At 41.3% G+C, this 144,179-nt stretch overlaps 1 long non-coding RNA gene across 2 annotated transcripts; it reads left to right on the forward strand.

Moving 5' to 3' along the window:
* Nucleotides 1-5,979: 5,979 nt before the first annotated feature.
* LOC134355204 (uncharacterized) lies at nt 5,980-105,877 on the forward strand. 2 transcript variants are annotated; one of them, XR_010019980.1, is made up of 3 exons: nt 5,980-6,234; nt 43,916-43,969; nt 105,796-105,877. It is a non-coding gene; the product is annotated as an uncharacterized LOC134355204 (long non-coding RNA). The 2 variants fall into 2 exon arrangements; XR_010019979.1 differs by lacking the exon at nt 105,796-105,877 and adding an exon at nt 47,205-47,605.
* Nucleotides 105,878-144,179: the final 38,302 nt, after the last annotated feature.

The following is a 144,179-nucleotide window of genomic DNA, read 5'->3' on the forward strand; positions in this document are numbered from 1 at the left end:
TTGAACTTTGACCTAAGGGGGGCAATTTGGGTTTTCTTTGGAGGTGCATAGCCTCCTAGTGTTTGAAAGTGGGGTCTGATATGGAGTGTGTGCATTTTTGGTGTAACCCTGGAGCATAAGTGTGTAGGTCTCCATTTTAAATTATTCACCTTCTGGGCTTTTATTGTCCATGCCTAATGGGGAAGGTGGTGATGGGCTTACCTTACTGAACATTGCTTCTAGTACTCCCACAGTGCTGTCAGGTAGGGATTCCAGCATTTAGACTCAGCAGCAAAGAAAGAATGATGAAAGATCGCCAAGTAATGATGGTGTTCAACTTGGAGCACAACCTGCAGGTGGTGTTCAATCTGTTTGTTATCCATCCAGGAGCACTAGTTTGAGAGGTGCTGTTAGACTAGCCTGGCCATGTAACTGAAGTGCATTTTGTGGATCGTACATACCACAGCCGTCGTATGCTGGTGGTGGAAGGAACAAAAGTTTAGGCCATTTAATGGGGTGCCAATCACGCAGGCTGTTTTGTCCTGAATGATGCATCGCTTCTTGCGAGTGTTTGATGCTGTACTCATCCATGCAGGTGGAGGGCATTCCATCACACTCCTGACTTGTATCTTGAGGAAGACAGAAAGACCCTGGTGTGACAGGGATGCCTTATAAATGTTGATGGCATACAGAATGTGGAGAGGATAAAATCAGTAACTATGCATTGCTGGTTTGAAGCCAATGCTATTCTCTTGAATGCCAGCAATCTTCTTGCTACAGATATTCATGTCTCTCAATAATTCACAGTTGATGTGACATGTCTGGCAACATGTCATGGCTGGGATCAGAAAATAAACTTCATTCTTTGGATGTGCGTTAAACATAATAAAGAGCATACAAGTATTACTATATCAAATAGAAGTATTGATAGGATAGATTTTCAATCTGCTGATTTATTTGTATAAGCAACATTTCAAATTCATCACCTGGGACATTTCTGAAGGAGGGGGCTGATCCATGGCACCGGACTGAACAAGGAGTATTTGCAGTACCTCTCTCTGACAGTTCAATCATTTCTGGTCCTGTTACATGAATATCCTTCCTTGGTTCTTCCCTGTCTAAATCACGATGCCACCTATATATAAAAAAAACAGACTATTTCAAGAAATGGAGCCATACCTGCTATAAATAGAGGATATTGGATGACTGTCAGCAAGTTTCAAAACAGTATTTCAGTTATCAATGGGTTCAGATTTCATTATTATCTTGTATAGCATCTGCCCTTCAAATGCAATCCAGTCAGATTACTTTCTGTAATCCATTGAGAGACAGCCAGGACATTTTCTTAGCTGGAGAGATTATGAATTTTCAATCTGAGGCAGTGTTTAGATGATATAGAGAAAGCTAGTTCATATATTGGGAAAATATGTGGAAAAAAATCAATGTTTCAGAGTTATTTTGCCCAAAGCATTAATGAAATAAAGTTTATTTGCCAGAAATTTGATTTTCCTAGGTAATATCATTTTAATCAAATATACATTGACTTTTTTTTATATCTGAAGATTCAGAAAATCCAAACCATTATTCATATTTGGGCCTATTCAATCTATAGTAAGAAAAAATTACCTGTAAATCTATTGATTCCTTATTCTAAATTATCTTAAAATTGCTCCTTCAAATAATTGTTGAGAAATGTATGGAAAACAAAGCTGTTATAAATGAGAAACCAACACCAGTTGAGGTTAACACCTCTGCTTTCCATTTCTGCTTATGGGAAGTGGGTAATATTCACTTCTACTACTTTGGAGAATGTAGAACCTTTGCGGGTGTTGGAGGCAATGTGTGGAATAATCAGCCAGCACAAAAGGTTTCATGGAGAAATTCTTGAGAAATGATGAATTGCTTGGCAAAGAAAAAACAAGTTTAAAAAAATAAAGCAGTCTGGGCAACATTTTGAAAGGAATAGTGTGATGGATAAGCAAGACAATCTAGGGAAGGAAATAGGTAATTTATTGATCAGGGAAAAATAATAGACTACCCACAAGAAGGCTTAAATGTACTGCAATAGAAGATTGCATGAGATGGTGGAAAAGCTAACAGGGATACTTTGGAGAGAACATATTAATATGTTGGCTACCATCTCTGCAAGCCATTAATAATTGTATCGAAGAGGCTTGGAATTGGAGCACTGTACTTTAAGGACATACCTATTGCAGCAAAAAAAATCTCGAGTAAAATAAAAGCAACTATACCTCATGCCTCATCCTAGTGGAGAACAAGCCAATTGCAAAGGATCCTGACATACAGGACAATAGATGCAATGAAATAAGGTGAGAGAAAGTCGTGCCAAACTATGTAGTGATTACTTGTCCCTTTTGCCCACTTTCTGGCTTTCTGTGCACTATTGAAGGATTTTGACGATGTTTGAGATATCTCAGCAAGGTGAATACATTGAGAAGCAGCAGTGGCACTTGTAGCCAAGAGGAAAGGAGGCAGCTGTGAGAACGGAACCTAAATTAAAATCTGTACATGCCTGTGGAAAGAGGTGCTGCATTGTCATTGGTGGAAGGATGTTGAAGGTAGGAGAAGTATAACTAGAAAGTTCCAGGCTGAATTAAATAGCTATGGTACTGCACTGAACACATGAGAGATATAAAAATGTTCTCCTTGTAGGGATGTTATAACTGGATCCTTGGAATTACTTCTCTCCATTGCTGATGGCTCACATGTACATCTTTCATTGAAGGACAAAGGGCCTTTATCATCCTGCTCACTTGTTCTGTAGATATCTCGGGTCACTGTCAAGGAAGCCATATTGCCTGCTGATCAGAACCATTGCTAAGAGCAGCTTTTCTGAAAGGACCTTCATGCTACCTCTAAATTATCGTTATACCAGTTGAACTGTTGCCTTGACATGCTACTTCTAAGAACCACAATTGTTATAATTTCGGTTATGCTAACCGAACCTAAACACAAAACTGACTTGGGGCTTCATCTGACTGCACAGTCAAAGGGGTAGAGTGACAGATGATTTTGTATTCAAAACAATGATGAATATCTGTAACCCCTTAATGTGATTTAATGTCCAGAATTTAAGAGTCTCGCTGAGATTCATGAGTTCATCTGAAGAAAACAAGGAGGCTTCAAATTACATCTTAGTAAACTGGAAGATATGGATTTTTTAAAGACTTGCAGTGCCAGACAAGAAAGATTAATGCTTACACCTGTTTTTAAAGGAATTGAACAGAAGCTATTGCAGCTATGATTTTTTTCCCATGCTCTGACAGCAGACCACTCTTTAGTGCATGTTCTTGTAGAACACTATCTGGCTTTCCTTGGCTGGAGGCCACAATAATCATCCTAAACTAACATATCTAAAAAGGCATTTGTAGTGTAATATAGTGTGACTTTGGTGCAATTGATTTGATTATTTTCATGCCCGAACTTTGCTCTGGCTTTAGTAATAAATATTTACACCAACGCTTGTATGTTGTCCTTCTTCCGTGAAACTAAACTTGGACACATGCACCAATAATCATGCCATTAGTTGACTAGACTCCTCAATCATTCAAATCCAAGTAGCATCTATTAGATTTGGGAAATCTGCGAACATATGCTTTATTAAGTTGCAAAGTATGTCTCTCCTATGCTGCTGTATAATAAATTCTTATTACTCAAGTCTTATTTGAAAAATATATTGCTTGCAGGTAATCTTTTGAGAAGTCATGTGCTATTTTCTTTATATGCCCCTTTTACTTCTGCAGATACAAGATCATTCACTTACCTTATTTGTTTTTTAAATGTAAAGAAGGAATGAGAAACACACGCAAAATGCTGGAGGAACTTGGCAGGCCAGGCAGCATCGATGGAAAAAAGTACAGTCGGCGTATCGGGCCTATCAATGAGCATTGATTGTCATGATCTCAATGCTTTATATTATTCATTATTTTGGGTTGCAACAAATTCTATACTTAACCAAAAATCTTTGATACAAGCAATATGAAAGAAATTTCTCATTACAAACAAAGAGAGGTTCTCGAGGCCACTGGAAGAAGTAATAGGCCATAAAACCATAAGATATAAGAGCAGAATTAGGCCGTTTGGCCTGTGGAATCTGCTCTGTTATTTCATCATGGGAGGATCCAATTCTCCTCTCAGACCCAATCTCCTGCCTTCTCCCCATATCCCTTCATGCCCTGACCAATCAAGAATAGAGGACAACAAACATGGAAATCGGAATCAGGTTTATTATCGCTGACATATGTCGTGAACATTATTGTTTTGCGGCAACAGTACAGTGCAATATATAATATATTTCCTTTATAATTAAATTTAAAAAATGAATAAGTAATATAAAAAAGAGAGAGCAAAAATAGTGGGTAGCATTCATGGGTTCATTGTCCGTTCATGAATCTCTTGGTAGAGAGGGAGGAAGCTGTTCCTAAACCACTGAGTGCGTGTCTTCAGGCTCTTTCTAATGGTGGCAATGAAAACAGGGCATAGCCTAGGTGGTAGGGGTCCTTAATGAGGGATGCCACCTTTTTGAGGCATTTCCCTTTGAAGATTTGAAGATATCCTTGATGATGCGCAGGGGGAGGCTGGTGCCCGTGATGGATCTGGCTGAGTTTACAAGCCTCTGCAGATTTTTCCGATCCTGTGCAGTGGCCCTTCCATGCCAGACAGTGATGCAACCAAAAAATACAGCATTTAGAATGGGCAACCTAGGAAACAGCAAATAGTTCAGCTTAATATTGCAAGGGAAGAATTGGCGATAAATAGTATGTGGAAAGAAGCTTAGACTGCATTAAGCCAAAGCTTTTCTGCTGAGGACCAGGTATTGCAAGACTAAAGGCATTATGTGCATTAGAGCAAACCTTGCATTCATAAAGTGCTCGGACAGCTTTTCTTCTTCAATTTCATCTTCCTCCCACCACGTCCGCATTAGGGAACAAATAAAGGAAAGCTGGTAGGCCTGTATTATAGGCCATTGAGGATGGGTTAATAGAGGTCAGAAGTTTGGTTTTGGGTGGATGGCCACAGGAAAGCTGATAGGGCATAAATTCTTCTGGCATGTGATGGGATCAACTTAGGCCAGGTCAGCTGAGACAAGGGCTGTAGTTGGAGGAGCCATGAAAGGTAAATTTGTCAATGAAAATGGACTTATCTGAAACCAATTCCAAATGCCAGACTCCATGGACCCCTGAAGCTTGTAGCAAAGCAGGCCTCAATTGTTTTGAAGACCTTCTGTTGTTTACATGGCTTGCTAACTCTGCAAATCACACATATGTGAATAAAATCCACAGAAATAGCATCCTGATGTGCATTGTGCTTTTTTTTTACGATTACACTGGGTGCTACCAGGCAGATATAAGGTATCAGATAAACTGAGCAACTGAAAGGTAAATCATTGGCTTTCTGATCAACGCAGCTTGACTCCAATTTCATTTTCTCAAATCTTGTCATAAACATCAAATTGCATGGTGAATATAGATGTTGACTTCCATAATAGTTAATTTGAAGGACTTTGGCATAAGTAAAAAAGATTATTAATACAAACGCAGCTTACATAAGATTTATTCTAAAAAGCTTCTAATGCCATTACTTTCACATTTTCTGCAAATGTGATTATGTTGTTTATTTGTGTCTCAGCTTTGACTTTTAGCTTTCAACTCCCTTTTCATCAGAGGGCTGTTCTTAAATTCTAATATGACTACTATTGCCTAATAAATACATTCTGATATTCTTCAGTGAGTGAATTACCTGAAATTCTCAAGCTTATCTAAGTGTAATGTCCTGGTTAAGATTTCTACTGCTATGCTCTGAGGTATTTTTATTTGAGCAATTTTCTACAAAAGCAGTGTGTCCTGCTGGTAAGAGTGTTTTGGCTTCGGCTAAAGATAAGGAGCCATGTTGTCCAGCTTAGGAATGTTGTGTCAGCCAGCCAGGATTTTCTTAGTATGTGCTGTAACTTTCTGCCCAGTGGAAGATTCGGAAGAGCTTGGCAGGATCAGATTTCTGAAGGACAGTAATTTGGTTCGGGGTCTTTGGGGCGGGAGCTGCTGAGCAGGGCACAAAGTAAAATGACGCAATATGCCATTTGAAGGAGAAACCCTTTTGTAAGAAGTGCTTTGTGCAGGTGAATGGCTCCGAGGAAGATATGCCAATACTCCCGACAGAGCCAGTTCATTTGAGATGATCTTCGAAGGAAGTTTGAAATGTGGCTAGTATCCTTCATGCAGAATGTGGGTTCAGCATGTGAGTAAAGCCATACACCTGACTACTCCAGAAATGAGCTCTAATGTTTATGTGCACATTAAGCTGCTTTAACTGTACTGTAATGGACCCTTTTAATTTTCTTTTCCTTTTCTGTAACTGCTTGTTAAATTTGAAATTTGTTAAGTATATTTCCTTTGTAATTTTATGGCCGTGTGTGATCTGTTAATTTCCTGGTAAAAGGTAACTTTGCATGAAGCAGTATTGGCACAGCATTTGCTACAATCAATGTTCCTCCCCAGAACGTCCCAACTTCCAGTTTGGGTGAACCCAAAATCATACTGATCCTAGACGTATATTGCTTATGAAAGGTGGTCTTCTCACCACTGAGTCACGTGGCTGCTAGCAGAGTTAGCTAACAAGCCAAGCTGGTGTCCGAGCCCCAGTGAGAGGGTAGCATAAGTATTTGTCTCCTACCATGGGGATCATCTTCAAACTTAGTTGAGATCAATGGAACAGAAGACTTTGACTTTGTGTTTTATTTCTTGACTTTGGCCAAATTCAACACAGTTGTTTACATATACAGTTGTTTATGTACATACACAGTTGTTTACATATACAGTTGTTTATGTACATATACAGTTGACCACCTGCTGTCTGAGGTAGAGTCAGCTTCGCCTTTAAAGCTAGATCCCACATCTCAGTTAAGATTAGATTCTTTTGTTATGGGTTCAAATCAATTACCTTTTGAGTATCCTAGTGAGTGTATAAGTTTAACATCATTGGTCAACCAGAGAAACTGGTCTTGACACTAGTCAGAAATTCTATAAGGAACTTGATGTCAATATTTTCCTTGTATCAGTCTGTGTGCAGAAATGAAATTGGGTGAGATCACAAAGTTGCAATTTTTATGTAGTGCTGTCAGATGAAGGAGTGAAATAGGATTTTTACTAAAGGGTGATAATTAGCTTTTCTTTGTGTTCAGCAGCAGTGACAGTATTATAAAAGTCTGTCACTGGCAATAGATGCCATCAGGTTTTAGTGCAATCATTTTGACAACATTTTGATAAACACACTTACTAATATCCATCTCAAAGCCAACTTAGTTTCCTCATTGAAATCTTTCCAGTCCCTCTCTTTATATAACAATGTAATAGTTCCTTCTTATAATTATTGTTTCTCTCCTTTTTATTGTTCTTAAGCAAGCAATGAAAGCTAATCTTCCAGTTTTGTTGAAATCAATATGTGGTACATCTTGTCCTACATTAATGCATTTTTTCTTGGGATCATAATGTTATAGAGCATTGCAGCATAGAAATAGGCCCTTCAGTCCAACTGTCCATGCTGACCACAGCATCCTTCCTGTTACTCCAATTGCCCGTGTATGGCCCATATGCTCCAAGCCCCCTCCCCACACCCCCCATGTGCCTATCCACTTGCTCTCTAAAATGTTGCAATTGTACCCACCTCAGCCACTTCCTCTGGCAGCTCATTCCAGATATTCGTTATCCTCTCTGTGAAGGACTTTCCTCTCAGGCCTCCTTATAAATCTTTTCCTCCTATCTTCTTTCTGCGCTCTCTAGTTTTGTACTCTACAACTGTAGGAAAAAGACTGACTGTACGCTTTATCCATACCCCTCATGATTTTAAAAGATTCGGTGAGGTCACTTCTCAATTGCCTATGCTTTAAGAAATAAAAACCTCTCCCTATTACTCAGCCCCTTCAGACCAGGTCTGATGATCCTAGAATGCCCTGGTTTTCTTCATTTTCAATTCCTTACACAGTATGTTTAAATATCAAGCTCGAATGATTTATTCACCACTTCATGGTTTGTTGGACGATGAAATTCATCAGAGTCTGCAGCGGTGTGTTGACCATTGCTGTTGGGTCTTCAAAATTTATTTTGGTTATGGGTCCATCACTTAAAAGTTCAAGTTGCCCTCACTCCTCTGCCTGGACAGTCTGCTCTCAGCAGATGCTCAAGGCTGCAAACCAAACTGAACTACTAAATCTGACTGAGTTAAGAGCCCACCAACAGCCACAATTCAGAACAATATCCACACAGCCCCCTCGGCTTTGCTCCGACTGGGAACAGATGGGATTCGGTGTGTCTGCAAGGTGAAAAATGCACAGTCAGCACAAGTGTGATTTGCAACCAGATGGCAGAATTTCTCGACTGGTACAATTCAATCTGGAAACCAGTGTGATTGAGTTCCATTTTGGAAAATACATGGCTCCATTTTCACATTTCTAGGCTGCAATCCTCACCTCCTCTGCCTGGATAGTCTGCACTCAGTTGATGAAAAGGCAGAAAGAAACATGAGGCCTTAGTCTTTTTTGTATGGGACTGACAGATGAGATGTAATTGAATGATCAGAGTATGTTTACCTCTTTGCTCACTTCATCTGATGGGCATATGACAGAATGGCTACTTAGAGTGCCAGGCTTTAGATGTTTCAGAAAGGACAGGGAGGGAGTCAAAAGAGGTGGAGGTGTGGCACTGTTGATAAGAGATAGTGTCAGGACTGCAGAAAAGGAGGAAGTCATGGAGGGATTATCTACTGAGTCTCTGTGGGTGGAAGTTAGGAACAGGAAGGGGTCAATAACTCTACGACGTGTTTTTTATAGACCACCCAATAGTAACAGAGACATCGAGGAGCGGATAGGGAGACAGATTCTGGAAAGGTGTAATAATAACAGAGTTGTTGTGGTGCGAGATTTCAATTTCCCAAATATTGATTGGCGTCTCCCTAGAGCAAGGGGTTTAGATGGGGTAGACTTTGTTAGGTGTGTTCAGGAAGGTTTCTTGACACAACATATAGATAAGCTTACAAGAGGAGAAGCTGTACTTGATCTGGTATTGGGAAATGAACCTGGTCAGGTGTCAGGTCTCTCAGTGGGAGAGCATTTTGGAGAAAGTCATCATAATTCTATTTCCTTTACAATAGCATTGGAGAGGGATAAGAACAGAAAAATTAGGAAAGTGTTTAATTGGAGTAAGGGGAAATATGAAGATATCAGCATGAACCTGGAAGCATAAATTGGGAACAGATGTTCTCAGGGAAATGTACAGCAAAAATGTGGCAAATGTTCAGCGGATATTTGTGTGGTGTTCTGTAGGTTCCAATGAAACAGGAAGAGGATGGTAGGGTACAGGAACTATGGTGTACAAAGGCTGTTGAAAATCTAGTCAAGAACAGAAGAAAAGCTTATGAAAGCATTCAAAAAACTAGGTAATGATAGAGATCTAGAAAATTATAAGGCTAGCAGGAAGGAGCTTAAAATGAAATTAGGAGAGCCAGAAGGGGCCATGAGAATGCCTTGGCGAGCAGAATTAAGGAAAACCCCAAGGCATTCTACAAATATGTGAAGAGCAAGAGGATAAGACATGAAAGAATAGGGCCAATCAAGTGTGACAGTGGAAAAGTGTGTATGGAGCAGGAGGAGATAGCAGAGGTACTTAATGAATACTTTGTAACAGTATTCACTACGGAAAAGGACCTTGGCGATTGTAGGGATGATTACAGCAGACTGAAAATCTTGAGCATATAGACATTAAGAAAGAGAGTGTGCTGGAACTTTTGGAAAGCATCAAGTTAGATAAGTCCCTGGGACCGGACGGGATATATCCCTGGCTACTGTAAGAGGCAAGAAAGGAAATTGCTGAGCCTCTGGCAATGATCTTTGCATCATTAATGGGGATGGGAGAGGTTCCGGAAGATTGGAAGGTTGCAGGTGTTGTTTCCTTATTCAAAAAAGGGAGTAGAGATAGCCCAGGAAATTATAGACCAGTGAGTCTTACTTTAGTAGTTGGTAAGTTGATGGAGAAGATCCTGAGAGGCAGGATTTATGAATATTTGGAGAGGCATAATATGATTAGGAATAGTCAGAATGGCTTTGTCAAAGGCAGGTCATGCCTGGTTAAATTTTTTGAGGATGTGACTAAACTCATTGATGAAGGTAGAGCAGTAGATGTAGTGTATATGGATTTCAGCAGAGCATTTCATAAGGTACCCATGCAACGTCTATTGAGAAAGTAAGAAGACATGGGATCCAAGGGGACCTTCCTTTATTGATCCAGAATTGGCTTGCCCACAAAAGGCAAAGACAGATCATATTCTGCATGGAGGTCGACGAACAGTGGTGTGCCTCAGGGATCTGTTCTGGGACCCCCTTCTCTTCGTGATTTTTATAAATGACCTGGATAAGGAAATGGAGGGATGGGTTAGTTAATTTGCTGATGATACAAAGGTTGGGGGTGTTGTAGATAGTGTGGAGGGCTGTCAGAGGTTACAGCGGGACATCGATTGGATGCAAAACTCGGCTGAGAAGTGGCAGATGGAATTCAACCCAGATATGTGCGAGGTGGTTCATTTTGGTAGGTCAAATACGATGGCAGAATGTAGTATTAATGGTAAGACTCTTGACAGTGTGGAGGATCAGAGGGACCTTGGTGTCCAAATCCTTAGGACACTCAAAGCTGCTGCACAGGTTGACTATGTGGTTAAGAAGGCATACGGTGCATTGACTTTCATCAACCATGGGATTGAGTTCAAGAGCTGTGAACTAATGTTACAGCTATTTCGAAACCTGGTCAGACCCCACTTGGAGTACTGTGCTCAGTTCTGATCACCTCACTACAGGAAGGATGTGGAAACTATAGAAAGGGTGCAGAGGAGATTTACAAGGATGTTGCCTGGATTGGGGAGCATGCTTTATGAGAACAGGTTGAGTGAACTTGGCCTTTGCTCCTTGGAGCAATGGAGGATGAGAGGTGACCTGACAGAGGTGTACAAGATGATGAGAGGCATTGATCGTATGGATAGTCAGAGGCTTTTTCCCAGGGCTGAAATGGCTAATGCGAGAGGGCACAGTTTTAAGGTGTTTGGATGTATGTACAGAGGAGATGTCAGGGGTAAGTTTTTTACGAAGAGAGTGGTGAGTGCGTGGAATGGGCTGCTGGCGACAGTGGTGAAGGCAGATACAATAGGGTCTTTTAAGAGACTCCCGGATACGTACTTGGAGCTTAGAAAAATAGAGGGCTATAGGTAACCCTCATTAATTTCTAAAGTAAGTACATGTTCGGCACAGCATTGTGGGCCGAAGGGCCTAGATTGTGCTGTAGGTTTTCTATGTTTCTATGAACAGTGACACTTCTGAAATGTGAGATCCCCAAAAATAGGAGGGTGGTCTGTGACAAGGTGTGTCCTCTACCTGTCATCCTAATACAATCCTTCCCTTTCACTTTCATCAGGGCTCTATTGGAGTTGAGATGATTCCTGGCCTGCTGGGAACTCATGACTATCTGAAAGGAGGAAGGTATCCAGGTTGGTGAGGGGGTGGAAGAATGTAAGAGGTGAAATTATACACCATTGCCATCTTGTGATTATTTGAGATGGGGGAAAATAACGTGTTGGAATAGGGTACAGGAATTAGCTATGATTCTGCCAATATCTTCAACCATCTCAGGACAATCGCTGATCATGGACTCTGTGAGGTCTAGTACAATTGTAGCCTGCAGTCCCTCAGTGTAAAGAATGATCTGTCAGGGCCACGTTCTTTCCCCATTGGTCTGTTGCAAATCGTGCAGCACCTTGTTCTACATGAGGGGGACATGTGGAAGTGCTTGTAATTGCAGGGGTTTGCATGGAGTACGTACAATAGATGAATAGCCAGCTGTGAGGTATAGGTGTGAGCTGCAGTGGTGGTAATTGTGTGCACGTGTGCTGGGATATTTAAGGTTAGCCCTGGCTTATATTGAAACCATTAAATAGATACGGCATAGGTCTAACGTGGGCAATTGGAGTTAGTGTAGATAGGGAGAAAGGTTGGCATGAATGAGGTGAGCTGAGGGTTCACTGGTTTACAATACTGTGGCTCTATGACATGTTAGCAAATTCAAAACAAACTGTGGAATGACTTCCACTACAGTTGCACTGCAGATGGTAGTCATGCATTTATAAAGGCTGACTTCAATTACTGTTAACTCTTTTAAATTGATACATAAACACAAGTGATTCTGCAGATGCTGGAAATCCAGAGCGAGTCACACGAAATGCTGGAGGAACTCAGCAGGTCAGGCAGCATTTATGGAGGGGAATAAACAGTCAGTGTTTCAGGCTGAGACCCTTCAGTAGTCCTGATGAATGGGCCCGAAACACTGACTGTTTATTCCTCTCCATAAATGCTGACTGACCTGCTGAGTTCCTCCAGCATTTTGTGTGTTAAACTGATGCAATTATCCAAAAAGACAGCTCTCATTTTGTTTGATGTTCTAGGGGAAAGAAGCAACCCAATTAACATTGGATGCTCACTGAAATCATGCCCATTAACTGGCTGCACAAATTTTGTATGTGTTTTGCTCTGGGACATGGGATCATGGGCTAATCATAGTTTGTGATCCAATGCCTAGTTTCTGGTACTATCTGCTTTAGCCACTCTCCTCCTCCCATCCCTCCATGTGCTCTTGCTCCCTCCCACAGAAAGCAGAAATTGGATGGTACTATTAAACAGACCTGTGCCTGACAATACATGATGAGCCTTTTTTAGCCAATGGGGGTTGTGTGAGAAATTTGTCCTCAAAACCTATTTGCATGATTGGATTGAGAAGCAAGTACTATGCATTACCTGATCACAGGCACATTCACCATAATACTGCAGAGGCTAGCACAAGCTGGAACTACCCAGTGAAAATCTGATCCTGGCCTGCATTTCTTCAAGAAACAGTTCCAAAGAATCATGGAACTATCATGGAATCATGGCATGCACACTGACATGGTGGAGAAGAGGAGGAGGAAGCCAACTTTCCTCAGGAACTGCTCTAGCAGCAGCGCTGGATGAGGTGAAGAGGCAGAGCAACACACACAAAATGCTGGAAGAACTCAGCAGGCCAAGCAGCATCTATGGAAAAGAGTACAGTTGATGTTTCAGGCCGAGACCCTTTATCAGACCCTTCTAGTTTGTGAGGAAGATGTTTTCTACACAAGGCAGAAAACTGTCTGGGCCATACTTTTGACCCCTTATTTAGACAGTGTCTGTGGAAGAAGAAGCAGAGCTATTAAATAGCTGGGACCGCTGCCTATGCTAATTGCAGGACTCACATGAGCTTAACACTATGTTCATTAGTGTTGGCCAGTTTTGCAGAGCTGGCAACAGTTCAATTTTCCATGAGGACTTATGTTATGCATTGCTTCCATGTGCAATTTCACTGCATTTACCATTGCCTTTATGGAATGACCAGCCATTGTATTTGGTGAAAATATCCACTACCTATTTGCTGATTAATTTGGATTAATTTCACCAACTGGAGCACTGATAAAATAAATGGTAAGGAAGGGCCAATGATACATGAGACATTGTCACTACTTTGATGTTAAGACAATGCATTGCTGGATATTTCACTTATTCTGAAGGAGTCAGTAAGAGTTGGTTGTATTTTATGGAGATCTAAATGACATTAATGAAATCCAGACTGAAAACATTGGTCTTTGCTGAAGTTTTTAATTTATTACCCTCATTAATCAGTTTTCACAGGACAAGAACACTTTTAGTTAAACCAAGAAGTAATTGTTAGTCTGTCAGAAATCACAGGGCACTGATGACTAATGACACTGAAATTGCTTTTGCAAGAAGCCCACACATGAAGTGAGGCTAATTCTGGAGCAGAAACTGAGTCCAGTGATAGGCTGATGGCAGGAAAAGCATTCTAAGTGGAGGGACAGATGAAAGGAAATTAACATGTGGGTGGTTTAAGGAAAAAATAGCCCACCACCCTTTTTGACAAACCAGATTGTGGCTGTTTTAACAGCGAGCACTCTTCAGCTGGAAATGTGGGGCAGTGGCAGAACTTGGTTGATTGTCATATTGCTTCCCATTAACTTTCTCATTAGTTATTGTTTCTTCAAAATGATTTTCCACCAACTCCTCCAAAAGTTTATAACCCAAAGTCAAAGGAACTCTGCCAAATGCAGGCAGAATTTATGGTATCCAAGTCCTCCTCTGTGTCTCATCCAGCAGAATTTATTTATGCAGTTGAGGCATTTATTAGGGCTCAAGTATGACTGATCAGAAGCCAATTCCTTATTTTAAAGAATGTAATCAGACTGGAATAAATATTAATAAACTGGCTTTAAGAAAACTCCTCCTCAGTCCTGGCATGTGTTGGATTTCCAGTACTGACAATGCCTGAAAGCAATGTTAATTGGCTGTATTCTCTGCAGATTTAATCAAATCACATGATCTATTTTTCTGTATCACCCACTCCTATCCTCCCACTATTAGGTGTCTGTTGTCCATTGACCATTATTCAGGCCTATTGACCATTTTCCAGGCCATCTATCCACCACACAAATTGGGAAACAGTTTCTTCATTACCTGGTTGGATACTTGAAGACTCTCATTCAGCACTTTTTTGGCAATCCCATTATATTGCAGTTCCAAGTTTTTTTTTGCTGGACAGGAGATTGGAATAGAGTTCCCACAGAGAATGGAGCAGGGCAGTGTAGCCAGCCGTAGCAATCCTAACCCCAGAAAGTGAGATAATGAATCCAAGGAAGTGAAGGGAAGAATCAAAGAAGTGAAGAAGAATGTAGGACGGCCTCCGAGCTTCTCACTTCGTCCCCCTTCCCCAACCCACTTACCATCCTCATACCTAGTTTCATCTATCACCTTCCAGCTTATACTCCTTTCCCTCTCCCACCTTCTTATTTTGGCTTCTTCCCCCTTCCTTCCCAATTTTGATCCAAAACATCAACTGCACGAAAAAGGATGAAGGATAAGGTTCCAGTTAGAAACCATATAGAATAACTTAGACCAGAATGTAGTTATGAATGTAGGTATGAGACGTGAATTATCTAAGATAGACTGGCAAATGATACTTAAGGGGCTGACGGTGGATATGCAATGGCAAGCATTTAAAGATCGCATGGATGAACTACAACAATTGTTCATCCCATTTTGGCAAAAGAATAAATCAGGGAAGGTAGTGCACCCATGGCTGACAAGGGAAATTAAGGATAGTATCAATTCCAGAGAAAAAACATACAAATTAGCCAGAAAAAGCGGCACACCTGAGGACTGGGAGAAATTCAGAGTCCAGCAGAGGAGGACAAAGGGCTTAATTAGAAAAGGGAAAAAAGATTATGAGAGAAAGCTGGCAAGGAACATAAAAACTGACTGTAAAAGCTTTTATAGATATGTGAAAAGAAAAAGATTGGTTAAGACAAATGTAGGTCCCTTACAGTCAGAAACAGGTGAATTGATCATGGGGAACAAGGACATGGCAGACCAATTGAATTACTACTTTGGGTCTGTCTTCGCTAAGGAGGACATAAATAATCTTCCGGAAGTAGTAGGAGACCGAGTGTCTAGTGAGATGGAGGAACTGAGGGAAATACATGTTCATAGTGAAGTGGTGTTAGGTAAATTGAAGGGATTGAAGGCAAATAAATCCCCAGGGCCAGATGGTCTGCATCCCAGAGTTCTTAAGAAAGTAGCCCAAGAAATAGTGGATGCATTAGTGATAATTTTTCAAAACTCTTTAGATTCTGCATTAGTTCCTGAGGATTGGAGGGTGGCTAATGTAACCCCACTTTTTAAAAAAGGAGGGCGAGAGAAACTGTGGAATTATAGACCGGTGAGCCTGACATTGGTGGTGGGGAAAATGCTAGAGTCAGTTACCAAAGATGTGATAACAGCACATTTGGAAAGCAGTGAAATCATCAGACAAAGTCAGCATGGATTTGTGAAAGGAAAATCATGTCTGACGAATCTCATAGAATTTTTTGAGGATGTAACTAGTAGAGTGGATAGGGGAGAACCAGTGGTTGTGGTATAGTTGGATTTTCAAAAGGCTTTTGACAAGGTCCCACACAGGAGATTAGTGTGCAAACTTAAAGCACACGGTATTGGGGGTAAGGTATTGATGTGGATAGAGAATTGGTTGGCAGACAGGAAGCAAAGAGTGGGAATAAACGGGACCTTTACAGAATGGCAGGCAGTGACCAGTGGGGTACCGCAAGGCTCAGTGCTGGGACCCCAGTTGTTTACAATATATATTAATGACTTGGACGAGGGAATTAAATGCAGCATCTCCAAGTTTGCAGATGACACGAAGCTGGGCGGCAGTGTTAGCTGTGAGGAGGATGCTAAGAGAATGCTGGGTGACTTGGATAGGTTAGGTGAGTGGGCAAATTCATGGCAGAAGCAATTTAAGGTAGATAAATGTGAGGTTATCCACTTTGGTGGCAAAAACAGGAAAACAGATTATTATCTGAATGGTGGCCAATTAGGAAAAGGGGAGGTGCAACGAGACCTGGGTGTCATTGTACACCAGTCATTGAAAGTTGGCATGCAGGTACAGCAGGCAGTGAAAAAAGCGAATGGTATGCTGGCATTCATAGCAAGAGGATTCGAGTTCAGGAGCAGGGAGGTTCTACTGCAGTTGTACAAGGCCTTGGTGAGACCACACCAGAGTATTGTGTGCAGTTTTGGTCCCCTAATCTGAGGAAAGACATTCTTGCCATAGAGGGAGTACAAAGAAGTTTCACCTGATTGATTTCTGGAATGGCAAGACGTTCATATGATGAAAGACTGGATGGACTAGGCTTATACTCTCTGGAATTTAGAAGATTGAGGGGGGATCTGATTGAAATGTATAAAATCCTAAAGGGATTGGACAGGCTAGATGCAAGAAGATTGTTCCCGATGTTGGGGAAGTCCAGAATGAGGGGTCACAGTTTGAGGATAAAGGGGAAGCCTTTTAGGACCGAGATGAGGAAAAACTTCTTCACACAGAGAGTGGTGAATCTGTGGAATTCTCTGCCACAGGAAACATTTGATGCCAATTCATTGGCTATATTTAAGAGGGAGTTAGATGTGGCCCTTGTGGCTAAAGGGATCGGGGGTATGGAGAGAAGGCGGGTATAGGGTTCTGAGTTGGATGATCAGCCATGATCGTCATGAATGGCGGTGCAGGCTCGAAGGGCCGAAAGGCCTACTCCTGCACCTATTTTCTTATGTTTGTATGTTTTTATGAAATTGAGCTTTCATAGATACGTAATCAAAGAGGAGAAAATAAACTTGTGAAGTTTTTAAGCAAAGTCAGAATGGTACTGAACAGCGACTCCTTTGCTTGCATCTTCAGAAGGGCTCTATTTCTATCTTCGATATTTCTTTTTCCTTTTCAAGGTTCTTTTGAAGACCCTGACCCGGAACTACGCTCTGACTTTGGTTCTTTGTGGGAATGGGACCCGCTTTCAGGGCCTCATGACCGGCCACTTTTCGATATGCCAAGGACGCAGCCTGGAAGACTAGCGCACCTTCAGGGTGCCAGATTTTTGTGGCTCTGGAGACGGGCTGATTCAAGGCCGGTGCTCCTGACTGAGGTGCTGCGGGAGAACACGTAACATTGGGAGCTGTACGTCCAGAGACCTGAGCTTTTCCAGTACCGATTCTCTGGGTGCAGAGCTCAGGAGAAGCAACACAACAGACTTTTAACGTCATAAATCAGTCTGTTTTGTCTCTCCTCTCATTGTGAAATGGAGACTTCTCTTTTTCCCTTATTAGGAAGAGAGAGCGAGAGCCTGTGGTATGTCCAATTACTGGGTGAATGAGTAGTCTTTGGAGCACTACAAGTCTGTGTCCTTATAGATGTTTTGCTGCACGCTTGTATGCTTGGTGGAGGCTGCCGATGCTTTTTTGCTGGTGGGGGAAAGTGGAGGGGGGTTCATTGCTTTGCTGCTGCTTGTGCATGGGACGGGGGAGTTTTGGGGGGGGCTTTGAGACTCTAACGTTTAACTGTCGTTCATTCTTTGGGCATTCCTCTGTTCTTGTGGATGGTTGTGAAGAAAAAGAATTGTAAGAGATATATTGTATACATTTCTCTGACATAAAATGGACCTGCTGAACCTATTGAAAAATAGAAAAAACTGAAATCTCCTCATAGAACAGGTTAGACAGTTCTGCATGGCCACTCAAGACCACATTTCCTTTATGGCTAATGCACAGTCCAGGATTATTTTCATTGATAGAGAACATAAATGCAGCCACACATTTTGATAATAAAACTATCAATTGCCACATTTCATACGTAGTTGGAAAAAGCAACAAGAACCACTCATGAATTCTGGCTATCCTACTGTGCAGGTTTCCCCCAGTGTCTGTGAACTGTCACTGAACCAGGCACGTGGCCAGCCATCAATTTCTTTGTCTTCTATCCTCATCCAGGACAGTGACCGGAGGGTAAGATGAGTGGGTGTTTATTCAGAGTTAGCATTGTGACTGCTTTGCTGGTCACTGGTATTTCATAATTAGGCAAAAGACAGGGCCTATTGATTAATTTCAACGTTATTTTTGAGTCATAGGTTCATGGAGTAATGCAGCGTGGTTACAAATCCTTTGTCCATCGTGACTATGTTGTCCAACTAGCTACTAACAATTTCCAGCCTGCAGATCTCATCCCTGCTCTCAATGCATACATTGTACCTTCCAAATACAATTACTATATTAAATTTTTACTTTGCTATTGTTTTCCATTCATTGAAATACTTTCCAATTTCTTAAGTTCTTGCTTTCAGTTTTTAATTTGTTTTTTTTTTTCTGTCCATAAAGTTACTATAGTATTTCCATTGGGTTTCTGAATTCAAATGGCAAACTCAAACCAAAAGCTGCAGAGGCCCTATCATGGTTCCTCGGTACATCCTGTACAGCACACCCTTCATCCTGTAACATCTCCCTAATCCTTCACAGTATTTTTTCCCTTACCTTTCAACCAAATCATTACCCATTTCCAATGTTTGCCATAAATCTTTATTGCCATAATTTTTATTGCCTGATTTTAATGACATTCTTTATGATAAATACAGTCATGAATTTTCTGAAGGACTTAGTGCATGTGATGGCAATGGTTTCCAATTTTCACTTAGCAGTCTCAGTTGTCTAGAATAAGTCACTAATCCTATTGCTTGTATGCCTATTCCATGTTACTGGGGCTGATGCATTAGCTGGAAAGTATGCATTCATTATTGCAAGTACTGAACAAAAATTGGCCCTGATTCTCTTGTGATACTGTGATACAATTTGATTTGGATGAGATTGGCTGAAAGGAGTTGCCTCAACTTGGCAAGATGCACTTTTAATTAAAAGTACAGGAGGTCATTTATGTAATAAGGCGGGAGCATTTTCCAGCATCTTACTGAATATCATACCATCGTAACCAGCTGAAAACACAATAATTTATCCCCTGCAGGTTACATAAAATGAATGTCATTTTGCTTGGATTTCTTTAATGCCACAAATTATCTGATCAGTTCAATTTGTTATTTGCACCAATCCAATGGTTACTTTAACAGGATTTCAATATTCCTATAAATCTAGTTCTTTTATGAATGCTATTTTTTATCTTAATTTTGACTTCAACATGCCCATATATATTGCCCCAGAATTCTGCACCATGTATTCTGTATATAGGTGAAGAATCTGTTCCATTTACTCAACTGAGCAGTGGCATCCTTCAACACCTTTCATTTACTTGTGCTTTCCATATAAAATGTGCTGACTGGCATCTAAATATCTACAGAAGACTATCATTAAGTAAATAGTTCAGCATCTGTAATTCCAAATAACAAATGTTGCTTTCCAAACAAAGCAATCAGAAGATAATCTATTCCATTTTGATTATTGAGCTATGTTCACTTGGTTTCTGTCTCTGCCACTTGCTAAAGCGGGGAATGAGGCAGCAGAACAGGATACAATTGCTATTGAAAATACATCCAATTCATCCGGTGAATAAAAAGTAAAGAACTATTTATTGAAGCTGACACCATGCCCATGCTGAAACTAGATTACATAGCTGGATGGAGAAGAATGAAGTAAATAGAATAGGGATCAGTGAATGGGGATTGAAGCATATGTGGAGGACAAACGCCAACATGAACTAGTTGTCATGTTAGACTGCCGAATCCCATGTTTTAATATCAATGTAATTCCATGTTAAGCACTGGTTATGCAACAAAGCTGGCATGTTTAAGCTTGTAATCAGTATCTGGACTGGAAAGTTGCTATTTTTATAGTTAGTGAGATTTTAGAATCAGTAACTGAATAACACGCCCATTGCAACAGCGGAATGCTTTCAGATCAAGGTAAAGGTCTTAAAATGAAATTAAAATTATACAGTGGAATGAATGATATTGGTGGCAAGTACCAAAATTCTGGCCATCATTCACCTGAATGATGCTAGTCTATATTTGGTATGCATCCAAGTTGCCATGACCTGAAACAAAAAGTAACAGTTAAATTACATTTCAGAGCAAAGGCTCTAATTTGATGATAGACAGAGTTCATGGACTGAATGAAATTAATTTGATTGATATACTGTATTGAAACAATAAAGCCAAGTAAATTTACGTAATAATGGAACCTATATCCAAAGAATTGACTCTGTGTCATAAGGATCTTGAGTAATATCTTACTATGGTTGTAGTTTGGGTTTAACTCTAGAGAATAATAAGTATTAATAGAAAATTATGCCAGGAAGGGAGTATTGCAAAGTCAAAACACATATTCTTATCTAACCAAGGTTTAATATTGCAGGGTGAGAACCACTATTATAAAAAAGTTAGTAAATATATTGCCCTGGAGTGACAATCAAATTGAATATTGTAGTGGTTTTCACCCTGCAGTGTGAGATTGTCTTGAGTAGGAAGGTGCATCTAAGTTTATAGGTGTTTTGTGAGGCATTGATCATGTTTAAGTAAGGTTGACAATAAAAAGTACAAATACACTTGACACATTAGTTGATGACCTTCCCTTCCATTGCCACCAGGAATTTAAGCAAGTTTTGTTAGTACGATAAGAAAATGATTCCTAATAAACATAGCTAAAATAGAAACTTATGCAAAACAGAAAAGGCTAAGGAGAGGGCAGAGAAACATTGTGCATGTATCATTGGCAAGTCCAGGAGCACACTATATCAGTGGTGCTGGAGTTGCTTATAGATCAGACCAAGCTCAGTTGTTCAGAGATTATGTCTGAAAGAACTTGCTCCACTTATAGGATGATAGACGTCACACATTCTCCCCTTTCCACACTCCTCTCCCAAAGCTGACCATTAAAATCAACGTTGTTATTCATCAAGGGTATATTAGATTTATGGAAACAAGTCAAGTAGATGCAGTTAAAGAATAGATCAGCCATCTTCTAAGTGAATGGTGGAACAAGCTAGAGAGCCTGTTTCTCTATGTATGATCCCACCCATGACTAGAGAATTGCATTATCAGTTTTTCATTTTGGGTGGAAAAGGCAAAAATTTGGAGGTGTTACTCTCCAAGTGTACATATGCAAGGCATAAATGGTTGCTCTAAAACAGGGGTTCCCTACTTTTTTTATGCCATGGACCCCTATCATTATCCAAGGGGTTCGTGGACCTCAGGTTGGGAACGTCTGCTCTAAAGGGCACAATAATGTAACATCAGTGTAGCACTATTGCAGTGTCAACAACCCAATTCTATTCTGCCCTGGCCATAAGGAGATTGTGTATCCTCCCCATGACCATGTGGGTTTCCTCTGGGTGCTCTGGTTTCCTCCCACGTTCCAAAGACGTACAGGTTAGCAGGTTCATTGGTCACATGGGTGTAATTGGGCAGCATGGGTTCGTTGGACCGGAAGGGCTTGTACTGTACAAATAAAATATATAAATCTGGCTACAGAACTATTAGCAACCAACCAGATCTTCTCAAGTCCTTAAAAACAGCAAGCCATAATGCTATTGTACTTTGTGGATGGGGAATGGAGGAAGAATCGAGTCGGTGGTGAGGAAGGCAAATGCCATGTGTTACGTACCCCGTAACTGGGTTGCCAAACCAGCAGAAATGGACCACTAGTTGGAGTCTGGATTACTGGAAGCCAATAAAGTTTTATTAAAGAAATAAGTAACACAGTACTCTAATCGTACGGATATAAATACAACAGGTTAGCAATGATAAAACACACATGTACACAGAACTAGGGTAATAGGAATCAATCAAGCTCTATCGCAGTCTAGGGGTAAAATGATCAGTCTCAAGTGATGCAGCGTTCAGTTCAGTTTAGTATAGTTCGCAGTAATCACTGTTGTGCCGTTGGAGAGAGAGAGAGAGAGAGAAAGAGAGATATGAAAATCTGATTCAGCAGACCTTTGATATTCACAGGTGGTTTTGGGCGGACCCATTTTATGTCTTCTGTGGTCACCGACTGTGACCCCTCCGTTCCGGATACGACCGTTCTTCCGCGGTGAACCCGGCACCCAGGCAAGGGCGGACACACACACCAGGTTCCCGCCGATCGTACCTTTTCACCCTGTCAGTCTATGGTCGGTTCCCTCGAACCAGACCTCCAACTCCTACCAACTTGTGGGGGCACACAACTCTTCCAGGGTCTCGTTATCTCGTGATCTCGTGGTGTGTGTCGTGCCTTAGCAAACCTGTTCTTTTTATCCCCCTGCTGGGGTATTGCCTGTCCATCAAACTTCAAACAGTTCAGGTTCAAAGCAATTGGTCTGTCAATATCCGAAATGTGTTGCTTTCTCGTTAATCTCTCTCTCCTCTCTTATTAGCATTTTGAATGTTTCTCCATTGTCTCCCTTATCTCTCTCATCAGCATCAATCTTCTGATAACTTGGTTTGTCATCACACATGTTAGCATTCCTTTCAGGAGATCTAGAATACAAGAGCAAAGATGTGATGCTGAGGCTTTATAAGGCTTTATGAGGCATCACCTTGAGCATCATGAACAGTTTTGGGCCCCTCATCTTAAAAAGATGTGCTAACTTTGGAAAGGGTCCAGAGGTGGTTCACAACGATGATTTCAGGAATGAAAGTGTCATCATACGAGGAATTTTAGATGGCTCTGGGTCTGTACTCACTGGAATTCAGAAGGATGAAGGGGAAATCACATTGAAACCTTTCAAATGTCAAAAGACTTAGACAGAGTAGATGTGGAAAGGATGTTTCCAATGATGGGGGAGTCTAGTACAAGAGGGCACAGCCTCAGGATAGAAGGGTGCCCTTTCAAAACAGATACGGAGAAATTTATTTAGCCAAAGGGTGGTGAATTTGTAGAATTTGTTGCCACATGCAGCTGTGGAGGCCAGGTCATTGGGTGTATTTAAGGCAGAGATTGTTAGGTTCTTGATTGGATATGGCATCAAAGGTAACGGGGAGAAGGCCGGAAACAGGGGTTGAGGAGGAGAGAGAAAAAAGGATCAGCTATGAGTGAATGGCGGAGCAGACTCGAATGGCTAGATGGCCTAATTCTGCTCTTATATCTTATGGTCTAAGAAATTGAGTTTTACCCAAGTTGTGATCCACTGGAACACACTGTTGCTTTGGAGCTCTTCAGTACCATTCTGTGTTGGTTTAAGTAGCTGTGGGAATCTGTTATTTATGCACTCCTGCTTTTAACATTAAAGTTGTCCTCTGGACAGATTTTAATAAGTATGGGGATATGGAATGTCAATGTTATTGGTGCTGGACACTAGCAAGCACTGAAAATTCACTGCTCAATTTTTTTTCAATGAGGGCTTCTGTGGGATGGTATTGACCACAGGTACCTTTTCTCTCAAGGACTTCCCGGAACATCGCCACCAAATTTTTAAAGTACGTTTTGGATAGAATAATATCAGCAAATCCAAGTTCATTTGGCCTGTTAATATATCAGAAAAAGATTATTTAATTTTACTAATTAAATAAGATGATGCTGATTTCAAACCATTTTATGAACATAATATTTTGTAACAGGATACACAAAACAGACTAACTCTCTATTGACATCACAAATCGCAAACAAAATAAATTTGAATATATGAATGGCTAAGTATATAAAATTTATTTAAATGTTGTAAGTTTAGCTTAGTGAACACAATAAAAAAAATGTAGGATGATAGAAAATGAACCAGAAATTAATAAGAATTGCTTTCAGGATAAATTAAAAAAATGAAACCTTAAGCGTTTTGAGAGTGAAGAAATCCAGAAGTTGGCTAAAAGTTTGACAAATTATGAAGTTTGCTTTCAATATGGATAACGATGCAATTTGGCTCAATCTCTGCGCATAAGAAAAAGTGCTCACAAAGTTATTTAAAGCAAGTTGTCTAGACTATCACATTGTTCACAGTGGGGGGTGGGGGTGAGAGGGAGAGAGAGAGAGAGAGAGAAAAGAAAGAAAGAAAAAGAAAGTAAAAAAAAAGAGAAAACACTACAGCACTGAAACTGGTCTTTCAGTTCATGCCAAACTATTCTTCTGGCCAGTTCCATTGACCTGTGCCCCGACAATACCCCTCCCATCTATGTACTTATCTAAATTTCTCTTAAATGTTTTAAATCAAAACCACACCAACCACTTCTGCCAGCAGCTCATTCTACACTCGAACCACCTGCTAGTGAAGGAGTTCCCTCTCATGCTCCCCTTAAAGATTTCACCTTTCATGCTTAAACCATGACCTCTATTATTAGTCTCACCAAACCTCAGTGGAAAAAGCCTGGTAGCATTTACCCTATTTATGCCATTCATAATTTTATACCACTATCAAATCTTGCCTCATGCTCCTATACTTCAGGGAATAAAGTTCTAACCTATTCAATCTTCCCTACAACTCAGGTCCTCAAGTCCCGGCAACATCTTTGTAAATTTACTCTTTACTCTTTCCATCTTATTGATATGTAGGTAGGTGACCAGAACTGCACACAATACTCCAAATTAGACCTCATCAATGTTTTATAGTATTTCAACATAGCAACCTAATAAACAAACTTCAAAGTTCAAAGTAAATTTATTATCAAAGTACATATATGTCACCAGATACAAACCTGAGATTCTTTTTCTTGCAAGCATAAACAATAACTACAAAGAAACAATAATAATAAATAAGTTTAAAAATATTGAGAACATGAGATGAAGAGCCCTTGAAAATGAGTCTATAAGTTGTGGGAACAGTTCAGTGTTGTGGTGAGTAAAACTGAACGAAGTTATCCCCTCTGGTTCAAGGGCCTGATGGTTGACAGGTAATAACTGTTTCCGAACTTGGTGTTGTGGATCCTGAGGTTCCTGTATGTCCATCCTGATGGCAGCAGTGATGAGGATCATGGCCTGGATGGTGAGGATCTTTGAAGATGGGTGCTGCTTTCCTGTGATAGTGCTTCATTAATTCTGTGAGGATGGGACCTCAGAAAAGTATCCTTTTTGGGCATCCCATGTATTTAATTCACCTTCCTCCCAAAGCTGAAATGGAATGAATTAGTAATTAGCCTTATATTTAATAATTAACTCTCCAGTTCAAAATAACAGCCAACTTATTCAAGCTTGCTGGCTTATTCTTGAGTGTATTTTAATTTTTTCAATTTAAATAATTCAGCTCAGCAAACACAAGCAATACAAGCACCAAGAGTAGGCGAAAAAAAAATTGGCTCATGAATTATTTTAAGGATAAATAAAGGATGAAATCACAGATTAGCAACCAAATAAGTCAAAGTTTGATGAAAATACTTAGAAATTTTGTACTTGTTAGTTTAAACTATCAGGAATTTGCTTTTTGATAAACAACACTTACTTTCTGTAGCATAGTTTAGAGTAATATTTTCACCACAGATCCTGTGCAGTTATGTTTCTAATTACTTTACAGTAATTTAATATATTTTAAATGCTATATAATCACTATTTTAATATTTATTTTATTTATTTTATCTGTTTCAACTATTTCTGACATGCCTGTAACCGAGATGCCACATGTGGGGGCCCTAGCAGAAATATTTAAAATGTCGCTGTCTATGGGTGAAGTGCCGGAGGATTGGAGAGTGGCTCATGTTGTTCCGTTGTTTAAACAAAGGATCAAAAAGTAATCCGGGAAATTATAGGCCAGTGAGTTTAACGTCAGTAGTAGGTAAGTTATTGGAGGGAGTACTAAGAGACAGAATCTACAAGCATTTGGATAGACAGGGGCTTATTAGGGAGAGTCAACATGGCTTTGTGCGTGGTAGGTCATGTTTGACCAATTTGTTGGAGTTTTTCGAGGAGGTTACCAGGAAAGTGGATGAAGGGAATGCAGTGGATATTGTCTACATGGACTTCAGTAAGGCCTTTGACAAGGTCCCGCATGGGAGGTTAGTTAGGAAAATTCAGTCGCTAGGTATACATGGAGAGGTGGCAAATTGGATTAGTCATTGGCTCGATGGAAGAAGCCAGAGAGTGGTGGTAGAGAATTGCTTCTCTGAGTGGAGACCTGTGACTAGTGGTGTGCCACAGGGATCAGTGCCGGGTCAATTGTTATTTGTCATCTATATCAATGATCTGGATGATAATGTGGTAAATTGGATCAGCAAGTTTGCTGATGATACAAAGATTGGAGGTGTAGTAGACAGTGAGGAAGGTTTTCAGAGCCTGCAGAGGGACTTAGACCATCTGGAAAAATGGGCGGAAAAATGGCAGATGGAGTTTAATACTGACAAGTGTGAGGTATTGCACGTTGGAAGGACAAACCAACGTAGAACATACAGGGTTAATGGTAAGGCACTGAGGGGTGCAGTAGAACAGAGGGATCTGGGAATACAGATACAAAATTCCCTAAAAGTGTCGTCACAGGTAGATAGGGTCGTAAAGAGAGCTTCTGGTACATTGGCCTTTATTAATCGAAGTATTGAGTATAAGAGCTGGAATGTTATGATGAGGTTGTATAAGGCATTGGTGAGGCCGAATCTGGAGTATTGTGTTCAGTTTTGGTCACCAAATTACAGGAAGGATATAAATAAGGTTGAAAAGTGCAGAGAAGGTTTACAAGGATGTTGCCGGGACTTGAGAAACTCAGTTACAGAGAAAGGTTGAATAGGTTAGGACTTTATTCCCTGGAGCGTAGAAGAATGAGGGGAGATTTGATAGAGGTATATAAAATTATGATGAGTATAGATAGAGTGAATGTAAGCAGGCTTTTTCCACTGAGGCAAGGGGAGAAAAAAACCAGAGGACATGGGTTAAGGGTGAGGGGGGAAATGTTTAAAGGGAACATTAGGGGGGGCTTCTTCACACAGAGAGTGGTGGGAGTATGGAATGAGCTGCCAGACAAGGTGGTAAATGCAGGTTCTTTTTAACATTTAAGAATAAATTGGACAGATACATGGATGGGAGGTGTATGGAGGGATATGGTCCGTGTGCAGGTCAGTGGGACTAGGCAGAAAATGGTTCCGCACAGCCAAGAAGGGCCAAAGGGCCTGTTTCTGTGCTGTAGTTTCTATGGTTCTATGTGGTCCACAGTCCTAGGGAGACACTGGCCTGAGCCAAGGTGGACAGTGGCTGTAGTCACAGAATGAGTGTGGGAAGGTGTCTTCGAAGTGTGAGCTGTGTCAAATGTAGTCCGGACCAATGACTCCAGATGTCCCAGGTTGTGGAAAAGGATGGGTTGGGATACAAGTCCTTTTCAATGAATTTCCCATTGGGTTGATGTAATCCAGATGGTCCAAATGAATTTCTGATTAGTAAGATAAAGTTAGAGCATCATTCATAGCTCTAACACTCCAAAGCAATTTACACCTCATGTAGCATCAAATCACACTGATTTCAGCAGAGTAAATTAAATACATTAACTAACTAGAGATCATGAGTTTTCAAAGTTATAATACCCCAAAAATAACAAGGCCAGAATTTATCACTGAGTCATACAGTGCTATTTTCCTCACTCTCAGTTATTTTAGAATAATTGACAAATGAAGCCATACAAAGGTAAATTAGGAAAAAAATTTATCACTTAAACAATTTTTAGTGAGTTATTTCATCTTCATCTATAAGAATGTCTTCAGACACCCAACTGCAGTGTTTAACTTGTATTCAGCTTCAAGTCATTAAAGTGAATATCTTCAGAGAACCATATGTATTCATTGGTCTCAAAATCAACATAAAAGCATCAGAATAACAATGAAAGTGATGTGAATATAATACCATCGTCAGATTAATATCAGGAGTAGAGGTAATTTAAATTTGTTTCTGCTATGGTGATATAACCCTTACCTGCTCATTGTGTTGGCCACTCTCTTACTGCTACTCCATATCTGCCCATATTGACCTACTGTAACTTCTTAACAAAATTAACAAAAACAAAGGAAATTTGAATATTTTACTGGGATAATCCATATGGTATTGTGTATTTAGTAATGTTTACCTTTAAAGAGTGTACAAAAAACTTACTGAATATCTTTAAATCATCAAAAGTTAAGAAAACAAGAATGGAGGTGAATCTTTTTGATGAACATAACTTTGAGTTCCTGACTAAGTAATGTCTTTACATTTTCAGAACAAAGACCAGGTACTGTCATTCACCATTGAGCAGCTTATATATAAATCAATCCCTCTCTCTCTCACTCACTCATTCAGTCTGAACTACAACTGAGCCTCCTGACCATGCAGGTATGCTTTTATGCAATGAGTTGCTGTCACGTGAATGGTTGATTATATATCTGCATTAACGAACAGGTGTACCTAATAAAGTGGCCACATATACTTGCTCTATATTGACTGGAAATTTACCCACATATGATAACACACAATGTGGTGTTTTGTATCTTTGAAGTCTGGCTCCACAATTTATTCCATTGATTTCTATGGTGAATTTCAGAGTCTTAAAATCAGATGTTTAGTGCGTTGTTAGACTAACTTTCCAAACAATGTTGCATATTTTGACTAGAAGGGTAGCACTCAGATAATGTATGTTGAATGTACATCGGTGTTTTCTAGCTGAGGGATTGACGTAATTAAGCAACCAGCTTCTTATTTGCAAATTGTGAAGTTGCTTCCCTTTCGTGCATTAAATTCCAAGAAAATCTTTATAAAGTGCTTTAGATTTAAACAATTTCATCTTGCACTAATATTGGAATTGGGATACCAGATTAGACTTTAATATTCATGCTTAACTTCTGCAGTTGAAAAGAAAGACTGCATGGTGTAAAATCTAGTAGCCTTGCAAATGATATTTCTTATTTTAAGCCTCAGTACATTACTATTAAATGTTTTTCTTCTGTGGGCCAGCATCAGGAGGACTTGTCTGTCACTGGATCTTTGTCTGTTGGTACAATTGTTAACCATGTTAACATGATGTTATAACTTCATAATAAAATATTGCAGTCTGTGCTTCAAGATGATGTAAAACATCAATCCTGAGCTTCTGTCTCTTTCACCAATCAACTCCGCAGCTCTTTGCCCCATCCCTCCCCCTCCAGATTTCACCTATCACCTGGTGCTTCTCTCTCCCCTCCCCTCCCCCCACCTTTTTAAATCTACTCCTCAGCTTTTTTTTCTCCAGTCCTGCCGAAGGGTTTCGGCCCAAAACGTCAACTGTACTTTTTTTCCCTAGATGCTGCCCGGCCTGCTGAGCTCCTCCGGCATTTTGTGTGTGTCGCTTGTTTACCAATATCATTTTCTGCTCAAACGACACCTTGATTGAATAACAAACCCTGACGGACAGTAAGCCAGAGAGCCTTATGTTCTGAATGTTTATATTTCACTGTGCAAGGCAGGTTTATGCAACACATTATCTGAATTAAATCTGTTCAAATTCTGATATTAGGGAGGGAAATATTATTCTTTTTACCATAGAGATAGGCTTGTTTCATTCGCCAACATTCTCATATGGACCTATTGAAAGAACTCATCAAGATCTCTGTTCAAAAATATCAGAAAAGTATTTGTAATTAAAGCCTTGAGGTAAAAGTTTCTGGAAGTGTGTTTCTGTCAAAAATGGAGCCAATTGGCATAATTTGTAGAAGCTATTCTATTTTTTCTCTTCCTGTGCACTTCACATAAATGTAAGTATTCAGATTCCTTTAATGTGCAAATGAAGAGACACGTCAGTGATTTTGCTGTGAAAGTTGCAAAAGCAACGTAAGAAAATTCCTTCCAGATCATTAAAGTTCACCATCTCCAAGAGAGTTTGCATTTCTCTTTTTCAGCTGCTCACAGTTCCACTGCTTTCCCTCTTGAGAGACATAATGAGAAAAGCTGAAAGAAAGTGTGGATAATCTCTGGAACAATTCTAACTAATTCCTCTCCTACTCTGGGAGATTGTGGTTAACCATGACCATTATCAAGGCAATTCAAACCAACCATTACACACCACAGATATTTTAATTTCTTTCAAGATTACAGTATGACTATTGATAGCAGCTACGCATTATTAACTGTGTAATAAAATATCTCTATTTCTTTGCTCTACTGTGACATAATGTCAAAACAAAGTCAATTGAATCTATCTTTTACCTTCCGTTACATTTTGCTGTTCAGAAACAAGATTGATTTTTTGGTGCATTAAAGCATTGTGTGCTTGGCATGACAAAAAACAAATCTGGAACAAGGCTAGAATAAGTTAAACACAGAAAGGTATACTTGAGCAGGCCTTCATGGTGCCTAATGGGACCAGGTGCAATTGAAAGCAGCTCCCGTTACTTAGCTGCACAGCAAATACAGTCTTTAGTGACTATGCTCATTACTGCATTCAGACAGCAGTAGCCTGTGCAACAGATACCACAGCAGAGAAAAATAATGCAGCAGTGAAACACCTTCCAAATCTACTGAAACAAGTGCAGAAATCATCATTAGAGATATTTTGTATTCTGAAGCTGAATTATGTTTATTACCACTGACATATGTTGTGAGATTTATTGATCTTCAGCAGCAATACAGTGCAACACGCAAGCCTGACAGTACGTTCCAAAAATAAATACCTGGTGCAAGAGAGGAGTAATGAGACAGGGCTCCAGGACCATTCCAAAATCTGATGGCAGAGGGGAAGAAGCTGTTCCTAAATCATCAAGTGTGGGTCTTCTGGCCCCTATACCTCATCCTGGAGAGTGGCAATGTGAACAGGACAAGTTCCAGATAGTGGGAGTTTAATGCTGGACGCTGCCTTCCTGAGGCACTGCCTCTGAATGACGTCCTTCATTGCAGGGAGGGTTGTGTCTGTGATGGAACTGGCTGCAACCCTCTGCAGCCTCTTTTGATCCTGTGCATTGGAAGCTCCATACTCAGATGTTTTGCAGCCGGACAGAATAGTGGCAACTGCACATCGGTAGATATTTGCAGAAATCATTGGTGATATTTCAAATTTCCTCTAGCTCCTAATGAACAGAGGCACTGGTGTGCCTTCTTCAATATTGTAGCAATGTGTTGGGTCCAGGATGGGAGTTCTGTGATGTACGTAGGTACCCAGGAACACGAAGCTGTTCGTCCTTTCCACCACTGATCCCTCAATGCAGATTGGTGTCTGCTATCCCAACTTCCCCTTTCTGAAGTCCTCAGTCAGTCTCTTGGTTTGTTGATACAAGATTGGTTTGCGACACCATTCAACCATCTGATCAGTCTTGCTCCTATATGCCTCCAAAATGTTCTGAAACATTTCTTAAATTCTTGACCATTTGCAATAAATATACTGCCATTAAAATTCCATCTCCCCTGCCTGTAAACTGTTGGATCCACTATTCAGCATTTCTGGCCCCTGTATTACTGAATACTCCGTCTCTTATCTGTTTCTCATTATTACCTGTGTTGCTGCCACCTGTGTCTCATTGTGCTCCACCTATCATCTGCCTCTCTGTTTACTGCTCAGTGTATGTCAGTCCTGTGTTTTCACCTGTTTGTTGCCAGATTGTCCCAGTGAATTTTCCTGAGCCTTTCCAGTATTCATATCTGTACTCTGTCTGTTTGAATATCAACTCTGCCTGTTTCCTGATTCTGGTTTTTGGATTTCTCTGGATGTTTTGATCTCTGCCTGAACTTTGACGCCGACTTTGTTTACACCTTGTGATTTGTTACTCAATTAATATCACTGTGTGCACAGTATTGGGTCTGCGATTGGATCCCTGCTCCAGCATCCTGACAGTACAATCTGGCCAGAATGAATCCAGCAGACCCCGATTATCTGAGAGATGCCCTGGAACAACAGGGAGTGATGCTTGGGGAGACACCAGATCCAGATGGACTCCGTATCAGGGCAGTGGAGTTGCTTTCTGCTAAGGTCACCAATCTTATGGCCCAGACTCAGTCTTTCCATCTGTCCTAGAGCGCCCATCAACATTCTGTGACTGCATCTTCTGCCCTGCCCTCTGCGTCCTCGCACGGTCCTCCTGTTCAAAAGCCCTGTCTACCTCCTCCAGAAAAGTACTCAGGTGAGCCCAGTACCTGCTGCTCTTCTCTTTCCCAGTGCACCCTCATTTTTGAATTACAGCCAACAACATTTCCAGCTGATTGAACCAAGGTATCCTACGTCATCACCCATCTGTCCACTGGGAGGCAGGCTCCCCTTTCTGCAGTAGTTTTCAGTTATTTTCTGAGGAGATAGGAGACGTTTTTGATTGCTCCAAACGTGGGAGAGAGGCTGCCCATGAAATGCTGCACATGCACCAGGGGCGCAGATCTGTGTCAGATTATGCCATAGAGTTCTGGACCCTAGCCACCTCCAGCAGCTGGAACTCAGATGCACAGTACGACACCTTCCTGAACGGCTTCTCTGAAGACATCAAAGATGAGCTGGTCACCCAGGACCTTCCTGCCCCCTTTGAAGCCCTGATGGATTTGGCCATCTGTATTGATGTTCACTTTCAGCAGTGGTACAGAGGGAGGTGTTCCAGAGGGTCCCTGGGGGTACTGGGTAAGTTCCAAGCTCCTCATCAGTCTGCATTGCCCTGCCGTTTGCCTCCATGTACAATTCCCATCCCAGAGCCCAAGACCAAACATGTAGACTGTACCTGGCTGATGCTGACTGAAAGACAAAGAAAAATCAGCACCTGCTCATGTCTGTACTGTGGCCAACCAAGCCACTTCATCTCCACCTGCCCAGTAAAAGCCAGCCCTCACCAGTAGGATGAGGAGTACTGGTGAGCGTGTCCCCTGTCCTGTCCTCCTCGACACCACTCACTTTCGTACCTGCTTCTCTGGAGTGGGGTGTCCAACACCGAGCAATCTCCGTTTTGGTCGATTCTGGTGTGGAAGGGAGTTTTATCGATTCTGGCTTGGCTGCCCAGTGGGGACTACCCACGTCTGCTCTCCAGTCACCATTAATGGCCAATGCCTTGAACGGTCAGAGACTAGCTAACATCACCCATGTCATAGCCCCAGAGAGTCTCAGTTTATCTAGCAACCATCATGACAGTTAACCCTTTGTTATTGACTCTCCTCATTGTCCTGGGTCATCCCTGGTTAGTCAATCACAACCCCCACATTGACTGGCTCAGTCACTAGATTGTAGGCTGGAGCCCATTCTGTCACTCCCACTGCCTCCACCATGCTCAGATCCCCTTGTCTCCAAACCCAGATCCCCCCGAGGAATTTCTGGATCTTAGTGCCATCCCTCCTAAATACATGGAACTCTAGGCTGTGTTCAGCAAGTCCCAGGCCACTTCCCTGCTGCCTCATTGTCCATATGACTGCGCCATTGACCTCTTGCCTGGCACACCTCCCCCAAGGGGCTGCCTGTACTCCCTATCTGTACCTGAAACAGAAGCCGTGAGTAAGTACATTCAAGAGTCTCTGGCTGCAGGCATCATCCGGCTGTCTTCCTCCCCTGCTGGTGCCGGCTTTTTCTTTGTTGAAAAGAAGGATGGCTCCTTGTGTCTATGCATTGACTACCGGGGACTGAATGAGGTCACTGCTAAGAATCGTTACCCTCTTCCGCTCATGACCTCGGCATCTGAACTACTACAAGGAGCCTCAGTTTTCACCAAGCTTGATCTCCATAACGCCTACCATCTTGTCTGCATCCGTGAAGGAGACAAGTGGAAGACGGTTTTTAACACCACTTCAGGCCATTATGAGTATCTGGACATGCCATTTGGTCTCACCAATGTCCCCACCGTCTTCCAAGTCCTGGTAAATGACGTTCTCAGGGGCATGCTGATCCAATTTGTTTTTGTGTATCTCGACGACATTTTGATTTTTTTCTAAGTCCCTTGCTGAACACACAGGTCACGTTCACAGAGTTCCCCAGCGCCTTCTGGAGAACCAGCTCTTTGTGAATACTGAGAAATGTGAGTTTTATCACAATATAGTATCCTTCCTGGGGTACGTAATTTCAGGTGGTTCCATTCAGTTGGACCAACAGAAGGTCAAGGCTGTGGTTGAATGGCCCCAACCCTCGACTCATTGGAGCTGCAACGCTTCTCGGGCTTCATTAACTTCTATCGCCACTTCATCAGAACTGGCTGTATCACTCATTGCTCTTACCTCATCGACTGTCAGATTCTCCTGGTCCCCTGCTGCTGGAAAAGCATTCTCTGACCTGAAGGAACATTTCACCTCTGCCTCCATCCTGATTCAACCAGACACCGACCGACAGTTCTTTGTGGAGGTGGATGCATCTGACACTGGTATAGGAGCTGTTCTCTCTCAGCGCTCGGCCAAGGATGAGAAGGTACACCCCTGCGCCGCCTTCTCTCACCGCCTCACTCCCACGATGTTGGAAACTAGAAGCTGCTGGCTGTGAAGCTAGCTCTGGAGGAGTGGAGGCATTGGCTGGAGGGAGCAAAGGTGCCATTCTTAGTCTGGACTGATCACAAGAATCTGAAATATATCTGTACTACCAAGCATCTCAACTCCTGTCAAGCTCGTTGGTCCCTGTTTTTCTCAAGGTTCAATTTTACTCTGTCCTTCCGCCCTGGTTTCAAGAATGGAAAACCTGATGCCCTCTCCCAAAGATTTCCTTCCTCCGAGACCCCTGAGGTACCCGATGTCATCCTCCCAGCTCACTGTCTCGTGGGTGCAGCGCAATGAGACATTGAATCCATTGTGCAAGCTGCTCAACAGAGCGAGGCAGTCCCTAGTCAATGCCCCACTAACCATGTTTATGTTCCCAGCTCTGTCCACTCACAGGTATTGCAGTGGGGTCATTCTTCCCGGTTATCCTGTCATCCTGGAACCAGGCGTACTCAGACCCTCATCAGTCGGTGGTTCTGGTGGCCCTCCATGGGAGATGACATCCGCAACTTTGTCTCAGCCTGCTTGGTCTGTGCTCAAGGCGAGAACTCTAACAGGTCACCTGCTGGTCTGTTACAAGCCAGGTCTACCCTCAAGAGACCCTGGTCCCACATTGACCTGGACTTTGTCACCGGTCTTCCCCCATCAGATGGTAACACCACCATTCTCACAGTAGTTGAACATTTCTCCAAGTCTGTACACTTCATTCCTTTACCTAAACTTCCCTTGGCCAAAGAAACAGCCAAATTACTAATACTGCATGTTTTTAAATTACATGGTTTACCTGTAGATGTTGTGTCAGACAGGGGCTCTCAATTCACATCCAACTTCTGGAGGGCATTCTGTAATCTTCTTGGTGCCTCAGTGAGTCTGTCTTCAGGATTCCACCCACAGACCGATGGCCAGACCAAGTGGGCCAACCAACAGCTGGAGATAGTATTGCGGTGTCTGGTCTCCCAGAACCCATCCGCATGGAGTCAGCAGCTACCCTGGCCCAAGTACTCTATAAACTCTCATCCATCCTCATACACCGGTCTGTCCCCCTTCGAGTGCTGCCTTGGCTACCAACCTCCACTGTTTCCTGCCCAGGAGGAGGAGGTTGGCGTTCCACCTGCCGAGGCATTCATCCGCCGTTGTCAGCAGATGTGGAGGCGCACTCGCTCCGCCTTTCTTTGTGCCTCAGCTAGGATCAAGAGTCAAGCTGACCACCATCACTCCAGGACCCCACGTTACCGCCAGGGACAGCGTGTGTGGCTTTCAACCCGAGACCTGCCCCTCAAGGTGGATTCCTGCAAACTCTTTCCCCCACTTCATCAGCCCCTTTCCCATTGCTAAAGTCATCACCCCTGCTGCCGTCCGTCTCAAGCACCCCTCCACTCTCTGCGGCATTCATCCCACCTTCCATGTGTCCCGCATCAAGCCTTTCATTAGCCACCCCGTGTCCTGTCCCCAAACCCTCCCCTCCCCCACGATTCATCAACGGGTCGGAGGCCTTCATGGTGCGTCGACTGCTGGACGTTTGTCACCGTGGCCTCCAGTGCCTCGTGGACTGGGAGGGCTATTGTCCCGAGGAGTGTGCTGATTCCCCACCCTTAACATCCTGGACTCCTCTCTCATCAGGGACTTTCATCGCCAGCACCCAGCTCTAACTATCGTGACAGCAGGAGGCGTCCGTAGAGGTGGGGATACTGTCAGTGCCTCCAGTTGAACTCTGTCTTTTTGTGTGTTTTCCCCCTAACTGTCAGTCTGTGGTTTTGTATTGCCATGTGCTCCCATCCCTGCTCTACTCCGGCCCCTGTATTACTGAGTACTCCGTCTCTCACCTGTTTCTCATTATTACCTGTATTGCTGCCACCTGTGTCTCACTGTGCTCCACCTATCATCTGCCTCTCTGTTTACTGCTCAGTGTAGTTCAGTCCTGTGGTTTCACCTGTTTGTTGTCAGGTTGTGCTGGTGAATTTTCCTGAGCCTTTCTAGCATTCGTCTCTGTACTCTGTCCATCTGAATATCAACTCTGCCTGTTTCCTGATTCTAGTTTTTGGATTTCTCTGGATGTTTTGACTTCTGCCTGAACTTTGACACTGACTTTGTTTGCACCTTGGGATTTGTTACTCAATTAATATTACTGTGTGCACAGTACTGGGTCTGCGATTGAATCACTGGTCCAGCTTCCTGCCAGGATAACCCACTACTGGAAACATCTTCTCCAGGTCACAGCTATCTAGGCCCTTTAACATTCGGTAAGTTTTAATAAGTTCTCCCCTCATTTTTCTAAACTCCTAACTCATCTAAAATACTGACTTGTGGTTAGTTCTTTAGTTCTCAGGACATTCTCATAAAACTCCCCTGGACCTTTTCCAATGCTGGCAAGCTTTTTCTTATTTATAGGGCCTAAAACTGCTTGCAATGCACCAAATGTTGTCTGACCAATGCTTTATAAAGCCTCAGCATTATGTCCTTGCTCTTGTATTCTTGTCGTCTCAAAATGAATGATAATATTGCATTTGCCGCCTTTATTTCTGACTTCACTGGGACTCCCATAAGGCATAAGTAGAATTAAGCCATTGAGTTTGCTCCACCATTCTACCATAGCTGATTTATATTCCCCCTCAACCCATTATCCTGCCTTCTCTCTCATGACACTCTTACTAATCAAGAACCTATAAACTCCATTTTAAATATTCAATGACTTGACCTTCACAGCTATCTGTGGAAATGAATTCCACAGTTTTACCATCCTCTGGCTAAATATATTCTTCCTTACCTTTGATCTAAATGGACATCCTTGCATCCAGTGCCTGTGCCCTTGAGTTCAAGACTCCCTCACCATAGGAAGCATCTGCTCCACTTACACTCTATCTATAGAGGTCTCAATGAGATCCCCCTTCACCTTCCTATGATCCAGCAAAAACAGGCCCAGAACCATCAAATGTTCCGCATACATTAACCCTTTTGTTCCTGGGATCATTCTTGGGAATCGCCTCCGGACCCTCAGCAGATAAATGTCACAAAACTGTTCACCGTATTGTAATCCTGTTCTCAAGTACAGGACTCAGGAGTACTAAGAATGAACAGCTGGTTGAGGAGGAAGAAAATCTAATTGACTCTGAAGAGTATGAGGTTTGTTACCTCAGATCAAGACCTGACATTGTAGATGAACTTTCTAAGAGTCAAGAAACCCACAAAAGAATTGTAGGTTCTAACCCAAGCCCAGATCGGCCATTTACAACCAGATTTAGACCCAGTGTTGGAACCCCAAAGAAATGAAAGTTACTTACCTGATGTAAAGGAATCTACTGTAGAAAGTAACTTGCTTGTCAGTCCAAAAGAAAACCCTGTAGAAGAAACAACAAATGAGGAAATGCATTATCAGTTATTCCTACCTGATGAAAGAAGTCTGGAAACGAATCTGAGATTCAACAAGAAAAAGAGACACACTATGAAGTGTTGGCTAGAAAACACACGGCAAATGAGCATTCTCACAAAGAACAGCCTGAACTCAGGTGGTTTTCTAGACAGGGGAAAAACCTAAAACTCTAACATATCCTGAGATAAGAAATCCTTTAGTGACGATAGTTCGGTTCCCTTTTCCAAGGTCTGAGTTCAGCTATTTCAGTCTTCTTGAGCTTTCACATATGTTGAACACTCCAAACCCATTACAGGTTTCCCCCGCCATCCGAAGGTAGAGCGTTCCTATGAAATGGTTCGTAAGCCAAAATGTCGTAAAGCTAAGAAGCAATTACCATTTATTTATATGGGAAAATTTTGTGAGTGTTCGCAGACCCAAAAATAACCTACCAAATCATGCCAAACAACACATAAAACCTAAAATAACAGTAACACATGGTAAAAGCAGGAATGATATGATAAATACACAGCCTATATAAAGTAGAAATACTTTTCCATAATCATTACTGCACTGTTCTCCATAGCGAAAATCACACGCAACTGCCATCGGCAGAAAATCTCACGCAAGCGCTGTTGGCAAAAACACGTGCAAGCGCTCTCCAGTAACCTTTAAGCTATGAAGCTGCCAAATCATACCAAATAACACGTAAAAATACACAGCCGGTATGAAGTTGAAATAATGTATGTACAGTGTAGTATCACTTACCGGAATCGGGAAGACAGCGCCAAGCACACTGATGATGCTGTGTTAGACTGAGTCGTTGCAAGTTGGCTGGTGCAGTGGCCCCCACCCTCCAGGCCGCTGAACGATACATTACCACGAAGAACGCGGGGGTCCAGCGGTAGCCGGGAGGTACACAGCACATCTTTAAGAAAAAAACCGAAACAAACATGCTAATTAGGTGCCACCCGTAATTGTTGGCCCAGATCAGTGCCGGTTTCCAATTGCGTCGTCTCTGATCTGGGCCGACAATTACATGTCGGCGGCACCTAATTAATTAGCATGTTTATTTCGGCTTTTTTCTTAAAGATGTGCTGTGTGCCTCCCGGCTACCTTTGCATTCTCTGCAAATCGGTATCTGTCCGTGGCCTGGGGGTTGGGGTGGTGGGACACTGGGGTGTCATCTCGTCGCCTGTTTCCATTAGAGCAGGCAGCTCATTTTCTATCTCTGCTTGCCTCAATGTCGAAGGTCGAGGTTTGTCATCTGCTGTGGCTGATGTGGAAGGCTTGCTTGAGTGCTGAGCCTCGCGCATTTTTCTATCACACAGTTCTTTAATAAGGACTCAAACCATCCTGCAAATATCCCCTAAACCGATGTATCCTTTCAAAATTAAAGTCGTACTTTATCATTACTCATTCGGTTTCCATTGTTATCCATTTTTCTTCCAATTGCATCATCTCTTCATCTGTCAGTTCTTGGTGATGGGATGCCAAAACCTCTTCAACATCATGTTCATCAGCTTCTACAAGCCAAACTCATGTTGTCCTTACCTCGTTCACCACGATCAAAACGCTTAATTATGTCTAGTTTTACTGTAAGTGTAACACCCTTACGAGCTCTTTCAGGCTTTTCCGATACCATAGAACTCATCTTGCATACGGCTGCTCACAGGCTCGTGTTAAAGCAATGCCGTTCCGAATCCGGGGGAGAGTGGCTGCTCGGGGCGCGCTGCCTTTTATCGCGTGCTGAATTTTTTTTTCGTAACAGTGAAAACACCTTCTGAAAGCGAAAATAGGGTACTAATGTAAGTCTTTCGTAACAGTGAGGTTTCGTAAAGCGAACGTTCGAAAAGCGGGGGACACCTACAGTGCAATCTGTAGCATAAGTTCAAATGGGGAGAGCATAACCCAGGTTAAACCCAAAGATTTAATGTTAGAAAGCTCCACCTGTGGAGGGATAAAAATGAGGTTTATCAAGTTTGCGAGAACAAAGCAAATGTGGGAAGCAATAGAAATGCAGCAAACTATAGAAACTAATTAAAGATAAAACTGGAATTAGTAAGTTAGTATCTCTACCCTACTCACTGGAAATCCTCAGGGTGAAACCCCTGGAGGAGAGATGATATTGATAAAATATTTATTGGAGGTATGGCTATAATGAGCACCGGCTATAATGAGATGATATCAGCGGAGAGTGTCCAAGATCTCCACCGTGTAACCGGGAATTAGCTCTGTTAAATCATACCAAGGAATTCAGTCAGTTTTTTTGTACAAGTATTATGAATCAACTTTCCATGGATGACCGATTACTTCATCCAATGAACCAAGAAACAAGATGGTGAGCCACCCAAGATCTACGAACCAGTGTAGGAACAAAATGTTTCAAGGTGTAGAGCATTTAATACAGTTGGATATATAACTTTGTTTTTCATTTGAAGGATTGAGATTTTGATTTTCTGGAAGAACTAATTTTTTTTTTCAAGACTAAGTTATTCAATGAGAGTTACTTTGTTTAAAAGTTGTGATGTTGGAAAATTTGTCATGAAAGGAGTTAGTGTTTTTATTTATTGGGATTAAATTTGTAGGCGTACTGATCTGGCTTGAAACTGAAGTTAACCATAATAATATTTGCAATTTTCCATTCCCCTGGAATCTAGTGATTCTTGTAAGGTTACTACTAATGCCTCCACAATCTCTTCAGCTACCTCTTTCAGAACCCATGAGTGTAGTCCATCTGGTCCAGGTGACATATGTATCTGCAGACATTTCAGCTTCCCAAGCACCTTCTCCTTAGTAATAGCAATTACACTCACTTCTGCCTCAACTTGGCTGGTGGAGCAGTGAGATCAGTGTTGGACTCGAGAATGGAGGTTCCCGAATTCGATCCAGTGATAGACGGCTCCTGAGCGTGCTCTCCATCCGTGCCAGGTTGATGTCGAGCTAGCAACTTGACCTTGTTTATATTTTTTAAAAAAACACTGCCACCTCCAGTTTAAATTCCCACGCGGAATATTGTGGAGGATCAAAACACCCAAACTCCTTTGATTTGCTAGCATGCTGCTGGTATCTTCCACAGAGAAGACTAACACAAAATACTTCTTCAGTCATATGCTATTTCTTTGTTCTCCATTACTACTTCTCCAGCATCCTTTTCCAGTGGTCTGATGTCCACTCTTGTTTCTTTTACTCTGTATATACAGTATATATAACAAAAACTTTAGGTATTCTTTTTTATATTATTGGTTACCTTACTTTTCATATTTCATTTACCACTCCATATTACTGCTTAATTACTTTCTGTTAGCTTCCCAATCTTCTACCTTCTCATGAATTTTTGCTGTATTATATGCCATCTCTTTTGCCTTTATGGTCTCTTTGACTTCCCTTGTCAGATATTGTTCACTCATCCTCCCTTTAGAATGCTTCTTACTTGTGATGAACCAATCCTGCATCATTTAAATTAATCCCAGAAACTCCAACCATTAGTGTTGTACTATCATCTCTGCTAGTGTTCCCTTCCAATCAATGTAGGCAGCTCCTATTCCATGCCTCTCTAGTTACCTTTACTCAACACATCCAATTTTATCTTCTTCCTCTCAAACTGCAGTTTGATGTAGTAGTAATATCTAAAAAGACAAGGAATATGGGGTAAAAGCTGAAGCCAGGTACTGAATTTAAAAGATCTGACATGATCATTCTGACTATGTAGCATGCTCAAAGTGTCAAATAGCCTTCTCCTGCCCCTAATTTTTATGTTTCTTCCATTAGATTGATGGATTCTGTTTAAAGTGCAATATTGACACCTAGAGAATCCTATAGTGTTCGCTGTAAAACATGTTATATGCTTGAACGACTAGATGACAACTCAGTTGTAAATCCATTCTGCAGGTTGGTGCTTACCTTGCATTGCACTGAATTTCAATTTTAGGTTAGATGATTATGCTTCATTGTGAAGTAATCCAATACATGCAAACTATATGAGAAGCCAGTTTGCTTTATGACTAGAATTATTATTATTCTCATCACTGTCGTCATTAATGGAGTTGCATTTTCAAGGGAAAATGGCCTTTTTTGATGTCTGCATACCAATATACATGGAGTCTTGGTGCCCTGAGGTTATAACCAGGCCAAAAAATACTTCGCTTATTACTGTAAGCTCTGTGAAGGAGTTGGATGCAAGCCAATTGTAAGTCAGAAGGAAATTATCAACAACCAAAGAAACCCTGAAATATTTCACTTCCTTTTCAAACATAAACAGCACTCTAAACAAATGTGTTTAGAAAGTAGAATAACTTGAATGACAGAATCACAGAAGGAAGCTCATTAGCTGTGGTGGGACTTGAATGCTGTCACCCCCTACAAAATAAAACCAAGTAGCATATGTGACAGCATAGCTTCACACCCAGATAAGCACAATGCTTTCTATGCTCACTTTGACCAACAAAACATGGAAGCACCTTCACAGTCTCCCACACCCAATGACCCTGTGATTCCTTTCAACAGAGTGAATAAACGGAAAGCATTTGCCAATACCTGGCCAAGTACTGAAGACCTGTGCTGATCAACTGGCTGGAGTGTTCACTGATATTTCTAATGTCTTCACTTGGCAGTCTGAGGCACCCACCTGCTTCAAGCAGGCTTCAATTATACCGATGCCAAACCTACCTCAGTGACTATTATCCAGTGGTACTTACATTCACAGAGATTTAGTGCTTTTAGAGGTGGGTGATGAAACATATCAAGAGTGACTTGGATCTGCTCCAATTCGCCTATTGTCACAAGCAGGCCATTTCTTTTACTCTCCACTCAACCCTTGAACGTCAGGACAATAAAGATGCATACATCAGTATGCTCTTCATTGATTACAGCTCAGTATTCAACACTGTCATCCCCTTCAAAAATAATCACTAAGCTCCAAGATCTAAGCCTCAATACCTCCGTGTGCAACTTGGCTTTATACTAATCATTGTATGGCTAAGTACAGCTCCAAGGCCATATTTAAATTTGTTGATGATGCCACTTTTGTTGGTTGACAAATCAGCAAATTGGAGGTAGATTGTAAATCTGGCTGAATGGTGCCACAACAACAAGCTCTCACTCAATGTCATCAAAACCAAAGAGCTGATTATTGATGACAGGAGGAAGAAATGTGAAATCCATGAACCATCCTTTATCATGAGATCAGAGGTGAAGAGTGCCTGCAACTTTAACTTCCACAGCTTTATCATTTCAGAGGGTCTATCCTGGAAACAGCACCTAACTGTCATTATAAAGAAAGCATAGCAACACCTCAACTTTCTTTGAAGTTTATGCTGATTCAGTAAATCATCTAAAACTTTGACAAACTTCTATAGATGCCCAGAGGAGAGTATGCTACCTGATCACAGCCTGATATGGAAACACCAATGTCAATGAATGGGAAGGCCTGCAAAAAGTAGTGAATGTAGCCCAGTTTATTACGGGTAAATCTCTCCCCACCATTGAGCACATCCACAAGGAGTGCTGTTGCTGGAAAACAACACCCATCATCAGGAACACCCACCATCCAAGCCATGCTCTCTTCTCAATGCTGGCATCAGGAAGAAGATACAGGAGCCATAGGATCCACCTCGCCAGGTTCAGGAACAGTTATTACCCTTCAACCATCAGTGTCTTAAATCAGAGGGGATAACTTCACCCATCTTCACTCGCCCCATCACTGAACTGATTCCACAACCGATAGACTCACTTTCAAGGACTCTGTACCTCGTGTTCTTGCTATTAATTGTTTATTTATTTATTAATATTACTTTTTTTTAACTTTTTGTATTTTTTTTCTTTCTGCACAGTTTGTTGTCTTCTGCACTTTGGTTGTTTGTCTTTGTGTGCAACTTTCCATTGATTCAGTTGTTTCTTTGTATTTATAGTAAATGCCTGGAAGAAAATGAATCTCAGGATGGTGCATAGACATACGTATTCAGGTAATACTTGTACTCAGAACTTTGAACAACCAACCAACACACTCAGTGAAACTACTGTCACATATTGTTTAAGATAAACTTCAAAAGATGTGGCTGAACTATGTGCTAGCTGGTGCTGTCTTGTTATCTTATGATGTATCTTACCAGACTGAAGTATTTTAATTAGCTATACATACCATAACTTTCAGGTTATACACAAGTGGAACATAAATTTCCATTTAACTAGGAGTTTATATGATATTTCATCCATTTGACACAAGTTTAGGATCCATCTCTGAAGCACTGGAATTAGGTTATAATCACCACTTGAATCCATTCCTGGAAAGTGACTATCTCTTATGTTAAATATCTGGATAAATTCCAATTGCAAATTTGATCTATCCAACATTTCAATTACTGAATCTAAAGGGTCAAAAGAATCTGCACATTGTACACTTGATCAATAACCATTATTTAAATCAATCACTATATTTATGCCTTCAATGAATAAATGTAGTAAAACTGAACATAATTCTATGTAATTTACAGAAGTATGTAAGTTTTCATATACACATTAATCCTCATTTCAAAGACACGTGAAAACTTAAGATATATTCCATATTTGTGTTCCCCACTGTAGTAGTTTTGATCTGCATATTTGACTTCCTTGGCTGGAGATAAGACTGGTGGGGAAGATCACAAGACCTGTACAAAGAAAGGGACTTCCCTTCTTCCACCATCCACACTACCCTCAACTACATCTCTTCCATTTCACGCACATCCGCCCTCAACCCATCTTCCCGCCAGCCCACCAGGGAGAGAGTTCCTCTTGTCCTCACCAGCCACCCTACCAATCTCCACGTCCAGCATATAACCCTCCATAACATCCACCATCTCCAACGGGATCCCACCACTAAACACATTCCACCCCCCTCCCCCAACTTTCTGCAAGAATTGCTCCCGACGCGACTTCCTTGTCCATTTATTCCCTACCACCCCCCCCCCACCTGCCACTGCTCTCCCTTCTGGCACTTATACTAGCAAGCAGAACAAATGCTACGCCTCCCCCCCCCACCCCCCAACTACCATTCAGGGCCCCGAACAGTCCTTGCAGGTGAGGCAACACTTCACCTGTGAGTCTGCTGGGGTCATCTATTGTGTTCAGTACTCCCGATGTGGCTTCCTGTATATCGGTGAGACCCAACGTAGATTGGGAGGCCGCTTCACTGAGCACCTATGCTTCGTCCATCAGAAAAAGCAGAATCTCCCAGTGGGCACTCATTTTAATTCTACTTCCCATTCCCATTCCAACTCCAACATGTCAGTCCATGGCCTCCTCTACTGTCACGATGAGACCACACTCAGCTTGAAGGAACAGCACCTTGTATTCCATCTGGGTAGCCTCCAAATTGATGGCATAAACATCATTTCTTGAACTTCCAGTAATGTTCCCTCCTCACTACCACCTTCCTTCACCATTCCCCATTCCTATTTCCCTCTCTGACCATATCTCCTTACCTGCCTATTACCTCCCCCTGCTCCTCCCCCTATTCTTTCTTCCCTGGCCTTCTATCCTCTCCTATCACATTCCCCCTTCTCCAGCTCTGTATCCCTTTCACCAATCAATGTCCCAGCTCTTTACTTCACCCCTCCTCCTCTGCTAGTTTCACCTATCACCTTGTGTTTCTTCCTCCTCATCGTCTTTTTTTCCCTCCAGTCCTGATGAAGGGTCTCGGCTGGAAGCATCAGCTGAATATTTTTCCATAGATGCTGCCTGGCCTGCTGAGTTCCTCCAGCATTTTGTGTGTGTTGCCTGTACAAAGCCTGCCTGATTTTCATTCTATTGAATTCGGTAACAAAATTCAAATGGTTTCCACAAAGGTAAATGTACAACTATATTGCTTTAGAGTTTCTGTTCCTTGCAGAGGGCATAGATGATAAGATGACCGTGTTCCTGGTTATAGCAGCCACTGAGTCACCTGAACTTATGACTTCTGACATGCAAAGGGCAAACATAAAATCTGAGAGCCTCCTACTTTTTTTTAACAGCATAGGTCACCAACAAACATGAACGTAATCTGAAGTAGGCACTGGAGCCCATTGGGCCTGCTCTGCTATCAGGGCTGATATTTTACCTCGGAGTTACTTTTCTGAATTAACCAGCTTATCCCTGGATTCCTTTAACATCCAGAAATCTGTAACATCTGTCCTGCACAATCCTAGAATTCTATTTCACTTGTTCCAAGCTGCTTGCCACTTTTAACTATCAATCTCACCTTCATTGATTTTTCTATGTCCAATTCATTACTCAGTTCTTGTGCGTACCTTCCACTGCATCTATTTGTCTTAGTTAAAAAATCCAAAGGTAAGTAAAATTGCATTTGTTTATGCTCAGTGCTCTTAGTAGTATATTGTAATTACAAGGCTGAGCTGAGGCTCTGACTGACACGGGCTTCATGTCTGAGAATCACTTTTCTTCCAAATACTATTTGCTTACTTTTTATTGCTTGCACAATTTGTTGTTTTTCTCTCCTTGCACATTAGGTGTTGGTCAGGTTTTTTTTGTGGGTTCTTTTGGGTTTCTTGTTTTGTGGCTGCCTATAAGGAGACAAATCTCAAGGTGTATAATATATATGTACTTTGACCTTTGAACTTTAAAACTATTACAAGAGCCATCATATGGTTGTTAGTTGTAAAGGAACTAAAGTTTGAACTTTCATGGCAAATCCATTGTTTTTAAAATGTCTCCAAATGATAGCATAGCAAGATGAGAAGTACAAGGAATTAAAAATACTTCGAACTGCTTATTCAGACAGAGGTTTTTTAGATTTTACATTTTAGAGGACATCAAGTACTATAACCATGTTTATTACTTTTTATCAATTTTCTGTTCAAACCATTGTTAATCTTAGTAATTTCTTCATGGCAATAGCAGACCTACTTAGAACTGGAAAGAGGTTTCTCGATGGCTCTAATGCTACTAATTGATCTGATGGCTCCATGAACCATGCAATGAAATGCATCCAAAAAGCTAAGGTTTCCTGGTGACTCGCATCTTTGTTAAAATGTATTTTGTATTTAACATTGGTATCTTTTTCAAATTATCATACAGGCTATTTCCTCCAATGTGAGACAATTATTCCAAAAAAAAATTTGAGCGTCCAATCAGCCACAGAGCCAGAGTATAAGATTCCATAATTTGTCATCTTTGGGTGAGTTTCATATTTAGTTGTTGCTATCTTTTCCTGATGGGCAGGTATGGTGACAGCTTCCTCTGTACTTCCACACTGGAGTTGCAATCTGCACTTGATGCCCAAGAATCCTTGCTGGAATTGGAGAATGTCAGGACATCAAACTGACTCTCAGCCGGTAATGTTGTCTCTTTATTCCCTCCGTAAATGCTGCCTGACTTGTTGAGTTCCTCCAGTATATTGCACATATTGGTCAAGTTGACCTGTTGTCTCTGCTGCTTCCTGCAGTGAAGGAGACTGACAAGGCTCAACTGTGAACAGTTTGCAGTGGAGACCTGAGAAGTCCTGGGGTGATGTCCACGTATTCAGGTAACAAAGGGTTGGAAGACAATTGGCAAGAAAGACTAGTTGAAGTTGATGACCCTTGTGCCAATAGTATGGTTACAACCAAAATAAGTATTCAGGAATGAGCCACTAATGAGTAATGTCACCACATCTAGAACTCCACCCTGTGTAGTTGCAGGGATAATTTTATGTTGAGAAAGTTTTAAAAAGCTTCAGAGGGTTTTATAGCAAGTGGTAGTTTTTAAGTCTAAATATATTATTTAATTTAAATTTGAAGTGAGTCATGCAGCACTGAGAAAGATTTCATTTTGTCAGCCATATGAAAGATGTGCCATTTGTCTTAAGGGAAGTTATTGCAGAATAGCAGAAGTTTTTTGAGGCAAGAAACTCTTGGAGATGAGATTATGAACTGTTAAATAAAGCAATGTTTGCAGAAGAAGTTATATAATCATTTATATTAGTCAGGCACATGGAAATTGACATATTGGAGTGTCCATGAATGTAGTTGCTTTGTTCTACCAGAGCAACTTTATAAGTGTCTGCACAAGTGATTATCAGCAAACGTAAAATATATGAATTAGAAGTAGGAGGGAGACGAAGAGTAGGGAAGAAATCATGTCTTCTGATTGACAGGTTTGTGCCCATTGAGGATTTTTATTGCATCCTTGACTTTTCCATAATCTTAGGAGAGAAATGTAAATCCACATTTAAGAGATTGAACACTCTTTGACCCATATCATGTTGAGCAAAAGAACCAACATCTATCTCACAGCTTAGATGATTTCGGGTTAGGGGTAAAGTGGTTGCTTACTCAAGCAGATAGTATGTCCACCAATAGAACTTCAACTGGGTAGCTTTCTTCTCTTCATGAAATAAATACTTACCCCTTTAAATGGAGTTCTATAGGGTCTATAATTTTGAAAACCAAAGATTTTTTTTGATATGGACAGTTTCACCCTGAGAAAATCTCAAGGAAGAACTATTTCCTGGACAAGAGCAGAGATCTGATAACAACTAGTGATATTTCTCTGGAAGCAGAAGTACATTTATAAATGCCCCTCCTGAATAAATAGTAGCAGTCCTCCACAAGAGTTGTACTTCATGAACAATGACTGGCCCAATCCAGTGTTGTACAGCAGGCTGTAAGAACTACATGATGTTTTTATCTGTAACTGATCAGAGATTTACAGTGAGATTACACATGAAATCTGATGTCTGGATCTGATCTGAACATGATATCCTTTACCTGTACCACCAGTGTTATCCGTTATAACGTAGTTACTGCAAAACATTATTGCTGGAGTATGCTACAATGATATAGCTTTTAAGTTCACTTTAAGATGGTTCTTAATGATAAAAACAAGATATATTGAATAATAATTTCTATTCTTGTTCCATATCTCATTAAATGTGAGAAACAAGCTAAATCCAAATGAACACAGAAAATGCAGGAGAAACTCAGCAGGTCAGGCAGCATCTATGGAAACGAATAAACAGACGACATATGGACAGAGCCCATTCATCAGAGCTCCTGGTGGTACCACATTACTCATATAATGAGTAATATATCATATATATTCATAGATATGAGTGTATCTATGCATTACTTTGTAATATTTGAGGAAATTCAATCAGGGAGTTTGGTAGAACGATAGTAGGCAATAGATAAATGAATAATCTCATTTGCTAGTATAACTTTGACCTCCAAACATTTAGGAATGAAATAGCTTTTTGGTCCCTTCATCAAAAGCAATATAATAGAACAGAATGTTTTAAGTGGGCTGTCAAATGATCCTGTTGTCACGGTAGTATATAGCTAATATTAATGCCCGTCACATAATGTTTGAAAACCTAATGTGTCCTTGGCATTGAAAACCTCCCCTGCGAGATGAAATGACTAATAATGCTTTTAACATAGAAACATGATGTCATTCTGTGAGTGCTTGCAAATCAGATTATCAATTAGGTAAAGTCACCAGGAGACAATAATGTAGCCTAGGAATATCAATTAATCAACTAGAATCTATTAGTCATTGATGGGCAATTTCAACACATTTTGTTTCTAATTATTTCTGTTCTCAATCTTTAAAGTTTCTGTTACATGTTTTGTGCTCTTTGTATAATTAAACAATTAAATCCTCTGTACACACTGTCCACTCCCTCCACCACCATCAACAAAGCATTGTCTTGGGTGACCGGAATCTGAAAAATTTTTGCTTTCTGAACACAAAAGCAGAATGATTAGAATAATTTGAGTACTTTCACAGCTTCAATTGTTGCTTTTCTTCCAAAGTTGTTTGGAACATTGTGTTCTAATTGATTCTCTCGATGTTTTCTGAGTACCTGAATAGTAACTGCTGCTGACCTCATTGGGAGTATTGGCTGAGGAAAGGAATTGATCTCTCTGCTTGAAAGAGATAAATTACAGCATCCATTTGACTAAGGCGATCCACCAAACAACTTACACTCGGCCACATTAATTTATCTTTGTTGCACTGTCTCAGTATGTTGTTTACTAATGTTCCGTTTCAATTGCAAAGGAAATAATCATTCCTCTGGATGTCATCTGCTGGTCCTTTGAGTCAGAGACAGTGCGTTTGAGTTCTATTTCAGAATGCTCATGATAAATTCTAGACATCACTCAGAGACTTTGGATGCGATGTTAAACAGAAGCCTTCTTAGCTTGAAATTAAATGCACCATTTTGCTCTTCCAGAAGCATTGTGGGATTTTATTGTATGATGAACAATATTTATTCCTTAATCTATGGTCTTTATCACAATTCTGTTTGTAAGACAAACTGCCTGCTGTGTTTCCTACATTTTAAATATGACTTTGATTCTGAGGTACTACATTAGATGCAAGTTTTCAGGACATCCTGAGAATTGTGAAAAAATATTAATCTAAGTCCTTAACGTAGATGCCCAATTCTTTGCCTACTAGCAGGAGATAATATACTTGCATTGACTCAACTCACTCTGGACAGGCATAATTTCCCCTGATGTTTCCTTTGTGATCAATAAAACAAATTCCATTTGAAAAGTCTCTTTCACATGGTGTTCTGGGTACCTGAGCATAGTTACATTACGAGGTGTTACAATGACAGTGTGGCAGCCTAGAAGAAACCTTGTCAATGTAAACATTTGCTTGACACATTCTTATCAGATGTTTTGAGAGAAGTGAAGCACAGAAAATAAATTGAGAATCGTGTTTCTCCACACTAGGGTGCTAAAAGTGAACAAAAATATGTAATGAGATTATCTTTTATAAACCTACTAATTCCCACAATTATCTTGACTATACCTGTCTCCTGTAAAAATGTTTTTTTTCCCTTTTCTCAGTTCCTTCGTCTCCACTGCATCTGTTGCTAGGATGTGGCTTTCCTTTCCAGGATACCAGAAATTCCTCCATCTTCAATGGATAGGGTTTCTCTTCCTCCCCTGTTGACAGAGCTCTCACCCGTATCTCTTCCATTTTTCAAACATCCACACTTGCCCCATTTTCCTGCCATCTTAACAGTTCCTTTTGTCCTCACCTACCACCCCATGAGCCTCTGCTTACAACAGACAATTCTCCACAACTTCTATCATCTCTGAAGGGATCCTACCACTAAACAATTTTTTTCCTCCCCCTCTCTCTCTGCTTTCCACAGGGATTGCTCCTTCAGTGGTTCCCTTGACAATTTGTCCCTCCTCACTAATCTCACTCCTTGCAACTGGCCAAAGAGCTGCACCTGTCCATTCACCTCCTCCCCTACCTCCATTCAGGGACCCAATCAGTCCTTCCAGGTGAGGTAACACTTCACCTGCAAATCAGCTGGGGTCACCTATTGTTTCCAGTACTCCTAATGTGGCCTCCTCTGCATTGGTGAGGTGTATCGTAAATTGGGAGACCGCTTCGTCAAGCACCTCCGCTCCATCTACCAAAAGTGAAGAGCGATGCCCAACATTTTAATTCCAATTCCCATTCTGACATGTTAGTCTATGGTCTCCTCTTGTGCTATGATGAGGCCACCCTCAGGGTTGAGGAGTAACACCTTATATTCTGTCTGGGTAGCCTCCAACCTGATGGCATGAATATCCATTTCTCTTCCCAGGAGAAAAAAAATTGCCTCTTTCCCTTCCCACCTGTCGTCTTCTATTCCCTGTTCTCTCACCTGCCTATCACCTTCCCCTGGGTCCCCTCTACCTTCCCTTTCTTCTATAATCTACTCTCCTCGCCTATCAGATTATTTCCCTCCAGCCCTTTATCTTTCCTACCCACCTGTCTTCATTTATCACCGAGCTATCATCCTTTCCCTCCCCCCAACTTTTTTATTTGGCCATCTTCCCCCCCCCCCACCCCTTTCCAGTTCTGAAGAAGGGTCTTGGCCTGAAACGTTGACTGCTTATTCATTTCCTTAGATGCTGCCTGACTTGCTGAGTTCCTCCAGTATTTTGTGTGTGTTGCAATGAAATTGTGACTTGCTTTCCATTATAATTTTCCAGAATATGTTACCTAAACTCCACTGCTGTGTAAAATAATTTTTGTTTTGAAACAAATTCATTTGCACCAATTTGATTGTGATGATTTCTCATGTTTGGAAACACCTTATGGACATTTATTGCAAGTTATTTCCACTATCCACTTAGATTCTTTTTGTTTGTTTCAGAGCATTCTGTGTAACAAAGTGAAGGTGCTTGAAATTTACCTTCAGTATAAAATTGGTATTTAAAACAAAGCAAAATAACAGCCTTGTATAATCAAGGACACGACCCACCCAGCCAACACACTTTTAGTCCCTCTTCCCTCTGGGAGAAGGCTCAGGAGCTTGAAGACTCGTACGGCCAGATTTGGGAACAGCTTCTTTCCAACTGTGACTGCTGAACGAATCCTGAGCTGGATCTGGGCCGTACCCTCCAAATATCCAGACCTGCATCTTAGTTTTTTTGCACTACCTTACTTCCCATTTTTCTATTTTCTGATCATGATTTATAATTTAAATTTTTAATATTTACTATCGATTTGTAATCCAGGGAGCAAGAAGCGCAGAATCAAATATCGCTATGATGATTGTACGTTCTAGTATCAATTGTTTGGCGACAATAAAGTATAAAGTAAAAGATATCTTTGCTCCACCCACTGTACCAACCAGGATCTCCTGGTGGCCAGCTAGTGTAATTACACTTCCCGTTCCCATGCCAACATGTCTGTCTTTTAGCCTCCTTTACTGCCAGCATCTCTCTCTCTGTCCCTTTCTTTCCTTTATCCCACCAGTTCTAATCACCCCATATCTTTCCCCTTCTCCACCCATTCAATCTGCCTGTCAAGGTCAAGTTTCTTGTCATATGCCCAAGTGCATGTCTGCTCAGGTACAGTGGAAAACCTTGTTCCAGCAGCATCACAGGTGCATAGAATTATATAAGCACAGTTCTGAAGGAAAATATAAACAACATAAATTATACACAAATCTTCAAGAAAGAACACAATTAGAACAAAATAGAATCAAAGTCCATTTTAGTGGAAAGTAATCAAAGTGGTCATAGTAATCGAGGTTTTGCCAGTTGGTTTAAGAACCAACTGGTTAAATGGGTTGAACAAGATGGTGACAGGGTGTACAGGAGTGAGACAGATCAGCTGGCTGAGTGGTGTCGTAACTACAACCTTGTACTCAACATCAGTAAGACCAAGGAATAGATTGAGGACTTCAGGTAGGGGAAGTCGAGGGAACACAGTCCAGTCCTCATCGACGGATCAGCAGTGGAAAATGTGATTAGTTTCAAGCTCCTGGATGTCAGCATCGCTGAAGATCTGTCCTGGGCCCAATATTTTGATGCAATTACAGAGAAGCCATGGAAGTGGCTATATTTCATTGGCAGTCTGAGGAGGCTTGCTATGACACTAAAGAATCTCTCAAATTTCTAACAATTTATCACTGAAAGCACTCTAACTGGTTGCATCCCCATCTGGTCTGGAGGGGCCACCGCACAGAATCAGAAAAAGCTGCAGAAAGCTGTGAACTCAGCCAGCTCCATCTTGGGCACTAGACTCCCCAGCATCAAGGACATCTTCAAAAAGCAATGCATCAAAATGATAGCGTCCATCAGTAATGAAGTCCAGCACGCAGGACATGCCCTTTTCTCATTACTATCGTCAAGAAGGAGGTATAGCAGCCTAAGGACCAACACTCAACATTTTAGGAACAGCTTGTTCCCCTCCACGTTAATTTCTGAATGGACAATGAACCCACATACATTACCTCAATATTTTTCCCTCTCTTTTAGCACTACTTATTTAATTTAATATAAAATTAAATATTTCTTGTTGTAACTTATAGTTTTTAATACCATGTATTGCAATGTACTGCTGTTGCAAAACAAATTTCACAACGTATCCCAGCGATATTAAACCACATTCTGATTCTGGGATTTGTAAACTTTGTGGTGTGGGATTTTATTGTTCTGTACCACCTGCCCAGTAGTAACTGTGAAAAGATGGCATGGCCCAGATGACAAGCCAGCTGCACATTCCTCAGTCCATTTCCACTCCTCAGCTTCCTTTTTTCACCGTCCACTGTCCAATTCTATCACTTTCTATCTTGTTCAGCTCTTGGTCACTTCCACCTATCACCTCCCAGCGACTTACATAATTCCCACTCTCCCTCTTCCCCACCTGCCTATCTTCCCTAATAATTCCCTAATAGCGGCCGTGGATGATGCATCCGAACTGTCTAGAGATGTAAGCCTGGGCAGTACAATATGAAGAGCAAGCTCCCCCTCTGATGATCCCAAAGGAACGGCAGAGACCGATACAGTCTGGTACCAGCAGCATCGCTGGAGTTGCCAGTCAGCATTGAACTCAGCATAGGACTACCTTAGGGACATAATAAGGTAATAAGGAATGCAGTTATTAGATTCAGATTGCTTCTACAGTTCAAAATACCATGTTCATTTGTATTTTGCTATAAGTGGCAATCAGCTTTCTTCGGGCTTGAGAAGCCTTGCAACAGATTTGAGGGTGATTTAGAGGGTGAGAGCAAGTGGGCCAGTGAAGGAGTGGAGCTCTGAGGCTTTGACTCGAGAGATTCTGGCAGTTTTGGCAGTTTTGGCAGTTTTGGCAGTTGGTCTGTGCAATCAAGTCAATCAAGATTTGAATAGATCAGCAGAAAGCCATTGGTTGGACAATCAAGATTTGAGTAGCTCAGACTCAGCAGAAAGCAGCTGATTGAGCAATTGAGGTTAGGTGACCAAGCATTTTGAAAAGCTCAAACAGATAAATAGAGGGATAGCTCAAGCGAAGCAGCCAGTGAAGGAGTGGAACTTTGACGAGAAGAGGCGGAGGACAAGCTAGCTCACAGTTAGTCTTTACAATGTCTCCTGAGATGGTGATGTGCCTCTCATGTGAGATGTGACAGTCCTGGGGGAACGCCCCTCTCCCGCAGAGTCATATCTGCCAGAAGTGCATACGGCTGGGCAATCTGATAGACCATGTAAGGAATCTGGAGCAGCAGCTAGATGACCTTCGACTCATAGGGGAGAATGAGGCAGTCATAGATGAGAGCTACAGAGAGGTAGTCACACCTAGGCTGTCGGAAGCAGGTCATTGGGTGACAGTCAGAGGGGGGAAAGTGAAGGTGAGCAGACAGGTAGTACAGAGCACCCCTGTAGCCATTCCCCTGAATAATAAGTTTACCGTCCTGGATACTGTTGGCGGGAACGACCGACCAGGTGTGAGCCACGGTGGCAGGGCCCTCCAGCACTGAGTCTGACCCTGTGGTACAGAAGAGTGGGATGGAGAAGAGGAGAGCTGTCGTCATTGGAGACTCAGGGGAGCAGACAGGAGATTTTGTGGACGTGAGAAGGACACCCGCATGGTTTGTTGCCTCCCAGGTGCCAGGGTCCGGGATGTCTCTGACTGGGTGCACGACATCCTGGTACAAGAGGGAAAGCAACCAGAAGGCGTGATACATGTTGGGACCAACGACATAGGCAGGAAGACGGATGAGGTCCTGAAGTGTGAGTTTCAGGAACTAGGCAGAAAGCTGAAGAACAGGACCTCAAGGGTGGCATTCTCAGGATTGCTGCCAGTGCTACGTGACAGTGATGGTAAGAATTGAAGGAGATGGCAGTTGAATGCGTGGCTGAGGAGTTGGTGCAGGGGGCAGGGTTTTAGATTTTTGGACCATTGGGATCTCTTCTGGGGAAGGTGGGACCTGTACAGATTGGATGGGTTGCACCTGAGCTCAAGGGGGAACAATATCCTTGCAGATAGGTCTGCTAGCATAGTTCGGGAGGGTTTAAACTATAATTTGCAAGGGGGATGGGACCCGGAGCGATAGAGCAGTGAAAGAAGCGCATGGAGTAAAGCCAGATCTAACATATAGAGAGGCTTTGAGGAAAGAGAAGCAGAATAAACGGTTTAAAGGTAGTAAGGTAGAAGGGCTGAAATGTGTATATCTCAATGCAAGAAGCATCAAGAACAAAGGTAATGAACTGAGAGCTTGGATACATACATGGAATTATGATGTAGTGGCCATTACAGAGACTTGGCTGGCACCAGGGCAGGAATGGATTCTCAATATTCCTGGATTTCAGTGTTTTAAAAGGGATAGAGAAGGGGGGGAAGAGGAGGAGGGGTGGCATTACTGATCAGGGATACTATTACAGCTACAGAAAGGGTGGGTCATGTATCAGGATCCTCTTTTGAGTCAGTATGGGTGGAAGTCAGGAACAGGAAGGGAGCAGTTACTCTATTGGGGGTATTCTATAGGCCCCCTGGTAGCAGCAGAGATACAGAGGAGCAGATTGGGAGGCAGATTTTGGAAAGGTGCAAAAATAACAGGGTTGTTATCATGGGTGACTTTAACTTCCCTAATATTTATTGGCACCTGATTAGTTCCAAGGGTTTAGGTGGGGCAGAGTTTGTTAAGTGTGTCCAGGACAGATTCCTGTCATAGTATGTGGACAGGCCGACTAGGGGGAATGCCATACTAGATCTATTACTAGGTAATGAACCGGGTCAGGTCACAGATCTCTCAGTGGGTGAGCATCTGGGGGACAGTGACCACCTTTCCCTGGCCTTTAGCATTATCATGGGAAAGGATAGAATCAGAGAGGACAGGAACATTTTTTAATTGGGGAAGGGCAAATTATGAGACTATAAGACTAGAATTTGCGGGTGTGAATTGGGATGATGTTTTTGCAGGGAAATGCACTATGGATATGTGGTCGATGTTTAGAGATCTCTTGCGGGATGTTAGGGATAAATTTGTCCCAGTGAGGAAGATAAAGAATGGTAGGGTGAAGGAACCATGGGTGACAAGTGAGGTGGAAAATCTAGTCAGGAGGAAGAAGGCAGCATACATGAGGTTTAGGAAGCAAGGATCAGATGGGTCTATTGAGGAATACAGGGAAGCAAGAAAGGAGCTTAAGAAAAGGCTGAGAAGAGCAAGAAGGAGGCATGAGAAGGCCTTGGCGAGTAGGGTAAAGGAAAACCCCAAGGCATTCTTCAATTATGTGAAGAACAAAAGGATGGCAGGAGTGAAGGTAGGACCAATTAAAGATGAAGGTGGGAAGATGTGCTGTGGAAGTGAGTGAGGCCCTCAATAAATACTTCTCTTTGGTATTCACCAATGAGAGGGAACTTGATGATGGTGAGGACAATATGAGTGAGGTTGATGTTCTAGAGTGTGTTGATATTAAGGGAGAGGAGGTGTTGGAGTTGTTAAAATACATTAGGATGGATAAGTCCACGGGGCCTGACGGAATATTCCCCAGGCTGCTCCATGAGGTGAGGGAAGAGACTGCTGAGCCTCTGGCTGGGATCTTTATGTCCTCGTTGTCCATGGGAATGGTAATGGAGGATTGGAGGGAGGCGAATGTTGTCCCCTTGTTCAAAAAAGGTAGTAGGGATAGTCCGGGTAATTATAGACCAGTGATCCTTACGTCTGTGGTGGGAAAGCTGTTGGAAAAGATTCTTAGAGGTAGGATCAACAGGGATTTAGAGAATCATGGTCTGATCAGGGACAGTCAGCATGACTTTGTGAAGGGAAGATCATGTCTAACAAGCCTGATAGAGTTCGTTGAGGAGGTGACCAGGCATATAGATGAGGGTAGTGCAGTGGATGTGATCTATGTGGATTTTAATAAGGCATTTGACAAGGTTCCACACGGTAGGCTTATTCAGAAAGTCAGAAGGCATGGGTTCCAGGGAAGTTTGGCCAGGTGGATTCAGAATTGGTTTGCCTGCAGAAGGCAGAGGGTCGTGGTGGAGGGAGTACATTCAGATTGGAGGATTGTGACTAGTGGTGTCCCACAAGGATCTGTTCTGGGACCTCTACTTTTCGTGATTTTTATTAACGACCTGTATATGGGGGTAGAAGGGTGGGTTGGCAAGTTTGCAGACGACACAAAGGTTGGTGGTGTTGTAGATAGTGTAGAGGATTGTCAAAGATTGCAGAGAGACATTGATAGGATGCAGAAGTGGGCTGAGAAGTGGCAGATGGCGTTCAACCCGGAGAAGTGTGAGGTGGTACACTTTGGAAGGACAAACTCCAAGCAGAGTACAAAGTAAATGGCAGGATACTTGGTAGTGTGGAGGAGCAGAGGGATCTGGGGGTACATGTCCACAGATCCCTGAAAGTTGCCTCACAGGTGGGTAGGGTAGTTAAGAAAGCTTATGAGGTGTTAGCTTTCATAAGTCGAGGGATAGAGTTTCAGAGTCGCGAGGTAATGATGCAGTTCTATAAAACTCTGGTTAGGCCACACTTGGAGTACTGTGTCCAGTTCTGGTCGCCTCACTATAGGAAGGATGTGGAAGCATTGGAAAGGGTACAGAGGAGATTTACCAGGATGCTGCCTGGTTTAGAGAGTATGCATTATGATCAGAGATTAAGGGAGCTAGGGCTTTACTCTTTGGAGAGAAGGAGGATGAGAGGAGACATGATAGAGGTGTACAAAATAATAAGAGGAATATATAGAGTGGATAGCCAGCGCCTCTTCCCCAGGGCACCACCGTTCAATGCAAGAGGATATGGCTTTAAGGTAAGGGGTGGGAAGTTCAAGGATATTAGAGGAAGTTTTTTACTCAGAGAGTGGTTAGTGCGTGGAATGCACTGCCTGAGTCAGTGGTGGAGGCAGATACACTAGTGAAGTTTAAGAGACTACTAGACAGGTATATGGAGGAATTTAAGGTGGGTGCGGGGGTTATATGGGAGGCAGGGTTTGAGGGTCGGCACAACATTGTGAGCTGAAGGGCCTGTACTGTGCTGTACTATTCTATGTTCTATGTAATCAAAACAATGGCCTCAATTTCTCTGGAACAATTACACCTTTCATAATTACTGGTCTCCTGAACTGACCACATTCTGGTGCCATGGATCTATTTTGCTGACAAACTGCACACAATCCTGCACACAGTCTTAATAGTGGTAGAGCTTTCAGTAGCAAAATGGGAAAGTCCATCTTCTTAATCTGCTGACTTCAACCACATCTCCTGCATGTCCACTGATCAGTACATACAGGCTCTCAAAACTGCTGGGATTTTTTAATGTCCCTCTGTCTCCAATTTTTAAAGACATCCAAACATAAAAGCAATTTTATAAATTAAAAAAATTGAATCTTTAAATAATAAAATCAACAAAACACAAAAAATGTTTCTTAATAATTAAAACCATTAAATAAATCAAAATTTATTGAGAACAAAGGAACTTGACTACAAGCCAATCTTCTCTGTAGTTCTGAAAGCTTCAGTGAAATCAATGGGCTCATTAGTCCATGAAGATCTCATTGGATGTAAGACTTGAAATCTGATTTCCTGGTACTAATAATGGGAATCTCATCAAGATCCAGTTCTGTGCTGGACTTCTCAGTTCTGATGGTTAGGTGGGCAAACAGACAGCTCCATCAGCATTTACCAGGAAAATCTAGGACATTTGTAATAGTTTCATTTTACGTTTGAGAAATTAAGTATTCATTTTGTATGACATGTTCATGTGTTTGTCCTTTTACAGGAAAGTCTTTTATTTTAAAGAGTGCATAAGATTCTGTACTCATATGGTATTAAGTTATATTTCAGATTAATCTCTGCAAAGTACAATTTTAAAGAAATAGGGCTTTGAAGAAAAATACTTCCAAGAAAATAACATGGGGAATTATGTTCATGAGGACTGTGCTCACCAATTTTTTTTGACGTTCTGAAGGAAGAAATATTGTTTGTACAGTGTAACATATTTATTTAGAAACAAACGTTTGATATTTTGCCCACTGATTGCAGCTACTATCACCATGCTGGTGTTGATCTAACTCTACTAAGGTATATAAATGTTATTTTTCTCACTACTACAGGGTGTCTGTAGTGATGCAATAATGCTATTATAATTGCTTTGCCCATGGCTTTTTGTCAAGTAATCCTAGGGTAAGGAGATACGAAAGCCATCATCTATTTTTCAATCAATTAAGAGTGTGCCTTTCTAGTTAGATGAATATGTGCCCTTGATCACCTGTCTGACTGTGTAACTGATACTTGAGTCGCAGTAAGAATAATTCTGTGCTTAATTGCTCTGTTATTTGATAAGTCAGCAGTTCAAGCAAACTCCAATTTATATTTCGTGCTATTGTCATTGCAAGACTAAATAACTATTCACTTCAATGGAATGTTAGAATGGATTCAGAGTCAGAAAATTGCTTTAGGCACTGTGGAAGGAGAGAAGTGGCAGATGATTATAGTAGTGAGCAAACCACTACCCTTGTTATTGAAACCTTATTGCCCTTTATGGGTAATGCTGGTACAACGTGTGTATCTGGATAATAATAAGCTATCTAGATTCTAATTCTGATTCTATCTTTATCTGTAACGCTACAACTAAATTTAAGTAGTCTTCCTAAAAGATCCCAAATCACTTCACAGCAACTGTGATGCCTTTAAAATGTGGCCAGGGTTGCAATGTAGAAAACAAGGCAGGGATTTGCTAGAAGCAATGATAATCTTTTTAATTGGTATTTTGGAACACTGGAATGAAATATTTTGGTCTTAATCATTATACCACACTACCTTTCAGAGCCACTTGAGAAGGCGGGTTGTCACCCAGTAAATGTCGTTTGAAAAGACAACATTTCTGGTAGTACAATCCTTGGTGGGTGCTTCTCTGTAGTTTCAGCCTCTAGTTCGTGCTCAAAGTTCTGGTCTGTGCCCGAAATAGTGAATTTCTGATTGTGACAAGAGTGCAGTCATTGGCTTACTACAATCTTCAATCTCTTCTCTGAGGATTTTCACCTTGCATTGGTGGAGATGCTTGTGAGTTCCTGAGACACCAAGAGCAATGTCATCTGTAGATTTTCCATCTAGTGCTTCGCTACTGGTAGGGTCACCCATGGTGGTAAGGTCAAGGGGGATGTTCCAGACAAACAGTGTTCCAACCAAACCTACAATGGTGGATCTGGTGGACGATGATGTTATACTACAGCAGCAGTGAAGGGTCCCCTGTCATCTTGCAAGCCATGCTATTGGACCCTGCCCCCGATCTGTCAAAGACTGTGTGCTGGCTGCCCATGCAATAGCTTCCCCATATAAAACAAAATCATGCACGAGTGTTCCCCATTAAGGAGAATCCACCCTAACATGCCAGTTATGTGGATCCTGGATTGACCTCTCAAGCCACCTGAGGACCCACTCATAGACAACCCCTTTGGAGAACATCATATTGGACTCGAGTGATCACACTACTACTCAAGTGTGCAGTTTGACTTGGATCACATACACCGAAACTCAGACTCCGACCTCTGTTGTTGAGCAGTGTTTGCAACAATATTGCACATTTTATTTGTGATATTGATTAACATTATACACTGAATGTCTGGGTGTACTATTTTAGCACTGCTGATTAAATGGCACTCATGAGTTTACAAAAACACTTCGAGTTATAGTCTCTAGATTTTGGCAACAGAACACATAGCAGACACCCATACCCATGCCAATGTGAATGTATTGGTTTAATACATTTATTGCACTTGATAACTTTCGTAAAACAGCATGAAGTGAATTTTAGAATGGAAAGAAGATGCAAATTCAAGGTGACTGTCAAACTGTAATGATTTTACAGGTCTGCAGAAAGGCTGAGGTCTGTAAAAGAATATCATAGTTTGAAAAGCTGATGGTTATTCAAAGAGAATGATGTTTTGGACTATAGACCGAGTTCCTAGAAAAAAAATCATGTCTTCATTTCAGAAGTAAGAAGAGTAATGTTTGAGCATAATTCCTTTTTGAAATTCAGATATAATGACATTTCCATTTCAAAATTTTCACTTTGATGTTGATTCCCTCTTTTGCATTTCCTTTTGCTTTTCATCCACATATCTTTTCCTCCTGTCTCACTCTCCCTCTGTTTCTCTGTTCCTCTCTCCTTCTACTCACTCTCTCTCATCCTCTTTTTCCTTAGGACTCTCCAAAATGTCATCGTTTGCCAAACCTTTTACTTATTCATTATAGTAACCTCCTGGCTCTGAATCAATTTGTTGTTTATTGTGTTCCTGTGAAATGCTTTGGTGTGTTAGATAATAAATAAATTCTGATCACTGGATAAAAGAAAAACAACAGAATAAACAAAACACTCATTGGTAGAAGAACATATAATATACTCTTTAACTTTTTACATATGTGAAATAGGATCAGGCAGGAAAGATTCTGATGGTGATGAAGGGGAACTGCCTGTCGTTTGACTACTTTTCTTTCATCTTCACCATGGATGTGTTCTTCCCACACAACATGTAAATTTTATTCTTGTGTTGCTTTAGCCTTCACAAGCAGTATGCTTCTTTTGCACCTCCCATTCAGTAATCTTAAACTTATTTACAAACAATTGTGATTTTTGAATCATCCATTATTTTATTGTTTTCCCTTAACCTGCCTTCATTTTTTTCTGCTGCAGAATTGCTTGATCTTTCTTTAATCTTTGTTAGTTGCTAGTTTTGAAAAGTAATAACATGCATTGTAAATTGATAGAAGCCACATTACTTTATACGTTATACTTTATTGTCGCCAAACAGTTGGAAATAGAAAGTACAATCATCACAGCGATATTTGATTCTGCGCTTCACACTCCCTGGATTACAAATATTAAATATTAAATATATTAAAAATAGTTAAAAATTAGTAAATATTAAAAATTTAAATTATAAATCATAAATAGAAAATAGAAAAATGGGACATGACATCATGACATCCGTGACTAAGTGATCAAAGCTATATCGAGATCTCAGATCAGTGCAGTCAAATTTTGTATTCTATTCTTGAATTAGATTGACAGCTTGTTAATGTTATAAAAGAATATTTCCGGTATGAACTGATTCATTGAATCATGGAGCAACCGACATTGTAGTCAATGGTAAAACCGGACTTTCTTGCATCACAACAGTAAAAATATTATTTTATGAAAAGATAAAATATACTTGACAACTGTTATTAAAATTGCTTTTGTTCCATTGACTTAGCATTTTGATGCCATTTGACCTGATGACAAAGACTGACATCAATTGTGAAGCATTTCCCCAGGTTTATTAGAGTGTGATTTTTACAATGTCAGATTCTGCAGCATCTAGAGACTTGATAGAGTGAAACCTGGATGACTGAATTATTTAACAAAGAATCGGGTCAGATCACGTTGTGACAAATTGTAAGCTCCAGGTGATTTTTGCACACAAGCGTGTCACAACATATATTCCAAACTCACAGGAAAAAAATGGAGAATTGTTGGATCTTCCAGCTGAGAGATGATGACCTCAAGTAAAACAACTCAATATTTTCTGGTTAAATCCAGCAAACAAAGAAGAAAGTAACATTAACAAGGTGAGTTGGGGTGGCACACTATTGTGGCAGTTAGCGCAATTGTTTGACAGCATCAGCGATCTGGGTTCAGTTCCCGTCGCTGTCTCTGAGGAGTTTGTCCGATCTCCCTGTTTCCTCTGGGGACTCTGACTTCCTCTCACCTTCGGAAGCTGTACGGAGTAGTAGGTTAATTGGTCACGTGTGTAAAAGGGTGGCAGGGGCTCATTAGGCTGGAATTACGGCTTCTGTTACTGTTGTATCTCTAAATAAAATGTAAAGACAGCTTAGTCTGCCTCAATGTTTTAATGTGATTTAGTAACAATTTTCCAAGGAGAAAGATGAAACAACTATCAGAATATCCTGAACTATTTATTCGGAGACAAGGTTAGTCAGCATTTTGGTAGTTAGGGTGCCCATTAACAGTTTTTTATCCTTCAGAATGGTTGTTACAAAATGATTGTGTTGTGGAAAGATCTATACACTTGATATGATGTAAACACACATAATTTCAGGATTTATTTATCTCATGTACATTGAAATACAATATGAAATCCATTGTTTGTGTTAACATCCAACACATGCAAGTATATGCTGGGGACAGCCTGCAAGTGTTGCCATTCATTCTAACACCAACATAGCTTACCCACAATGTTCAACACAATAACAACAATGTAACATAAAACAACACAAGCAGCAACAGAACAAAACAAGACAACAACAAACAAGCACCTTTACCACCCTCCTCCGCACACTGCACCCCCAGCCCCTCACTCTGACCCATGAAAGGCTGCTGGGCCTCCAGTCCTTGGCTCCAGGCTCTCAGACAGCAGGTTTCCAACATCCAGTCTCTGCTCTGGATTTGTAGACTCGACCTTCAGGCCTTCACCTTTAGACTCACCAACTTCATTCTTTGACCTTTCCGGCTTTCTACCCATGGACTGGCTAAACTTCGACTTTTCCCTCCGGACTTCACAACCTATGGTTATCAATGCCAGGACTCATTGATCACAGGTTTGACCTTTGGGGCTCGGCTGACCTGACCCCTGGATTCTCTGGCCTTCAATTGTGAACTCACATCGACTGCTGGTCCTGGTGGCCTGCATGGGGGTGGGGAGGGGGTGGGTGCAGGTGGAGGTGCCACTGGCCCACATAAATCCTGGCTGTATGGGCTTCTGACTCTGGTTTCACTGACCTGGGGGATTGTTGGTGTCCCTGGCGCCTGTCAACACCATTTGACCTTCAGATCGGGACCTTTGAATATGGAACGCTCCAACCTAGGCTCTGAACACAGGCTCATGCCTCTGGCTCTTCCTTCTCCCTTACCCCTGTCCCTGAATCCTAATCTGAACCTAACTCCCCCCACTATCCCCCAAACTATTCTGATGAATCTCAAGAAAAACTAACTGTTTGAGCCACGACATCAGCAGACATCACAGCTGATTGCCATTTTGACTTGATCACCAGTTCCTGCCTCTGTCTCTTCATTTTTTGCCTCTGACCTCAAACCTTCCCTCATCCCTGTCCCTAAACCCTATCTTCCTGTGGTCCCTAATACCTTTGTGCAAAATGATTTTTTTTGAAAACTGTGTCTGAGCCATGACATGGATAGATATCACAGCCCAACACCATCTTGATCAGGATTTAGTGGGGAAAAAGTCCCTCCATTTCACATCATAGGAAAATGCTGAATACAATTCTAACTAGAGGGATTTGAATAGTTTGCAGAGCTTGCTTGATAGCTCTTTGGAAGCTGGAGAGCTTACCAGCCCTAGAACTTGATTATCTGTGTTGTGTGAGAATTATGTCCTACTGGTGAAATATTCTGGCCTTCATCCAGACAAGTACTTCAATATGTGTCATTAGTTGTGATAGGTATTCGCTTCCTGGGCATTTTCCTCCTGTTTTGCTAAGCTCACTTTCTAAACACTGCAGCTACCACTTGTAAGATCAAACAGAAGTAAGTAAACTTCCAACTAGTTTTTCTTTGTTTAGTGTTCCATGCTCAAGGAGATCTGTTTTTTTTGTGAGAATGATGTAATGGTCTTTTGGAGGTCACCTGATGTGATTTTCCCGCCGATGTGAGGTCACGTGATGACATGTGCACCATGACTATATAAGGGTCGACCCAGATGACGTGGTAGGTTTTTAGTTTGTAGATTTCCAGGTAGAACGTGCTGTATCTCCATTTCTGTTGAGTGTTTGTTTTTGTGACATGGTAAAATGGTTTTGCGTTCTATTGCAAGATACCATATTATTGGACTGGAAATTTTTGGCTAGATGTGTTGATTTACTCAATTCAAATAGTAGAAGGGAGAGTGAAGAATTTATTGAAGTACAGGATCAAGAGGAGTCGGCATCATTTGGCAGTTTAACAAAGGATCGACCTTATTGAGTCTTCATTGGCGGAGTAGCAACCTGCATCGAGGATAACTCTTGCCAAAAAGAGCAAGGAGTTCATGCAACAGTTTGCTCTCTCTCTCTAAAGGAATTTAAGGTCAGTTGTTTTAAACTGTTTATTTACCTCCACGTGGATTCTGTGTACAGAACCAGCAGGAAAGTCGTGTCTATGAAGAAATCCTTCTCCAGGGAAGTCTCTCCCAATTGAACGTGTAAATCTGTTGGATTTTTGAATTTATTGCTTTTAAACTATATTTGGCTTTTTCGCTTTAAGAACTGTTTTCGCATTTAACTCTTTAAGAAACCAGTGCCGAGTGATGATTTGTTTGAACGGCTGCATACCAGTTAACTTCTGGTTAAAGTTCTCGTTTGTTTTTTTTTCCTTATTGTTTATCCATGTTTAATAAATGTTTGGTTGTTTTTATATACCCTGTCTCGATTGATATTCATTGTTGCCGTTTACGTAACATAAGCTTCTGTTCACAAAATGGAGTCAGTTCTTGTAATGTAAATGGAAAGCAGTAATCAGTTTGAAGTTAAAACAAAATACTAACTGAGAAACAGTTTTGAAAACAAACTCTGTATAGAGAAGACACTCTGTCTATAGAAAACAAATGTTGGTAACTGCATGTGGTTTATTACTGCTCAAAGAGTGCAGTATAAGACAATGGGTTATTTTCTTAAAGCTTGTTTCAAAACAGAGAAGCTGACTAAATTGCTCAGTTCAAGGAAGTTTGCAGATGAGATGGAAACAAACACTTACCATATAAATAATTGATCTATTAATGTTGGGAGTTCTATGTACTGAAGGAAGTTAGCTTTACGTCATTAGCTGATATCTGTGTCTCTGAAAAGCTTTTTAAACTTTTGTGTAAAAAAAAAAGGGTATCCAAGGAAATATCAAATGTGCATGAGGTCACCCAATGGCAAAGAGAAAATGTATAAATGTAGGGAGCAGTTCATAATTATTAGAAAAAGTGTAAGGGACATCAAGAAGAATGATAGTAGCATGGGGTGAGCTAAAATTCATTCCTCTACCTTCAAATTCTGAAATGGATAATTCATTCTTCTGCATCGCTGATATGTCTTTTTAGTTTATAGGAAATATTGTGGAAATCCTTTAATGTTTTAAAAATACTTTGTGTTTTGGAAAACCATTGCAGTTTGGAAATGCTTTGTGCTTTACAAATGATTTGCGTTTTAGAAATGGTTTGTAATTTGATAATGTTTAAGATAGAAATACTCAGTAAGCTTTAAATGTGTTTAAGAGTGTGCTTGGATTTAAATGCATATCACTGAAAATAAATGAACAGTTTTAAACCTCTTTATTAGCTGGGAGTATCTTCTCCTTGGTAGGGAGAGGGGACCCACCACTCAAATAGTTGGTCTTGGCAGCTAAACTCACTGTGGAGAATAAACAGGGAATTAAACTAGTTTTTGAAGATTGGGTAGTTACAGTAAAATTTCCCTTTAATGAGAGTACTCGAGGCTATTTATATCTGATAGGGACTTAAGGTTTTTGTTTGAGTTTAGCATTTCGTAGTCAGCAAACCCAATACCATCAGAGATTCAAAGGAACAATGCCGTTTTACGTTTTGCAACTATGGCCTGGAACAGAGTCAACAAGGCAACTGGAGGAGCATTGGAGGACACTATCAGGGATAGGCCATGCATACTCACCATCATCACAGCATTGCTGATCGTTAGTTCAACATTTACCTCACTTTTCTCCATTTATCTCGAAAGTCAAATGTGAAAGGTTATTATTTTCATTACACACACAGACTTCTTAGTCTTCTGGCACAGCAAGTTCCAGACTATTATCACCTTATGTGTAAAAACATAATATCTGGCTTACTCCAGAGTAGATAGGTACAAGTATTAAGATTGTTCCTCTTCATTTCGCAGTAGTTTTTCATAGTAAGTGTCCATCAAGTTGATTTGTCATTTGAAAGACTTGAACAGTTTCACCCCGAAACTTCGAAATGAAAAATTATTATCAAAGTAATAGTGAGGCTGTGATTGTGCTGACATTGGAGAGCGTTCAGAGGAGGTTCACAAGGATGATTCCGGGAATGAAAGGGTTATCATATGAGGAATGTTTGATGGCTCTGGGACTGGTACTCACTGGAACTGAGAAGGATTGGGGGGATCTCATTGATACCTTTCAAATGTTGAAAGACCTAGACAGAGTAGATTTGGAAAGGATGTTTCCCATGGTGGGGGAGTCCAGGACAAGAGGGCACAAGCTCATAATAGAGGGGTGACCATTTAAAACAGAGATGCATAGAAATTTCTTTAGCCAGAGGGTAGTGAGTCTGTGGAATTTGTTGGCACAGGCAGCTGTGGAGACCAGGTCGTTGGGTATATTTAAAGCAGAGCTTAATAGGTTCTTGATTGGACATGGCATCAAAGGTTACGGGGAGAAGGTCGGGGAGTGGGGCTGAGGAGAGGCAAAAAGGAGCAGCCATGATTGAGTGGCAGAGCAGACTCAAAGGGCCAAGTGGCCTAATTCTGCTCCTATGTCTTATGACCTTATGGTTTATGTCCATGTACCAGAGCAATTTCTGATAAGGGCAGATACGAAACTATATGTGGAGATCTTCAAAGTTTTGTAGGAGATGTAGTGTTTCCTAAGACATGGAGCAGAATGAGGCCATTCAGCCCATTGAGTCTGATCCATCATGGCTGACCCCGGATCCCACTCAACGCAGTACACCTGCCCTCTCACCGTATCCTTTGATGCCCTGGCCGATCAGGAAACTACCAACTTCCAGCTTAAATATACACATGGTTGTCCTCCACCACAGTCTGTGGCAGAGCATTCCACAGATTCACCAACGTCTGGCTAAAAAAATTTCCTCCTTACCTCTGTTCTAAAGGGTCACCCCTCAGTTTTGATGCTGTGCGCTGTAGGTCTGGATATTCCCACCATAGGAAACTTCCTTTCCACATCCACCCTTTCTAGTCCTGTCAAAATTCGGTAGCTATCAATGTGATCCCCCTGCATGCTTCAAAATTCCAATGAGTACAGGCCTAAAGCTGCCAAATGCTCCTTATATGTCAATCCCTTCATTCCCACAATCATCCCCATGAACCTTCTCTGGACTCTCTCCAATGACAACACATCCTTTCTGAGAGATGGGCCCAGAACTGTTGACAATACTCCAAGTACAGCCTAACTAATGTCTTAAAAAGCTGTAAATTAACCTTCTAAGAGTCTTGCATGAGGATTCCTAAGTCTCTCTGCACCTCTGATGTTTGAACCTTCTCCCCGTTTAGATGATAGTTTGCATTATTGTTCCTTTTACCAATACGCATTATCATACATTTCCCAACACTATTCCATCTGCCAACCTTTTGCCCATTCTTCCAATTTGCCTGAGTCCTGCCTCAATCGCATTGCTTCCTCAGCGCTACCTACCCGTCCACCTATCTTTGTATCATCCACAAACTTTGCCATAAAGCCATCAATTCCATTATCCAAATCATTGATAAGCAACATGAAAAGCAGCGATCCCAAAACTGACCCCTGAAGAACACCACTAGTCACTGGCAGCCAACCAGAAAAGGCCCCTTTTATTCCCACTCACTGCCTCCTGTCTGTCAGCCATTCCACTATCTAGGCCCGTACCTTTCCTGTAACACCATGCTCTGCCACAGACTGCGGTGGAGGCCAATACCATTCCTGTATCTTGTCAAGCAGCCTCATGTGTGGCACCTTATCAAATGCCTTCTGAAAATCCAAGTAAATGACTTCCACCCTGCTTATTACTTCCTTGAAGAACTCTTAACAGATTTGTCAGACAAGATTTCTATTTACAGAAACCATGCTGACTTTGACTTATTTTATCTTTAGTCTCCAAGTACCCTGGAACCTCATCCTTAATAATGGACTCCAACACTTCCCCAACCACTGAGGTTAGGCTAACTGGCCTATAATTTCCTTTCATTTGCCTTTCTCCCTTCTTAAAGAGTGGAGTGACATTTGCAATCTTCCAGTCCTTGGGGACCATACCAGAATCAAGTGATTCTTGAATGATCATGACCAACACATCCATTATTTCTTCAGCAACCTCTCTCAGGACTCTGGGATGTAGTCCATCTGGTCCAGGTGATTTATCCACCTTAAGATCTTCGACTTTTGCCTCACAATTTTTCGTTTGTAATTGCAATGGCACTCACTCCAGCTCCCTGACACTCATGGACCTGTGGCACAGTGAAGACAAATGCAAGGTACCCATTAAGTTCATCTGCCATTTCTTTGTCCCCCATTACCTCCTTCCTAGCGTGCCTCCCCAGAACGTCAGCCATTCTTGTCTGGCACGTGGTGTCAGGATTTGTCACCTTTCAGATTAACCGGGTCATGATATGAACGTTCCTGACTCGACCCTTGTTTGTCATGAGGCCGAGTGGCTAACTTGACGCTCAACCCAGCACAAATGGAAAGTGTGCTCGGGGGGTGGCCCGACTTGGATTCGAACTTGGGAGCCTTCGCTCCGAAGTCCGGCACTGATACCACTGTGTCACCAGCCCCCCCCCGCCTCAATTACTACCTCACCAGCATTATTTTCCAGTGATCCAATATCAACTCTCAGCTCCCTTTTACAATTTATATAACTGAAAAAACTTTTGGTATCCTGCTTTATATTATTGGCTGGTCTGCCCTTGTATTTCATCTTTTCCTTTCTCATAGTTTTTTAGCTGCCTTTTGTTGGATTTTAAAAGCTTCCCAATCATCCAACTTCCCACTCACATTTGCTACCCTATATGCCCTTTCCTTAGCTTTTATGCAGTCCTTAACTTCCTTTGTCAGCCACGGTTGCCTACCCCTGCCATTTGAGAACTTCTTCCTCTGTAGCTATCCTGCACCTTGTGAACTATTCCCGGAAGCTTCAGTCATCTCTGCTCTCCGTCATCCCCACCAGCATCCTCCTCCAATTCACCTGGGCAAGTTCCTCTCTCATGCCTCTGTAATTCCCATTATTCCATCGTGGCACTGATACATATGTGTAATGCTTCTCTCTCTCAAATCACAGTATGAATTTAATCATATTATGATCACTGCCTCCTAAGGGTTCCTTTACATTAAGCTCCCTAATAAGATCAGAGTTTATTACACAACACTCAATCTAAGGTTGCCTTTCCCTGAGTAGGCTCAAGCACAAACTGTTCTAAAAAGCTATCTCATAGGCATTCAATAAATTCCCTCTCTTGCAATCCAATACCAACCTGATTTTCCCAATTGCCCCATTACATTTGTGTCATTGCCCTTATTGCATGCCTTTTCCAGCTCCCTTTGCTATCTCAATCCCACATCTTGGCTACTATTTAGAAGCCAACATATGATTCCTATAATTTTTTTTACCCTTACAATTTCTTAACTCCACCCATGAAGATTCAACATTCTCTGACCCTATGTTACCTCTTTCAAAAGATGTAATTCTATCTTTTAATAATAGAGCCACATCACCGCCTAAACTTACTAGCCTGTCCTGTTGATACAAAGTATATCCTTTAATGTTAAGCTCCAATGATGGCCTTCTTTCAGCCACGTCATAGCAGTGATGCCCACAGCATTATAGCGATCAGTCTCTAATTGCCCCATGGAGTTTGTCCACTTTATTCTGAAGGTTACGTGCATTTAAATACAGCACCTTCAGTCCTGCATTCTTTGTCTTTTTGAATTTTGCCTCTATGGTACAATTTAACTCTTTGCTTTGTTTGCCTTTGTACCCAGTCATTGGCTTGTCTGTCCTTATATTCATGTTACACCCATCATCGGATTGTAAACCTGCTGGCTCATCCTCAGCTCTGTCGTACTGGTTCCCAGCCCCCTGCCATATTAGTTTAAACCACTCCCAAGAGCTCTAGTAAATCTACCCCCTCGGATTGAAGTGCAACCCATCCTTTTTGTACAGGTCCCATCTGCCCCAGAAGAGGTTTCAATCATCCAGAAATCTGAATCCCTGCCCCCTGCTCCAATTCTTCAGCCACACTTTTATCTGCCTCCTCATTCTATTTCTATCCTCACTGTCACGTGGCACAGGCAGCAATCCCGAGATTACTACATCCTTGTATTCTTTTTTCAGGAACTCCTCCCTTTTTCTTCCTATGTCATTAGTATCAATATGTTCCACAGCTTCTGGCTGCTCACCCTCCCTTTTCAGGATATTGTGGACGCATCCAGAAACATCTCGGACCCTGGCACCTGGGAGGGAATCTACCATCTGTGTTTCCTTTTCGTGTCCACAAAATCGCCTGTCTATCCCCCTGACTATAGAGTCCCCTATCACTGCTGCCTTCCTCTTCAGTTCCCCTACCCTTCTGAGCCACAGGGCCAGACTCAGTGCCAGAGGCACGGCCACTGTTGCTTCCCCCAGGTAGGTCACACCCCGCCCCCCAGCAGTACTCAAAATGGAGTACTTATTGTTGAGGGGGACGGCCACAGTGGTGCTCTCCACTATCTGATGTTCTCCCTTCCCTCTCCTGACAGTCACCCATTCATCTATCTCCTGCAGCCTTGGGGTGACTACTTTCCTGTAGCTCCTACCTGTCACTGCTTCATTTTCCCTAACAAGCCAGAGGTCATCGAGCTGCAGCTCCAGTTCCTTAACATGGTTTCTAAGGAGCTGTATCTCAATGCATCTGGTGTAGATGTGGCCATCAGGGAGGCTGGGAGTCTCCTGGAAATCCCACATCTGACACCCAGAACAGAGCACTGGCTCTGTAGACATGCCTCCTATTCTCTCAAGATTTAAATAAGAAATAATGAATGTGTTCCTCCAATAGCATCACACAAATGGTGTGACACCTCTCTCTCTCTGATGCCTCATTCAAATAATTGAATAATATTAAGTGCCCTTTGTCCCAAAATAGAAACCAAATTGGACATAGGTTGTTCATTAAAGTAATTTAATTACCTTTTAGTGTCAGGATTGGTACTTGCTACTTCAGTCAACTTCTCTGGTACTTAAAATTATTACATGTAGAATCTTATTCCTTTAGGTTTTCATTGGTATTAGAAATTATTTTAAAGATTTTTGTTTTACTTATTTTTGCTTTCTCATTGGTTTTCTCTCAATCTGATATTTCTTTCTTTTTCTCTCTCTCTCATTGCTACCTGATTTGACGTTGAATATGTGACCTAAAATTTTCACTGAGCCTAGGATCCTTCAGTCTGTTTGGTTAAGGGCATGCACGCTTTCTTACCCGATTCAAGCAGATCTCAGGTTTCTGTATTGGGTACTGAACTGTTTCCATTTACCCTTGCAGCAACGCCCAGGATATCACAGCAATTAGACAAGAGCAAATGGCCACCGTTTGCTGATGAGTTAAAGAAATTTTCAAGCTAACACAATACAAGTGAAATTGAAACAACTTATTTTCATAAAATAATCATTTAAGCCTGGTATAGTTCTACTCTTTCTCAAGGCTAATGGAGCACTAAAACTTGCTGTGATTATCCCTCACTAAAGAACTATCCACAGTATGAATGCTAATCGTTTGTTCTCATTGCACACTCCCTGATCTACAATAGCCTCTTCTGAGGTTGGTCTAAAAACATCATTGCATACACGCTCCAGGAACAACTATTCTGCAGTTTTATCATTAGCTAAAACCAAATTGCTGGAGGAGCTCAGCAGGTTGGGCGGCATCTGAGGAGGCAAAGGAATGGATTGTATTTCAAACTGAGGCTTTAGTAGTTTGTCTGTGTATGGTCCAAATTTTAGCATCTGCATTCTCTTGTGTCTCCATATCATTATTAATTTGGTTTGACACCAATGTCACCCCTATTATAGGTAGCTCTGATTTCTGTTTAGTTTCATTCCCTGCATCATCACTGATCCTTGGATGTAAAAGATTCCATCGATCTGCTTTGAAGAAAAGAAAGCCTTGTCCAGTAAAACAGCAAATGGTAGAAATACTGTAATTTTATACTTGTCTCTCTTTCCCCAGTTCTGATGACAGATTATTCACTCAGAACATTAACTTAGTTTCTCCCGCTACAGATGTTGGCTGATCTGTAGAGGGAGATCTGACCAAGTGACATATTTGGCTTCACTCCCAGATGAGCTCAATGCCTTCTATGCTTGCTTCGACCGTCAAAGCACAGAGGAACCTTCATGGATTCCTGCAGCCACCAATGACCCTGTGACTTCATTCCTGAGGCCAATGTGAGAGCATGCTTCAGGAAGGTGAAACCACAGAAAGCATCTGGCCCAGATGGGGTACCTGGCCAAATACAAAAGACCTGTGCTGATCAGCATTCGGTTTAAGATGGTACTGGCGAAGAACAGTGACTATGTGTTGATAGCAAACAAAACTACTAACTGCTTTATTAATTATACTTCTCTAAAATGACCGCTGCAATCAATACCCTGTAACTGCCCTTGCGGAGTTGAGCTTTTGAACCACCTGCATATCTGCCATGTAAACTGGAGTCTTGAAGGTGTAGGACTACTGTGGCGTGGCATGTAGGGACTGAATTGAGGAGGTGGGGGCCAGGGCCTGACAGTGGGAGATAAGCCAATGTTTGGCCATTGCTGAAATGGACTTGGAGGCCATTTGAAGAGGCAGAACTGAGATGAGGCTGAATTGAGGTGGGGGGGGCCTGGGCCCAAGAGTAGGGAATAAGCCAGTCTTTGACTGATTTAAGCACGGGCCAGATAGGGCCAAATTGTGGCAGAGGTTTCTGCACCCGAGAGCATATAAGGTCATCAGTGCCCGGGTTTGAGAGCAAGGGATGACTCGCTGTTTGGCTGATTTAAGCACTGGGCCAAATTGAAAAGGTCAGGGTTTCAGAGCCAGAGGTGAGGGATGGGCCAGTGTTCAGCTCACTGCTTGGTGAGACTGGCTCATCTCTACACTGAACTGAGGCTGTGGCCTGCAGCTAACTTCTCCTGGATCAGCTGTGACCGGTTTCGGGGCTATGGGCTCACTTTCGTGGACTGCAGTTCTGAATGTTATTTGCTTACTTATGGCTTGCACAATTTGTTTTTTTTTTCCCTGCACATTGGATGTATGAATATTTTGTTTTTAATGGGTTCTATTGGGTTTATTTGTTTTGTGGCTGCCTGTAAGGAGATGAATCTCAAGATTGTATAAAGTATACATACTTCGATAATAAATGGACTTGAACTTTTGAACTGGCTGGAGTGTTCACTGAGATCTTTAACCTCTCGCTTCAACAGTCTGAGGTACCCGCCTGCTTCAAGCAAGCTTCATTTATACTGGTGCCTAAGAAGAATGTAGGAACCTGCCTGAGTAACTAACATCATAGCATTTACATCCACTGTGATGAAGTGCTTTGAGAGGGTGGTGATGAAACGTATCAACTCTTGCCTGAGAAGTGACTTGGATCACTTCATGCCACTCCAGTTTGCCTACTGGAGCAAAAGGTCCACAGCAGATGTTATTTCATTGGCTCTTCACTCAACCTTGGAACATCTGGACAGCAAAGATGCATACATCATGATATTCTTTATCAACTACAAATCGACATTCAGCACTATTATCTCCTCAAAGCTAATCAATAAGCTTCAAGACCTTGTGCAATTGGATCCTCGATTTCCCCAGTTGCAGACTCTAGTCAGTTTGGATTGGCAACATCCCCTCCACAATCTCCATCAGCACAGGTGCACCACAAGGCTGTGTGCTTAGCCCCCTGCTCTACTTGCTTTACACTCATGACTGTGTGGCTGAGCACAGCTCCATTGCCATATAAGTTTGCTGATGACACCGCTATCATTGGCCAAATCAAAAGTGGTGATAAATCAGCATATAGGATAGAGATTGAAAATCTGGCTGAGTGCTGCCACAAGAACAATCTCTCACTCAGTGTCAGCAAGACCAAGGAGCTGTTTATTGACTTCAGGAGGAGGAAACCAGCGGTCCATGAGCCAGTTCTCGTCGGGAAATCAGAGGTGCACAGGGTCAGCAACTTTAAATTCATCAGTGTTATCATGAGCCAGCATGTAAGTGCAATTATGAAGAAAGCACAGCTGTACTTCTACTTCCTTAGAAATTTTCAAAGATTCATCATGACATCTAAAACTTTGTCAAACTTTGAAAGTTGTGTTTTGGTGACTAGTTGCATCACATCCTGGTCTGAAAACGCCAATGCTCTTGAATGGAAAAGCTGACAAAACAATGGATACAACCCAGTTCATCACAGGCATAGCCCTCCCCACCATCAAGCACATCTACACAAAACCACTATCACAAGAAATCAGCATCCATCATCAAGGACCCCCAACCCCCCCGACCATGTTGCCTTCTTACTGCTGCTATCAGGAGAAAGGTACAGGAGCCTCAGGGTCCATGCCCAGGTTCAGGAACAATTATTACACCTCAGTAAACAGGCTCCTGAACCAGTGGGGATAATTTCACTCATCCCATTACAGAACTGTTCCCACAACCTACGGACTCACTTTCAAGGACTCTTTGTGTCATGTTCTCGATATGTATTGTTTATTTATTTATTGCTCTCATTTCTTTATTCCCGTTATATTTGCACAGCTTGTTGTCTTTTGTACATGAGTTGTTTGCCCATCCTGTTGGGTGTGGCCTTTTATTGACTCTATTATGTTTCTTGGATTTTTTTTCAGTGGGCCCACAAGGAAACAAATGTCAGGGTTGTATATAGTGACATATATATGCTTTGATAATAAGTTTACTTTGAACTTTGTTGTGCCTTTCCACCACTGTCTGCACCATTTGTGATTTATAGCATCTGCAATTTTTTTTTAGAGATATCCCCAATATCTGGGTCAATATTTATCTTTGAACCATTGTGAAAGGAGTAACAAATCATCTGGTCATTCTGATCTTATGGGAACCAGCAATGGTCTTATTGGCTGCTCTGTTTTCTGTATCTCATTTGGGACCACACTACAACAGTTTAACGTTAATGACAATTTGGTGAATCGGCTTTTATTGCACCAGGCAGCAAATGTACCAGAGCTCAATGACTTCCAGAGTAAAGGACTGTTGTCGAGCCTCGATCAGGCAAATCATTTCCCACCTGATTGCTGGTTCTCCTTGACCTACTTAATTGGAAACAACTGTTAGCTCAAACATATACGACGCATTTTAATCATGCCACGTCTAGGTCTACATAATTTTAAAACAGAGTATTTTCTTTTATGCTGATCTTGATAAAGTAGCATTAAACTGGGAATTAGTAGTCCTCCAGTGCACTCTTTCCAGAGGTTGTGAATCACTTACCATACAAACAGACCAAAACCTAATACAATGGTCTAACTTAGGCCCAACTAGGATCTTGTTCAGGACATAATAAACAGACCTATAAATGTACCTCAACAGTCTACTTGCTTGTATGATTTGACAGTTTGTTCCTCTCTTCTAAGCTTACAGTGTGATTGAAGTATAAATTTAACATATAAGACAAAACCTACTCAAATCCAACATTTCCTGTAGTGTTGACTGGTTTCAAAGCATCACTCGCAGGAGGGAACAAAGAATGCTTCAATTATTAGAGGATAGATACATTCCATTATAAAGTGCTCATGCAATTCATAAGCATGCAATGCAGGATCGTATAAGCATTAGTTATTTTAATTCCATTAATAGTAAAAAAAAAGATAAATAACCTCCATAATTTTTTCTTGATTGTGTGTGAAGAGAAGTTAACTCCCTGCCTTTGGTTAAGTTGTCAGTGGTCTTTCCAAGAAACAGACTTTTTCAATGCAGTGATTAAGTTAGCATTTATATTTTGAATAAAGAGAAATAAAACTTTACAGGGAGCAGTTCTGAGCCTACAGTTAATTCTTAACGCCATATTTGAGCTTGAATTTACAATGAGGCATTTTTTTCCCTGGGCATGATGCCAACAGTTATCAACTTTTGCTTTATGGCAAATGTTGTCCCAATCTTTTGGCTCTGGTTATTGTCACTGAGTAAAAGACATGGTTCTTAATTGTCAGCATAAAATTACTTCAGTAATATGGATATTTTAGACAAAGGTGATTAATAATTTTTAAGTCTTCGTGTTATCTTGAGATTAAATTATTCCCAGAGAAGATTTTAAAGTCTGTCAATTTTAAGCTATACCTTTTCCATATCTTGTCAGTTCAGGTGTATCAGGTGGACGGTGTGAGACTATTTCTGTTGAAGGCCAATGCCCATGTAACTTCAGATCTGTTACATGCACAGAATTTGAATGCCATGCCCTTAGCTAACATCACATTTGCTTCACCATAATTCCTGTTCTGGCTGATTTCCATTCCTTCCATTCTTCATATCTTCCCAGTTTGGAATTTGGAGTTGTATGCTTTAACTCTTCCTTTGCGGTGCTCCTCTACTTTTTAACATCTCTATTAGATATGCAGTTTCCCCAGAACTCTCCTTTTTGACTAGCTTTCTCCTTGCTGGCCAGACCTTGGAGTGCGTAGCTTCAGGGCTACGGGATTCCATTTTCAGCGAGTGTACTATTGTACTGTTCTATTTTCAACAGCACAGTGTGGGCCCTTTAGCCCACTATATTGTGCTGACCTAAATACACCTACTCCATGACCAGTCCCTTCTACACAACCATTTTTATATCCATGTGCCCATCTAAGAGTCTTTTAATTGTTCCTATTCTATCAGATTCTTCCACCAACAACATCAGTGCAGTTCAGACACCCACTACTGATATCTCCCCTAAAATTTCCTCCACTCACCTCAAGCGGGTGTCCTCCAATATTACTCATTGCTGCCCTGGGCAAAAATTGCTGTCTGTCCTTTTGGGCTATACCTCTTATAATCTGATATACCGCTGTCTAGTCGTCTCTCATCTTCCCTTGCTCCAAAGAGAAAGGTCCTGTCTCGCTCAACTTTTGTTCAGAAGGTATGCCCTATAGTCAGAATCAGAAAGGGGTTGAAAATCACTGACATATCTCATGAAATTTGTTGTTTTAGAGCACTGCAGTACATTGCAATATATAATAATATTTTTTTAAAAATATAAATTACAATAAGTGTATGTATAAATATTAACTTAAGTAGTGCAGAAAGAGGGGGTAAAATAGTGAGGTAGAGTTGATGGATTCATTGTCCATTCAGAAATCTGATGGTGGAGGGGATGAAGCTGTTCCTGAAACGTCTTCAGTCTCCTGTACCAGGGAACCAGGGAAAGGATAGGTCTATAGCAAAAGTGAGGGCATACAAAGAAGCTAGAGCTGGTGGGAAGATAGAGGATTGGGAAGCTTTTAAAAACTTGCAGAATGAAACTAAGAAGGTCATTAGGAATGAAAAGATTAATTATGAAAGGAAGCTGGCGACTCACATCAAAGAAAAAACTAAAAGCTTTTTTAAGTATATAATGGTAAAAGAGAGTCGAGGGTAGATATAGAACCAAAGGAAAATGACACTAGAGATATTGTAATGAGAGATGCAGAGAGGGCAGAGGAACTGAATGTGTATTTTGCGTCAGTCTTCACAGTGGAAGGTGTCTGCAGTATACCGGACATTCAAGAATGTCAGGAAAGTGAGGTTTGTGCAGTGAAAATTATGATTGAGAAGTTGCTTAGGAAGCTTAATGATCTGAGGGTGGATAAATCTACTGGACCTGATGGAATGCACCCTCGGGTTCTGAAGGAAGTAGCTGGAGAGATTGTGGAGACATGATCTTTCAAGAATTGATACATTCTGGCATTGTACTGGATGACTGGAAATTTGCAAGTGTTACTCCACTATTTAAGAAGGATGGGAGGCAGCAGAAAGGAAACTATAGACCTGTTAGCCTGACATCAGTGGTTGGGAAGTTGTTGGAATCGATTGTTAGGGATGAGATTATGGAGTACCTGGAGGCACATGACAAGATAGGCCAAAGCCAGTATGGTTTCCTGAAAGGAAAATCCTGCCTGATTAACCTACTGCAATTTTTTGAGGAATTTACAAGCAGGGTAGACAAAGGAGATGCAGTAGATGTGAGGGTGTACTTGGATTTTCAGAAGGCCTTTGACAAGGTGACGCACATGAGGCTGCTTAGCAAGATAAGAGTCCATAGAATTTCAGGGGAGTTACTAGCATGGGCGGAACATTGGCAGATTTGCAGAAAACAGAGAATGGGAATAAAGGGATCCTATTCTGGCTGGCTGCCAGTTACCACTGGAGCTCCACAGGGGTTGGTGTTGGGATCACTGCTTTTTACAATGTATGTCAATGATTTGGACTACAGTATTAATGGATTTGTGGCTAAATTTGCCAGTGATACAAAGCTAGGTGGAGGAGCAGGTAGTATTGAGGAAACAGAAAGCCTGCAGAGAGACTTAGATAGTTCAGGGGAATGGGCAAAGAAGTGGTAAATGATATACAATGTTGGAAAGTGTATGGCCATGCACTTTGGTGGAGGAAACAAACAGGCAGACTACTATTTAGATGGGGAGAGAATTCAAATTGCAGAAATGCAAAAGAACTTGGGAGTCCTTGTGCAGGATACCCTGAAGTTTAACTTCCAGGTTGAGTCGGTTGTGAAGAAGGCGAATGCAATGTTGGCACTCATTTCTAGAAGTACAGAATATATGATCAAGGATGTGATGTTGAGGCTCTATAAGGCACTCGTGAAACCACACTTGGAGTATTGTGTGCAGTTTTGGTCTCCTTATTTTAGAAAGGATATACTGATGTTAGAGAGGGTTCAGAGAAAATTCATAAGAATGATTCCAGGAATGAAAGGATTAACACATGAGGAACGTCTGGCAGCTCTTGGGCTGTATTCCCTGGAGTTCAAGAGAATGAGGGGGAGCCTCACAGAAAGATTCCGAATGTTAGAAGACCTGAACAGATTAGATATGACGAAGTTATTTCCCATGGTAGGGGATTCTAGGGCAAGAGGGCACAACTTCAGGATTAAAGGACATCCATTTAGAACTGAGATGTGGAAAAATTACTTTAGTCAGAGGGTGGTAAATCTGTGGAATTTGTTGTCACGAGCAGCTGTGAAGGCCAAGCCATTGAGTGTATTTAAGGCAGAGATAGCTAGGATAGCTAGGTTCTTGATTATTCAGGGCATCAAAGGGTATGGGGAGAAGGCAGGCGAGTGGGGATGACTGGAAGAATTGGATAAGCCCATAATTGAATGGTGGAGCAGACTCGATGGGCTGAATGGCCTACTTCTGTTCCTATATCTTATGGTCTTTTGGTCTCATTTGGCAACTGGAGAGTAATCTGTGCATAAAACATGAGGATGGGGTTTTTATTGAATACTGAAAATATGTTTACACTAAGGAGAAGGACATTGTATTTGGAGAATTTGGGAAGAGAGATGCTGAAATTCTAGCACCTGGAAAGTGTTGATAATTTGAGAATAAAAAAATTGTAATTTTACTCAAGAAGGTCAGCAGAGATAAGCCAAGTGATTACATGTCTGCAAGTCTAACATCAATGATATGGCAGTTATTGAAAAAAATTGCACTTGGAAAGGCTGGGATTAATTAAAACTAATGAACACTGCTTTGTTAGGAGCAGATCCTATCTGACCAATTTGACTTTTTCAAAGAGTATGGTGTACTGATGAAGACTGTGAAGTTGATGTTATCTACATAGACTTCGGCAAGGTTCCATGTAGGAGACAATTCCAATTCAATCCAAAATTGGCCTGTAAATAGAAGGTGGAGGGTAATGGATGAGAGTTTTTTTTGTGGTTGGAAGCCTGTAACCAATGGTTGCAGAGATCAATGCTTGTCCCTTTCTTTTTGTCAAATATACTGATGATTTAAATGCAGGTATATGATTTAAAAATAAAACATACCTGACACAAAAATTGATAGTTTTGTTGATAGGAAAGAGGGCTGAGTTGGGCTCCAGGATTATATTGGCAAGTTGTTGCGACGGACAGAGCAATGGGCGGATGGAATTTAATCCTGAAAAATGTACATTGTTACATTTTCAGAGGAATAATAAATTCAAAGACACACAATGAATTGGGGGGAGGGATGGTGTGCAAGAGTGATTTTGTTGTCTATCAATATCTGCGTTTGGTCCCGGATCAGCACAATTTGACCTGAATTGGCAGTGTTCGGACCTGGGTCAGTGGTCACTCTTTAGCGAAGGACTGAGTTCATGTGGGTGCTCTCTTCATATGAAGATGAAAACATGTTTCCCATATTCTGAGATTTAAGTGATTATTGTACTGTACTCTACGGTGGTTTCCTTCAGTTTTTCAGTGCTTTTAATGTCTGATGGCCAATTAGCAGGTGAGTAATCTGTTAATTTTTGTGTGTAGGTGGGAGTGGGGGCTTGGGCGTTTGGTGCCACTGTTACAGTTCTTCTGCGACTGACAGGGTCAGGGATTGTGATGTGTAAGGGGGTCGGTGATTGTTATTGTGGCTACTTTTTGCTGTGGGGAAGGGGGGATTTTGGGGTCTGCGAGTTTTTTTTTTCTTTTTATTTCTTCTCCTTTTTCATGCTGGGGCGGTGGAGTTGAAGTATTTTCTTTCATCAACACCCATGGTTTTTCAGTATTTCATGGCTATCTGGTGAAGACAAATATCAGAGTTGTATTGAACATGCATATTTTGACAATAAAAATTAACCTTTGAACCTTTAAGGTGGCTAAGAATGTATACAGCATACCGGCATTCACATGCGAAGACATTGAATATATGATTGTGGAAGTTATGACACAACTTCACACAATATTAGACAACACTGAGAGTCCTGTGTGCTATTCTGGTCACAGCACTATAAGAAGGATATCATTCGAGAAGATACAGGAGAAATTCACCTGCATGCTGCTAGGAATGATGTATTTTGTTTGTGAGAGGAAACTGGATAGACTGGATTCCATGGTTTGGATAGGGGAGGCTGAGGAGAAAACTGATACAAGTGTACAAAATAATGAGAGGCATGAATAGGACAGATAATAGGGAATTATTCCCCAAAGCAGAGTTGACTGAAACTAGAGGACATAGGATTAAGGTTTGGTGGGGGGGGGGGGGTTGTTAGAGAAAGAATTTCTTTCAGTTTGAGAACAGTTAGAATTTGGAATGCACTGTCTGAGCGGAAGGGTGAAAGAGTACTTGATTGACAAGGGTCTGAGTGCTGGTAAATGAGATTAGCAAAGATAGACACATTAGTAGGTATAGATGTTGTAGACGGAATGGCCTATTTCTTTGTTGCATGGCTCTATGACAGTAACCTCGGTCAGATGTGCTTGACACAGTGTACACTTTAGCTAGAATACTGCTCTGAATCGTTCTTCATAATTTAATGAATTTTGAAGGATGTGGCTACTCTATGGTGTCTTTCATCGTATGAATCTAAGAAGTGGTGGATAATATTTCCCTGCCTTGAAATAGCATTACCATGTTCAGTACAAGCCAGTGTGGGAGCGGCCAGCAGCAATATAACACAACTGCTTGGCTCCTTCTGTCTAAAAGGAAGGCTGTGAATATTTAGACTTTTCTTCCCTAGAGGACTATGAATGCTCATTTATTGAATTTATTCAAGACATTAATCAATAGGTATTTGGATTGCCATGGGACTAAAGGAAATGAAGATAGGAGAAAGTTCCATTATCTTATTGAGTAGTGCAGGTTCATAATGCCTTATGGCTACCCTCTTTCGACTTCTTATGTTCTTATTTTTTAAAACTGATATTTCACTAATTAACCAAAGGCCTAAGAAATGGATGAATGTCATTTCCACCTAGAGCCTGAGAAATTATGACATTATCTTCCATTTTCCCAGTAAAAGTTTATAATTCAAAACTTCATAAAGGATTGCATAATATCACCGGAAGGAGAATTAAAACAATCTGTAGACAAGAATCTTCTTCAAGACATCAATGCTAAATCACTGTAACAAAGACAGACAACTGCTTAGCAACGGATATTTCTGGATGATCAGGAGCAGCACAACATAAAAAGATTCTTGAGATTATTTGATGTGGAGCAGTTTCTGGCATTTTGAAATCTAATATTACATGCCATCAAAGGAACTTGTCGTACAGATTTCAAAAACTCATAGGAGAGCTATTGCAAATGTTAACCCTATGTATACTTAGATCCTGATACTTTTTACATACTGTATTTAAAATAAAACCAGCTGAGAAATGAAGTCAATGGATCATAATAAAATCAGACTATTTTGAACTTTGTTGTTGGCTTGAAGCCATCTGCGTAAAACTGTAAAAAATGTTAAATGCCCAAAGAAGGAGAAGTGAATGAATCGTGCAGGGTGTGTCCACTTGACAGATTAGGTGATCCAATCATATTTCACAGTAATATATTTTACTCTGAAGACTGGTTATATATTTTTTTATCATTCTTACAATCGCTAATTTTATAAGGAGCAAGAATCCTCACCTAGATCTATTATTGGCAGATTATGTATAGTTGGTTGTAACTGTGAATACAATGGTTCTTCACTTAGCCTAGAAAACACATAGGGTGCAGATTGTTTCTACTCATTTTTGATACATTAAGCGGTATAATGTTCAAGCTGGACTGTGCACGTCTATACTCGACCGGGAAACAGTACCATCGATTGCTGGATATTGTTGTTCAGAGTCTTGGACCACATATATGTGTTTTGTTTTTCGAGTGACTAAGCTTATTTGCTCGCTATTTTGAATTATGTTACTTGCTATTTTTAAATATTTACTTGCTATTTTAAATGTTTTACACCTGGGCCCCAGAGGAATGCTGTCTCATTCAGCTGTATCTATGTATGGTTTGAATGATAATTGATTTGATTTAATTAATAGATAACAGTTTTTAGCTCTAATGTCCATTTGAGCATCCCACAAAAAAAAACAATTGGCCAAAATCCAAGTTTAGATGGGATGGGCGTGGTTTACGCTCAGGAACAGTTGTTGAAACAGTTCTGCTTAATTCCTGAGGAAAAATTTTTGTATATTTGTGTATCTCAGTGCTTTGCAGTCATTAAAGGTGTCAGCCCACAAAGGCAGATTCTGCATGGTACGCACTCAGCAGAAATGTTTAGCAACACACAAAATGCTGGAAAAAGTCAGCAAGTCAGGCAACATTTATGTAGGGAAATCAACTTTCGACATTTCAGGCTGAGACCCTCATCGACCACCCTCTTATCATCCGAGCACACAGTTAGTCAGGCCACAGGGACGTATCTACCTCTATGCTCATCATGAGAGCCACCATCTCCTCTTTTTTTAATATAGATATGTTTCAGGACAACACTGTTTTCTTCCCTAAATTCCCTAGCTTCCATTACTTTCTCCATGGTAAATACATGCAAGAAATATTCACTTAAGATCTCGTTTATTGTCCCTAGCACCACACATAAATGACCACACCGCTCCTTAAGGGGACCTACCATCTCTCTGGTTACCCTTTGGCTCTTAATATACATAGAATCTTTTAGGAATCTCCATTATCTTATCTGCCAAGGCTATCTCATGCTTCCATTTTGCCCTCCTGAGTTCCTTCTCAAATATCCTCCTACATCCCTTATTCTCCTGAAGGGATTCTGTTGTATTCATTCTATCCAACATGATGGATGCCTGCTGCCTGCACCAGCATCGGAATGAGGTTGTGGATGATGAGAAAGGACCTGCACTGGCAGCCAATTTGTTCTTCCTGCAGTTCCAGCTTGTGCTTCTTTAGAAGTTTCACCTCATGACCTTCAGAATGTTGAGCTTCTTGCTGTGGAAAGAGTAAAGTCGATGTTTAGGGCCTTCTTTTCCTAGATGCTGCCTGGCCTGCTGAGTTCCTCCATCATTTTGTGTGTGTTGCTCAGATTTCCAGCATCTGCAGATTTTCTCTTGTTTGTGATTGGGCTTCTTCCTGTGGTACCAGTTGTTGTCTAGGATGGGCTAAATTGTGCAACAAATCCCCATGTGCATTGCAGGGAATCCATGGACTATTATAAGAACAGATCCCATCTTCAGGAGCCCAGTGATATCTTCCATTAATGCACTCGTATGGCGCTTAAATCTGTATTCAGCTTGTGAGCAGGAGCACAAACTAACGTATGTAGCAAGATAAGTATAGCATAGTTCTCATCCCAGAACATCTATCCTTGTAGTGAGAGTTTGATGCTGAAAATATCCAGCAATATGATCTCCCTCAGAATAAAAGAATCAGGCGTGTTTCTTTACCATATGGCATTCGCAACAGGATAATTCTCTTGTGATTTAAGCCACTTGCAGAATGAGGATTTTGAAACCTTTTCTGCCTATAATAATGTACAGTCATTGTGCAAATAAGACCATAAGGTATGGGAGCAGATGTAGGCCATTTGGCCCATTGAGTCTGCTCCGGCATTCAATCCTGGGCTGATCTAATTAATCCAGTTATCCCCACTCCAATGCCTTCTCTCCATACCCTTTGATGCCCTAGCTAATCAAGAACCTATCTATCTCTGCCTTAAATGCACCAATGACTTGGCCTCCACAGCTGCTCGTGGCAACAAATTCCTCAGATTTACCATCCTCTGACTAAAGTAATTTCTCTGCATCTCTGTTCTAAATGGACATCCTTCAAGCCTGAAGTCGTGCCCTCTCATGCTAGAATCCCCTACCATGGGAGATAACTTTGCCATATCTAATCTGTTCAGGCCTTTTAACATGCTACGAGATCCCACCTCATTCTCCTGAGCTCCTGAGCTCCTGAGCTCCTGGGATACCGCCCAAGAGCTGCCAGACATTCCTCATATAGTAACCCTTTCATTCCTGGAATTATTCTTGTGAATCTTCTCTGAACCCTCTCCAATGTCAGTATATCCTTTCTAAATTAAGGAGCCCAAAACTGCACACAATACTCCAAGTTTTGCCTCATGAGTGCCTTATAGAGCTTCATCCCTGCTCTTATATTCCATACAACATTGCATTCACCTTCTTCACCACCAACACAACCTGGAGGTTAACCTTTAGGGTATCCTGCTCAAGTACTCCCAAGTCCCTTTGCATCTCTGCATTTTGAATTCTCTCCCCATCTAAATAACAGTCTGCTCGCAGACCATTAAGCTTCTCCAGCACCTTCTGAGTCGTAATTTTCACTGAACATACTTCACTTCTCTGTGATACCAGTGGCTCACTGCATTATAAGAAGTCAATAATGCTTTTTCTTCACTGAATAATATCCCTGGTGCTGCAGTGAACAGTAATGCTTGGAATGAAACTATTCAATGGAAGGAGCAATAAAGGCGTAGAATGTCACTTCGGTTAGCACGATGCTATTACAGCTAGGGATATCGGAGTTTCGAGTGCAGTTCTATGTTGGCTGTAAGCAGTTAACATGTCCTTGCCATAAAATTCACCCTCTGTGAATTTTAGAATGTGTAGCATGACTACATATTGTGGAACAGTTATAACAAGGAGACAAATTTCTGCCAGGCAGCCAAACTTGACCGAAGTGATTCTTAGCCCCTTCTGGCTGAGTTAGCAAGCTATGTATGGTGGCTGGGTCTGTATAAGGGCCACGGTTGCTTTACATAGAACAAGATATAAAAATCAAACATCAAATTTCAGGCAATATATAAGAGAATAAAATCACACAAGCAAATAGCTATGATAAATAAAGTTACAGTGCGGGAGATTCTAATTAAAAGCTGCGGCAAAAAGAAAAGTTTTAAGCCTCGATTTAAAAGAGCTTAAAGTTGGGCCAGATTTCAGATCGTCTGGAAGGTTATTCCAGATATGTGGGGCATAGTAACTAAAAGCTGCTTCACCACGTTTAGTTTTGACCCTGGGGACGGTAAGCAGACCCGCCCCAGATGACCTGAGAGCTCGGGAAGATTCATAATGCAGCAGAAGATCGGAGATGTACTTTGGCTTTATAAACCAGTAGTACTATTTTAAAGTCAATCCTCTGATGGACAGGAAGCCAGTGTAGCAATCTGAGAACTGGAGTGATGTGTTCTGCTTCTTTGGTCTTAGTGAGACAAAGGATTCTTACATTTTGAAGACAGCACATCACTGCTGCTCTGTGAGAAAGTCAGCTGCACTGGTGATCCACACACACCTAGTCATTGTAAAAAGATATTATCCGCTCCAGCACTAGTTCACTTCCGTTGTGGCATCTGAGGAATTCAAATACAACTCTCAGATGACACATGGTGAAATCTGACATGTAAATAAGCATTTGGCAGCAAATACACTTAAAATATTTGTGGTCTGACACCTGTTACTGGAATTTTGTTTAACGATCTCCAGCAGCATTCATGTCAAGGAATAGTGAATCAAACCACCTATCATACATTACAGTTGGAAATGTTTCTTAGACTTCTTTAAATCAGCATTCACCTTCAGTCTCGGTGGACCCTACATTAGCTGTTGATTAATCAACTGAACCAATCCCCAACTAAATAAAAAAATCTTTTAAATGGTCTTTTTTCTTTGCCCAGATGGTTGAGTCATGTAAATTGTATCCAACTGATACTGTGCCTGGTATTCAAACTCTAAGAGAGGACTGTGAATGGGTAGACCAGATCTTCAGAACATATAGAACAAATGGAAGCAAATGAAAGGAAACAAGGGAAGGAAAAACATCCACAAATGCAACAGACCCAGAAGAATGGAAAATTAAAATAAATTTCTTTTGAGGAATGAGATTGGAATGTTCTAACAAAAGTGTTGATTTTTGCACTGCTGCTTAAAACACATTGAAGTGGATTATCTTTTAAAAAGCTTCCAAATTTCTCTTCCATTTTGCCAGCAGAGGAGTCCACTGAGATGAAGAACTGCTGATAAATCAAAAGTTTTGCCAGCTCAGAGACTTGCCAAGACACAGACATAGTGAAGCTTTGGCCCAGGAAAGAAAACTGAGATCATTTTCAAAGCAGAAGAGAGGAAGAAAAAGAAGGCTAATGTCAAGTTCTGGAGGATGTAACTGGTTTTGAATGCTGCAGAGTATAGTGCCAACTCAATGTCATTTTGGCCTAGTGATGTCTCGGCTTCAGATATTGAAGTGACAACGTACATTTTATTTCTTAATAAGAAACCAGACATTAGCTCTGTTCCTTGATAGCATTAAAGGAGATTAGCTGGGCTATTGGAGGATCAGTAAATCTTGTGCAATGCAACTGCTTCTGTACTGATGTAGAACTTGCATTCCTAGTTTTGTGAGAGAGATTACAGAACACTTGACAGATGTTTGAATGTATTGATGACTTCACATCAAAGTTCTGCTAAATTTTGCATGCTATTTCATGTAAGAGTTGATGCAGAAATATTTGTGTGATTGGCACTTTAGGATGCATAGTAGAATGTCAAATTTAGTTGCTTTGCTCTTGGAAATCATGGACAATGGACAGCAGTGATCAATACTTAATCTCATACCTTGCTGTTGACTCCAGTGGAAAAAGAATTGAAGTATATATTTCCCAAAACTGCCTATTTTAATTTTGTGTGTTTTGTCTATGAAAATATTTCATCACATTTAATTCAAAGTTACATGGACCATCATCAAATTCCAAACACTTCACTGTCACCAAATCTAGCTCAAGCAAATTCCTTCAGTTCTGTCAACTACAGAAATTAGATCAAAAGTTTGTGACTTATGCTATTTGTAAGTAACTCAATACGAACAGAAAGTTCATATTGCAAAGCAGTGTGCTATGTGTGACCTTTGGACTTACATATGTAAAAAGAGGTCTGTGATTTTTAACTTAAGAGTAATTAACATCAACAAGGTTCTATAAAGGTTAAGGAGCCTGTATGGTGTTAACTGCAGCCCTCACATCCCTCTAACCACGGGAGTTTGTAACCACCAATGGTGATGATGCATGGTCTGCCTGCTTTGTGGTCAGGAAAGGGAATTTCTGTGAAATGTATGTGACATCCTCCCTTCCATTTTTTCTACCAACATTTTTTCCAGTTCCTTTCTACACTTGTATCTCTCATCTAATAAAATTCCCATGGGAAAAGAGTGAAATTTCATAACTAATGGGAAACTTTACAGTCCAGATTGATTATGTCCTAGAACCAAACTCACCTGAAACCGGTCATAGGTCTGCAATATTTAGATGATGCTACCCTCAGTCAGCTCTTCTGGGCAGGCTATATCATTTACATATGCTCAGAGGCTGAGTTCCAAATCATTGATGACTCGCCCACTGAAATATATGAGGGGATGGGTCTTAAATACAACATCTGCAAGACTATGACCAACCAGGCCCCACTGTTCCACACCCTTGACAAGATGGTGAGACCTGAGAAAATCTGGAACACTTTGCATATCTCACGAGCCACCTCTCAATGAAGAGATGCCTCAATGAAGAAATTTACCATTGCCTTTAATGCACCAGAACAGTCCTTGGTTAACTGAAGAATGGGGTTTGAAGATCTCTTTCTTTGTTCACCAACCGATTTCTCTATTCTATATAAAACTTAATTGGAAGGGAAGTAATTTAACTTTAATATAAGGGAAAGACTTCAGTAGGTGGCAAGAGATGTTTTTACGTTTGCTCAGTTAAACGTACTCCACATCCATATGATCGTCACTACCTGAATCCTTGGAACCAAAATATATGACAATTCTCCAATTAACTTCTTTCACAGGAGAGGTGAGGTAAGGAGAATTTTGTTTCATGATTCAGAATCAGAATCAGTTTTATTATCAATGACGAAAGTTTTGAAATTTGTTGTTTTGCAGTTGTGGTAGAGTAAGAGTAACTTGTGAGGGAGGGAGAACTGCAGGAGAGGATCTAATGGTGAGTGGTTTATGGGGTGGTGTACTTGTTTCCTCCATTTATGCATGGCTTCCGACTGCTCTGGATGCATAGACTTCTCATTCTCAACACAATCCTACAGGCTCCTTCTTTCTGACCAGTGACGGTCCAGGAATCAGGTAATTATGCTACAGCTTAATTAACCACTGCTTAGGCCACACCTAATTGCATCCAGTTCTGGTTGATCTGTAATAGGAAGGATGTGGAGGCTCTGCAGAAGGTGGAGAAGAAGTTTACCAGGATGCTGCCTGGATTAGAGGGCATATGCTTTAAGGAGAGAGTGGAAAAATGTGAGTAATTTTCTCCAAAGCAGCACAGGCTGAGAGGAGACCTGATAGAAGTTTGTAAGATTATAAAAGGCATATCTGGTATAATTTTTTCCAATATCAAAATGTCTAACATGGAGGGCATGTAGTTGGGGGGAGGGAGGTAAGTTCAAAGGAAATATTTGAGAAGGGACAAGTTTTTTTACACTGAGGGGAATGTGCTGACAAGGTGGTGTTTGAGGCAAATAAGATGGAAGAATTTAAGAGGATCTTAGATAGGCACATGAATGTACTGGGAACTTAGGGATTTAGACATCATGTAGGCATAAGGGATTAGTTTAATTCAGTGTTTAATTGCTAATTTAATTAGTTTTACACAGCATCAGTTTATTAGAAGGCTCAGGAGAGGACATAACTACAAAATAATGCTATAAATGCCTCATTGCACTGAAAATATGTTGAACCTCCTTTTGTAATGAGAGGCAATTACGGGAATCAATGATTCAACAAAAGCTAGTTTATAAAAATAAACTAATAGTTGGAAACAAAAAAAGGTTGCACAATATGTGCACTCAAGTTTTACACCTTTAAAAAAAGTGTAATTCAAGATTCAATATTTAGGATTGTTTATTGTCATTACCAGGACACAATTGTAAAGAACAAAATAATTGCAATCCAGATTTGATGCAGCACAAAATAAAGCACAATATGATGATGAACACAATAATAAAAAACACAATAAATACAAATATATAAGATAACTTATATACATTGATTGTATGTTCATAAAGTGGCACCGGGTTTGATCGAGGGAGGACTGCACGACCGCGTGGACATCAGCAAGTTAGACCGGTGTGAAAAGTTTAAAAGGAGACGGATTTTTCTTCAGTGGTTTGATCGAGTGATGACTGCGCAAGTGCGTGGACGTCAGCGAATTAGACAGGTGCGAAGTTTAAAAGGAGACAGCTTTACAGAGTGGGCATCAGAGGGGCGGGCAACACAGTAGAGGGAGAGAGAGTAGGAGGGCTTTGATTCAACGGGGCTTTGGTGACAACAGGTCGAGGCCAAGTAGGTTACCTGTGAAGAATAGAAACAGGAAGTATGTCTATGAGGCCTGTGCTCTGTACTGGGTGTCAGATGTGGGAAATCCAGGAGACTCCTGGCTTCCCTGACAGCCACATCTGTGCCTGGTGCATTGAGTTTCAGCTCCTTAGGGACAGGGTTAGGGAACTGGAGCTGCAGCTCATTGACCATCGTCTGGTCAGGGAAAGTGAAGAGGTGATAGAGAGGAGCTAATAGGCAAGCAGTCACACTGGGGCCTCGGAGGACAGATAAGTGGGTAATCATCAGGAGAGGGAAGGGCAAGAGGCAGATACTAGAGAGTACCTATGTTGCTGTCCCCCTTAACAACAAGTACTCCTGTTTGAGTACTGTTGGGGGCGACGGCCTACCTGAGGGAAGCAACAGTGACCGCGCCTCTGGCACAGAGTCTGGCCCTGTGGCTCAGAAGGGTAGGGAAAGGAAGAAGGCAGGGGACTCTATAGTTAGGGGGTCAGATAGGCGATTCTGTGGACGCAGGAAAGAAACACAGATGGCAGTTTGCCTCACAGGTGCCGGGGTCCGGGATGTTTTTGATCACGTCCACGATATCCTGAAGTGGGAAGGTAAACAGCCAGAGGTTGTGGTACATATTGGTACCAACGATACAGGTAGGAAAAGGGAGGAGGTCCTGAAAACAGACTACAGGCAGTTAGGAAAGAAGCTGAGAAGCAGGACTTCAAAGTTAGTAATCTCAGGATTACTGCCTGTGCCACGCGACAGTGAATATAGGAATAGAGTGAGGTGGAGGATAAATGCGTGGTTGAGGGATTGGAGCAGGGGGCAGGGATTCAGATTTCTGGACCATTGGGATCTCTTTTGGGGCAGACATTGCACTTGAATCCAAGGGGGACCAATATCCTGGCAGGGAGATTTGCTGAGCCTGAAGAGTTTAAACTAGAATTGCTGGGGGTGGGAAATGAACTGAGGAGATGGAGGAAGGGGCTGTTGGCTCACAAATAGAGAAAGCTTGGAGACAGTGTGAGAGGGAGGATAGGCAGGTGATAGAGAAGGGATGTGCTCAGATGGTTTGAGATGTGTCTATTTTAATGCAAGAAGCATCATGAACAAAGTGAATGAGCTTAGAGTGTGGATCAATACCTGGACCTATGATGTTGTAGCCAAGAAAAGGATCTTGGTGATTGTAGGGATGACTTACAGAGGATTGAAAAGCTTGAGCATATAGACATTAAGAAAGAGGATATGCTGGAGCTTTTGGAAAGCATCAAGTTGGATAAGTCTCTGGGACCAGATGAGATGTACTCCAGGCTACTGTGGGAGGAGAGGGAGGAGATTGCTGAGCATCTGGCATCATCTTTGTATCATCAATAGGGACGGGAGAGGTTCTGGAGGATTAGAGGGTTGCAGATGTTGTTCCATTATTCAAGAAAGGGAGTAGAGATAGCCCAGGAAATTATAGACCAGTGAGTCTTACTTCAGTGGTTGGTAAGTTGATGCAAAAGATCCTGAGAGGTAGTATTTATGAACATTTGGAGAGACATAGTATGATTAGGATTAGTCAGCATGACTTTGTCAAAGGCAGATCGTGCCTTTCAAACCTGATTGAATTTTTTGAGGATGTGACTAAACACATTAATGAAGGTAGAGCAGTGGGTGCAGTGTATATGGATTTCAACAAGTCATTTGACAAGGTACCCCATGCAAGGCTTATTGAGAAAGTAAAGGGGCATAGGATTCAAGGGGACATTGCTTTGTGGATCTATAATTTGCTTGTTCACAGAAGGCAAAGAGTGGTTGTAGACAGGTCATATTCTGCATGGAGGTCGGTGACCAGTGGTGTGCCTTAGGGATCTGTTCTGGGACCTCTTCTCTTTGTGATTTTTATAAATGACCTGGATGAGGAAGTGGAGGGATGGATTAGTAAATTTGCTGATGACACAAAGGTTGGGGGTGTTGTGGATAGTGTGGAGGGCTGTCAGAGGTTACAGCGGGACATCGATAGGATGCAAAACTGGGCTGAGAAGTGGCAGATGGAGTTCAACCCAGATAAATGTGAGGTGGTTCATTTTGTTTCTTCTCAAATCTTTTTATTGTATATATAGGAATAATAACATGAGTACATCGAAGTAACAACACTTACAATGCCTCAAAAAAACCCATCATCTTAAAGATTGAAAACAAAATTTTGTGATAACAAAAAAAACCTACTGAGCAGAAAAGTGAGAAAAAAAAGAGAACCCATTAGGTGTACAACCCCGGAGCCATGCGTCATACAAAAAGCTTCTAAAAATAAACATCAAACCGCCAGCAAGAAAAGAAAATATACTAAAAAAATTTACAATTAGATCATAGAAAAATGATATCAATTAACTCAAATGATAATAACGAGCAAATGAGCCCCATCTTTTCTCAAAATCAAATAAAGGTGCAAAGGTTTGACTTCTAATTTTCTCCAAACTAAGACATAGCATCACTTGAGAGAACCATTGTGACAAAGTGGGAGCTGATGTATCCTTCCACTTCAACAAAATGGCCCTCCCAGCTATCAATGTAACAAATGCAATAACATGTTGGTCAGACACAGAAATACCATGAATATTTTGAGGAACTATTCCAAAAAGCACAGTTAATTTATTAGGTTGTAAATTAATTTCAAATGCTTTAGAAATTGTTGAGAAAACTGACTTCCAGAACTGTTCCAATATAGAACAAGACCAAAACATATGTGTCAGTGTAGCTATCTCAGTTTTACATGTATCACAATGACTATCAACATTAGGAAAAATTTTAGAAAGTCTCTCCTTTGTCAAATGATAACAATGTGCAATTTTAAATTGAATCAATGAATGGCTAGCACAAATTGAAGAAGAGTTAGCCAACTTCAATATCCGCATCCAATCCTCCGTCATAAAAGTCAAATTAAGTTCCTTTTCCTAATCCTGTTTAATCGTAGATAAAGGACACTTATCCCATTGTAATAGTAAATTATAAATTCTTCCAATAGAACCCTTAATCGAAGGATTCATACTCATAATAGTATCTAACAGGTCAGCCTCCAATGTGTAAGGGAAATTACTTCAATATTTTTGTAAAAAATATCTAACTTGAAGGTATTGCAGAAAGTGTGAGTATGAAAGAGAATATTTATCAATTAATTGTTCAAAGGACATCAATCTATCTTCTTTAAATAAATCCAAAAAAGAATTAATACCTTTATTTTTCCAAAGTAAAAAAACTGGATCACTCAAAGAAGCCTGAAAAAAGTAATTTCGGTAAATTAAACTACAAAGTTCAAATTTTTTAAGATTAAAAAAATTGCGGAATTGGAGCCAAGTTTGTAAAGAATACTTAATCACAGGATATAGGTTTAAATTAACTACTTTACCTAATTGCATAGGTAAAGGAGCTCCCAATAACGAGGATAAATAAAACTGTTTTACAACTTTTAGTTCCAGGTATACCCAAATTGGCTGATCACTCTTATCAACCCAATATAACCAAAAAGACATATATCGCAGATTAAGAGCCCAATAATACATTCTAAAATTAGGCAAAGCAAGACCTCCATCCTTTTTCAATTTTTGTAATTGACATTTACTAATTCTTGGTCTTTTATTATTCCAAATAAAAGATAAAATAACAGGATCAATCTGATCAAAAAACTTGCTAGTCAAAAAAACAGGAATATTCTGAAATAAATATAAAAATTTCGGTAGAATCATCATTTTAACTATATGAATACGACCAACAAGTGAAAATGTAAGTGGATTCCATCTACTAAATAAATACTTCATAGAGTCTACTAAGGGAACAAAATTAGTTTTATAGAGACGCCTATATTTTTCAGTAATTATAAATACCTAAATATCTAAATGAGTTTGAAACTTTAAAAGGAGTATTATCATATATAGAAACAGAATCATTTAAAGGAAACAATTCACTTTTACTAAAATTAATTTTATATCCTGGAAAAACCTCTGAATTCATTAAATAATTTTAGCAGGGCAGGAATGGATTCGTCAGGGTTAGATATTTAAACCAATAAATCATCAGCATAAAGGGAGACCTTATGCGTGGTCTCATTCACAAAGAACCCTTGGATAATTTTAGCCTCACGAAGAGCAATAGCAAGGGGTTCTAATATTAAATTAAACAACAAAGGACTTAATGGACAGCCTTGCCTTGTCCCTCATGAAAGCTGAAAAAAAGGAGACCTACGATTGTTAGTGACAACAGTAGCAATAGGGGCTTTATATATCATTTTAATCCAATTATTAAAATTAACACCAAAGCCAAATTTCTCTAAAACATTGAATAAATATTTCCATTCGACTCAGTCGAACGCTTTTTCAGCATCCAAAGATACAACACATTGTGGAATTTTAGAAGAGGATGAGTATATAATGTTAAATAGTCTCTGAACATTTGAAAAGAAATAGCGACCCTTTATAAAACCTGTTTGATCTTTACAAATAATTTTACCCAAAATATTCTCCAACTGATTGGCCATTATCTTTGACAAAATCTTAGCGTCAACATTCAGTAATGAAATAGGTCTGTATGAAGAACAGTCAGTAGGATCTTTATCTTTTATAAAAATTAAGGAAATAGAGGCCTCATAAAAAGTAGAGGGTAAGTCACCTTTCACAAAAGAATCCTTAAACATTTCCAACATATACGGAGAGAGCAACTTTCCAAATTTTTTATAAAATTCTACAGGATAGCCATCAAGTCCTGGGGACTTACCAGATTGCATTGAAAAAATAGCTTAATGAATTTCGGCTTCAGTAATTTGAGCATCAAGAATCTTTTGATCTTCAGCCGAGATTTTAGGAAAAACAATATTTCGTAAAAAAGCATTCATTTAAGAGGAATCTGATGGACGTAGAGATTTATATAGCTCAGCATAAAAATCTTGAAAAATAGTATTAATTTCTTCATATTTCTGAGCTAAGGTACCATCTTTCCTATGAATTTTCATGATTTGCCTTTTGGCTGCAGCCATTTTTAATTGAGATGCAAGCAGTTTATTATTTTGATCTCCAGACATATAAAATTGGCTCTTTAACTTAAGCAAATAACCTTCAATGGGATGAGTTAATAACAGGTTATATTGTGATTGAAGTTCCACCCTTTGTTTAAATAAATCAGTATTGGGGGAAATTGCATAAATATTATCCAAATCTTTAATTTGTTTTGAAATTCTATCTAATTCTGCTTTAGTTTGTTTTTTAAGTTTAGCTGAATAAGAAATAATCTGACCACGTAAAAATGCTTTAAATGTATCCCATATAACTAATTTAGACATACCCCCTATATCATTAAAAAGAAAAAATTATTTTATGTGGGTTTCAATGAAAGTGACAAAGTCAGAGTTTTGCAATAATGTCTGAGACTTGCGCCAAGGTGGGCGGGCAAGAATGACATCATCAAATTCAAAAGACAAACTCAGAGGCGCATGATCAGATAGAGCAATGGCGTCATATTCGCAAGTTCTAACACTAGGCAAGAAGCGGGGATCGATTATAATATAATCGATCCTCGAATATTTTTTATAAACATGTGAGAAGAAAGAATATTCTGTATTATCGTGATAAAGATACCTCCACAAATCAATCGACCCAAAATCAATCAAAAAGGAATTTGGAAGTCGCTGATTAGTTGAGCTCTTATTAATCATAGGATTTAAACAACAATTAAAATCCCCACCCATTATGAGCATATATTCATTTAAGTCAGGCAGTAAAGCAAATACCTTTTTAAAAAAAGGATCATCTAAGTTAGGACCATACAAATTAACCAAAACAACTTTTCTGTTACAGATTGTTCCTTTAACAATTAAAAATCTACCATTAGAATCTGATTCAATATCCTCTTGAATAAATATATTAGGTTTAATGAAAATAGACACGCCTTTTGTTTTACTCTGAGAAGTAGAGTGGAATTGCAATCCATTCCACCATCTAAAAAATCTATTTTGATCTCCCGCCCTGATATGTTTCTCTTGAGCAAAAATTATATCAGGTTGGAATCAGTTAATAATTTTAAAAGTCTTCTTTCGTTTAATAGGATGATTCCAACCACGTACATTCCAACTTATTATATTAATCCATTTGAACAGCATACTATAATTTCATTCTACTTTATACATGCACAAAGCACATACCAATACAGGATGATCAAAGATGGCGGAGATGAAGAATACAACCAAATAAAAAACACGCATGCTCCGGAACCATCCAATGAGAAAAAACTCCTAACTCTAAACCCACCCACCCACACCCGGAAACCCGCAAAATGCAAGCGATCTATGATAGAGTTTAAAGCTGCTGACTGCTCTGTCTGTGTTTTCTTTCCCTCCCCCCAGTTAGTAAAAAAGTAGAGTGACCTTGTGAAAAAGACAATAAAGTCTCAGCAAAAAACAGGTATTTACATTCCATCGACTGATAAACAAGAAAGAACCAAAATAATGTTATCTCTTAGAGAGGAATACAGTAACATGTTTAAGTTTAATATTAATTCCCTAAAAAAGCTTTAAATTCAATTATAAAATGTTAATAATAAAACAGAAAAATATATAAAAAGCCCTATTAGTAGGAAAAAACTACCAATTAGCTAACAAGTATTAAATTAAAGGAACAAATCGCCTTATCTTCTTCCCTCAGTCATAAAATGTCCAGAGATCATCTGAGCAGAGATACTTAAACCATAAATCTTTCCAAAGGAAAACCAATAATATGCAATAAAGAATATTCTCTCAATGAAATATACAAGTGACCTTCATAAATCTGCTTTCCAAAATGCAAATAATATACAAATAGCCAAACAGCCTTTCAGATGGATCATTCAACAGCGGTGTTGGTGACAGTGGCAGGCAAAGCCTGAACAAAATCCAGTGCAGTTTTTGGATCAAAAAATGTACGAGGAGGAGAATTAGCAGGGAAAATTTTAATTCTTGTCAGATACCTCAAAGACAGGAAAAGATTCTTATCATATGCTTGTTTCATTACCAGGGCAAATTTTGATCTTTGTTCCATTATCTCTCTTGGATAATCTTCGTAGAAGCGGAGCTCAGATTCCATAAATCTAAAAACTCTCTGTTTTCTTGCCTGTCGTATTATTTGATCTTTAATTTTAAAGTGATGAAAGCAAACCAGAACAGATCTTGGTTGACAAGAGTCCTTCGATTTCGAGATAAACGCCCTGTGTGCCCTTTCTATAGCAGGCGGCTTTGATAGAATGGTAGGAAATAAAGTGTGGAAAAGCTTACCAAAGTAAGCCGTTAGATCTCCATCTTCAGCTCCTTCTTGCAGCCCAACAATTCTTATATTCCTTTGTCGAGACCTAGTTTCCAGGTTTATAATCTTATTTTGATATCTTTCCAAACCAGTTGTAGCTTCAGACAGCTTTTGCTTTGTTATCTTCAATTCCTCTTCGTGTGAAATAACTTGAGTTTCCAGGTCTTTAAGTTTTCCCAGAAATGACTTCATTTAATTACCATTCTTTTCCAGTTGGTCTTTAATTGATCCATTCTGATCCTTAATTGAATTCAGTGTCCAAACGATATCTTCAGCCCACGATGGCATTTCATCAGATCTTTCCTTTTACAGCTTTCCTTTCCCATTACCTTTATCACTAGGTTCAGGTAAATTCTTCCCACTTCTTGTAGACATAGACATATTGATCACCCTCAAGAATCAACAAGTAAAAATTTTAAATTCAAAGCTTAAACTAGGGGGAAAGAAAGAAAACTAAGAGCAGCAGAAAAATACTGCTACTCCCTTGGCAGACAGGGGTGGTCCTCCTGAGGTGGTTCATTTTGGTAGGTCAAATATGATGGCAGAATATAGAATTAATGGTAAGACTCTTGGCAGTGTGGAGGATCAGAGGGATCTTTCTTTCTTTATCAATCTTTTTATTAGGATCAGCGGGATCTTGAGGTCTAAGTCCATAGGACACTCAAAGCTGTTGCGTAGGTTGACTCTGTGGTTAGGAAGGCATTCAGTACATTGACCTTCATCAACAGTGGGGTTGAGCTCAAGAGCCAGGAGATAATGTTGAGGACCCTGGTCAGACCCCACTTGGAGTATTGTGCTCAGTTCTGGTCACCTCACTACAGGAAGGATGTGGAAACTATAGAAAAAGATGCAGAGGAGATTTACAAGGATATTACCTGGATTGGGGAGCATGCCTTATGAGAATAGATTGAGTGAACTCAGCCTCTTCTCCTTGGAGTGGCGGAGGATGAGATGTGACCTGATAGAGGTGTATAAGATGATGAGAGGCATTGATCATGTGGATAGTCAGAGGCTTTTCCCCAGGGCTGAAATGGCTAGCATGAGAGGGCACTGTTTTAAGGTGCTTGGAAGTAGGTACAGAGGAGATGTCAGGGGTATTTTTTTTACACAGAGAGTGGTGAATGCATGAAATCGGCCGCTGACGGTGGTGGAGGCTGATACAATAGGGTCTTTTAAGAGACTCCTAGATAGATACTTGGAGCTTAGAAAAATTGAGGACTGTGGGTAACCTTAGGTAATTTCTAAGTAAGTACATGTTCAGCACAGCATTGTGGGCCAAAGGGCCTGTATTATGCTGTAGGTTTTCTATGTTTCTATGTTTTTTTTTAGGTATGGGAGTGTCAGTACATTTGGTGACTCTGACAGGAAATAATAAAGTAATGGTGATGGGGAATGTAGTGCAGTGAGTTAGTGGCTGGGGCTGTTGATCACCCTTACTGCTAGGGGAAAGTAATTGTCTTCCATTCTGGTGGTCCTGGTGTGGGTCCTGAGTAGCCTCCTCCTGATAGGAGTGGGACAAATAGTCTATGTGCAGGGTGAGTGAGATCCTTCATGATGTTACTGGTCTTTTTGCCAGCACATTTCTGTGCATTCATGTCTTTGGTGGCAGTTTTGACTACCCATTGCAGAGCCTTCCTGTCCTCTGCAGTGCAGTTTCTGCATCTCGCAGTGATGCAGCATGCTAGGTTGCTCTCTACTGTGCGTCTGCAGAAGATCATGAGTATTGATGTGCATAGTCCAGCACTCTTCAGCCTCCTCAGAATGTAGTGAGCTTTCTTGTTTGTGTAGGATGTGTTCTGGGACCATGAAAAGTTGTGCAAGTTGTGCCCCCCCAGGAGTTTGAAACTGCTTGTAGTTTCTGCTACTGTGCACCGAGGGCTGTGAGTGCAATCAATAACCATCTCCCTTGACTTGTTGCCATTAAGGAAAGGGTTATTTGTCACCTCATCCACCTCATCTCTGAAGGCCAACTCATCATTGTTGGTGACTTGTTAGTATTGCACATTGGTCAAGTAACAAAAGTTACAGACATGTAAACAACTTTATCTGACAGTGTCTGAATGGTCATCTAATTATGCATACAAACTTGATATATTGAAATCTATGTTAGCTTCCAGCCATTAGGTATAGTGTTATGTACTGTATTTTACGATTTGTTGGGATGTCTCATTGCATCGAGACCACCACTAATTTTAAAGTATAAGCCATATAATCAGAGGAAAATCTATCTTTAGCACTAAATTGACATCTTTCTTCTCATTCATATATAACTGATATAACAGTTGTGTTCAAATTTTACAAGGATGCATAGTACCATGGCATTATACTGTTAGAGTGAGTTTTTTTTGGTAGATGTTTTGTTTACACTTAAATGACTTTGGCCACCAGACTTCTATTTGACAAAGTACTGTGGATTGAGTTCACAACAATTCGCTTCCTAATAAGGTGTGAATAGCAGATGCTTCTAGCGCCATAGTTTGAGCAGATGCTGTAGTTTCGAAGATGTTATTATCTATACTTTATAAATATTAATTGTCTTCTATGTTAGCATATAAAATGCCAAATAAATGTATTGTGGATTTAACTTGCATTCCTAAAGACTGTGGATACCAATCCAGACATGTTGGCATCGGAAGGAAAGGATGAAATCAGGAGGTGTGATGTTTGTATGTAGCTTCAATAGGAAGCATTGTCTATAACTTTGTAAGTAGTGATTGCCTTCATGTTTAGCATATAAATATTGAGCCCATTGGGCTAGCAGACCTTTCTACCGAAAGCGTCTCCATCTGTATGATGTCTGCTGTACCTTGTTGTGTCGAATAAAGAAGCTGCTTTGTATCTACCAATGACTCTGTCTCTTCAGTGATTTCATCCACGCTACAACACAAGTTGTTATAATAATAATCTCCAACACTTTGTAGCCATTTTTCTGTACAGCACAGAAGCAAGCATTTCACCCACAATGTCTACCAATTCAAACTAATCTCAACTTCTACTGTACATGCTCTAATTCTATGCCTATTCATGAGCCTTTCCAGATGTTAAATGTTGCTTTTGTAATCTGCACCATCATCCCTCTCTCTGGAAGTGCACTGCAGGTCCCTATGGCTTGAGGTGATAATAAAAAACTTGCCTTGTAAATCTCCTTCAAACTATTCCTGTCTCGTCTTTAATATATAGCCTCTAGAATTTGGCATTTCCTCCTCTGGAAAACGAATCTAGCTTTGATCCTATCTAATTTTATATACTTCGATCAGGTTGCCCATCAGCCTCTGAAGCACGAGAGAAAACAATCCAAGTTCGTCCAACCACTAATCCTGGAGAACCACATCTACCTCTCCAAAAACTTCACATTTTACTTGCAATGCAGTGAAATGAGCTGCACACATTGTTCCAGATGTGACCTCGCTAAACTTCTATGCAGCTGCAACATGACAAAGTAATCGACTAATTGTATTGTGCACAAGTCAGCTCCCTGCTGACTCCACACCTGTACATTGCGACAGAGAGCTGAGGAGCAGGTTGGAAACCAGGTGCCCGCACATCTGCTTTCTTTGCTGAGTTGCTGGCCTCAGCACTTATCAACCTTTTCTGAATTATTCTCACTGCAATCTGCAGCATGTAATTTCCTTCTATGGAGTATACTTTTACATACAGATTTTACGATCTTCTGAAGGATTTGGTGGATTTGCCTCTCAAGCAAGCAGGTACAGCACCTTTAAACGGACTAAAGTTCATCGCCATAGCCAGATGTGAAACAGAAAGGGGGGTCTCCAAGCCAGGCTGAAACAGAGGAATGAGATCCCCTCTGCCCAGCATCTTGCTGGCATGTGTGCAGTCGATGGAGAACAAAATTGAGGACCAGAATGCACGATTGATGTAACAGAGGGAAATGAGAGATTGTTGAGCTATGTTTGATTGAGACACGGCTTACTCCCAGTATGCCAGATATGGCGTTTGGACCCGAAGACTTCTCGATTCACAGGATGGACCAAACTACTGATTCGGAAAAGGCAAAAGGTGGAGGTGTATGTTTCATGATAAACTTCTCGGTGGTACCCTGATGTGGCGGTTTTGTCAAAATCATTTTCCCCTGACATTGAGCACCTAATGATCAAATGTCATCCCTTCTACTTGCCTAAGGAATTCTCATCTGTGAACCAACCGCCAACTATAATCAAGCGCTTGAGATACTGAATGATGCAAACTCCAAACAAGAAACAATCCGTCCCGATGCATTTCAAATCATGGTCGAAGACTTCAACCAGGCTTGTTTGAAGAAGTCCCTGCCCAATTACCATCAGCAAATAACCTGTAGCACCAGAAGTCCCAACACTAGACCACTGTTATACTAAGATAAGGAATGCCTACCGTTCCATGCCCAGACCACATTTCGGGAAATCTGATCACTTGGCTGTCCTCCTCCTACCTGCATACAGGCAGAGGTTAATGAGCAAAGCTCCAGAGATTAGGACAACAAAGAGCTGGTCACGGGAGGCAGAGGACCGGCTACAGGATAGCTTCGAGTCAGTGGAATGGGACGTGTTCAAGCACTCATCTGGGGATCTGAATGACTGTCGTGGACTTTATTAAAATGGTTGTAGGCAAGTGTGTCTCCACAGAATCATTCAGAGTCTTCTCCAACCAGGAGCCCTGGATGAACCATGAGATCTGTAATCTGCTGAAGGCCAGATCAGAGGCATTCAAGTCTGGTGACCAAGAGAGTTACAAGAGGTTCAGGTACAATCTCTGGAAAGATATCTCAAAGGTGAATTAGTAATTCTGGACTAAACTTGAATCAATGAAAGAAGCTCAAAGTTTGTGACGGGGCTTGAATACTATCACCTCTTATCAAGTAAAATCAAGTGACATAGGTGACAACAAGGCTTCGTTTCCAGGTGAGCTCAATACCTTTTATGCTCACTTTGACCATAGAAACGTGGAGGAACCATCACAAACTGTCACAGCTCCAGATGATCCTGCGATTTCGGTCTCTGAGATCTGCTTCCGTCGTGTGAGCACCTTTCAGGATGGTGAATCCAGAAAAGGCATCCGACCCAGACAGGATACCTGGCCAAGCACTAAAGACCTGTGCTGATCAACTGGCTGGAGTGTTCATTGAGATCTTTAATCTCCCACTTCGGCAGTCGGAGGTACCTACGGACTTCACTTCCACTGGTGCCTAAGAAGAACTTGATAACCTACCTCAATGATTATCGTCCAGCAGCATTTGCATCCACTGTGATGAAGTGTTTTTTGATGTTGGTGATGAAAAATATCAACTCCTGCCTGAGAAGCAACTTGGTTCCCTGCCAATTTGCCTACCATTGCAACAGTTCCGTCGCAGATGCCATCTCTTTGGCTCTTTGCTCAACCCTGGAACATCTGGACAGCAAAGGCACATATATCAGGATGCTCTTTATTGACTACAGTTCAGCATTCAATACCATCATCTCCTCAAATCTAATCAATAAGCTTCAAGACCTTTCCCTCAATACCTCCTTCTGCAATTGGATCCTCCATTTCTTCACTTGCATGAGCCCAGTCAGTTCGGATTGGCAACATCTCCTCCACAATCTCCATCAGCTCAGATGCACGACAAGGCTGTGTGCTTAGCACCCTGCTCTACGCACTTTACATGTATGACTGTGTGGCTAGGCATAGCTACAATGCCGCATTCAAATTTGCTGACGATACCACTTCTGTAGGCTGAATCAAAGGTGGTGATGAATGGGAAATGGAAAATCTAGCTGAGTGGTGTCATAACAACAGCCTCTCACTCAATATTAGCAAGACAAAGTAGCTGATTATTGACATCAGGAGGAGGAAATCAGACATCCATGAGCTAGTCCTCGTTGGAAGATGAGGTGGAGAAGGTCAGCAACTTTAAATTCCTCAGTATTATAAGTTCGGAGGACCTGTCCGAATGCAAGTGGAATTGTGAAGAAAGCACAGCACCACCTCTACATCTTTAGGAGTTTGCAAAGATTTGGCATGAAATTAAAAACTTTGACAAACTTCTATAGAAGCATGGTGGAGAGTATATTGACTGGTTACATCACAGCCTGATATGGAAACACCAATCCCCTTGAACAAAAAATCCTACAAAAAGTAGTAGAACTGGCCTAGTCCTCCAAGCCTACCCACCACTGAGCACATCTACGCAAAGCTTTGTCGCAGGAAAGCAGCATCCATCATCTGGGACCCCACTACTCAGAACATGTTCTCTTCTCGCTGCTGCCATCAGGGAGAAGGTACAGGAGCTTTGGGACTCACAACACCAGGTTCAGGAACAGTCATTATCCCTCATCCATCAGGCTCCTAAACCAAAGGGGATAACTTCACTCAACTTCACTTTGTCATTGAACTGTTCCCACAATCAATAGACTCACTTTAAAGGACTCTTCATCTCATGTTCTTGATAATTATTGCCTATTTATGTATTATTATTATTATGTCTTTATTTTTGTATTTGTATTGTGGTTGAATGCCCAAGTTGATGCAGCCTTTCATTGATTCTATTATGGTTATTTTTCTATTATGGATTTATTGAGTATGTGCACAAGAAAATAAATCTCATGGTTGTATATGGTGACATATATGTACGTTCAAAATAAATTTACTTTGAACTTTGAACTTTGAATCCAGGTGTGAAGCACAAGCTATTGCGCCTATCCACTCAATTTTATGGAAGACTTGAGTTTACTTACTCTTGTTGTTTTAGCATTTCCTGTTTGAAAAGTACAAATGGTTGATTAGTCAAAATTAAAGGAATTTAATTTTAATTGAAAGATTTTCTAATATTTTTTTAAACTGTTAAAATGTCTTTGATTACAGAGCCATTAAGGAGAAAAAGCCATTAGGATGGTCTGGGTCAGAGACTCCCCAACAGAATCTGCAGCCTGAGGACAATGTGCTGATCATTGACTGCACCACCTTGCCAGACAACCACAGCAGCATACCCTTGAGCTTTATTCAACCCATGGAGTTTCAAAAGTAAGTACAGCCCCAGTAATAGAAAAATCAATTGTTAATTCCCCTCCATAGATGTTGCCTGACTTGCAAAGTTCCTCCAACATTTTGTGTGTGTTGATGAAAATTTCCAGCATCTGCAGAATCTCTTGTGATTATGAACATTGGCAATTTGTTGAGCAAGACACAATCCAGCCTAGTGCAATCATAACTGATAGTTTACAAACACTGCAGATGCTGAAAATCTAAAATAGAAACAGATAAAAGATGGAAATTCTCAGCAAGTCAGACAACACCTTTGAAGGCAGAACGAGTTAACTTTTCAGTGACCTTTCATCAGCTAATGAAGGACTTTCCCTAAAGCAGAAAAATTTGCTCTTTTCACGTATGGTAGGTTCTCCGTTAGGGAGCCTGGGCCCACAATCCTAATTTATGTGATCCATTCCATTTTCTATTTTCTAGAACGTTCCACTTCTGTGGTTTTTCCAAGAAACTAGTATGACCCTACTGTGCAGTACCAGTTTAATATGTTACTAAGAATAGATCAATTACTTAAGGCACAGATATTTTGTTCGGCAGCTTGCCTGGGTAGATAGATAATCATTGCTCATATGACCTCCCTCCTGAAAGATCTTCGCTTCCAATTTTCTTTGATGAAGATTAATAATTATAGTTTGAAGAATGAATGCTTATGCTACCTTTCTCCCCTTGTATTACGTACTGGGCTTTCAAATGACCTGCTATTTAAAAGGTACAAATGGTTGACTTATGATAATGAGAGGAATTCTGTTGCATTCATGCCATTTCATTCTGTGAAAAGTGATTAAAAATGATGATGCTTGATTCTGCAGTCTGTTGGTTGAGAACTGCACAGTCAGCTGTTGTGGGCCTTTGTGATAGATTCCATCACAGCTTTCAGCTTCAGCCAATATTTAAAAGCAAGGCTGTAAATAATGCTGGTCATAATGTATTTGGAGTGACAGGAAGGCCAATTTAAGCTGACATCAGTGATTTTCTGCAGGAGTCACTTTCAATTCTATTTTGGTTAGTAGGCTTTGCAGTTTGGAAATACTAGTGTGAACCTTCTACTGCTGTTTCATCTTATCACTCCCCACTCTTGTAGCTGTAGAGTTTAGCAGTTTGGGCAAGAGTTCAGATAATGACATTATTTCAGGCTGTAACATTTTACATTCACCATTTTTGTTTGAAATTTCCACGTAGTAACCTGTTTTTGGTTGCTTCAGGGCTCTGAAGTGCAGATCAAGATCCATGATTTTGCTTACATCACTGTTGAGGTTGTGGAGCAGGCTGTAATGGTTGAATGTTAACTGCTGAGAATAGATGGATTTTGTAGCTTGTGGGCTGTTAAATTAGGGAAATAGTCAGCAAGTTGGGAATTTGACGCAAACCAACATGCTCCTGAATTTTAGAAACAAGAGAAAGTCTGCAGATGCTGGAAATCAAAGTAAATCATGCAAAATGCTGGAGGAACTCAGAAGGCCAGGCAGCATCTATGGAAAACTCAGTGTCTCAGCCCAAAACATCGAATGTTTACTCTTTTCTATTGATGCTGCCTGGCCGGCTAAGTTCCTCCAGCATTTTGTGAGTATTCCTGTATTTTACCCTAGGATTGTTAGCTAGTGATTGGGAAACCCCTGCAGGAGAGGAGAGCTTGTAGATTAAATGCTAATGGTTCTTTAGCAACAATGTTGACTGTAGTTTTGGGATTTAACCCAGAGAGCTCTGTCTTCCTGAGCTCTTTGAAGCTTGTCTGTGAAACCCTGGGATAGAACCGAGTGCTTTGGACAGACGCTGAGGAGCGGAAAATACAGTTTCCCAATAAACACTGAGCTCCAGAACTGCTCTCCAGGGTAAGGCTTTCTTCACAAGAACTATTGGTTAACTTTCAACAAACTCAGGAGGAAGTTTTCAGAGACATTGCTATAATTTCATTGTTCAGCAACTACTCTTTGAAGCTGTTTACTTGTTTACTGTGATCACTGGATCATCACAAGATAGTAAAATTCATAATGCAGTGGAGGAGCACAAGGATGAATCTTCACATATGAATGGTAGTGGAATCCTGCTGGTGTCTCCAGCATGCCATGGAGAGTGAGAACTGTGGTCACTTTGACAGTCATTAGCAGAGCAAATCTGGGAAGTCCAGCAGAACAATAAGTTAATGGCTTCGGTCATCAACATCGTCTTGATCAGCCGAACCAAACCTCTTTTCCAAGGATTAGAAAAGAATTAATTTATTATCAAAGTACCTAAATGATGCCACATACTACCTTGAGATTCATTTTTTGCAAGCATTTACATGAAATAGAGAAATAAAACAGAATTTATGAAAAACTACATATAAAGACTAACAACCAAGGTGCAAAACTGTGCTTCAACTTGTGGGACAATGCATATTCATACTAGACTGTGAGTTTGTGTGTACAAACGCAACAGACCAGGCAGCCCTCTACCTGAAACATCAACTCTTTATTTTCTTTCTAAAGATGCTGCCTGACTCGTTGAGCTCCAGTAGCATTTTGTATGTGTGACTCTGGATTTCCAGCATCTGCAGAATCTCCTGTGTTTGTGAGTTTTGGATCTATTTTCTGATTAAAGTTAGAGTTTATTGTGTGAAATCCCTAGGCAAGAACCTTGTGGTGCAGAGCAGGCTGTCTATCATTGCATCTCTTCAGAACCATACCCCTCCAGTTTAAAGCAAAACCTCCCATCCTCTCCACAGTGAAGAGTACAGCTGTGCTGTCTACATACACGCAATCTTTATGTGGTTCCTTTCTACTGCTCCAGCAGAAGTCAATCTATCCGGCTGAATTTATGAACCATTCTCCCTCAGCTTATTTTTTAATTTAGTTTCTTCCACTTTTCTCCTCTTTTTAATCTGCTTTCTTAATAGCTTTGATATCTAGCTGGGGTTTAGTACTTGAGTCTTGTCTATTCAATTAGTTATGATGACATATTAGGAATTACAGAAAAAATACTGGGACCAATACAAGTTATCAAAAAGAGCTTTGACCAGGGCCAGTCTGGACAATGGAAGTTTATAAAGGAGGGACTTCAATCGGGTACACTGCTTGAGGATATAAAGGCAGCAGCAAGTCATGGCAGCGAAAGAGAGCTTTGACACTCCTGTGTTTGGGATTGATTAGAAAGAGCAAATTAAAGGAAGATTCAGGAGCCAGTGCAGAGTACCCCTGTGGCCATTCCCCTGAACAACAGGTATCTCACTTTGGATACTGTTGGGGAGAGGAGGGGGCGAATGACCTAACTGAGGAAAATCACAATAGTTACGTCTCTGGCACTAAAACTGACTCAGAAGGGAACGGGGGAGAAGAGGCAAATGCGGTGACAGGGGATTTGCTAGTCAGGGGAATGGGCAGGAGGTTGTGTGGGCAAGAATGAGATTCACAGATGGTATGTCGCCTCCCGGGTGCCAGCAGCTGGGATATCTCGGATCGAGTCCTCAGCATTCTTGTGGGAGGGTGAACAGTCAGAAGTCGTGGTCCATGTAGGTACCAATGACATCAGTAGGACGAGTCACGAGGTTCTGCATGGGCAGTTCAGGGAGTTAAGTTAAAGGGCAGGATTGTGATCTCAGGATTGCTACCCAGACCACATGCTAGGAAGGTAATACAGTTTAACATGTGGCTAAGGAGTTGGTGTAGGAGGAAGGGCAAAATATTTTTGGAGCATTGGGCTCTCTTCCAGTGAAGTTGGGACCTGAACTGGAAGAGGACTAATATCCTAGTGGGAAGGTTTGTTAAGGCTGCATAGTAGGATTTAAACTAGAATTGCAGGGGGATGGGAACTGGAATGTCAGAACAGTTAGTGGAGATGTTGCAGAGGCAGATGTTAATAAGACCGCAGACAAAGTCAGGAATCTAAAGGTTGAGCATGATGCAACCAGTGTGCTGAGCTGCATATACCTCAGTGCAGGAAGTATCGTAGAAACGGCAGGTAATAGTGCTGAAGGTGAGGTAGCTGGTTTACAAACCAAGGCAAAGTGTAGTGAGGAGAGGCTGATGATAGGGCAAAATTGCTGTCAACAGGATGAGTTGCAATGTAAAAAGGGGACAAAATTGAAAAAGGTGAATACAGGGCTGAAGGTGTTGTATTTGAATGTGCACTGTATATGAAATAAGATAGACGAACTTATGGCACAGTTGCAGATTGGCAATTACAATGTTGTACACATCACTGAATCGTGGCTGAAAGATTATAGCCGGGAGCTTAATGTCCAAGAGTACACATTTTATCGAAAGGACAGGCAGAAAGGCAGAGGGGTGGTGTTGCTCTTTTGGTGAAAAATGAAAGTCATAGAGCACTACAGCACAGACACAGGCCCTTCAGCCCATCTAATTGATTCTGGCCTGGTTTTCTGCCTAGTCCCATAGCCCTCCATACTTTCCTCATGAATGTACCTGTCCAAACATCTATCATTCTATACATTAACAGGACATTTTGACGTTCTGATTCTTATTTAGGAGAGATTTAAAGGTATTGAAAGGATAGGCAGGAAGGTGGGCGGGGGGTGGCGCATGTAAAAATTGAAATTAAATCATTAGAAAGAGGTGATATAGGGTCAGAATTTGTTGAATCATGAATAGAACTAAGGAGCTGCAAGAGTAAACAGACCCTGATGCGAGTTGTATATAGACCCCCAAACAGTAGTAAGGATGTGATCTACAAATTACAATGGGAGATTGGAAATGCATGCCTTAAGTCAATGTTAAAATAGTCATGGGGACTTCAATATGCAAGCAGATTGGGAAAATTAGGGTAGTGCTAGATTACAGGAGGGGAAATTTCTACAGTGCCTAAGAGATGACTTTTTAGGGCAGCTCGTGGTTGAACCCACTAGGGGATCAGCTATTCTCGATTGGGTGTTGTTTAATGAACCAGAAGTGATTAGAGAGCTTAAGGTAAAAGAACCTTTAGGGGTAGGTGATCATAATATGATCTAATTCACCTTGAAATCTGAGAAGAATTGAAAACCAGATGTACCAGTATTACAGTGGAGTAAAGCGAATTATAGAGGCATGAGAGCAAAGTTGGCCAGAATTGATTAGAAAAGAGCACTGGCAGGGATGACAGCAGAGCAGAAAAGGCTAGAATTTCTGGAGGCAATTCAGAAGACACAGGATATATACATCCCAAAGAAGAAGAAGTGTTCTAAAAGAAAGATGACACAACTGTGGCTAACAAAAGAAGTCAAAGCCAACATAAAAGCCAAAAAGAGGGCATATAGTAGAGCACAGGTTCCACTAGTCTTTGATGAATTGCCGGATACAACCTGAAGCAGATGCTATGTGCTGATTTGCTTTTTTCATTGACCTAATATCTGAATATGGTTAGCGCCAGCGTCACCTTGAACAATGTGTTGGCACTTGAATTGCAGATGCCAATTGGATGAAAAAAGCAATCTCTTAGCCTATTATATGACCAAGAAATATCTAACTAAACTAATTTCATTCATGGAAAGCTTGGATAGACTAGATTTGATTCCTTTGTAGTCCAGAAGTGTGAGAGGGATCTTCATTTAAACTTATAGATCATGAAAGATCCTGTGGGAAAATCCAAAATTAGTTATTCTTTAAACATTGGATAGATATATGGACAGGAAAAGAATGGAGGGTTATGGGCTGAGTGCAGGTCGGTGGGACTAGGTGAGAGTAAGAATTCGGTACAGACTAGGAGGGCCAAGATGGCCTGTTTCCATGTTGTAATTGTTATATAGTTATATGTTATATGGTTATAATGCCAGTCTTTTAAGACAATTATTATCCTCTCAGAGGACTGACTCGCTGAAAATCTCTTTTTCAAAGGGTGGAAGAAGCAGAAATTTTGAATACTCTTTCAACGGAAGTAGATAGTTATTTGATGAGCAAAGGGGTGGAAAATTATCTGGAGCAAACAGGATGGCAGAATAGAGGTCACAATCAGCCATGATCTCATTAAATGGTGGAAAAAGAATAAGGAGCCAAATGACCATCCCTTGCTCATAATTTGAATATTCATAATAAAGAAACACAGGCTACAGACAAATGTGCTAGGATATTAGAAATAAATAGCTTTGATGGCAGATCTGTCATATTTCTGGATCAACTTAGTGGTGTTATATGCTTTCAAACACAAAGTCTTTCACATTAGGCATGGACCATCTTGGTTGAAAAATCTGAAGCTGTTGTCTTTTATAGCATTGGGAAAAGAAAAATCCGTTGTATAAACATGTTGGGGTTAAACTAACTGAAAGTTACTGTCTTCCTGAATGTTCTGCATAAGACCATAAGATAAGCAGAAATTGGTCAGTTAGGCACTTCTCCTAATCCATCCTTCAATAAGATAGAGGGCTGATTTTAACCCTCGGTACCTTGTGATGTATCTGGATAAGATACTTTCTATGGTGCAGCTATAAAAATTGGTAAGGGTAATTTCTTTAGCTTTCTGAAGATGCACCTTCTTGGTCATAGAGTGTACATGGTTGGACCAGGACAAACTGTTTGTGATGTTCACTTCTAGGAACAGGAATGCTCTCAAACTCAGTGCTATTAATGTAAAGAGGAGAATCTGCACTGCCTCCTTTCCTGGAGTCAGTGGCCAGCTCTTTAGTTTTGCTGATATTAAGGGAAAGCTTATCACGACACCATGTCATTAGGCACTCTATCTCTTTCCTGTACTCTGTTTCATCATTATATGCTCACTCCAGTTCTGTCATCTGCAAACTCGTGAATGGAGTTAGAGCAAAGTCTGGCCACACAGTAGGGTTCTGAAGACCAGCCTCGTAGGGCACCAGTGTTGAGGATAATCTTGGAGGTACTATGGCTGCCTATCCTTACTAATTGTGCTCTATAGGTCAACAATTAAATATCCAGTTGTAAAGGGGGCTGTTGAATTACAGATCTAAGAGATTCGAATTTAACTTGCTTGGAATTATAGTATTGAATGTGGAGCCGCGGTCAATAAACAATAGTCTAACATAGAATATTCTATATTCATATAGTACTTATTTACATATTGCCTATAACACTGTTGGTGTTTAGGATAGCAATGAAGGTCCTCTATTTCTGCCTGTCAATACCATTGCACAGAGACAAAGGAGGATCCTTCATTGCTGTAACAGTTTTGCTTTACCAGTCAAGGGGTAATCTGAGCTGAACCCCTGAACCTGGAGGACCTGTGGACCACTCTTAGTCTGGTCTCTGCCATTTGACGTGTTTGGCATGGGTGACCCTACCAGGAACCAAAGCCGAAGGCCCTGACTCTAGCCAACACAGCTCTCCAGGTCACTGAGACACGCAGGCCTCCAATCCTATGACAAGGTTGTGGTGCTCTTGGAGGACATTCATATAATAGTCTGCATTATATGATCGAGTAATTCAACTGGATTACACTTGCACAACTGGATGATGCAAATAGTGAGGAATGAGTACAGTAGGCTTCTCCAATTACAACAGAAGCAGCTGATTTGAGAAGCTGGATAAATACTTCTTTGAATTCAGCTCGAAGATGTTTGAGACAGGTGTAGGTTTGTCTTCTGGGTTCTTTGCTGTTGAGTCCATTGTGTCATGCACAAATTTATTAGCCAAGTCTAACAACAGAAATCCAATATCATGATACTTTATGGAGTAGAAATACAGTCATCAGTATTAATTAAATACTGGAACATTAGCAGTCTCCCCTTCTGACATTCTACTTCATTGACTTGAGTTCTTCTGGCTTTTCCCAGAAGAATCCAAAGCAGCAAATTCTTCTTTGTCAGAATATTTGATGTTTATTGTATTATTTGGTAATTTTGCATGTATAATCAGCCAAGTAATCTAATGTGATTTATAATTGGCCATATTAAGATGACGCAAAATGCCAATTTTACTTTTCCCATGGAATGTCGAATGTTTCATAGATGTACAGCTTAATGTAACTTCAATAGTTTCATGACCCGATTATATCACAGCTCTACATACTGTGTATGGTGATGATAAAAAGGAGATGAAACTTTTGGAGAAGGTGATAAATTAATGAGAAAAGTGTAAGAAGTGTTTTTTTTAAATTAAGACAATTAAGACAATTTAAGAACAGAAAATGTTAAACCTAAAAAACTAATATACTTTACCATGTTATAAATACTGTCAATTACTTTTAAACAGTTTTATATACTTCAAAATATCTAAATAAGAAAGGGATTAAAGATTTCTTTAAATTTGTAGAAAGATTTAAAGCTATGTTTTTAAGCTAATAAAATATATAAGATATATACAAGGGTCACTTGTAAATTAAAATCTCATTCTATTCACATCAATTTAAATCAGGGGAGAACATCCCTTCTCTGTGGTGAGCACTTCACGCAAGGCTGTGGAAGCCAACCACTGTTAAGTTGCTCTTTCATGGTTGGCAGGGACTGAGCTGGCTGAATGTCTTCCTCTGTTCCATGAAACTCTACAATTCAATGATTTAACATTATGCCATAATCTGCTTGACTCCAGTGAAAAAATTATCTAACTTAAGTTTTTTTTCTGAACTGTAACCCCTTAACCTGATCTTTGTCTCATTTTCCTCAGCTTCTATCTTCTTTGCCTGGTGCATAAATCAAGATAAAAAAAAACCAATATAGCAGGTAATTGGACCTTAGGCCTCTAAATCCTAAGGCTTAGACTATTGATCAGGAAACATGAGGAAATGTTCTACAACAGAGAAATTTAAATTTAATCAAATAAATCTCATATTAAAATGTTAGCATCAGGAACAGTGAACCTGAAAGCACGAGATTAAAGGAAAAACCAATCTGAATCACAATGACTACATGGAAAGAATTTGCCATCCTTTATCTAGTTTGGCCCAGCAGTGTCCCAAAGGTGAGTGTTAGGGAGCAGGAGTGAGTGCCATTCCTATTACAAAGGAAGAAGTGCGAGGCAAACTCAAAGGTTTGATAACTCAAAGGTGGATAAGTCACCTGGGCCAGATGGACTACATCCCAGAGTCCTGAGAGAGGTTGCTGACGAGATAATGGAAGCATTGTCCGTGATCTTTCAAGAATTACTTGATTCTGGCATGGTCCCAGAGGACAGGAAAATTGCAAATGTCACTCCACTCCGTAAAAAGGGAGGAAGGCAAAGGAAGGAAATTATAGGCCTGTTAGCCTAACTTCAGTGGTTGGGAAAGTGGTGGAGTCGATTATTAAGAATGTCGTTTCATAGAAACATAGAACATAGAAAACCTACAGCACAATACAGGCCCTTTGGCTCACAATGCTGTGCTGAACATGTCCTTACCTTAGAAATTACCTAGGGTTACCCATAGCCCTCTATATTTCTAAGCTCCATGTACCTATCCAGGAGTCTCCTAAAAGATCCTACCGCTTCCGCCTCCACCACCACCACCATCGCCGGCAGTCCACTCCACGCTCTCATCACTCTCTGTGTAAAAAAACTTACCCCTGACATCTCCTCGGTAAATACTTCCAAGCACCTTAAAACTGTGCCCTCTTGTGCTAGCCATTTCAGTCCTGGGAAAAAGTCTCTGACTATCCACACAATCAATGCTTCTCATCATCTTTTACACCTCTATCAGGTCATCTCTCATCCTCCGACGCTCCAAGGAAAAAAGGCCAGGTTCACTCTCCTCTGCTCCCTTTCTATGATTTCCACATCCTTCCTGTAGTGAAGTGACCAGAACTGAGCACACTACTCCTAGTGGGGTCTGACCAGTGTCCTATATAGCTGCAACATTACCTCTCAGCTCTTAAACTCAATCCCACGATTGATGAAGGCCAATGCACTGTATGCCTTCTTAACCACAGAGTCAACCTGTGCAGCAGCTTTGAGTGAACTATGGACTCAGACCCCAAGATCCCTCTGATCTTCCACACTGGGTACTCGGAGACTAATGATAAAATAACTCAAAGTCAGCATGGTTTCTGTAAAGGGAAATCTTGCCTGACAAATCTGTTAGAGTTTTTTGAGGAAGTAACAAGCAAGGTGGACAAAGGAGAGGTTGTGGATGTCATTCACTTAGATTTTCAGAAGGCATTTGATAATGTGCAACACACGAGGCTGCTTAACAAGGTAAAATCCTAGGGCATTACAGGAAAGGTACAGGCATGGATAGAAGGGTTGAGTGGGGTCTGGGATCAGCCATGATGGAATGGCAGAGAAGACTTGATGGGCTGAATGGCCTAATTCTGCTCCTATGTCTTATGGTCTTATAGTATTTTCATAGACAGTCCCTTAGTTATTTTACATATGTCAAATGTGGCCTCTGCAGACATTGAGGCAGAATGAGGCCATTTGACCCATCCAGACTGCTCTGTCATTTCATCATGGCTGATCCATTTCCCTCTCTACCCCATTTTCCTGCCTTCTCCCAATAACCTTTCATGTCCTGACTAGTCAGGAACCGGTCAACCTCCTCCTTAAATGTACCCACTGGAGAGTGGCAATGAATTCCACTGATTCACCAGTCTCTGGCTAAAGAAATTGCTTCTCATCTCTATTCTAATTGGACTTCCCTCTATTTTGAGGCTGTGCTCTCTGGTCCTAGACTCGCCAACCAAAGGAAGCATCCTCTGCACATCCACTCTAAATGGGCCTTTCAACACTCAAAAGGTTTCAATGAGATCTTCCCTCATTCTTCCAAATTCCAGTGAATACCTGCCTAGAGCCTTCAATTGCTGCTCACGTGATAACCCTTTCATTCCTGGAATTATACTTGAAAATCTCCTCTGAACTCTCTCACCACATCGTTTCTTAAATAACCAGCCCAAACCACTCACAATACTCTGTGAGGCCTCACCAGTGCATTACACACCTTAGCATTACCCCCTTGCTTTTTATACTCTAGTCCTCTTGAAATGAATGCTCACACTGCATTCACCTTCCTCACCAACCATACAACCTGAAAATTAACCTTCATGGAATCCTGCACAGGGATTTGCACATTGGATTTTTTAATTTTCTGTCTGTTTAATAAGTAGTCTATGCTTTTTATCCTTCTACCAAGGTGCCTGGCAGTGTATTCCACCTGCCACCTCTTTGCCCTTTCTCCTAATCAGTCTAGGTGCCTCTGCAGCACTAGCTGGCCCTCCACCTATCTTCGTATTGTCCGCAAACTTGGCCACAAAGCCATCAATTCCATCATCAAAATCATTGACGTATGACATAAAAAGAATCAGTCCCAACACAGACCCCTGTGGAACACCACTAGTCACTGGCAGCCAGTCAGAAAAGGCTCTCTTTATTCACAACATTTGCCTGGTGCCAATCAGCCAATGCTCTTTCCATACTAGTATGTTTCCTGTAATACCCCGGCCTCTTAACTTGTTTAACAGCATCATGCGCAGCACCTTATCAAAGACCTTCTGAAAATCTAGGTACACACCATCAACTGATTCTCCTTTGTCTTTTTATCATGCTTGTTATTGCTTCAAAGAATTCCAACAGATTTGTCAGGCAAGATTTTCCCTTAAGAAAACCAGGCTGACTTTGGCCTATTTTGTCATGAGCCTCCAGGTATCCCAAAACCACATCTTTAACAATTAACTCCAACAGCTTCCCAACCACTAAAGTCAGGCTCAAGGGGATATAGTTTCTTCTCTTTTGCCTCCCTCCCTTTTTGAAGAGTGGAGTGGCATTTGCAGTCTGTCAGTCCTCCGGAACCATGCAATTTTGAAAGATCATGACTAATGGCTCACAATCTCGTCAGCCACCTCTTTCAGAACCCTGGGGTGTGCACCATCTGGTCCAGGTGACTTATCCACCTTCAGTTTCCCAAGCAGCAGCTCCCTAATAACATCAACTGCACTCACTTTTGGCCCTTAATGCTCTCGAACTTCCAGTGTACTACTAGTGTCTTCCACAGTGAAGACTGATTAAAATGCTTATTCAGTTCATCTGCCATTTCCTTGTCCCCTATTACTACCTCTCCTGCATCATTTTCCAGCAGTCTGATATCCCCTTCCAAATCAATTTTGGTCCGTTCCTCCTTCAAACTTCTGAAATTCCCTTTACTCCACTGTAATACTGATCTATCTAACTTTAGTTTCTTCCTCTCAAATTGCGGTGTGAATTCTACCATATTATGATCACTGTTTCCTGAGGGTTCCTTTACCTTAGGCTCCCTAATCATATCTGGTTAATTACACAAGACCCAATCCAGAATTGCTGATTTCCCAGTGGGCTCAACTACAAGTTTCTCCAAAAAGCCATCTTGGAGGCATTCCACAAATTCTTTCTTTTGGGATGCAGCATCAACTTGATTTTGCCAATCTATCTGCATGTTGAAATCTCCCATGACTAATGTAATATTGCCTTTTTGACATGCTTTTTCTATCTCCCCTGTAATTGGTACCTCACATCCTGGCTACAATTTGGAGGCCTTTAAGTACTCCCATTAGGGTCTCATTACCCTTGCAGTTTCTTAATTCTACCCACAATGATTATACATCTTCTGATCCTATGTCACCTCTTTCTAACGATTTGATTTCAATTTTTACCAACAGAGCCACTCTTCCTCCTCTGCCTACCTGTCTTTCCTTTCGATAGATTGTGTATCATTGGATATTAAGCTCCCAACTACAATTGTCTTTCCACTATACTCACAACATCATATGTTAATCTCTAACTGTGCTATAAGCTCATCTACTTTATTTTGTACACTGAGTGCATTCAAATATAACGTCTTCAGACCTGTATTTATCACCCTTTTCAATTTTCCCCCCTTTTACAATGCAATCCATGCACTGACTGCAATTTTGTCCTATCTTCTGCCTGTCCTCCCTGACTGTCTCACTATACACTTACTTTGCTTGTAAACCAACATCCCTATACTCGGCCCTATCACTCCAGTTCCCATCCCCATGCCAGCTTAGTTTAAACCGTCCCCAATAGCTGGAATTAAGAAAACCTCCTCTACAGGATGCATAAGATCAGCAGATGGATCCATACTAACAGATCCAGATAAAGTATTGAGAGGTGGATTCAGTATATAGAGCAGCTTTTTGAAGAGGGGACCCCCCAAAAATTCAACACCTTAATTCTGGCCCACCTATTACCAAAGAAGAAATAACTAAAGCAATGAAAAGCATGAAACATGGTAAAGCCACTGGACCTGATGAAATTTCAGTGGCTGGGCATAGATATTCTTTTTGAACTGTTCAATGGCATATGTATATGAGTCTGATGTATTGCCTGACGATCTCTTGAAATCAGTATTTATAACTCTGCCAAAAATTCCTGGAACTATTGACTGTGAAAATTATAGAACAATCAGTCTTATGAGTCACATAATAAAGATTTTGTTGAGAATTGCTCTGAGTCGAATTAAAAACAAGTTAAGACCAGAAACTTCTAAACTGCAATATGGGTTTATTGAGGATAAAGGAACTAGGAACACAATTTTCATACTATGGAGCCATGAGGGAGGAGCTGGCCAAAGTTGACTGGTCAGATATCCTAGCAGAAAAGACAGTGGAACAGCAATGGCAGGTATTCTTGGGAATAATGCACAAGGTGCAAAATCAGTTCATCCCCCGGAGAAGGAAGGATTCAAAGGGAGGAAAGTGGCCACAGTGGTTGACAAAGGAAGTCAGAGATAGCATAGTATTAAAAAAGAAGTAGTATAACAGAGCTAAGGTGAGTGGGAAGATGGATGATTAGGAAATTTTTAAGGAGCAACAGAACTTAACTAAAAAGGCAATACGGGGAGGAAAAATGAGGTATGAACGCAAGCTAGCTAGGAATATAAAGGAGGATAGCAAAAGTTTTTTAGGTATGTGAAGAGAAGGAAGATAGTTAAGAACAATGTTAGGCCCTTGAAGAATGAATTGGGAGAAATTGTTATGGGAAACAGAGAAATGGCAGACGAATTTAATAAGTACTTTGGATCTGTCTTCACTAGGGAAGACACAAGCAATCTCTCAGATGTATGGATGGCCCAAGGACATAGGGTAACAGAGGAACTGAAACAGATTGACATTAGGAAGGAAACAGTGATGAGTAGACTGATGGGACTGAAGGCTAACAAATCCCCAAGTCCAGATGGTTTGCATCCTAGGGTACTAAAGGAGGTGGCTCTGGAAATTGCGGATGCATTGGTGATCATTTTCCGATGTTCCTTAGATTCAGCATCAGTTTCTGAGGATTGGCGAATGGCTAATGTTATCCCACTTTTTAAGAAAGGAGGGAGGGAGAAAACAGAGAACTATCACCCTGTTAGCCTAACATCAGTAGTGGGGAAGATGCTAGAGTCCATTATTAAAGATGAAATAGCGGCATATCTTGATAGCAGTGATAGGATTGGGCCGAGCCAGCATGGATTTACCAAGGGCAAATCATGCTTGACTAATCTATTGGACTTTTTCGAGGATGTAACCAGGAAGATAGACACGGGAGATCCAGTGGATGTGGTGTACCTTGACTTTCAGAAGGCATTTGATAAGGTACCACATAGGAGATTGGTGGGTAAAATCAGAGCTCATGGCATTGGGGGGAGGATATTGACATGGATAGAAAACTGGTTGGCAGATAGAAAGCAAAGGGTAGCAGTGAATAGGTGTTTCTCAGAATGGTAGGTGGTGACTAGTGGGGTGTCACAGGGCTCGGTATTGGGACCACAGCTGTTTACGATTTACATCAATGATTTAGAGGAAGGCATTGTGAATAACATCAGCAAGTTTGCTGATGATACTAAGCTGGGTGGCAGTGTGACATGTGATGAGGATGTTAGGAGAATTCAAGATGACTTGGATAGGCTGGGTGAGTGGGCAGAAACTTGGCAGATGGCGTTTAATGTGAATAAGTGTGAGGTTATTCACTTTGGGAGCAAGAACAGGAAGGCAGATTATTATCTGAACGGTGTGGAGTTAGGTAAGGGAGAAATACAAAGAGTTCTAGGAGTACTTGTTCATCAGTCTCTGCAGGTGAATGAGCAAGTGCAGCAGGCAGTGAAGAAGGCTAATGGAATGTTGGCCTTTATTACAAAGGGAATTGAGTACAAGAGCAAGGAAATCCTTTTGCATTTGTACAGGGCCCTGGTGAGACCACACCTGGAGTATTGTGTGTAGTTTTGGTCTCCAGGGTTAAGGAAGGACATCTTGGCTGTGGAGGAGGTGCAGCGTAGGTTCACTAGGTTAATTCCTGGGATGTCCAGACTGGCTTACGCAGAGAGGTTAGAGAGACTGGGCTTGTACACGCTGGAATTAAGGAGATTGAGGGGGGGGATCTGATTGAGACATATAAGATTATTAAGGGATTGGACAAGGTAGAGGCAGGAAATATGTTCCAGATGCTGGGAGAGTCCAGTACCAGAGGGCATGGTTTAAGAATAAGGGGTAGGTCATTTAGGGCAGAGTTGAGGAGGAACTTCTTCTCCCAGAGAGTTGTGGAGGTGTGGAACGCGCTGCCTCAGAAGGCAGTGGAGGCCAATTCTCTGGATGCTTTCAAGAAGGAGCTAGATAGGTATCTTATGGATAGGGGAATCAAGGGTTATGGGGACAAGGCAGGAACCGGGTATTGATAGCAGATGATCAGCCATGATCTCAGAATGGTGGTGCAGGCTCGAAGGGCCGAATGGTCTACTTCTGCACCTATTCTCTATTGCCTATTGTCTATTGAATGCTTTCAAAAAGGGCAATTGAATATCAAAATGATGCCTTTTTATGTTGTATTGATTTCACTAAAGCATTCGACAAAGTGCAACATGAAAAATTATTTCAAATTCTCGCTAAACTAAACATTGACGGAAGGGACCAACAACTGCTTCAAAATTTATATTGGAACCAAACAGCGGCAGTAAAAATTGATGATAATATAGGCAGTTGGACTAAAATTCAAAGAGGAGTTAGACAGGGATATCTTACCACACTGAAATTATTTATTATCCATAGTGAAATGATTCTCAGAGAAATAGAAGACCTAGATGGGATAAAAATTGGAGCTGTTAACATCAACAATATAAGATATGCAGACGATACCACCCTAATAGCAAATGCTGCAGAAGACCTACAACTCCTCCTGGACAAGGTAGTACAAACAAGTGCAGATTTCAGTCTAACCATCAACTGTAATAAAACCAAATATATGGTAATTTCAAAACAGCAGGATACTCCCGACTGCCAATTGTACATCGATAGCCAAGAGACTGAACAAAAAACCAGCTTTAATTACCTTGGTCACTTTATATCACAAGATGCTAGAAGTAAAGTAGAAATAAAAAGAAGAATTGCCATTGCCAAAATCGACTTCCAAAAAATGAAACCCATTTTTACCAACAGACACCTGTCTATGACAATAAGGCTTAGGCTGCTAAAATGTTACATCTGGTCAAAGGGGCCTCTGCCCCTTTCCTCTTCAGTCCTGACAAAGGGTTCCAGCCCGAAACGTTGACTGATCGTTTCCACAGATGCTGCCCGACCTGCTGAGTTCCTCCAGTGTGTTGTGAGTGTTGCTTTGACCCCAGCATCTCTAGAGTATTTTGTGTTTACCTCTGGTCAATCTTGCTGTATGCTTCCGAAACATGGACTATAACACCAGAACTCCAAAGAAACTTAGAAACAACAGAAATATGGTTTCTTAGAAGAATGCCAAAAATATCAAATAGAGATAGGGTAACTAATGAGACAGTACTCCAGCATGCCCATACAGAAAGATCTTTAATGAGAACATTAAATGAGAGGAAACTTAAATTCCTGGGCCATGTCGTCAGAAAGGGAGAAATAGAATGCCTTACATTACAAGGCCTTATGCCTGGGAAACGCGAAAGAGGAAGGCAAAGAAGAAAATATATGGACACTGTGAAAGAACTAACAGATCTAAGTGTGCGAGATATCATTGACGCTGCGAGGGATCGTTCGATGTGGAGAGACATGATCGCCCAAGCGTGTAACACGCAAGGCAAATGAAGAAGAAGCGCTCTACTGCTTCTGCAAAGCAACAAGTTTCGTGACATGACAGTGATAAGAATCCTGATTCTAATTCTGATTTTCTTTGGTCCCAGCTAGCAAAAACAGATTGGTTGATCTTTCATGTTCTTGCTGGGGAAGTTGTTGCTTGACTGTATGGTGCTTTCAGCTAAATAATAGCAATCCCTAAACTTCAAAGTGTGTCATTATGTGAAATGCTTTCAGATGTCTTTGACAAAGCAGATTTGAAACTCAAGCAGCTATCTGGGGAACTGGGTAGTGTAGCGAGGAGATAATCATTCTACTTTGAAGACTGAAATACAGCCTGGACTGGAGAATAAAAATAACTCTTGCTGGTTTTAAGAATGCTTTATGTAGTGATAAAATAATTTCAATCTACTTTAATCTATTTTTTAGTGGCATGAATTTATTTGTGTAATTTAGTGCAAATTAGTAACTTCACACCTCAAAGCCACTAAATGGCTGGTTTGAGATATAGGAAGCTTATAAAACTGTTGTAATCAGGTTACATTTTCTTGACTGTGGTCTCTTAATAAGCAGAGAATAACCTCTGAACTTTAACTGTCTGAGGCAGAGTGCGATGTCGTCAGTAAGGGCCTCACCTTTGTCCCCCTTCACTCACACCTCAGCAAGTTCCACATTCGCCATGACGCGGAACTGTTCTTCCACCAGCTCCGTCTTTGAGCCTACTTCTTCAGCAAGGACTCTCTCACCCCCACCGATGACCCCTTCTTCCACCTTCAACACTCCTCCTCTTCATGGACACCCTGCTCCGGTCTTCTGCCTGCTCCGGATCTCTTTATTGCTAACTGCCGACGGGACATCAACTGTCTCGACTTCACAGCACCTTGTTCCCATTCCAACCTCACTCCTTCCGAACGCTCTGCTCTCCACTCCCTCCGCACTAATCCTCACCTTACTATAAAACCCGCCTATAACGGGGGTGCTGTTGTAGTCCGGCATACTGACCTCTACCTTGCCGAGGCACAGCGACAACTCGCGGATACCTCCTCTTATTCACCCCTCGATCATGACCCCACCAAGGAGCACCAGGCCATTGTCTCCAACACCATCACCAACTTTATCCGCTCAGGGGATCTCCCATTCACTGCTACCAACCCTATAGTTCCCACACCTCGCATTTCCCGTTTCTACCTCCTACCCAAGATCCACAAACCTACCTGTCCAGGTAGACCCATTGTCTCAGCTTGCTCCTGCCCTACCAAACTCATTTCTGCATACCTCAACACTGTTTTATTCCCCCTTGTTCAATCCCTTCCCACCTGTGTTCATGACACTTCTCACGCTCTGAATTTTTTTGATGGTTTTGAGTTCCCTGGCCCCCACCGCTTTATTTTCACCATGGATGTCCAGTCCCTATATACTTCGATCCCCCACCAGGAATGTCTCAAAGCTCTCCGCTTCTTTTTTGGATTCCAAACCTAACCAGTTCCCCTCTACCGCCACTCTGCTCCATCTAGCGGAATTCGTCCATACTCTTAATAATTTCTCCTTTGGCTCCTCCCACTTCCTCCAAACTAAAGGTGTAGCTATGGGCACCCGTATGGGTCCTAGCTATGCCTGCCTTTTTGTTGGCTTTGTAAAACAATTCATGTTCCAAGCCTATACTGGTACCTGTCCCCCATTTTTCCTTCGTTACATCGACGACTGCATTGGCGCTGCTTCCTGCACACATGCTGAGCTCGTTGACTTCATTAACTTTGCTTCCAACTTTCACCCTGCCCTCAAGCTTACCTGGTCCATTTCTGACACCTCCCTCCCCTTTGTTGATCTTTCTGTCTCTGTCTCTGGAGACAGTTTATCTACTGATGTCTACTATAAGCCTACGGACTCTCACAGCTACCTGAACTATTCCTCTTCTCACCCTGTCTCTTGCAAAAATGCCACCTGCTTCTCGCAATTCCTCCCTCTCTGCCGCATCTGCTCTCAGGATGAGGCTTTTCATTCCAGGACAAAGGAGATGTCCTCCTTTTTTAGAGAAAGGGGCTTCCCTTCCTCCACCATCAACTCTGCTCTCAAACGCATTTCCCCCATTTCTCTCACATCTGCTTTCACCCCATCCTCCCGCCACCCCACTAGAAATAGGGTTCCCCTTGTCCTCATCCTACCACCCCACCAGCCTCCAGGTTCAACATATTATTCTCCGTAACTTCCGCCACCTTCAACGGGATCCCACCACTAAGCATATCTTTCCCTCCCCCCCACCCCACTTTTCGCAGGGATCGCTCCCTACGCGACTCCCTTGTCCATTCATCCCTCCCATCCCTTCCCACCAATCTCCCTCCCGGCACTTATCCTTGTAAGCGGAACAAGTGCTACACATGCCCTTACACTTCCTCCGTCACCACAATTCAAGGCCCCAGACAGTCCTTCCAGGTGAGGCGACACTTCACCTGTGAGTCGGCTGGGGTGATATACTGTGTCCGGTACTCCCGGTGCGGCCTTCTATATATTCGCGAGACCCGACGCAAGCTGGGAGACCGTTTCGCTGAACACCTATGCTCTGTCCGCCAGAGAAAGCAGGATCTCCCAGTGGCCATACGTTTTAATTCCACGTCTCATTCCCATTCTGATATGTTTATCCACGGCCTCCTCTACTGTCAAGATGAAACCACTCTCAGGTTGGAGGAACAACACCGTATATTCCGTCTGGGTAGCCTCCAACCTGATGGCATGAACATTGGCTTCTCTAACTTCCATTAATGGCCCACTTCCCCTTCGTACCCCATCCATTATTTATTTATTTATTTATTTATTTATTTATTTATTTTATTATTAAGTTTTTTTCTCTCTCTCCTTTTTCTCCCTCTGTCCCTCTCACTATACTCCTTGCCTATCCTCTGGGTTCCCCCCTCCCCCTTTCTTTCTCCCTAGGCCTCCCGTCCCATGATCCTCTCATATCCCTTTTGCCAATCAACTGTCCAGCTCTTGGCTCCATCCCCCCCGCCCCATCTTCTCCTATCATTTCGGACCTCCCCCTCCCCCTCCCACTTTCAAATCTCTTACTAGCTCTTCTTTCAGTTAATCCTGACGAAGGGTCTCGGCCCGAAGCGTCGACTGTACCTCTTTCTATGGATGCTGCCTGGCCTGCTGCGTTCACCAGCAATTTTTATGTGTGTTGCTTGAAATTCCAGCATCTGCAAATTTGCTCGTGTTTGAGAGAATGATAGAGTTTACTTTGTATCTGCTTCTGCTGGTCCTAAATTGGAAGTGGTTATACTAGCATTAATACCTAACTTCAATTTAGAATAGAATGGAGAACTATAGTGTCCTTTTTGTCTAACAGTGTCTATTAAGGCCAGACATCTGACCAGAGAGTGTTCTGCGTATGTTCAGTCAACATAGGGCCAGAGCTTGCTATCTGGCTTGTCATGCTATCACAAAGGAAACAGGGTCATAGCCTCATGCAGCATGAGAACAGGCCCATTGGCCCAACTCATCGATGCCAACCAATATATTTTCCTGAGCATACATTTGGCCCATACCCCTCTAAACCAGTGGTTCCAGAACTTTGTTAGATTACTGCCTCTTGGCTCCCTGACCACATCCCAGGTGTTCCCCTCTCCCTTTCAGGCCATTACATAAAAACTATAACGAATTTGGATTTACAATGCACAGTGATGGAAACTAGGAACTGCAAATTCAAAGCAGTACAAATAATTGTAAAAATTATTCAAACCTATTTAACACTACAAATAAGATTATTTCTTTATTTGCATATTTACAGTAAAAACAATCTTCAACAATTTTAGAGTGTAATTTAGTAGTCCAGCTATTTACTACTTCATTGCTTTTTCACCTTTCAATGAGATGGATGGGCTTGGTGCAGTGATATCAGCTTCTCAACATCAGGCTGAATGTCACTCAGGAGTTTCAGATCCCCATGTTCAGTAATTTGCAGTCTGTTTCGTTGCTTTGAAAGAAGATGTGTGACTGCACTGAAACCAAGCTTCATTAAGTATCATGTTCAAAAGGCAATAAAGAACATCTTGACCTTTTTCCACTGGGCAGGACAGCGTTCAGAGATTTCTTTCTGCACCCAGAAGCCTTGATATGATTTTTTTTGAACCTCGACTTCAGTTCAGTCATTTTGCAGTGAGATCAGTTATTCCTCCATCCTTCCTGCTAATTCCTCATGACAGGTTTTCAAGAATGGATTTATTACCCAAATCTGGGATTTGAATTGAGAGAAGACCCTGAAGTCTCTCTGACATGTCTTTATGCAGCTCAGCCAGGTAGGCACAGGATACTGGGAGATCATTCTCTCCTATTCTTTCTTTCTCTCCCAACTCAGAGAGGCTCAGAAATTGGAAAAATATTGTGAAAGCTCATGTTGCAGATAAACAGAGTTAACTTGGGCAGAAATGTGGTGATGACTGATTTGACTTTGATAAGATTCACATCATTTCCCTACAATTAAAAATTAATTTCATTAAACTTTGTGAATAATTCTGACAAATAAGCAATGTCATGCCTAATATTCTTGAGTTGATTACTGAATGAAGCATTTGAGTCTTTAATGAATTTTATTCCAGTTTCAAAAAGTGCATAGGCGTTTCCTTTTGAGAATTATCTGATTTCTATTTTGACCCCACTGACATTCATCCAATGTTTTACTAAATCTTATATGACATATTTCACCCCATGAATGTCTAGCAGGTCATAGACACATAAAGCTCTTCCTTCTACTTTAAGGAAGAATACATATTAATGTCCCTTGGATGACTAAAACTAATATTACCACAATTATTAAAATATGAGAAATTATATAGATCCAAGGATTAACTTCAACATTCACATTAAAATATATGTCTCATCCCCAGGGAGGTGGGAATGAGTAAGATTTACAAACACTACGTCGTGATCAAGAATGCAAAAGTCAAATTGCAATCAATTTGACACCTACTCGTTTCACAAAAAAAGTCTGGATGAGATCAGTCACTGGTATACAACATTCTCCCACACTTATATGCCCACAGTTAGCACATATCACATAAGGTACATCTTTTTATGAAACAATAATATAATTTTCACAAATCACAAAGTTATGAGTGGCTTATAGGGCCTCAACAGAAGTCAAACATCCAACAAAACATAAGACAAGCATTAAAACAGATCAAAACAAATTTCTGGCAGGTACCTTTAAAAACAAAAGCAGAGAGCTAGTTAGAAATGTTTTCATTCCCTGTTAGCAACACACACAAAATGCTGGAGGAACTTAGCAAGCCAGGCTGTAACTATGGTAAAAAGTACAGTCGATGTTTCAGGCAAAGACCCTAGTCCTGCCGAAGGGTCTCAGCCCGAAATGTCATCTGTACTCTTTTCCAAATTTTAATAAAATATTCCATAAATATTACTAAAATATTTAGTATTTTAGTAATATTTAGGTAATATTGTAAATGTATTATTTGATTAAACATTATTTGTGTTCACACAATACGTTGACGGTTATATGTAAAAGTACATGAATGGCATATGTCACCATGCCACCAGGTCATAAATGCATGCCTCACTTAAAGTAAAAAGAAGAAACTAAGACATGTTCTCGGGATTTCCATCTTTTCCTTTCAATTCAATTTATGTTTTGGAGCTACAAAATAAAACTGTGATGATGAAGAAGCTTTAAATGAACCCGAGATGACTACCTACCTGTTGAAGCACAGTGAGACAGTCGAGTTTTTAAAAAAGGGAGAAAACTGATAAATTCATAGATTCATAAACATAAATTAAAAAAGCAGAAATAGCTGACTACGCTGGAAAGATAGACCTGTTCAATTGCACAAGAGATAACTGGAATATGTAGACTGAGCAACACACACAAAATGCTAGAGGAACTCAGCAGGACAGACAGTGTCCATGGAAATGAATAAACAGTCTATATTTTGGGCTGAGACCTTTCTTCAGGCTGTAGGAATTTCCAGCTTCTATAGAATATCTTGTGTTTATTATATGTAAACTGAGCAAATTGAGCAGTATTTTGAAGAAAATAAATTAGCCAATGAGAAGCAAGTGCCAGTTTTGCTTGAATGCATCGGGCTTAAATGCATACAGAAATACTAACTGCTCCAATCAAACCAGCTGAAATGAAATTTGCTGATGTAGTGAAATTAATGCAAGAACATTTAGCACCAAAACCATTCTTGATTTCAGAACACTTTACATTTCTTCAGTAGAATCAAAATGAAGGGGAGTCCACTTTTAGCGCACATGGTTGAATTGAAGAAGTTCTCTGAGCATTGTCAGTTCAGTAATGGGCTTAATAATGCATTGAGAGATTGTTTAGTTTGTGGAATCTTACAAGAAATAATTCAAAAAACAGTCCCTAACTGAAGCACAACTTACATTTAAAAGAGCAATTGAAACAGCTGTATCAATGGATACAGCAGACAGAGATGCAGTTGAGTTGTACTTAGGAATGAAAGTGGGTGTGAACAAAATTGCAATGTCTAAACAGAAACTGGCCTGGTTGACCAAATTGTGTTACTGTTGTGCCAGGAGCTCACTTACACCAGACCAATTCAGGTTTAAAGGCAAAAGTTGCAGATAATGCAACAAAACAGGAGACTAACAAAGAGCATGTCAGGCAAACAAAAATAAATGGACTGAACAAGGTAGAGAAAAAGATAAAAAGTGAAGTTGCAGTTTCAAAAGGAGCACTAATCTGCATGCTGTTGATGAAAAATCTGATAATGATAAGAATAACACAGTACTGGGTAGCATTGAGATTTAAAATGTGAAAACTAACAATAGAAAATTGTGAACAGTAAATTAATTTAAATGGAATTGGGTACTGGCTTGGCTGTTTCAGTCATTCTACAAAATGAGGTCGAACAGCATTTCAAAGATACTGAACTGAAGGTTGCTAAGAACATATGCTATAGAGAAGATAACTCTTATGGGAATGACATTTGTAACAGTGAAATACAACTAACTAACAGCCACACTGGGCTTGAGTGTGGTAAAAACAAGAGGGCCAGCATTGTGTAGCTTTGATTGGATGTAATAACTATATCTTGATTGGAGATCCATCCACCACTTGCATGCCATGTCCCCTGCAATAAAGTGAACAGACAGCAGATTAAGAAAGGTACTGGATGACACCACAGCAGTGTTCAAGGATGGCACAGGAAAACTCAAACATATCAGTGGTGAAATATTGTAAGATGAAAATACTGCACCCTCATTTTACAATGCCCATCAGGTTCCTCATACCATATGTGATAAAGTAGCCAGTGAGCTAATTTGCATGGAAGTTGAAGGAATTCTTTTTAAGGTTGAGTGGAACCCATAGGCAACACCACTGGTCCCAGTAGACAAGAAGAATGGGTCTGTCAGGATCTGTGGTGATCTTAAGGTCACTATCAACCCTGCACTGAAAGTAGATCAATGCCCTCTACCCTGGAATGAGGATGTCTTTGTAAACCTTTCTAGATGGAAACACTTCAAAAAGTCGTCTTAGTCGGAGACAGGAGAAGAGTCCAAAGTGTTTCTCACCATAAACACTCACAAAGAGCTTTATCGCTGTAATAGGCTTATTTCTGGAGCAGCATCTGTGCTGCATTCTGGCATAAAGCTATGGACCAGATGCTGCAAGACTCTATTTTACCTGGATGACATTGTTGTTACTAGTGAGGATGACCAAGAACATCTCCAAAATCCCAAGACAGTGTTAAAAAGATTAGAAGATAATGGGCACAGAACACGATGCAAGAAGTGTGAACTCTTCAAACCAAGTATCACTTACTGCGGTCACAGCATTGATGCACAAGGTTTACACAAGTGTGCTGAGAAATTTCAAGCAGTGGTGGATTCTCCAAGACCAAAGGATACGTCACAGTTGTGGTTCTTTTTAGGATTTGTCAATTACTATAGTAGGTTCCTGTCAAATCTAGCTACTGTGCTGCCCCCCCCCCCACCCCGCCAAGGTCATTACTACTGGGAAGAAATGACAACAGACAAAGCAATGTGAGTGAGGGGGCATTTGAAAAGGTAAAGGAAAAGATGAAGTCAGATACCGTACTCACACATTATGATCCACAGTGTACAGTGAAGCCTGCCTGTGATGCCTCACCTTATGGTATAGGTGCAGTCACGTCACAAGTTATGAGTGATGGAAGTAAATGCTCCACAGCCTTTGCATCACGTTCCCTTACTGCTGCAGAGAAAAATTGCAGACAGATTGACAGAGAGGCCTTGAGTCTGGCTTGAGAAGTAAAACATTTCAACAGACCCTTTATGGGAGATAGTATACCCTTGTTACTGGTCATCAACCACTGGTGTAAATTTCAATCCACAGAAGGGTGTTCCACTAACAGCAGCAGCACAAATGTAGAGACGAGCTCTGATTCTTGGAGGACACATTAACAATATTGAATTCAAGAGGATGATTATTCATGGAAATGCTGATGGATTGTCTGATTTATCCTTGGAAAATGAAATACCTGAAAAATTTGCAAAAGAGGATAGTCCTCTTGATGTGTCCTCCAAATGCAAATCTACTGCTACACTACAATAAAGAAGGCTTACCATTCCTTCCCGAAACCGCATCTTGGCAAGTTGGAACATTTGGCTGTACTCCTACTAACTGCATACAGACAGAGCAAGGCTCCAGAGATCAAGACAACTAAGAGGTGGTTGCAGGAGGCAGAGGGCTGGTTACAAGACTGCCTTGAGCCAGTGGACTGGGCCATGATCAAGAAACCATCTGAGGACCTGAATAACTACATCAGGGTCACGACAAACTTCATTAAAACGGCTGTGCATGAGTGCGTTCCATGAAATCATTCAGGGTCTTCCAAAATCAGAAGCCCTGGATGAACAATGAAATCTAGAATTTGCTGAGAGTCAGATCAGAGGCATTCAAGAATGCTACAAGAGGTACAGGTATGATCTTTGGAAAGCCATCTCTCGAGCAACGTGGAGATTCTGAACTAGACTGGAATCAACATCAAATTCAGATTGGCAAAAACACCTCCTACACAATCTCCATCAGCACAGGAGCACTGCAGGAATGTGAACTTAGCTCCCTGCTCTACTCGCTTTACACCTAAGACTGTGTGGCTAAGTATAGCTTCAACACCATATATAAACTTGCTATTGATACAACTAACAAACATAAAAGTTGCTGGTGAACGCAGCAGGCCAGGCAGCATCTCTAGGAAGCGGTGCAGTCGACGTTTCAGGCCGAGACCCTTCGTCAGGTCTAACTGAAGGAAGAGTGAGTAAGGGATTTGAAAGTGGGAGGGGGAGAGGGAGATCCAAAATGATAGGAGAAGACAGGAGGGGGAGGGATGGAGCCAAGAGCTGGACAGGTGATTGGCAAAGGGGATACAAGAGGATCATGGGACAGGAGGACCGGGGAGAAAGACGGGGGAGGGGCGGGGACCCAGAGGATGGGCAAGGGGTATATTCAGAGGGACAGAGGGAGAAAAAGGAGAGTGAGAGAAAGAATGTGTGTATAAAAATAAGTAACGGATGGGGTACAAGGGGGAGGTGGGGCATTAGCGGAAGTTAGAGAAGTCGATGTTCATGCCATCAGGTTGGAGGCTACCCAGACGGAATATAAGGTGGTGTTCCTCCAACCTGAGTGTGGCTTCATCTTTACAGTAGAGGAGGCAGTGGATAGACATGTCAGAATGGGAATGGGATGTGGAATTAAAATGTGTGGCCACTGGGAGATCCTGCTTTCTCTGGCGGACAGAGCGTAGGTGTTCAGCAAAGTGGTCTCCCAGTCTGCGTCGGGTCTCGCCAATATATAAAAGGCCAAATCGGGAGCACCGGATGCAGTATATCACCCCAGCCGACTCACAGGTGAAGTGTTGCCTCACCTGGAAGGACTGTTTGGGGCCCTGAATGGTGGTAAGGGAGGAAGTGTAAGGGCATGTGTAGCACTTGTTCCGCTTACACGGATAAGTGCCAGGAGGAAGATCAGTGGGAAAGGATGGGGGGGACGAATGGACAAGGGAGATGCGTAGGGAGCGATCCCTGCGGAATGCGGGGGGGGGAGGGAAAGATGTGCTTAGTGGTGGGATCCCGTTGGAGGTGGCGGAAGTTACGGAGAATAATATGTTGCACCCGGAGGCTGGTGGAGTGGTAGGTGAGGACCAGGGGAACCGTATTCCTAGTGGGGTGGCGGGAGGATGGAGTGAGAGCAGATGTGCGTGAAATGGGGGAGATGCATTTAAGAGCAGAGTTGATAGTGGAGGAAGGGAAGCCCCTTTCTTTAAAAAAGGAAGACATCTCCCTCGTCCTAGAATGAAAAGCCTCATCCTGAGAGCAGATGTGGCGGAGACGGAGGAATTGCGAGAAGGGGATGGCGTTTTTGCAAGAGACAGGGTGAGGAGAGGAATAGTCCAGATAGCTGTGAGAGTCAGTAGGTTTATAGTAGACATCAGTGGATAAGCTGTCTCCAGAGACAGAGACAGAAAGATCTAGAAAGGGGAGGGAGGTGTCGGAAATGGACCAGGTAAACTTGAGGGCAGGGTGAAAGTCGGAGGCAAAGTTAATAAAGTCAACGAGCTCTGCATGCGTGCAGGAAGCAGCGCCAATGCAGTCATCGATGTAGCAAAGGACAAGTGGGGGACAGATACCAGAATAGGCACGGAACATAGATTGTTCCACAAAGCCAACAAAAAGGCAGGCATAGCTAGGACCCATACGGGTGCCCATAGCTACACCTTTAGTTTGGAGGAAGTGGGAGGAGCCATAGGAGAAATTATTAAGAGTAAGGACTAATTCTGCTAGACGGAGCAGAGTGGTGGTAGAGGGGAACTGATTAGGTCTGGAATCCAAAAAGAAGCATAGAGCTTTGAGACCTTCCTGATGGGGGATGGAAGTATATAGGGACTGGACATCCATGGTGAAAATAAAGCAGTGGGGGCCAGGGAACTTAAAATCATCGAAAAGTTTAAGAGCGTGAGAAGTGTCACGAACATAGGTAGGAAGGGATTGAACAAGGGGGGATAAAACCGTGTCGAGGTATGCAGAAACGAGTTCGGTGGGGCAGGAGCCAGCTGAGACAATAGGTCAGCCAGGACAGGCAGGTTTGTGGATCTTGGGTAGGAGGTAGAAACGGGAAGTGCGGGGTGTGGGAACTATAAGGTTGGTGGCAGTGGATGGGAGATCCCCTGAGCGGATAAAGTCGGTGATGGTGTGGGAGACAATGGCCTGGTGCTCCTTAGTGGGGTCACGATCGAGGGGTAAATAAGAGGAGGTATCCGCGAGTTGTCGCTGTGCCTCGGCAAGGTAGAGGTCAGTACGCCAGACTACAACAGCACCCCCTTTATTGGCGGGTTTAATAATAAGGTTAGGATTAGTGCAGAGGGAGTGGAGGGCAGAGCGTTCCGAAGGAGTGAGGTTGGAATGGGGACAAGGTGCGGTGAAGTCGAGACGGTTGATGTCCCGTCGGTAGTTAGCGATAAAGAGATCCAAAGCAGGGAGAAGACCAGAGTGGGGTGTCCATGAAGAAGAGGAGGGTTGAAGACGGGAGAAGGGGTCATCGGTGGCGGTGGAAGAGTTCTTGCCGAAGAAGTAGGCTCGGAGACGGCGGAAGAAAAGTTCCGCATCGTGGCGAACACGGAACTCGCTGAGGTGTGGGCGAAGGGGGACAAAGGTGAGGCCCTTACTGAGTAATGATACAACTGTTGTGGGCTGTATCAAAGGTGCTGATGAATCAGCATACAGGAGGGAGATTGAAAATTTGGTTGTGTGGTGTAATAGCAACAACCTCTCACTCAATGCCAACAAGACCAAGAAACTGATTGTAGACTTCAGGAGAGGGAACCCAGAGGTCCATGAGCCAGTAATCATTGGAGGATCAGAGATGGAAAGGGTCAGTAACTTTAAATTTCTGGGTGTCACAATCTCAGAGGACCTGTCCTGAGCCCATCATATAAATATAATTGCAAAGAAAGCATGACAGCACTTCTACTTCCTCAGCATTCTGCAGAGATTTAGCACATCATCAAAAATCTTGACAAACTTCTATAGAAGTGTGCTGACTGGCTGCGTTATGGACTGGTATGGAAACATCAATGCCTTTGAGTGGAAAATGCTACAAAAGGTTGGGGATTCGGCCCAGTACATCATGGGTAAACCCCTTCCAACTATTGAGCACATCTACATGAAACGTTGCCATAGAAAAGCAGCATCCATTATTAAAGATCCTCACCACCCAGGCCATGCTCTTTTCTCACTGCTGCCACCAGGTAGAAGGTATGGGTGTCTCAGGACTCGCACCACCAGGTTCGAGGACAGTTACTACCCCTCAACCATCAGGCTCTCGAACAAAAGGGGATAACTTCACTCATTTAAGGACTCTTATCTTGTTATCTCACGCACATTATTTATTGCCGTTTATTTATATCTACACCTGCGCAGCTTGTTTACTGTTTACAGTTCCTGATGTTTTACAGTTTACAAATTCTGTTTACAGTTATTGTTCTATAGATTTGCTAAGTATGCTGCAGAAAAAGAACCTTAGGGTTGTATGTGGTGAGAAGTATGTGCTCGGATATTAAATTTTACTCTGAACCTTGAACATCTCACTATTACTGCACAGATGATCCAAAGGGAAACCAGAAAAGGCCCTACACTGTCTTGGGTCTATATGGTCACCCAAAATGGCTGGAAGTTGCAGCAAGAATTCCAGTTCCCCCATTTTATTAGCCCTGGGATGAACTTGCCCTTGATGAGGGTTGCCTTCTGTGGGAATTGAGAGTTGTACTATCCAAGAGGAGAGCTAAAGTGCTGGAGAATCTACCTGCCAGTCATCTTGGCGTTGTCAGCTTCATCGGCTTGAAACTTTGTCTGGTGGCCTGAGATAGATCAGCAGATCAAGCATCCTGCCATGCACTCTTCAGGATGCCAACACATCCAGAAGAAAGGTATTCAGAGCTGTCAGAGCCACTTCATGCAGTCCCAGAGTCAACCCCCTACAACCACCACAGAGGAGGTCCCAGAATCTGAGATTGTTTCACAGCCACAAGTCTCATCTGTCAAGCCGAGTGACCTCCAACCCCCAGTCAGGAAAGATGTTATCCCGCAAAAATAAGAAATTCTCCACAGTGATGAAATTTTTCATACTGAATGGGACAATATCAAATTTACTACATTGTGTATGTCTATATAGTAGTTGTATTGTACAGTATACCAAACACATACATACATACGAGGGGTGATTGATAAGTTCATGGCCTAAGGTAGAAGGGGTCAATTATAGAAAACCTAGCACATTTATTTTTCCTACATGTACAAACTTAGTCCAGTGGTCGTGGAGCATACAGAAACCTTCTTTGTAGAAGTTGGCATCTTGGACCTCCAGAAGTGGTCCACAGCAGGGTTGATTGATAAGTTTGTGGCCTAAGGTAGAAGTAGATGAGTTATTAACTTCAAACTTCCGGCATTTTCATTTAAAGAGTTGAACTGCACGTGCATGTAACAACGGCTGTATAACTCATCTCTTTCTACCTAAGGCCACGAAATTATAAATCACCCCTGATGTGGACCACTTCTACAAAGAAGGGATCCGTATGTTCCACAACCACTGGACTAAATGTAGGAGGGGACTATGTTGAAAAATAAATGTGCTAGGTTTTCTAAAATCGACTCCTTCTACCTTAGGCCACGAACTTATCAATCACCCCTCATATATACTGTATGAGTTTATCAACGTGGAGCAGAAAGTGAATTTGTAACTCTGGTGGGAGTGAAGGAGGTTGGGAATGGCGAGTTGGAGTGCCCTGGGAAGGGTATGGGACAGGTGGTAGAGAAGGAGCGCCAGGAAGAGGAATGGTGCAGGTACAGACATACCCAGCCCTGAGATAATTTGATTCCAAACAATTGGTTTATTGATCAGTACAGAATGGCTCTCTGGTGCTTCCTGCTCCATCCCCTCTCCCTTCCCCTTTTCCCAACCGTGATTTTCCTCTCCCTACTCCCTACCCACTCTCAGTCCACAATAGAGACCCACATCAGAATCAGGTTTATCAAGGTATGTCATGAAATATGTTTTTATTTTGTGCATTGGTACAGTGCAATACATAAAATTACTACAGTACTGTGCAAAACTCATAGGCACTCTAGCTATATATATTTGCCTAAGACTTTTGCACAGTACTGAATGTATAGATGTGAATATCATACATCATCACAACACCACATCATAAGTGTGCATCTTGCTAAAAGTAAAAATGAAACTAAGACATGTTCTCTTGGGCTACCATCCTTTCCTTTCAATTAATGTTATGTTTTGGAGTTACAAAACATAACATGCACCATAGTGAGGAGTTTCTGGAATCGCTTCTGTAAAGAAAGGGGACCAACATTATCCATTTGCCAAATCTGAGCAGGGGCACATCAACAGAGAATAGCAACTAGGGGTCCCTTCCCATGTCCCTTCATCCTCTGACCAATCAAGAATCTATCAACATCTGCCTTACATATACATAAAGACTAGGCCTCCACAGCTGATTATGGCAAAAAATTCCAGACATTCACCACTCTCTGGCTTAAGAAATTCCTTCTCATCTCCATTCTAAAAGGACACCCCTCAATTCTGAGGCTGTGTTCTCCGATCTTAGACACTCCCACCACAGGAAATATCCTCTCCACATCTACTCTATCAAAGCCTTTTACCATTCGGCAGGTTTCAATGAAATCACCCCTTATATGTTTGAATTCTAGTGAATACAGGCCCAGAGCCACCAAAAGCTCTTCATATGAAAAGCCATTCAATCCTGGATTCATTTTCGTGAATCTCCAGTTTCATCACATCCTTTCTAAGATAAGGTGCCCAAACCTGCTCACAATACTCCAAGTGAGATCTGGCTAGTGCTTTATAATGTTTCAGCATTTACATCCTTGCTTTTATATTCTAGCCCTCTTAAAATGAATGCTGTCATTGTATTTGTCTTTGTCACCCTGGACTCAACCTGCAAATTAATCCTTAGGGAATTCTGCACAAGGACTCCCAAGTCCCTTTGTACCTCAGTTTTTTGTTTGTATTTTCTCTCCATTTAGAAAATAGTCAACACTTGCATTTCTTCTACCAAGGAGCATGACCATACACTTCACAACACTGTATTCCATCTGCCATTTCTTTGCCCATTCTCCTAATCTGTCTAAGTCCTTCTGTAGTCTCTCTACTTCCTGAAAACTGCCTACTCCTCCACCTATCTTCATATTGTCTGCAAACTTTTCAACAAAGCTATCAATACCCTTTTCCAAATCATTGACATACAACGAAAAAAAAATCAATACCAATACAGACCCCTATGGAAAACCATTAGTCACCTGCAGCTAGCCAGAAAAGGCTTCCTTTATTCCCACTCTTTGCCTTCTGCCAATCAGCCACTGTTTTATCCATGCTAGAATCTTTCCTGTAATACCATGGGCTCATAGCTTGTTAAGCAGCCTCATGTGTGACACCTTGTCAAAGGCCTTCTGAAAATCCAAGTGCACATCAGCTGATTTTCCTTTGTCTATTTTGTTTGTTGTTTCTTCAAAGAATTCTAACAGGTTTGTCAGATAAGATTTTCCCTTGAGGAAACCATGTTGACTATGGGCTATTTCGTCATGTGCCTCTAAGTACCCTAAGACCTCATCCTTAAAAGCTGAGCATGGACAGCTTATCTGACGTGAAGCATTCAGCTCTGTCAGCCTGACTAGTCCTCATTTCAGCCAGGACCAGTGGGTCCATCGTTATTGAACATCTGAAATAATTTATGAACATTATAAAATAGTTAGGAGGCTCCTAAATCTCCTGGGCAGGTGAGCCAGCTAGGCAAGAATTCCCCTGGCTGCTGATGTAGCCTTTGGGCTAGGTCCTGTAACTCAGTGACAGTGTAGTTTCGGATAGCGGTCTCAGTGGTGGCAGGGACAGCCACTGCAGCTTGATATTGTTCATTAGCATTCCGGCATTCCTCTTTAACTTCTATATGTCTGAGGGGACGCTTCTCGATTATATAACTTCCATCAACATCAGACCAGATGTCCCTGTCCCAAGTACCTGTTTCCCAATCCTCCTGCAGGACCATAGATCGGATCTTTACAAGATCCGCCATCGTACAGCTGAGCAGCATGCAGCACTTTTGTATTATGGTAACCAATCTACTGGCCACAGCAGCTTGTTTAACTTCAGAGTACTCAGAACATTATTGCACTGTGTGTGCCATTTCGCTTAAAATAGTGTTCTGAGAACTCAGAGAGGCTAGCTCACGCAGCAGTCACTTGTTTCCCTCAGAGTGCTCTGCTGTTTCAGTGCTCAGCTGTTGCCATGCAGTCATAATAATCCACCGCACTTCAGGCAGAGAATTCCTCTTAGAGCCATTCTGATACTACACACAGAAGCTCAACGTCAGACAATTCAGCAAATACCTTCTCCCATCACCTGTGTGGACCCCATTTACTCAGAACATTAGCCAGTGATCTAAAACCCTTAGAGTTCACTGTCCATCTGGAGACCTGATAAGTCTTGGGTATGGTATCACTCGATTTAATTTGTCCACTTCCATATTTTGCTGGACCCTGCTTGCAGCGCCAAAGTGTAATAGGCTTATTTAATGAGTCCCAAGCTATTCAAGATTTGGTAATAATCGTACAAGCACAATAAAATAACTTAAGCCTATTTTATTTTCATAAAATAGAATGCACAGAATACTAGATAGCAAATCACAAAGATTTTGAGGCTCACGATTCTTAGCCACCACCCGATAGTTACTGTTGTCAGGGGAACTCCGAATTCCAACTCACTGATTGCAATCTCTAGCCCTTGAAGAAGAAGAAGAACCTGGAAAAAGGACACTCACAAGCACAGAGACGTACAGAAACAAACGAACTCTTTGATCTTTTGTCTCAACATTGCTTGTCTTTTTTCAAACATGTCCTGTGTTCATTAACACAATGTTCAGCACACCTTCATAAATCGATTAGATTAGATTAGATTCAACTTTATTGTCATTGTGCCGAGTACAGATACAAAGCCAATAAAATGCAATTAGCATCTGACCAGAAGTGCAAAAGAATAGTATTATTTACAAAATAATCGCGAATAAAAAGTAAGTGCTACAGCACACAAATATAAAAGTACTGAGACAGTACAATATGGGTGTAATGCTGCTTAGCACTGTGATGTGAGGTTCAGCCTGGTCACAGCCTCAGGGAAGAAGCTCTTCCTGTGCCTGCTGGTGCGGGAGCAGAGGCTCCTGTAGCGCCTACCGGATGGGAGGAGAGTAAAAAGTCCATGGTTAGGGTGAGATGCATCCTTGATAATGCTTTTCGCCCTGCCCAGGCAGCGTTTATGGTAGATGTTCTCAATGGTGGGCAATTGGGTGCCGATAATCCGCTGGGCAGTTTTCACCACATGCTGGAGTGCTTTGCGGTCCGATATGGGACAAATTGCCTTACCACACTGAGATGCAGTTGGTGAGTATGTTCTCAATGGTACAGTGGTAAAAGTCCGTCAGTATATTAGGACAGAGGTGAGCTTTCTTGATGCTCCGCAGGAAATAAAGGCGCTGTTGCATCTTTTTGATCAGGATGGAGGAATTCAGGGACCAGGTGAGATCATCTGAAATGTGGACACCAAGGAATTTGAAGCATGATACCCTCTCCACTACAGCTCTGTTGATGTAGATGGGGACATGAGTGTGGCTCCTAGCATGCCTGAAGTCACAATAATCTCCTTAGTCTTCTGGGTGTTAAGGGCTAGGTTGTTATCAGCACACCCAGGTGCTGGACCTCGTCCCTGTAGGCCATCTCATCATCCCCTCTGATCAGGCCAACCACCGTGGTGTCATCTGCGAACTTGATTATGGAGTTAGAATCGTGTACGGGAATGCAGTCACAGGTGAAAAGGGAATACAGAAGAGGGCTCAGCACACAGCCTTGAGGCATGCCACTGTTCAGGGTGAGAGTGGAGGAGGAGAGGTTGTATAATTTAACTGATTGGGGCCTGTTACTTCGAAAGTCCAAGGTCCAATTGCAGAGGGATGAGCTGATACCAAGCTGGCAAAGTTTGGCGATCAGCTTGGAGGGGATCACAGTATTGAATGCCAAACTAAAGTCAATAAACAGCATTCTGATATATTTAAACATTGTAATGGTCACTCCTTACATTCCTTGTACTTACAGAAGGGCATTAAAGTTTACGTATAAGTGATAAGGCCAAATCCAAAAAGAATCCATCAACCCAACTATCAAACCACTTGATAGACATTCACGTGTTAATGGTGCTTGAGATTAAGAAAGAATCCATCTACTATGAACATTCTACAGACAGTAACAGACCCCCATGCTACAACCTCCAAGAAGACCACAACCTTGTCATTGGGTTTTGAAGTTTGCATGCCTCAATGACCCAGGGAGCTACGTTGACTGGAGTCAGGTCTTTATGCATTAGCTCTTAGTAGGATCACCCATGCCAAACAGCTCAATGGGCCAGACTAAGAGTGGTCCACCAGTCCTCCAGATTCAGGGCTTTAGCTCAGGCTAATGCCCTTGACTGGTAAAACAGAATTGTTACAGGAACAGCAATGAAGAATCCTTCTACTTCTGAGTGTGATGGTATTCCTGAGTCTCCACCCAGGACTTGCATGACAGACAGTAGTGAAAAACGAAAGGAAGCTACTGACATGATGAAGGAAGCCCTGAACACTGCCAGAAATGGAGGAGCTTCATTGCTGCCCTAAATGCTAATGGTGTAATGGGCAGTCAGTAAGTAATGTGCTACAAGATCAGAAAGAGCTAATTGTCATTTTGATCCCTCAGTGATTTACAAAATCTAATATGATACACTCATCCAACTGCAGAGCAAATTCTGTTGTCCTAAGTATGTTGCCTAATGTGTCTTCCACATTCTCAGACAGTTTGTCTATTATCTTTCCAGTGAGTTGTCACTGAGTGCAATTGCTTTAATTACTTGGTCTAGTGACTTATGCAAAACCCTACTCAGAACCTCCCTTACCGCTGGCAGGATCAGTTCTTCTCCAATTGTATGGGGCTTTCCAGATGTAGATATGAGTAATGAAATGTACGAAGCTTGGAAACTATTTCTGTACTGTTGTGAAGTGCTGGCAAACGTGCTTTGAAATGTTTTCTGTTTCTGAAAGTTTTGACAAAGTGACTGAAAAGAAGCCAAGTTCTTATTTGCTTTATCAGAATGTATTCCCTTAAAATGTTTAAGGAGCCTGGACATTGTCTTTGCCTCATTTGAAACAACTTTTTCACACAATAGACACATTGGCTGCCTTTGCTTGCTTGGTGCTGAAGTAAATCATATTTTCGATACTGCATACTATGCTGTCTACACTTTGTCATTTTGTCTGCTTCTGCCATTTACATTATGGATTAACATCCGCAGTCAATCACCTATTATTTCAGTCCATCCTCAAGTGCTATGATCAATAAAGGGGAAGTTATAATGTCATCAAAGCTCAGACAAAACCTGAGTCTCTGCCTGAAGGTACATAAAATGGGGTAGTGATATCTCAGTTAGGCCATAGGCTAGAGAAATGTGGTCAAGACTATATGATAGGGCAGATTCTGGACTTTACCCCATTGCAGGCCATACCCTGATTCATAGGAATTATGTCATTGTGTGGTTAGAGTAAGGAAATCGCACTAGCTAACACTGTACTACAGTAGTGAATGGCAATAATGCTCCGGCTGGGCCCGGAAATAGCACAATTCCTCCAGTCCAGATTTCTCATGACGTGAATCTAGGAGTTTCACATTGCTTCTCAACAACGATAATGTGTTTCGAGCAAAGTCTAAGAGAACAGTAGGAGATGAGGTACGTGATCATTGTAATCAATTATGAGGCACTGAAGATCAAATTCTTATAATAAGTAATTAATTTCTTAAATTAAGCCTGTAAACCCAATCAGGACTTCAATCAGAACTTCACACAGTGTCCTGGTGCAGTATCACCAACAACTTGTACAGATATAATATGACATTTGTACAAGCTGCATCCAGGTCTCTGTTTTATAATATTTTCCAAGATCTCGTCATTCAGTGTATACTCTATATCCTGACCTAGCTTAACTTCCCAAAATGCATCACCACACTTGATTGAGTTAAATTCCACTTGCCATTCCTTTACCCATTTTACCAGTTGATCTAGACCCTGTTGTTACCTTAGAAAACTTTCTTCACTGCCTACCCCACCATCATTTTTGGTGTCATCTGCAAATTTACTAATCCTGTCAGTTTTATTCATGTATAATTCCTTTATATTTGTGAAAAATAAGAGGGAGATTAGCACTAATCCCCGTGGCACATCACTGGTCATATTCCAATTCGAAAACCAATTCTCCTTGTGTGTGTGTGTGTGTTGCTCCACTACCACTGTTGGTGTCCTTCCACCAAGCCAATTTATTTATGCGTGTATTTACAGTTAACTTTTGTGATCGCTGCTGAGTATTTGATTGGTTCACAGCTTAGTATTTCTCCATTGGTGTCCTCTTTCTGCTATTTACATTGCAAATGTGTAATTATGAGACACCTACCGGGCTGAAGCAAACACCTGAAAGATCCAGCACTAATATCACCAACGGGCATCATTTGATTGCATTGAAAATATCTCACTCGTTTTTAACTTTCTGGAAAACGAACTAATCCATTCCATCCTGTCACTCAGATTTGGTGTCTGATATGGGACGGATTTATTTTCCATACTATAACATCTGTCACTTCAGTAGATGCAATTTTGATAAATAAATCTGATACTTTCCATGCTCTAAAGCAATAACCGAGGAGACTGGTGCACCTTTTGACTGACTGACACCTGAGGTTCCACAGGCTTTGAAAAAGATGTGTGCTGATTTTAAAAAGGAAACATGATCTATTGCATCCTCTTGGTGCCTTTCATTTGCCCTAGCTGCTGTACCACATTACGAGGATGATACAGGCCGCTCACAGGATCCAGGTTTAAGAGTTCAAATGTAGAGAACATGGGTTAAAGGTGAGAAGGGAAAGATTTACAGGCCAATCACAGGATAGGGTCAGCTTAGATATGTGTGTTGCTCTCTGTGGATGGGTTGAGGCAAATGGCCTGTTTTTGTGCTATGTTAATAAAGTCAGAGGCATAGAGTCACAGAAATGTACAGCACAGAAACAGGCCCTTCAGCCCATCTAGTCTGTGCTGAACCATTTACACTAGTTCCAACGATTTGTATCTGGATCATAACCTTCCATACCCATATCATCTATGTAACTATCCAAACATCTCTTAAACATTGCAATCAAGCACCCATACACCACTTGCACTGGCAGCTCATTCCGTGCTCTCACGACCCTCTGA

The sequence above is a fragment of the Mobula hypostoma genome, chromosome 12 (genome assembly GCF_963921235.1).
Source record: "Mobula hypostoma chromosome 12, sMobHyp1.1, whole genome shotgun sequence".
NCBI lineage: Eukaryota > Metazoa > Chordata > Chondrichthyes > Myliobatiformes > Myliobatidae > Mobula > Mobula hypostoma.